The 144,179-nt window shown below is 42.1% G+C and overlaps 1 protein-coding gene across 2 annotated transcripts; it reads right to left on the minus strand.

Annotated features, from left to right (window-relative positions):
- Positions 1–33,792: 33,792 nt before the first annotated feature.
- Positions 33,793–113,398, minus strand: LOC137383850 (receptor-type tyrosine-protein phosphatase R-like). 2 transcript variants are annotated; one of them, XM_068057154.1, is made up of 11 exons: positions 113,218–113,398; positions 112,884–112,979; positions 106,209–106,457; positions 64,523–64,700; positions 61,164–61,248; positions 57,046–57,125; positions 53,372–53,509; positions 50,917–51,027; positions 45,173–45,330; positions 43,235–43,348; positions 33,793–37,234 (listed from the first exon to the last, which is right to left on the minus strand). In XM_068057154.1, the coding sequence occupies exons 3-11, from the start codon at positions 106,352–106,354 to the stop codon at positions 37,126–37,128; spliced, it is 1,119 nt and encodes a 372-aa protein (XP_067913255.1). In that variant the 5' UTR covers positions 106,355–106,457; positions 112,884–112,979; positions 113,218–113,398; the 3' UTR covers positions 33,793–37,125. The 2 variants fall into 2 exon arrangements, with proteins under 2 accessions (XP_067913255.1, XP_067913256.1); XM_068057155.1 differs by lacking the exon at positions 113,218–113,398 and adding an exon at positions 113,072–113,137.
- Positions 113,399–144,179: the final 30,781 nt, after the last annotated feature.

Here is a 144,179-nt window from a genome sequence, read left to right on the forward strand (position 1 = left end):
GAATTTTGTGGCATCTGTGGGGCTCCCGGCGCCAGGCTGAAAAGGTGGGGGGAATCCCACCTCGGCCATTCGGAACATCCCCCCACCCCACCCCGGCATGATTCTGTAGCATTAGGCCAATTAACAGCTCGGTGCTGGGATCTCTGTCCCTTTAAAGACAGGGATCGCCCTCCCAGAGCTGCCAGCTAATCAGAGGGTCAGCTGCTCAGTAGTATCGGGAATGCCAGCAGGAGGGGTGACCACTTCCAGTACTGCACCAGTCCTTGGACTTAGGCCCAGCACTGGAGCCCTGCATGTGAGGTAAATGAGGCAGGGTCACTTCGGCCAGTGCAGCAGACCCCAACGATGTGGGTGGAGGATAGGCATTCGGTAAGGGGGTGGGTCCAGGGAGGTGGGTTGTTTGCTGGTGGGGGCCCTCCATGGGCCATAGATTGCCCACAGAGGATGGTTCCCACCTCCCAGGCAGCAGGGAGGTCACCTCGTTTTAATGGGTGACCTCCCCGCATGGCAGAAGGCACCCCTGCCACTGGCTTAATGCCAGCAGCGGGCTGGGGGTGAAGAGGCCCATAAGTGACTGTTAATAGGCCTCTTAAGAGACACTATTGGCCACTGCGCAGGCAGGTCATCTTTGGCCTATCCCACCCCCGACGGGAAGGTAGATGGTGTTGAGCTTCTTGAGCGTTGTTGGAGCTGCACCCATCCAGGCAAGTGGAGAGTATTCTATTACACTCCTGAATTGTGCCTTGTAGATGGTGGAAAGAGTTTGGTTCAGGATGTGAGTTCCTCACTGCAGAATTCCCAGCCCCTGCCCTGCTCTTGTAACCACTGTATTTATATGGCTGGTCCAGTTAAGTCTATGGTTAATGGTGACCCCCAGGATGTTGATGGTGGGGGATTCAGCGATGGTAACGTCAAGGGGAGGACAACATTCAGGCTTGGGCTGATATGTGGCAAGTAACATATGTACTACACAAGTGCCAGACAATGACAATCTCCAACAAGAGAGAGTCTCACCATCTCCCCATTACAATGTGTGGTCTGACCAAAGCACTGTATAGTTTGAACATGACTTCCTCTGACTCAATTGTCACTGTTTTTGCTCAGTAGTTCAACTTTTTATTGGTTTTGTTTATTTTTATCTGCATTGATTTGATATGTTGAACAGTTCTGCTGAAAAGTCATTGAACTGAAATGTTAACTCTATTTCTCTCTCCATAGATGCTGCCTGGCCCGCTGAGTATTTCCAGCATTTTCTGTTTTTTGTTTTAAATTTACTAAGACTCCTCAGTCTCTTTCGCCTTCATTCCTAGCTGTATCAGCACCATTCATGAAGTAGATATTACAGCCTAATACTTTGCACTTGCCTGTGTTAAGTTTCATTTGCCATTGTTCTAACCACATCCTTAGTTTGCCCACTCAACCTCCAATTTCTGAGCTGTTTCTTTGATTCCACTGCTCCTAACAGAAGTTATAATTGGCAAATTTAATCATTTGCAGTGAGGTCAATGTACTCAAGAAGCCCTAATGTTCCCAACATGAGTCCTGTGACAACCCATTCAATACTTCTGCCTGCCCTGAAAAAGATCCTCTAATAGGTTCTCATTACTTTCTATCTTTCAGCCAGTTCTTTATCCATTCACATGTTTTGCTGTGAAACCCCATACTTCTAAGTTTTAATTTGTAGGGTTTTAGTTGGGTCTTTGTCAAATGCTTTTTGGAAGTCTCGGTACACTAAGGTTTTCCAGTCAACTAGTGAGGCTACTTCCTCAAAGAAATCAAGGAAGTTGATAAACAATGGAGACATGAACCCAACTTCAGACCCTAATCTCTGTTAGCAAAGAAAGAAAGATAGAATTAAAGAGCAGAAACAGACACTGGGATTGATTTTGATCTTGTGCAATAGTGTAAAATAGGTGATGGTGCATCCCATTTTACATCTCTTTTGATTTTTATTTCCAAGAGTGAAACCAAGAGAGGGACATCCCACAATAGAGGAGAGGTACTGGAAGGCGATGGAGTGATTGACTGTGTCAAACGGTACAGAGTCGGATGAGGAGGGTAGGATACCAAGGTCACAGTCACAGTGGATATCATTTATGACTTCATTTAGGGCCACTTCAGTGCTGTGGCCATAAACCTGAATGGAGAGGTTCAAACACAGAATTGTTGCAACGATGGGCACATTCAATGACAGCACAGTCATGGACCTTGGAAAGGAGATAGGACAAAAGCCACAGTCAAGTAGTTAGTTTTGGAGAAGTCCTTTAAAAGTGAGGAGAAAGGAAGTCAAGTGGAGAGGTTTAGGGGAGAGAGTTACAAAGAATAGAATCAAAACAGCTGTAAGCATTGTGATACATGGTAAAATTGAAGGAGGGAGAGGTGCGCAGAAAGCCAGAGATGGAATAAAGGACTTGAATGATGTATAAGGATGAGAGAGGTCATGGTATAGGGTGCCGTGAGGCCATGTGATAGATCTTTAAATCAAGATGAGAATTTTGAAATTAATGCTTTGGGGATGGAAAGCCAGCTGGTGAGCAATGGACAGCCAAAAGTTAGTGTAGAACAAAAGACATCTGGCAGACTCTTGGACAAGCTGGGTGGCGCAGTGGTGCAGTGGTTAGCACTGCAGCCTCACAACTCCAACAACCCAGGTTCAGATCTGGGTACTGCCTGTGCAGAGTTTGCAAGTTCTCCCTGTGACTGTGTGGGTTTCTGTCGGGTGCTCTGGTTTCCTCCCACAGCCAAAGACTTGCAGGTTGATAGGTAAATTGGCCATTGTAAATTGCCCCTAGTGTAGGTAGGTGGTAGGAGAATGGAGGGAATGTAGGATTAGCGATTGTAATGCCATTGAATATCAAGGGGAGATGGTTAGATTCTCTCTTGTTGGAGGGGGTCATTGCCTGGCTCTTGTGTGGTGCAAATGTTACTTGCCACTTATCAGCCCAAGCCTGGATATTGTCCAGGTATTGCTGCATCTCGACAAGGACTGCTTCAGTATCTGAGGAGTCGCGAATGGTGCTGAACATTATGTAATCATCAGCAAAGATTCCTACTTCTGACCTTATGATTGAAGGAAGGTCATTGATGAAGCAGCTGAAGATGGTTGGGCCAAGGACACTACCCTTGGTTCATTAGTCTCTGAAAAGTAGGATTTTCAGAAATAAAATTGGAACCTTGATCCAACTTAATTGCAATCGGTAATCCATAGCTAGTGAAGAACTGGATTAACTTCTCTACCAGTACCATAGCAGAAATTGTTCTCAAGGGAATGGCCTCTGGGAACCAAGTAGCCATATCCATGATAGCGAGTATATATCAGTGTCCTGCTTTTGTTTTTGGTTAAGGTCCTACACAATCTAACAAGACCCTACTAAATGGTTCCCCAAAAATTGTTTTGGGAATTACAGGTGTTGGTTTTCTGGCAGGTTGCGGTTTTTTCACACAATCTAGCATGTATGGCACATTTTACAAAACTGCACCATGTCCTTGGAAATACCTGGCCAGTAAAAATGTTGGCCTCTACGTGATTGGGTCTTCCGGATCCCCACATGTTCTGCTATAGGAATTTCATGGGTTATCCTTAATATTTGCCAACGATAGTTGTGCAGTACTGCTATCTGATGACCAACCGTCCATTCTTTGTCTGCAGGTCTGTGAGGAGGTCTCCACCTCCTCGTCAGAATCCCATTTTTCATATTGTAGCCTCCCGGAACTCCCTTTGCTTCAACTGCAGTTAGAGCCAATTGTGCCACTTTATTTAACTCTGGATTGGCTTGCTGAGCCTTACTCAGAGAAGACTTATTGAACATTTCCTTTGGATTATCCAAATCCCCAAAGAAAGTTTCAGCTATTTAGCTATTGGTCTGTGGTGCCAATTTTACCTCTGATAATGGAACTTGTTTTGCAATTTCTCGGGTCACTACACATGAAGAAAAAGTTCCTTGAACCTTTTCCTGCAACTGTTCTGTCTCTTTAACTTCATTTGATTTTTACCTGACCACTGGAGAAGCTACTACCATTGCTTTGGCCAAATCATTCCTCAGAAGTAGGTCAACTATGGACAACTCCTACAGTTACCATTCCAGACATTAGGTCACACTCTAGGTGCACCTGTTATGCCTGAGGTGGAAATAATGCACTGTTTATTTAGTCCCACTACTCCACAGGCCACAGCATATTAGTAAAGTTTCCCACTTACTGGAAAAATATCCAAATTAATCACTTTATTTATCCCCAGAATAAAACACGCCAAACCAGGTTTCTTTAAACAACAAAATTCACTATTTATTAATAAACCAAGTTTTAAATAATAGTGAGATGAATCTATGTGTAAGAAAAGATTTTATAACTCCTCAATCATCCTAACCCTCATGCACACGGATACATTCAATTACCAACAGTTAACTGGGGAAAAATGGTTATATTAAATTTACAGCAGTTTCTTAGGAATAAATAAATAACTGGGTTGTAACTTTTGGTAGGGTTTTCCTGGATTGCTGAGGTGTCCCAGAGTCAAATAATCAGATGCCACTGGATGTCTCTCCAGGTGAAATTAATGAACATGATGGGTAGGCATTCAAGGCAGCAGGCATCACACAGATCTTTCACCAACAGGTTGTAGCAACAGGTCTAGTTAAATTTTAAAGTAACAGTCTAACAGTAGAAACTTTCTTGAGAGCTCAGGAACTCTCAAAAACACAAAAGTCAACATGACTTACTCTCAGCAAAGGAGCCTTCTCCACACAGCACAGCAACTACAGAACTCACTCTTCAGACAGGAATTCTTAAATGGAGGCAAAAGCAACCTGCCCCATCCAAAACACATGCTTTCTTTCTCCAAAGCAGTGTTACTCCACAGAGTGTAGCAATTCCTCTTTTCTCTGGGTCTCTTCCTCTTTGATACAGGAATTATTTTTTCAAGAGCAAGAGTTTTCTGGGCTGTATTCCTAGCCAGTTTCCTGCAGTAACTATGTCAGCTGCTCACAGCCCCCTGGTTTCTTCTTTCACTGCCAGAATTGAAGTGCAGGTTTTTCTCAATAGAAGTCATATGACGATCATAAAAGCATCACGTTGCTTGGATACAAATTACCCTGCAGCCTGGACTCTTCAAACACTAAACTTCTGCAGTTATTGTCCACAGAGTTTTTTCTCAGTCTTATAGGCACACAGACTTCCTAGTTTTTCAACAAAAAAAATGCTCATGACACATCCGTTACAAAGGTATGGGTATATACTCCCCAATACCATTTACTAAAACCTTGGAATTCAATACGCTGTCTGGTGGAAAAATGTTTGGGTGGCTCCTGTATCCCTAAATATAACTATAGGTTTACCTGCCTCATGTGAAGAATAGGAGTTACTTTTTCTTTTGACAAGAATTCCCTATAACTCTCAGGTATCTTGTTCACGTCCCCCGCACTCACAGCCGTTTTTGTGATTGGCCTTACAGCTGCAGTCAGAGCTATAGCCTAATCTGTTGTACTCCCGGTCAGGGCCCCTTTCTCTGCATAGGCCTTGTTCACTCCAATAAGTCTCATGGGTTTACCCCACAACTTCCAGAAGTCTGCACGAAGGTATCTCACCTTGTGGCAATGGTAACACTTAGGCTTTCAGACCTCACGTTCACCCTCATTGCCTTCCTTTCTGGCCTGAAGAGGAGATCCTTGGGCTTTCCCAACTGTCCTTTCTTGTCCCCGGCTACTTGCCTTCCTTTCACTCTCCTACCTTCTATCCTTTTCGGGTTTGTGGGGGTGACAGACAAAGGGTTTGGGCTTAGAAACAAGCTTGTAATCATCAGTGATCTCAGATGCCTGTCTGGCTGTTTAAACCTTCTGGTTCTCGACATGGGTTCTTAGTAATGCAGGGAGTGCATTTTTAAATTCTTCCAGGAGAATTATTTCCATAAATTTCTCAGATGTGACCTCTACCTTTAGTGCCCACCTCCAGCAATCAAAATTAATTTGCTTTACCCTCTCAAATTCTATACAAGTCTGCACAGGCTGTCTCCGGAGGTTCCGCAATCTCTGCCTGTACGATTCAGGGACTAACTCTTAAGCAGCGAGAATAGCCTTTTTGCCATCTCATAATCATGAGAAGCCTCCTTAGAAAACATCGCATAAACCTCATGAGCTCTGCCCATCAACCTGCTTTGCATAAGTAGTGTCTAATTTTCTTTCAGCCACCTCATCTGCTTAGCTAACTTTTGAAAAGAAATGAAAAATGCCTCTATGTCCCTTTTCTGAAACTTTTGGAGGGCTTGCACAAATTTAAACAGCTCTCCACTGGGTCCTGGCCTAGAGTCAACTCTTTCCTCCTCAGAACTTTCACTGGAATTAAACCCAGCCTTTTGTTTTAGTTCCAGCTTTTTAAATTTGAATTCCCTTTCTTCTCTTTTTCTTTGAAATGCTCTCTCTTTTATCCTTTCATAGAAACATAGAAAATAGGAGCAGGAGTAGGCCATTCAGCCCTTCTAGCATGTTCCACATTTCGTTATGATCCTGGCTGATCATTCAACTCAGTAACCTGTTCCCGTTTTCTCCATACCCTTTGATCCCTTTAGACCCAAGAGCTATATCTAACTCCTTCTTGAAAACATACAATGTTTTGGCCTCAGCTGCTTTCTACGATAACGAATTTCACAGGCTCATGACTCGCTGGGTGAAGAAATTTCTCCTCATCTCAGTCCTGAAAGATTTACCCCGTATTCTTAGACTATGACCCCTGGTTCTGGACTCCCTCACCATCGGGAACATCCTTCCTGCATCTACCCTGTCAAGTCCTGTTAGAATTTTATAGGTTTCTATGAGATCCCTCCTCACTCTTCTGAACTCCAACGAATATAATCCTAACCGACTCGATCTCTCCTCTTACGTCAGTCTCGCCATCCCAGGAATCAGTCTGGTAAACCTTTACTGCACTCCCTCTCTAGCAAGAACATCCTTCCTCAGATAAGGAGACCAAAACTGCACACAATATTCCAGGTATGGCCTCATCAAGGCCCTGTATAATTGCAGCAAGACATCCCTGCTCCTGTACTCGAATCCTCTTGCTATGTAGGCCAACATACTATTTGCCTTTTTTACCGCCTGTTGCACCTGCATGCTTACCTTCAGAGACTGGTGTATGAGAACACCCAGGTCTGCTGCATATCCCCCTCTCTCAGTTTATAGCTGTTCAGATAATAATCAGCCTTCCTGTTTTTGCTACCAAAGTGGATAACCTCACATTTATCCGCATTATGCTGCATCTGCCATGCATTAGCCCACTCACTCAACTTTTCCAAATCACCCTGAAGCCTCTTTGCATCTTCCTCACAACTCACCCTCCCACCCAGTTTTGTGTCATCTGCAAATTTGGAGATATTACATTTAGTTCTCTCATCTAAATCATTAATATATATTGTGATTAGTTGGGGTCCTAGCACCGATCTCTGCAGTACCCCACTAGTCACTGCCTGCCATTCAGAAAAAGACCCATTTATCCCTACTCTCTGTTTCCTATCTGCCAACCAATTTTCTATCCATCGCAATACACTACCCCAATCCCATGCGCTTTAATTTTACATGCTAATCTCTTATGTGGGACTTTGTCGAAAGCCAAATAAAGCACATCCACTGGCTCCCCCTCATCCACTCTACATCCTCGAAGAATTCTAGTAGACTTGTCAAGCATGATTTCCCTTTTGTAAATCCATGCTGAATCTGCCCGATTCTACCACTGTTCTCTAAGTATTCTGCTATAAAATCTTTGATAATGGACTCTAGAATTTTCCCTACTACCGATGTCAGGCTGACTGGTCTCTAATTCCGTGCTTTCTCTCTACCTCCCTTTTTAAATAGAGGGGTTACATCAGCTACCCTTCAATCTGTAGAAACTGTTCCAGAGTCTATAGAATCTTGGAAGATGACCACCAATGCATCCATTATTTCTAGCACCACTTCCTTAAGTACTCTAGGATGCATACCACCAGGCCCTAGGGATTTATTGGCCTTCAATCCCATCAATTTTCCCAACATTATTTCTCTACTAATACTGATTTCCTTCAGTTCCTCTGTCTCACTCAGCCCTGTGTTCCCCAATATTTCTTTTATGGTATTTGTGTCCTCCTTTGTGAAGACAGAACCAAAGTATGCATTTAGTTGGTCAGCCATTTCTTTATTCCCCATAATAAATTCCCCTGTTTCAGATTGTAAGGGACCTACATTTGTCGTCACCAATCTTTTTCTCTTCACATTCCTCTCTGTCAAGTTCAAGTTTTTTCTTTGTCAATTCTCTTTCCTGTTCAAGCTTAGGTTTTTCCAATTGCAACCGGATCCTAGCTAATTCATCTGCACTACCCATCTGGTTTGCCTTTTTCTTCTTCCAGCTTCAAATGGTGTGCTATGACCTCTATTAAATCTGCCTTCTTAGCTCCTGGCTTTAACACGAACACCAACTTTTCTGCCAATTCCTTTAGCTTAACCTTGGTTAAGTTTCTCAAATCACTCAGGGATACATCCTCCTTCCCCAGAAAGGTTGTAACAACTGACAAAGACATTCTGGTAATGTACTTTACTCTAATGCACAGGAAAACTTTTTTTTTTTAATTTTTCATCTTTTCAATTAGTATTACCCCATTTACAACTTCTGATGAAAGGTCACTGACCTGAAACATTAACTCTGCTTCTCTCTCCTCAGATGCTGCCAGACCTGCTGAGTATTCCCAGCACTTTCTATTTAAATGTTTACTTGGTTACCAATACAGCCAATCATATACTCTTTTTTATTCCAGAATATAATACACCAACCAGGTTTCTTTAATAAACAAGAAAATTATCAGTTTATTATTAAACAAGACTTAACCTGTAATGAAGCAAAGCATTAACACACAGATTGAAATATGAAAGTTCCCTTTTTAAATTCCCCAATTACACACTCACACCCTGGAAAAAATATAGCAATGCCCTCTGCAGAGGTCTGTTACAAAAAAAAGATGAAAAAAGACAACTTTGTCCAAATACTTGCAAATTCTTGATGGCAAAAAAAAGAAGATATGGAAGGTAGTCAGTTTAGCCATTTTGGTCTGGCATCCAGCTACATGGAGATGGGTTACTGGGATCGTTTCAGAAGCAGTCCATTCTGGAGATGTCGAGAACTATCCTAGTAGGTTTTCTAGGAGAAATGTGGCATTAGGGTTTTCCATCAGCACACACTTGAATCGCAAGATATCTTTCAACTTCTCAGGAACTATGAAGCACCAGGGATTTTTGATCTGCCACACTGGGTCTTTGCAGGATTTGTTCAAAGAGGTAGAGAAGGAGTGAACTGGGTGGTCTCTTTTTTTTCCCTGGCAGAAGAACACCAACTGTCTTCAAGCAGTTCACACCCCAACTAAACTGAAAAAATTGTCCAAACCCCAAACAGAGAGTCGACCTGCTGACCTCCATAAATCTTGACACGTGGCTTCTCTATAACCATTTCCCCCCAGGTCACCAAAGGTTCTGTTGTTACTGAGCCCAAAGCCCATGACTTCCAGCACAAGCGCTTTTCACATCTCAAGTATCCTTTCGGTGAACCTGGTTAAAAAAAAAACACATCCATGGAATCTTTTCAGTTTTAACACAAGTCCTCAAAAGAATAAAATATTTTTTTAAATGGAAGCACTTTTGTAACCCATGTCACCATTAAATGCTTCATCAACTCAGCAACACAGGAATAGCATACTTGTACAGCCAGAAAGAATCTAGGAGGGCACTCTATCCTATCTGTATTGAGGATATGAACCATATCACAATGGCAATGGATCCTTCACGGATTTTTCCTTGCTGCTATTCTCTGTCAGTTGTTTCCTCCATCTCCCAGAGGTACTGACTCTTTGCTTGAATAGAGTTGACCTCTGGCACCATGCACAAATGACCATTATTCATGCATGAGTTTTAGCATTTAAGTGTCAGCAGACTGCTTGCAGACTGCTAGTAAACATCACAGCCAAATTTGAACTTGTCCTCATTCAACATCCACTCAGGTGGGCTTTCAGCTGTGGTTGATGGATAATGTGCAATACTTGCTGGTTTTTTTTTCCTCCCTTGCTGACGGGCAACAGACTAATTCAACATCATAAGAACATAAGAGTATAAGAACTAGGAGTAGGCAATTCAGCCCCTCGAGCCTGCTCCACCATTCAATACGATCATGGCTAATCTCATCCCAGCCTCAACTCCACTTTCCTGCTCATTCTCCATAACCCTTCAACCCATTACTAATTAAAAATCTATCTATCTCCTCCTTAAATTTACCCAATGTCCTGGCATCCACCACACTCTGGGGTAGTGAATTCCACAGACTCACGACTCTTTGAGAGAAGTAATTTCTCCTCATCTCTGTTTTAAATCTGCTATCCTTTATCCTAAAACTATGACCTCTTGTTCTAGATTGCCCCACCAGAGGAAACATCCTCTGTACGCCTACTACACTTCTTCACACCCTACCTCCTATAAGGACTCCATTCCATTCTCCCAGTTTCTCCGTCTCCGACGCATCTGCTCTGATGATGCTACCTTCCATGACGGTGCTTATGATATGACCTCCTTTTTCCTCAACCGAGGATTTCCCCCCACTGTGGTTGACAGGGCCCTCAACCGTGTCCGGCCCATTCCCCGCACCTCTACCCTCACCCCTTTCCCTCCCTCCCAGAACCGTGACAGGGTTCCTCTTGTCCTCACTTTTCACCCCATCAGCCTCCATATCCAAAGGATCATCCTCCGCCATTTCCGCCACCTCCAGCGTGATGCCACTACCAGTCGCATCTTCCCCTCCCTACCCCTGTCAGCATTCCGAAGGGATCGTTCCCTCCGCGACACCCTGGTCCACTCCTCCATTACCCCCACCACCTTGTCCCCGTCCCATGGCACCTTCCCCTGCAATCGCAGGAGGTGTAATACCTGCCCATTTACCTCCTCTCTCCTCACTATCCCAGGCCCCAAACACTCCTTTCAGGTGAAGCAGCGATTTACTTGTACTTCTTTCAATGTAGTATACTGTATTCGCTGCTCACAGTGTGGTCTCCTCTACATTGGGGAGACCAAGCGCAGACTGGGTGACCACTTTGCGGAACATCTCCGCTCAGTCCGCAAGCAGGACCCTGAGCTTCCGGTTGCTTGCCATTTCAACACTCCCCCCTGCTCTCATGCTCACATCTCTGTCCTTGGATTGCTGCAGTGTTCCAGTGAACATCAACGCAAGCTCGAGGAACAGCATCTCATCTACCGATTAGGCAAACTACAGCCTGCCGGACTGAACATTGAGTTCAATAATTTCAGAGCATGACAGCCCCCCATTTTACTTTCATTTTTAGTTATTTTTTCTTCCTTTTTTTTTACATTCTTTTTTACATTTTTTACAATTTTTTTTTTGCATTTATTTCATTTCATCTTAGTTTGTTCAGTTTGCTTACCCACTGTTTTTTTCAGGTTTGCACTTGCTGCTGTTCAATATTCAGTGTATTAACACCTAATCTGTACTAATGCTTTGTCTTTCAACACACCATTAACATATTGCTTGCCTTTGCTCCGTGACCTTTTGGTCAGCTATGTGGCCTGGTCCAATCTAGACCTCCTTTGTTATCTCTTGCCCCACCCCCATCTCACTTGCTTATAACCTGTGACTTTTCTAATATTTGTCAGTTCCGATGAAGGGTCACTGACCCGAAACGTTTACTCTGCTTCTCTTTTCACAGATGCTGCCAGACCTGCTGAGTGGTTCCAGCATTTCTTGTTTTTATTTCAGATTTCCAGCATCCGCAGTATTTTGCTTTTATTGTCAATCCCCTTAATCATCTTATATACCTCAATTAGATTTCTTCTCATTCTTCTAAACTTTAGAGAGTAAAGACCTGAACTGCTCAATCTCTCTTCATAAGACAAACCCCTCATCTCTGGAATCAATCTAGTGAACCTCCTCTGACCTGCCTCCAATGCAACTACATCCCTCCTCAAGTAAGTGGACCAAAACTGTATGCAATACTCCACGTGCGATCTCACTAATGCCTTGTACAGTTGCAGAAACACTTTCCTACTTTTATACATTATTCCTTTAGCAATAAATGCCAAAATTCCATTTGCCTTCCTTATTACCTGCTGCACCTATATACTAGTTTTCTGCGATTCATGCATGAGGACACCCAGATCTCTCTGCACCGAGGAACACTGAAGTTTCTCTCCACTTAGATAATAATTTGCCTTTCTATTCTTCCAACCAAAATGGATAACCTCACACTTATCCATGTTAAACTCCATCTGCCAAATTTTGGCCCATTCACCTAACCTATCCATATCCATTCTTAATTCTTTATTGCAACTTACTATCCCACCTATTTTAGTGTCATCTGCAAATTTGGATACATTAACTTCTATCCCTGCATCCAAGTCATTAAGATAGATTGTAAATAGTTGGGGCTTGAGGACAGAACCCTGTGGCACCCCACTAGTTACATCTTGCCAACCAGAAAAGGACCCATTTATCCCGACTCTGTTTTCTGTCGGTTCACCAATCCTCTATCCGAGCTAATAAATTGCGCCTAACCCCATGTGATCTTACCTTGTGTATTAACCTTTTGTGCGGCACCTTATCAAATGTCTTCTGGAAGTCCAGATATACTACATCTACAGGATCCCCATTATCCACTTTACTTGTTACATCTTCGAAGAACTCTAGCAAATTAGTCAAACACGATTTACCCTTCATAAAACCATGCTGACTCTGATGGTTTGTGTTTTGATTTTCTAAATGTCCTGTTATTACTTCCTTAATAATGGATTCTAACAATTTCCCAAAGACAGATGTTAAACTAACTGGTCTACATCATCCTGGCTAACGTGAGCTAGCTTACTACAAACTTAAATTAAATGTGGAAGCTTCCTGGTCTGTAGAGCTGTGCTGCTACTTGCAATATCTTGAATACTTCTATCAGAATTATACTGTTGCATTAGCAAAGTATCATCTACTTATGGTGATACTAAATCTATTCATTTTTGTATTAAATGATTGATAGGATTGGAGGAACGATGTGTCCAGAAACAGTTAAAATAGAGAACAATAGAGTTATTAAATGGCTCAAGAATGATACATCTAGTGATGGCAAGCTACTTTGAAATAATATATTTATCTTTAAGCTGAAATATTTTAATTTTTAAAACCAGAAAACGGACAGAAAGAGTTAAGTAAATCACTATTCTCAATCACAAAGACTTTCAGTGATCAGCTAAACGATTCAACATCCTTGTAATCTATTAGATACTGAACTGTACAACTCTCCATCTTGGAGTCATGAGTAAGTCAACTTTGGGCCTGATCTCATAGGTTCCTGTAGAATGATTTAGCTTCAAAGGGAAGCTCTGCTGTCAAAGAAAAAGAAATTAGTGTTTTCTTCCTTTCCTGTTGTGTAAACTATAAATATTTACCAAAGGTTTATCCATAATCATTATTTTATGAATATTGCAAAAGAGTGCACTTCAGTTTCACCCCTCTGATAAGCATACTTATAAAACTTTTAGAAAACTCATGCAAATTCTAATCTTTAAAGTAATATGTAATTTGATTCACTTTTCCCCCACCACGTGACTGCTTTTTGGTCTGCTAATGGATGCACTTTTTCCAGGTCATCTCATTTCAGTTATGCCTTCTCTCTCTGGTCTCCAATATTCCACTCTTGACAATTCATTTTTGACACATCTCCTTTGAGCTTTCCACAAAACCTTTAAATGCTCTCTTTTGTTTAGTTTCGTTTTCATCATTGTGGGTCAAATCCTATCTAAATAAAATGGAATTTCAGTGAATCCTCTCTCTGTTTTACTCAATGCTCGTTTGATTTCTCAAAGCAGAATTCATAGTTAATATAGTTTCATACAACTGCAGCTAAGCAATGACCAGAATTGCACAACAAATACTGTGCTGGTCTCTCTGTATGCTTGGTATTATTTTGATCAATAATTGAATCTTTTTAATTCACCAGATTCTATTTTGATCAATAATGTAATCTGTTTAATTCACCAGATTCTGGTTGCTATTATATATAGAAATCTTAACTTAAAGATCATGGAAGTTTATTGTTGATACGGCACTTGTGAATCTGTCATGTTTGTCAGTCTCCAAACCAAACACATAGTCATCCAAACCAGGAGTAGACTATTAGCACAAACAAAAATTCAGTCACTGAATACAAATTGCATCAAGCAAAATGGAGCTTTGTTATTTTAAATGAAATGAGATGTAATATGAAAACATCACAAATATCTGGCGCCAAACTTAAGACAGTAATTCAAACCTACCGTGAGATTCATATGTCAACCTTGCCCTTGCAGTTATGGCATAATTAGAAGCACTTCAATAATTTGCTGCCTTGTCACCCACCATCACTCAACTATGATCCGACATTTATAGCACTTAGCTTCTGGGAGATCAGAGGACAGGATCAGATTTGCGGGAGGAACACAGAGCGGGAAGCAGTTAAATAAAGCCTGAGGATCGCGGCCTACAGCACTTACGTTCTGGGAGAGCAGCGGACAGGAGTCAGGCGTGCCTGAGTTTGAAAAAAATGAACAGTGACATCACAGGAAAGCTGTAAGGTGATTGGTTGGTGAGTAACTACTGTTAGGTAGTATTTATAAATAGGTGGGTTAGTACACTACTGTTAGGGTTCGTGTGTAAATAGCTACAAATGAGAAAAAAACGTAAAATTAAAATTTATGTAACTACCTTATAATCAATTAATTGGGCGGCAGAGTGGCGCAGTGGTTAGCACCGCAGCCTCACAGCTCCAGCGACCTGGGTTCAATTCTGGGTACTGCCTGTGTGGAGTTTGCAAGTTCTCCCTGTGTCTGTGTGGGTTTTTGCCGGGTGCTCCGGTTTCCTCCCACCACCAAAGACTTGCAGTTGATAGGTAAATTGGCCATTATAAATTGCCCCTAGTAGAGGTAGGTGGTAGGGGAATATAGGGACAGGTGGGGATGTTGTAGGAATATGGGATTAGTGTAGGATTAGTATAAATGGGTGGTTGATGGTCGGCACAGACTCGGTGGGCTGGTGGACCGAAGGGCCTGTTTCAGTGCTGTATCTCTAAATAAAATTTAAAAAAATAAATAAGGCACACAAGCAGAAGGGAAAAGCTGATGAGTCTACTGTCCTGTTTTATTTTAAAGTAGTAAGGTTTATTACGAAGGTTATTACTACTATTGCTAATTAGTATTCGTAGGGTATATTAATAGCGGTATGGTAGATTAGTATGGGTAAGTGTGACATCACAGGGAAGCAGGTGGGTGATTGGCTGGGTGAGACATGGGAACTACAAATAGCATGGGAGGGGAGAGAGAGCGGTGAGGCACAGGGAGCTAGTCGGTGAATATCTGGTGGGTATTTTCTTACTTTATTTTCTTTTTTCCGCTGATTTTTATTTTTTCTCTAACACTTAAGTCTACCTACTGTTACGACCAGGTGAGAAAGGTGTCTAGGGGTCCTTCTCAGCCTTCACCTGGTCTTACCGTAACAGGGTTTAATTTTAAACACACCGTGTTTTTAGCTCCTCCTTGGTGAATCCTTGTTCACCATTTTCCAATTATAAGGCAAAGAAACCAGCACAAACAGGCTTTCTTAAAGAAGAAAAGTTGAAATTTATTAAACTTAAACTCTAATTCGGTTAATGCCTACAGATACACGACACACCCATGCTAGCATGCATACGCGATACACACATGCAAATAGAAACAGAAAAAAACAGAAGAAATAAAGTGGAAAAAGTTTGAGGCAATATCTGAAGAGTTTTTGTTACGGTTCACTGTCATTGTAGGTAGATCTTGCTTTTCGTTGAGGCCCAGTATTCTTATTAAACCTTGTTCGCGGTGGGGACTTTTCTCTCTTGGGGTTCATGTGTATTCAGAGGCTTGTATGAAAGAGATGGGAGCAGACAGGAGAGATCTTCTCAGTCCAGGAACAAACAGACACTCTTAGTTCAAACTGCTTGTACAATTTAGAAAACCCCAGGTTGCCAAGCAGGTTAATCATGTGACTAACTGGTCTGACCATGCCTTGGATTGTATCACCTTAGCAGCCTCTTGAATGCTGTTCTTACACACAATACCTGGTAATCAAGGTCCATTGTGGGTTGAATGTGTCAGGGAATGGTCCTTTGTCCTTCCAATCACCATCTGTTAATATGCTAATGTATTTTCCAGCCATGGCTGATCTGTTTAACAAGTCCTTTCTTCACTCCAGTAACAGTTTAAAAAATGTTCACAACAAAATTGATGTGTCTCATTCTTGGCAGTTGGGGGCGTAGCATGCCACATTCCCCTGTATTCCAAGGGTTTTTACTTTTCTGACCAGGATACCATGTAGGACCTTGTCAAATGCCTTACTAAAGTCCATGTAGACAATATCCACTGCACTACCCTCATCAATCCTCCTTATTACTTTCTCAAAAAATTCCATTGGGTTAGTAAGACACAACCTTCCCTTAACAAATCCATGCTGACTATCCCTGATTAATCTGAGCCATTCTAAGAAACAGTTTATCCTATCTGTCAGAATTGATTCTTATAGTTTGCCTACCACCGAGGTCAGGGGGCACAGATTTAAGGTAATTGATGGAAGGATTAGAGGGGATATGAGGAAAATTTTTCACCTAGAGGGTGGTGGGTGTCTGGAATTCACTACTCGGATCAGTGGTGGAGGCAGAAACCCTCAACTCATTTGAAAGGTACCTGGACCTGCACCCAAAGTGCTGTAACCTGCAAGGCTACAGACCAGGTGCTGGAAGGTGGGATTAGATTGGACGGCTAGGAGGGCCCCCGTAGCTCGCAAAGAGGTGGCCAGGTTTTACTGGGCGGCCTTCTGAGCTACTGAACCTTCTGCCTGCTGCTGGTAATATACCAGCAGTGGCGGGAGGAGGCCCTTAAGTGCAATTAATTGGTCTGGGGTGAGCCATTTGTCACCCCTACCATAGCTCGTAAAATTGCAGCGGGAAGGGGTCGGGAATGGCGCTCCCTTACCTCCCACTCAATTTTACGCCCCTCTTGCTTTCAGCCCCCTCCTGCAGGGGCATAAAATTCTGGCCAGGGGTGTTGGTTACAGCAGTAAAAATCAAATGTATAACTTGACAGCTCGGCAGTTGGTAAAGTCCTCAGACCACTGTTTGTCTGAACTTTGTACCCACCTCAATTGAATGATTGTGGCATTAGCTGGTGCACCTCCAGCACTGTTCTCTGCTCCATAATGCTGCTAGCAAGCTCTGCTCACAGCAGGAGGCCCCAGCTGCGTTGCTTGCTGATCATGATAGAGAAGACTAGGTTTGTTGCGAAATCTTGTACAACAGCTATTTTTAAATCCGTTGAAATGCTTCGAACAAATAAAAATAAGGGAAGAGGGTACATTTGTCTGTGTGTGTATATGTGATGATTTTTCGTGCATTCATATCACCATTCACTATCCGAGCTGCTCCCATTACTATTAGCACTTTCTATAAAATGTTATTTTCCACATCAGTCAACATGCTTGCACCTTCTGCTCTGATTTGGTTGATGAAATGTGTAAAGATGGATGACCGTCTACTTCAACATGTAAAGTAATTGAAGAATGTTACTGACATAAGGAGATTATGAGAATGCTGCTGATGGAAACAGCATATGCATTCATAATTGGTATCCTACCTATCAATCTGATACATGAGACCAACAGCAGCTGCCTGGATATTGGATAAACACTCATGGCCTGATCTGCACGCTGTCTGTGTTTTCCTTGATTGATACGTTGCCCCCTTCTGTCCCGCCATTTGCAGTATTTTAGGAGACGCAAACAAAGCAAAAGCGTAGGACATCTAAGTGTTCCAAAGCAGTTAATCAAGAGTTCATATAATCAAACAAAATACTCTGCTCATTTGTACCTCTATGGTTCCACTATCAGAAATACAATATTTAAAAAAAAAATTAACATTTAACATCACAGTCAATAATTTAATAAACATAATAATAAAAACAAAATACTGCAGATGTGTGAAATCTGAAATAAAAACAAGAAATGCTGGAAATGCTCAGCAGGTCTGGCAGCATCTGTGGAGAGAGAAGCAGAGTTAACGTTTCAGATCAGTGACCTTTCATCATGTTCTATTGAAGGGTCACTGACCTGAAACGTTAACTCTGCTTCTCTCTCCACAGATGCTGCCAGACCTGCTGAGTATTTCCAGCATTTCTTGTTTTTTAATTTAACATCATTTTGTGCCTTATTTTCTGTTTGTGTTGTGGAAAAGCAATTCTGTGCAGACTCCATTAGTGAACTCTCCACAGAAAGAGTTGAAATTGGATTGCTTGCTTTTGGTCCCTTATTATTGAGGAACCAAGGTGAAGGGCCCAGACACATAGCGTTGCACATCACTGAGGTCATAAAAGGTAACAGAAGAAAGAGGAAGTAGTGATTCAGTGATGCCACACTTGGGTTCTAAAAGCCTGATGTTGTAAGAGGTAGGAAAGGCTGCTAGAGTTAAGGTGTTGAACATTTTTGAGGTATTTGGAGAGACTGAATTAGAGACAGAGACAGTGGGGTAATTATTGTGTGCTCACCACCTGTTTTTTCAGGATGAATGGGAGGTAAAGAATTTAAAAAAAAATTCTGGTGTTCATTTGCTGCCCAAGACCTACCTGACTTGAGGTCAACACTGCCCAAAACAAATGGAAGTCTCAGTAAAATGTTTAAAATCAGGGTTCTGCCTCATATTTAGGACTCCAGTTCAATGATGGGCTGAAGTGAATATTGAGTGGCTGAACTTCAAAATCTTGCTTAAACATTTGTTGCCAATTATTTTTGTGAGATTGTGTTTTTGCCAACTGCTAATCCTTACATAGTATCCCAGGGATTTCACTCCACTCCTACTTTAAGGGCCCACTTCTAGCTTGGCTCTGTAGAAGAGCCGCTGGATTTCACACTCCCTCCAAAACAGCAAGCTGCTTCTCGTCATTCGTTCAGTGCTGGTGGCTCACAATATTAGTCTAATGAGATCTAACCACAAAAATGTTTCAGATGTCTGACCACCTTCATCAGGTGGGTGATGAGATTGCTCCACCTGCCTGATGATTGTCAAAAACAAAAAAAGGTTCCAGTGGTTGAGTCTTGATTTCAGTAACTTGCAGGTTTAGGGAAGAGGAATGGGTGTGAAGGGTATTATATCTGGAGTTTAGAAAGAAGAGAAGAAATTTCTGAGGAGCACTTTTGATCAGGTAACAGAGAGGGTGGATGAGGGAAATGCAGTTGATGTGTATATGGACTTTCAAAAGGCATTCAATATAATACCACATATTAGGCTTGTTAGGAAAATTGAAGCCCTTGAAATAACAGGGGCAGTTGCTGCATGGATAAAAATTGGCTGAGGGATAGAAACAGAATTGTGGTAACGGCTGTTTTTCAGACTGGTAGGAGGTATACATTGTTAATTGTATATTCATTGTGTTTAATTGTATGCAGGTGGTGGGCATCAACTGGGCATTCACTTGAGCCCCCTACAAATAGACACAGATGAAAACTGTGATTATTGGGTTAGGAGATGTCTGTAAAGTGTAACTCTGTAAATAACTATAAAGTGTATAAAGATTGGCTCCAGTTCTATCCTTCACCAACTGGCTTTCTGGAATAGAACATAGGGTGGTGTTCCCTGGGGTTTACGACTAGGACCACTGCTGTTTTTGATATACATTAATAACTTGGAATTGAGGGTTCTGAGCACAATTTTGAAATTTGCAGATAACACAAAACTTGGAACAGTAGTCCACAGTGAGTACGATGGTAATAATCTTCCAGAGGACATAGACAGGCTGGTGGAATTGGCAGACACGTTGCAGATGAAATTCAATGCAGGAAAGTATCAGGTGATACATTTTTGTAGGAAGAATGAGGAGAAACAATACAAGTTAAGGTTCAATTTTAAAGTGAATGCAAGTACAGAGACATCTGTGGGTGTTGTACACAAATTATTGAAGGGACAGAACAGGCTAAAAAAGCAGTTAATAAAGAATTTGGGATCCTGGGCTTTATATATACAGGCACAGAATGCAAATGCCAGGAAGTTATGCTAAACCTATATAAAATAGTAGTTCTGCACAAGCTGGAGTATTGTGTCCAATTCTGGGCATCCCATTTTAGGAAGGACATCTTTTCGGCAAAAGTACAGAAGAGATTTACTAGAATCTTTCAAGGGAGGGATTATAGCTACATGGATAGATTGAAGAAGCCAGGGTTGTTGTCCTTAGAGAAAAGGAGGCTAAGATGAGATTTAATAGAGGTGTTTAAAATCATGAAGGCTTTAGATAGAGTAAATAAAGTGAAATTGTTTCCAATGGCTGAAGGGTCAATAACTAGAGGCATTGATCAAAGGTGATTGGCAAAAGAACCAGAGGCATTATGCAGAAAATTATGGATACAACAAGTGGTTAAGATTCGGAATGCATTGCCTGATAGGGTGTTGCAATGCTGATTTGGCAACAGTGCTTCCATTTTGTAGTTAAACATTAGCTAAATCTATCTATCAAACACAAACAGCTGGACACAGGTTCAGTAGCTGGAAGGACCTCTGCACCAACAGAAGCATAATCAATTACTTTTTGGCAAGTTGCTGATTGATTTCTACTGGCTCTTTCTGTGAATGTAGTAGTATTTGATTCAAAGTTGCTAAGGCCTACAAGGAGTGCAGAATCCTTGAAGTCAGGTCAAAGCCCTGTGCTGAAAGACTTTGGCCTGACTTCAAGGATTCTGCACAAGCCACTTACTACCAGACTTGGGTGCAGTAATATGCACTCCTATTGGACTACAGCATGGCAGGAAGAATGAGCAGACGTGACATAGAGCAGGATAAGCTGCTGAAAGATGGAGGAGGAGGAGGGAGAGAAGGGCTCTCAGCAGGAGGCCATGTATGCCCAGAGTGTTCATGGAGCAAATCTCCTTCTTGAACCTCAGCGAGGAACAGAGTGTCAGACATCTGCACTTCAGTAAGGACATCCTCACTGAAATCTGCCACCTGCTGCAGTTACATCTGAAATCTCAAAGCATGGCAAGGACTTCATTGCCTGTGGCTGTGAAGGTGACTGCGGCCCTGAATGTTTACGCATCTGGCTCCTTCCAGGCTGGTGCAGGTGATATTTGCAACATCTCCCAGTTTTCCATCCACTAATGCCTAAGGGAGGTCATTGTGCTCTGTATTCCAAGAGATCTGAATGCATTTCATTTTCTCTTGCTAGAGAGAAGCAGGTGCATGTGGCTTTGCGAGGATTGCCAAATTTCTCTATAGTGCGGGGTGACAAAGACACATGCTGCTTTGCAGGTACTGGATTTTAACTCTGATATGTACCACAACCAAATGGAATTCCACTCCCACAACGTGCAGCTGGTTTGCAAACATACACAGTGTATTATGCAGGTTAATGCCTGGTATCCTGACAGCAGTCATGATGCCTTCATTCTGTGGCAGTCCATGGTGTCATCTGCATTTGAGCCACCACGACAAACCAGAGGATGGTGACTGGATGATGAAGTTATCCTTTGATGACATGGCTCATGCTTCCCATGCTCAAACCATGCACACGTTGGCAGCATACATACAACCAAAGCTGCACTGTCACACAAAATGTGATGGAGCTGAAACAATTGGTCCACTGCCTGTACTGCTCGGGAGGAGCCCTGCAGTTCTTGGGAGAGCACGTGTCAAGATTTGTGATGTTCTGCTACATGCTGCACAACCTTGCCATCATTAGGGCACAGCCCTTGCCACCAGCTATACAGCGACCAATTCAAGATGTCATGAAAGCATGCTATGTTGAATGATGATTTTTAATCCACCAGCTGGAATTCTGAATTAAATTTAAAAAAGGATAAGAGTTAAAAGGTAACTCTATACTAACAGTTAAAGATGGCCACTCTAATTTGCATCACTGTACTCCACATTCCAATGCATTGAGGTGAAGATGGACTGTCTGCACAGACCCATCAAGAACAATGACCTGCGGAATCAGAACTACCTATATATAAAAGCAAAATACTGCGGATGATGGAATTTTGAACTACCTATCTTTTTTCCTTAGCAAGGCATCAAGGCCATCACCTGAACATTAAACTGGTGGAGACAAACCACTCAAACCTAATCACTTGAACAATGGGACCCTGGTTGTGAGAAGGGAATTCTTAGACATGGACTGAGTAAGTTGCAAGAGGGAATACACACTGGTAACCACCATGCTTGAATCATTGGATGATGGTTGTGTGACAGGCCCACCATCTGTCTGCTTAAGATGGTGTTTTCTCTGCTGTAACCAGACAAGCAGCTAGACACTGAGAAGAGAAGACCCAAGTGGGTTCCCTCCTTCCTCTCTCTTTCCTCAATCCACTTTGCAAGCTTTGAATCCTGCCTGCTGACCATGACCACCAAAGCGTATCCCTGCTGTAGATAGTGACTCCTTAAAGGAAATCAGCCACATTGCTCTCTCCAGGAGAACCACTGAATCAGCTGTCCACATCTTCAAACAGGAAGCCTCAGGACTTCCAAAGAAAAGTCGCACAGCCACCGAATTCAGCCTGAAGCCAGCCAAGTCAGCAGCCTCTGCAGACTGTATACCCCTTTTATTTCTCTGGATTCTAATTCAACCAATCTATCCTTCCCCACTCTGTAACTTATTTGCCAGTGTGTGTGAACTTGTGTGTGTGAAAGTTGGAGCATATTTTGTTATTTTACTTAGATCAGTTTAAGTACAATAAAGCTGACCTCTTTCTTTGTTAAACTCAAGAAAATCTGTCCAATTGGTCCTTTTTATGATCACAGCACGTAAACAATTAAACACTCACTGAATGGCAAGTATATCCACTTCAAAAAGAAATAAAGGAGAGGGAAAAGAGGGGAGCCCTTTGACCCCTCCTCACCTAATTGTAGCAAAGAAGAGAAGGAAGAGGAGTTGGGTAGGTGAACAACGCAGCCCCTTTTTGTTTAGGCTGCCCATGATTGACTCATCAGACTGCAATACAAATAAACAGCAACTCCAATTCCCTATTCACCAACAATCCCACATCTTCCCTTTCCTCTGTCATTGACTATCACAGAATCTGCATGGGCACATTGCAAAAATGAAAACAACACAAAATAAACATTCCAAGCCAAATTTATTAACCAAACCATGCCACAGTGCATACAAATGCCAAGTAATCACCCTTGTGCATTCCCTTTATACTTGTCTTCTGGTGCTCCTACACAGTGCTACCCCAATGACTGAAGCTTGCCTGGTGGAAGGCTGCTGACATTCAGTGGGGGGAGACTGCAGATGACTGCAAGCATCTCTGGCCATAGACGGTCTGGCTGCGGACTGCACCATCTCAGCCTGGGCACCAGCAGTCTGGGCTGGCTGGCTGACAGGCAACAGCAAGGGCATTGGCAGACTACCTGTGGTAGGAGGATGAATGCTGTTACCCTGGGAGAGGGACAGCAGGTTTGTGCTCCATGGAGCTACTGCTACTCTCCAGGGGTAGTACTTCAGCAATCTGAGTAATCTTTTGACAGACACATTACTGGACTGCTTTGACACCCTACAAGCCCCTTTGAACACTGGTTTCCGCAATCATGAGGCCAGAAGCTGACCTTTCATCACAGAAGTCTGAGCTTCCAATGCAGCATGCAGATGTTGGGTGGCTTCTACTTGTGCTGCAATGGAAGCTGAGACATCGGCTATCAGACACTGCATCAAGGTTGGGTCCGCAAGTGTGCTAATGGAGTTGGCCACCATTTCCACATTGGAAAGGATAAGCTCTAAGCTCTGTGCAAAGCCTTGTGGCAAGTTGGTGCCAGACTCCTCCATGCTTCTTGGCATTGCACACAGTCTTTCTGGCATGCCTGCCAATGAACCAAGCATTTCATTGTGCATACCATCAGTCTTCTGTAGCCTGCCACATCAATGTGCTGATTTGAGTCCCCTGCAGCAGAACTCTTGTATGACCTTGCCCTCCAGCAAGCTGGCACCTGTGCTACTCTTGTCCCCTGGCCTGGCTGCAGGCCACTTGTACCCAGTGTCTCACCAAGTGCAGATCCTGCCTTGAAGCTATCCACTAAAATACACACAGCGTCAGTATCTGAGTTGGTGGCTGCAGTGTGTGGAGGTTGGTTACTCAGCTGGCGGCAGGCTGAATTCAGTGGCCATGTGACTTTCCTTTGGAGATCCTGAAGCTTCCAATTTGAAGATGTGGATGGCTGACTCAGTGGTTTGCCTGGGGACAGCAATGTGGCTGATTTCCTTCAAGGAGTCTCTGTCTGCAACAGGGATATTAGTTAAACAACAAGTGACAATGTTTCTTCTTCATCACTGTCTTCATGCTCTTCCAACATTGCCTGGCCAGGTTGCAGTTCTTGTGTATCTAAAAAGAGAAAGGCACAAGGCTAGGGTTGTGGTGAAGCGAGGGGGCAAAGCAAGAGGTGCATGTTTACACCATCTACGGCTTGTAATTCAGAACAGATTGTGGGATGAGGGAGAAGTGAGAAGGAGGATTAGGTATGATAACAGAGCCATCTTCAATGGTTTCAGTCAAACCACTAGCCACAATCTCAGCGATGATTACTCCAATGATTGCGACCACCGTCTCCTCCACTGGGACAAAGACATGCATCCGTGCCCTGTCCCCCACTTGTTAGTTCCTGCTGCCTCTGGTTATGTGCCAACTTGTCCCATGAGAGAGAGAGAGAGATGTTTGTCAGTGAATGTGGTGCAATGTGTTCGGGTAATGTGTATTGCATGGTTGAATAGCTGGCAGTGAGTGCCAGCTATGACATTGGATGTGAGGTTGGCAGCAGTACTAAGTGTGTGAGGGTGAGGTGAAGCAATGAATGTTACATGTGAATCATGATTGATAGAGATTGTTGATCGGTGAGTGAGGCAGGTGTGGTGCATTGAGCAGTGTATGAGGCTATTTGTGCAGTTGGTGGGATATGGCACTTTGAGGTACATTCCTTAACCACTCTTGAGATCATTGAACTTTTGGCAGCACTGCATCCAGCTAACTGATTACACTCCCTTTACAAAGTTTGTTTGGAAGGCCTCTTTCACATCTCTTCTCCTCTCCACCTCCTCCACCAAGGCATTCAGTGCAGTGTTAGAGAACCTTGGGGCTCTCTCTCTCCCCTGTGCATCTTCCCTTTAAGAGATGCAGACTGGTTTTAAGCAGTGCAGGCTAACTTTAAGTGGTTCTAGCCTCAGACAAACATGGGCCCCCTGCTGAGTCATGTCGTCTGCAATGGGCAGGGGTCAAACATGCATTGCAATTCCCATGCACATTTTGGGGGGGGTGGGGGGCTATTGAATTTATTCTCTCATAAATGGGCAGTGCAGTGGCTAGCACCGCAGCCTCACAGCTCCAGCAACCTCGGTTCGGTTCTGGGTACTGCCTGTGTGGAGTTTGCAAGTTCCCCTTGTGACCCCGTGGGTTTCCTCTGGGTGCTCCAGTTTCCTCCCACATGCCAAAGACTTGCAGGTTGATAGGTAAATTGGCCATTGTAAATAAATTGCCCCTAGTGTAGGTAGGTGGTAGAAGAATTGAGGGAAGGTGGGGATGTGAGAGGGGAAAAATGGGATTAATGTAGGATTAGTATAAATGGGTGGTTGATGGTTGGCGTGGGCCGAAGGGCCTGTTTCAGTGCTGTATCTCTCTATGACTCTATAAGTTTCTTTTGGCATTGTAGTAGAATAGCTGTTTCTGAGTTGAACTATAAGCAGCATATGCCAATTTCAGAATAGTGGAATCATTATCTTAGGTAGGTTCATCTGAGTATAACGTTCAGCATTACTTTATTGTTTGGAAGGACTCAACTTAACAAATCGTATAGGAATGTTCAGTTTCAATATTTACAATTTTTGCTTGGCCTTTTGCAGTTTTTATTTTAATAGGTAGTAATGAAGCACTTTGTCTTTCATTCTATAAATTGAATGGCATCCATATAGACATAACGAGGGTGTGTAATGATTTCTAGAGAAGAAATTTGGGTTGAATGTAAAATAGGTGGCCGATTTGCTATTGTCCATTTTGGATTATCACCCAGACCTATTACTTTCCTTTGACCAGGCAGCAGTTTAACTGCTGTATTGGAAAAGTTCAGTTTTCTTCAGCAGGGTGTTGGTTCCATCTCTGGTGAGTCTTATTTTAGCAAAACTTCCCCAAGCTTCCAGCTAAAACTGTGTGCTTTCACTTACATTGGTGTACTATAATTTTTTCTTACACTTTCTATATACTTTACTGTCAGGTTACACATTGGATAAATCTTGCAGGCTTCTGCTTATGAAAAGTTCTTTTAACTTAATCTGTAAGATTATTTTTTAATACATAAACCTGTAGATTTTTGTCAGTTAGCCTCTTGAAACTACTTCTCCAGACTTTTGTCAAAAGTTCAATTGGAAAGTACATAGTCTACTGTGAAACTGAGGTATACAGTCCTGGAGGGGCACTGGTTCAATTTATCCTCCTCGCTAAATTATTTGATTTCAACTTGTGGTAGTGAATGGAATACTACAATTAACCACAGTTTCCTTAGGTTGCAATGTGTGTGTACAGAAACAGAAAAAGCCAGCCAGATTTCCTGCTCCTGATTGCTAACATTGGCTTCTTCTGGAAAGTGCATGCGTCTCCATGTTAGGTTGGGTCTGGACTGGACTCAACTATGATGTCCCATCATAAATGATTGCCTTCCAACATGCTCAGGGAGAGAGCCAGAGGACAACCGGCAGTCACTGAATATCGATATGACTTAGTGGGGTATAAATTTGTATGAGCGGAAAAGAAAATTGGACAGAGCCAATTTGCTATCACCCATTTTACAAGCCACCCAAGGTGGATTTATACCCAAATGCCTGCAGAAGAGAAGAAAAATATTTTTTATGTACAAAATGTTCTGTAAAAGCTTATTGTGCTTGTTGTAAAACAAGTTTTAAATATTACATTTCCACCTCTAAATAGAAGCCAGTCATATAGTCAAACATGCATGCATCTATTTGTAGATCCAAGTAAGATTTTACATTTTATGAGAAAGATTATATATCACGGATTTATAGCAGTTCACAGATTTTCATCCAGGACAGACTGGCATGGTGTGTGCAACATCTGTTTATGTGATCAGCTGCTGTCATCTTTGGCCTTTGCAGTTCTGTTAATTTATAGCTGGTCACATACTCATCAGCTTACTTAAGGACATGCCATATTCTGGTGATGACTGTGCTTACTAATATTTTAATAAGGACATGTTGGAAGACCACCTCCAAATACTAAACCACTTTCAACTGCAAAGCAAAGAAAAAGTGGAATATTTGACGATGTCAAACTATTTTAGTATAATCAATCCATCAATTTTTTATTGTTCCTTTTTTATACAAATCATCATATGATTATAGGGATTATTTGAACATCAGCCCTCTCTGCAAATGCCTGTCTCCTGAGCAAAGAACTAAATCATTTCTATGCACATATCCTAAGAACTCTACTTAATATAATTGTTTTATTTATTGTGTTCAGGTAATTATTATTCTAATTATGTTATGAATAGTGTTATATTGTTCCTGTCTTGTATCGTAAGCTTCAGTTGTGCCCTTGCTTGTCCCTGCATCTTCACTGTATTAAGATCTATCACCAATTCTAACCTATTCTTTCCCACGACCTACTTACCTCCTGAGTACTTCACATTGCCGCCTTTTTCTTGAATTTTTCTTCCTTTCCCTCTTAGTTTTCAACTATAGTCCTGTGCTATGAACTCTGGAATTTCACTTCGGTTTCATAATAAAATCTTATTAAATTGTTTTTCAAAAAATATAAGTCTTGATTGTAGGTTGAAAGTTTCAACCTGGATCAAAAAAATTGAAGTTATTTCTTGTTCATTGTAAAGAAAAGTGTTGCTGTAATTTCTTTCAAACATTTCTGATCTCTTTAGCTTCTGAAAATAAATCATAGTGTGAAGAAGCCAGTCATAAAGTTTCATATTTGACACATTCCACATTAGATATTGGTCCAGATTTTGCAGTCAGTGATAAAGCAACAGTGTACGCCACTGACCTCAAAGAAAGCTGCCCACAAAGATCTAGCAGGCTCTGTGGTTTGGAGTTACCCTTTCGTAATGGCAGTTTAAATCTGCCACCAAGCCAAGGGATCTCCAGATGTCAGCAAGCAGAGTAAGTAGCCAATCACATTGAAGTATTCTCACAGAAGTTAAAAGCATTGAATTCCTTTGCTTTTAATTTAAAATCTCAGATAGCAAAATAAATGATTATGATTGGATTAAGATAGATGTTAAAATAAAGATTTTTTAAAACTTTAAAAAAATTATTGTTAAATATGTTTAGCGTTGTGATCCTACATGGATTGAATGTTTTCAGTCATGGTCTTGCAGCATCATCGGATTTGAGCTAAAAAATCTCTGAGGCTTTCAATGATGCTACTGACCCTAATGTGTCCATCCCAGAGGATTATCCATCAGGATCCAGGTGGTTTTTCAGTTCCAGGTTCTTCTAGTTACGTGAGCACAAAATGCCTATGGTAAAAGCAGAGGAAAATCCTTCAGTAGTGCACCTTAAAGGTTTCCTGTAGTAAGAGGTTCTATGTATTACAGGATAAACCCACCTCTTCGAACAACCTCTTTGAGAAGGAGGGTGAATTAGAGTGGGTGAAACCAATGTCAAATCAGGCACAGAAGAAGAAATACAGAGAGGTAAAGAAAAATTGGACTGAGAGGGAGAAAAAAAAGAGACAGAATGGGAAAGTAGATAATTTTAAGCATTTTTAAAAATTGACATTTTTAAAATTGACAATTCACTCGCTGAAGGAATGAGACTCCACACCTTTAAGTGGTTACTTTCTGGGCCAAAGAGAGTGATGCTAATTATTAATAATTGTCATAGCAATAAAAAAGTTTGTGGGCTATTAATTGCTAGACTTAACTTTCTGTGGCAAATAGGAGAAGTGCTCCCTGAAGATCCTTGGTGAGTAGCACCTTATGTGGAGAGCCCTTCTTCTTCTCTCTCTTATGCAAAGCTTCCCCTGTCTGCTGCCTGTGCTTCATCTCCCCAGGGGGAGAAAGCCACCTGCATTACTGTCTCCAAGAAAACCCTGAACCAGGTGGACCAGCTACCTGTTGCACTTCTACCAGCCATAGACTTCAGAAGCACAAATTCAGCTGCAAGACAACTGAATTACCAGACCCCACAGACTGTATATTATTTTTACTTGTTCTGGACTCTAATCCAACCCAAACTATTCTTCATCACTCTGTAACCTATGTGTGTGCAAATGATTCTTGTGTGCGTGTGTGAAAGTTGGAGCACAGTTTATTATTTTACTTAAATCGGGATTTGATTTTAAGTACAATAAACTAACCTCTTCCTTGTTTAAACTCAAGAAAACCTGTCTGATTATTTTATGATCATAGCACATAAAAGGTTAAACACTCACTGAATTGGTAGGTACATTCACTGTTTGAAAGGAATAAACCCTATTGCGGTCAAGCAAGGAGAGGGATTAGAGGGGAGCCTTTCGATCCCTCCTCACCTGATCGTAAGAGTTCTATTCATTGTAATGCATAGAGGCACTGTTTAAATCGACTCTGTTTCCTGTAAAATACACTCTGTTTGCTGGAAGTCCTACCAAAGGTCTTGCCCCACCTCTAACTCATTGACTTCCACAATGCAACTCATTTAGCTGACACTTTAGTGTCAATACTTGCTGTTCTTTTTTAATTATCTTAGGCAATATTTTTCACATTGAAAGTAATATTCCCTATAGTGTGTTCCTCTTCCATTTTCAAGCAATCTGCTTCCCCCCACTAATAAGTAGGGTGGTTTTACCTGAAGAAACAGCCGTAGCTTATCAGTGTTCTACGCAGATAAGTTACTTGGTTTTAGCCGCTTAAATTCTAGCAGTAAACATATGCTCAATTTTATGGTCCCTAAAGCTTGGGTGTTGCCTAGTTTTTTGAGCTCTGAGCTCTTTTGACTGCGAGAATTGGGGTGTGTCCATACAGGGACAAAGTGTGGGCTCTGTTATGTAGCAAACAGCAACTATATCTGTGAGAATTTATGAATAACTTTGTTTGATGACTTTTAAGCCATATGATGGGTTTCTGTGCATCTCAGATGCCCAGATGACCAAAAGAAAAATCATTACATTACTATGCTGTGCTATGCTATAACAGGATGGAAATTCATATAGAATAAACCTATGTGTGCATTATTTTTGTCAAAACGGTTATAAAGTGTCAAGAATTAAATCGACTGATATTGCTGCTACATCCACTCTACTTAAAGACAAGACAGAAATCTGGGTTACCAGGATAACAGAAAACACAGATCAAAGACTTTCTATGAAAAACAGAAATGGCAGGGATAGAGCTCTTGAAAAACAATGGGTTTCACCCTTCCAGACTTTTGGGTTGTAAACGAGGCGCTCGATTTGAAGGAGCCCTCGACTTCAGGATTTTTTGGTGGGGGGTCCTGAAGATGGCCCCAGATGAGGCTCGACACGGACTTCGACACCGGCAGGGACCAGCCCAATCCTCCCAGCGGCGGCAAGGCACCGTGGTGGTCTTCCCATTGGTGGGTGACAGGACCTGAATTAACATATGCAAATGAATAAAGGTAATAAAATAACATGCACTTACCTGGGATCTTACAGGCCCGCCGCGATCTTCACAGCGACGGCCGAAACTCCCGCACCTTCAGCTCCCCATTCGAGGAAATGAAGAGGTAATTTTATCAGTGCAGTGCGAGGGGTGGGGGATGGCATCAAATTAACGTCATGGGTGTAGGGGATGGTGGGAAGGGTTGTAGTTTAAACTTTGTAGTTTGTGGGGGTGGGGAGTGGGAGATCAGATGGTAAAGGTATTTTTTGGGGGAAGAAGGGTAAATAATTAATTTCTTATTGGGGGTGGGAGAGGGGGAAAATAAATGCATTCATTTAATTTTACGCCATGTATCTTTAAATTTTTTTTTAAAAAGCCAGCAGGGCTGACTGCCCTTTAAAAATAGCGTCAGCGCCTGCACACAGGCAGGTGATGCCATTGCCGGGGAGGAACAGCCTGCCCACTCCACATGAACGGAAGGGTGGCCTGCCCCGGCTATTTAAATGAGCCGCCTTGCTTGAGATTGTGGCAGCTCTTTGGCATGCGGCCCGTATGAGCAGAACGCCATTTTTGAAGCTCGCCGCCTGTCTCAGCAGCGAGCTTATAAAATCCAGCCCAAGGACTCAGTGATTCTGAGGATGCAAATTTTGTATGGCAGCAGCTAACACCTGGAAACAATGAGAAGCCCAGGTGACTCTGCTGAAGCCAGACTTGTGGACTTTGCATATTGGAAATGGACAAAGGGCTATTGACTTTTGATTCCAGATAAATTTAACAGATTTTCTTAAGGCAGACAGGCTGTAAGAAAGGAGACCAGCAGTTGCAGCCTCAGGCAGGCTGTAAAAAAGGACAACCAGTGGTGGCAGATTCAAGGAAGAGAGAACACCTGCTCTCAGGAATAAGTGAAAGGCTGCAAAGACTTGAACCAGTTTTGACATTTGAAGTTTGCAGGGAAGGAAAAGACCAACAGGATTCATAGGGATCACCTTACTCACGACGTCCAGGTCGAAAGTATTTGGAGAGTGAGCGAAGAGGACATTGATAGTGAGAAAGTTCTGGGAGAACCAACCCATTGGAACTGAGAGGTGTTGGAACTTCTAATTGCAAACATTTTGCCATCAAAGAGGACTGTATAATATACGAGTGTAGTCTTCAAAATTTGGGGTATCAGGTACTTACAAAGTACAATTTAGTTAATGGGGATTTCTTTTAGCTTAGTTGTTGTAACAAAGGTCTTAAAACATGAAATCTTGTTGCGTAATTCCTTAAATTGGTTTGGGGGTTTATATCTCATATGTTGACGTTAACTAAAGTCATAGCAGTGGGCTCGATGGTAATATTGTGTTCTGCACAGATGCAATCTTATCAGATTTTTCACTGAGATTACATAAACATGCTCTAACATCACCATTGTTTATGCTACATTGGGAGGAGGGGAGGAAATGTATAGTCTAGGGCATGGAAACTGAAATATATGGTGTTTTGGGACTTTTGGCCAAAAAGCACCAAAATAGCCCACTTCAACAAACTAGAGATATGAGCTTTGTTGAAAGTCTTGATTCTTATTGGATTAGATTGCATTTGAGGCACTTCTAAGTAAGGCTCTTTACCAAGAATGAGCTTTAATCCAGAGGTGTTAGGGAAAATTCAGATTAATTTCAGTATGTTTTCTCACCACAGACACATAACCACTATAAAAGCTAACCATTTCAATCACTTTAAAAATAATTTGCCTCATTGTGCTCACTTGCTTAGGGACTCCAAGTCATGTTATATTGATCCAGTATCAGGATTGAGAGCGCAACCATACTCTGCGGAGTAGTAGCACAATCAAACAAAATGACAATGGCAATGTTGCATAGAAGAGCTTTTTTATTTCATGTACTATAAATAATAATATATTTTGAAAATGACAGTTGAGAATTTGGTCCTTAAAAAGCATTTTTCACAATCTCAAAATACACTTCCTAACAAAGGCGAACAGTAGTTTTATTAAATGATAATAATGATCAGAGCATTTTACTCACCATTTGACTAGAAACTTAACATTCATTGATTTAAAGGACAACTGTACAGCCTGATTTGGACCTGCAGAATAATTAATATTGAAACTGAAGTGTTGGATTGTCAAAAATGTATTTGATGTCTTAGGTATATGAAAAGTACATTGACCATAGTTACAAAGTGCAACTAACATAGTCTTAAATTTTGCCCACTTGTCCCTCTCCTAGCCCAATAGCGCATGGGTCATGGAACTAGGTGGCCAGGCAATTGGACTGAAAGAATACAAGTGCATTCTATTTTTCAATTTTTCCCTTCTGGACAATTGCAAAGATAAAACCAGCATGAAAAAGACATTATAAAGTTCTTTGATTAGAAAACTTTTTTGATATATAAAGTTAAAAACATCTCTTTGCCTTATCTGGGCAAGAGACCAACAAAACTAAATTTTAAAAAATTCAGACTTTAGGATGGACTTTTATTCCCACCATAGTTGTTGATGCATGGTACATCACAAGATCTTGGGTACTATTTTACCTTCTTTTTGTGCATAAAGCTGTGCTTAATGCTTTCAAACAGGCACTAAACCGTCTGCTTGTATGGATTCCACTAACATGCCAAAATGCAGCAGGAAAGAACTAGCCATAAATTAACACAATTTTTGGGGGGATATTATTCATTCATGGGATGTGAGCATTGCTAGCAAGATCAGCATTTATTGCCCATTTCTAATTGCCCTCGAGAAGGTGGTGTTGAGCTCCCTTCTTGAACTGCTGCAGTCCATGTGGTGTAGGTACATGCACAGTGCTGTTAGGGAGGGAGTTCCAGGATTTTGACCCAGCGACTGTGAAGGACAAGTCAGGAAGATGTGTTTAAACTGATCAAATTATTTCCTTTTAGTGACAGAGGGCAAAAGGCAGATCCAGAGTGTCTCATTAATATCTTTTCCTGCATAGATATGCAGGGCAAGACCATCACAACAGGCACCCTACCTTAGAAAAAAAAATACTTGACCACCCTCTGTATGCCTCTTAGACATGGATTGTTCCTCTCCTTTTTGTGGCATGTAGCTGAGTAAACCTTCCATAGAAAGTGGGGAGCAGAATTAGTCTATAGACTTTTGCTATGTGCCTTGCACAAAATAGATTGCAAACTCATTTTACAAACCGAATATGTTACTCTTAAAGTGGTTATCAAAATTGTGCACTCGGGCTGTCTATTTATGTATGTGCAACTCCTGAAAGATAGGGGAATGGGATACAAATTCACAGCTTGGTTTGACTGAGTCCCAAGTTTTGACTGCATTCAGTAAAAGAAAAATAGATCCAAGTGCGAAGTGAGATTTTGCTTAAGAGTTTATAAGAAGGTTTGAAAGTTTGGCCTTAGGTATTTGGAGTGCCCAGTTATACCCTATAATCTCTCAGCAATCTGCTTTATTAATTTCTAAATGCCCAATTACTCAGACAGACTTGGGGCTAAAATACCAGCTTTCAATAATTTTGCAGAAAAGGTACGGGTGAGTACAAAATGGAAAATTGTTTTTCTAAAACGGTGGACAGAAGGAATTTCATCCCCTTGGTCTTTGCAGGGTATAAAATCATATTTGTCTATATACAATGTAGGTACCATTGTGGGCTTGATAAAAGAATCAGGCTGTGCAAATTTAAGTGTCTTATCAGTAAAATATTTTAGCAGCATACTCAAAGGAATAAGCCAAAATAAAAATTATAACTTAAACAGCACATTCTTCAACTTTATAAATTTTGAAATGTTAAATGGAAAAGCAGTAAATCTAGTGTGCAAAACAGATTTTTTAAAAATTTCGTTTTAGAAAAAGAATAAAGATCTAAACAAAATCTCGTCCTTAGAGTATCAAGCTTCATTAGGTAAAGTACTGAAATATTAAAAAAACAAATTTAATGTTTTTATTGAAAAGCTGTAAAAACATTCATATTTTAATTCACAATATGAAAAGTACATATAAAAATAAAGTGGTCTCTGTTCCACAATGCATCATTTACAATAACTTTCCATTTATCCTGACATTTATAAAAACATATAAAATGGTGAAATTAAGCTCTGTTATATTTTTACTTAAAAGGGATATGAACACACAACTAAGGGTAATGCAGTTACACTGAAGTAAACTTCAGCAATCTTTTCTACAACTGCTTACTGATAAACATGCTAAATGTACATAACTGTTAATAATAGTGGTAACTCCTGTTAGAGGTTGTACTAACTGCATTGATGCACCACCTAGCTATGCTACAGAATGGTAGGACAAGGATTTCAATCTGCAAATTTTCCCACACTCACCAAGTTCCCAGTCTCAGTCAGGTTATGAGGGAGAAGCTTTTCCACAGGGCTGACTGGGTTTAAGATCAGTAAATAATTGACCTTGAGATGGTCTATGTATCTTCCACCAAGTAGTTCCAGAACAATAGTGATAGAGACTTGGGAACTGATTGCTAACTCTTTTGGTAGGAGTTAGTGCAAAGTGAAGAGGGCTCTGAAAGAAATTATGAAAATGTAATGGAAAATAATTGCAGGGAGAACATATCTATCTTTTTAAATGTCAATTTCTCATTTTTAAAAATACAATCCAGGACAATCTACTCTTAATTCAAATTATCTATTACTAGTGGGAAAAATGCCTACTGTACTGCTTTAAAAGCCTTCATTCGAACTGCTGGATAATCCAGATCCTTTTCAGACAAATTTGGCGTTGAGTTAACAGGAATAGACTATAATAAATGGAGACAAAAATGACCATGTTGCTAAATAATTAAATGAAAAAAAACTGTGCCTGCACAACTCTAGCAGATTATGATGGCTTCTAAACCTTTAATATACTGAAAGTAATGATTGATATATTATATTACATGTATTTTAAAGCAACCCACTTGACTGGAAACCTGCTAAGTTAGTATTCAAGTTATCTGTTAGACAACCTGGTTATTGGCAGTTGGAAACCTCTGACCATTTAGATTAGGTTAAAATAATTGAAACCAAAATGGAAAAACACAAGTACTAATGAGGGAAGTATTGCTGAATAAATCAATTACTTAGCAAACACAGTAATTTGGTCAATACTTAGTGGTTTGTGAATACTCCCTCCCCCACCAATTGTATTCTCATCTTCCAACAAGCATTTGCACATGTGTCTTAGTGCAGGCGGTTCAGCCTGTGGGCATTTTCAGATTCCTTCAATGCTGCTTGTTGTTCAACCCATTAGGAAATGCATATGATTCATGTAATATGTGTGACAGAAGAAAGAATTCTACCACAACCAGTATTCCTTCCCTCACCCAAATGGTTGGCAAAGATTGGCACTTGGGCTCACTGGTGGAATAAAAATGGGAAAGATAGGTGAGGGTAGCATTACATCTTGGTCCTCCTGATTCATGTTTAATGGATGTTCCACGATACCTTTTAGAATTTGAAATCCTATTGAAAGGATAGAATGTATAAGATCCTCACTAGTCCTGAATTTCCCTAAATGTTCAGTCTTCAAACCATGTCCAAATTTATCCTTTATAGAGTCAAAACACACTATAAAAGACATTGGCATACATTTCTGGACACATTGACTTTTTTGGATGGGGAATCGTTTTAATAGTATTAGCATAAAGGTGACTATGCTGGGACCATGTGCAGGAATCATTGAAATATGCCTAAAATGTTGGGATGTCTTTTTGCTCCAGATCACAAAGTGCAAATGAATGGTGTTCAGGTAGTTTTATATACAGTAGTCTCTCTTCAATGTATAAAAAAACCCCACAATGTTTGACAATTGGTACCGTATTGGCAGTACTGTAAGGGATATTCTTTGAAACTGGGTTGAGGCACTTTATTATGGCACTTTAATGACTGCGGCACTTGCAGTGATGCGGCTTGTGCTAAGAAGACTTAATTTCTCTTGCTAAACTTACAAAAGGTAAATATTTTCCACCATCGCAATCTTCCCAGTTCAGTAAACTTTTTGCAATGTTAGTAAATCAAATAATTTAAAAATTTGATGGAGCCTTAATAAGCTTTACCTATTAGACTTTAAAAACATAATCCTGGATGAAATAAATCTCCATCCTTTTTATATTGCCATAGAGTTCTCTATGGTTTGTTAAATGGCCAATACAGTGTAAAACTGTGGTAAAGAAAAACTATAATCATATGAAAGGTAAGGAAAAGCCTATAATCTAGTGGTAACCTTTAGCAGGGACTTCGGGTCCAAAGATATTTGGAGAAATGGTCAGAAACTCCATCTAAAATGTTGCTGAATTTCCCACTGAGCCATCAGATGTGCACTGATGCCTGTATCCAAGATCCACAGTTAATGCCTTATTATAGATAAATGGAAATCTACTGTACCATAAACACTAGTAATGCAACTGCAAAGCATTTTTTCTGTTGTCTGATTTATGATATATTCTTTTGTTCCCTAGAGAAATTTTATTTGAAACATTCACCATTGCTTTATTAAACAAGTGAGGTGCACTTCACTTTGAAGTTGAAGATGAATCTGACATCTTGGAGTGATTACTTTGATAAAGACATAATGTTTGATGCAAGAATTGATATTGTTCACTTGTCTGGATCATTCCACCCCTAAAAGATAGAAGTCAGGTAAGCCATATAATATTTGTGAGAGACATTCATAATAACTTTACACAAGTAATGCATTTTCATATGATCAGAGGAATTGGAAGCGATTAACAAGTTAATTCAGCTACCAATTTCAGAAGGCAAGAAGTCAGCTACATCAGAGCACAGATTGTACAGACCAACTCTCTTCTGGTGTGCTGAGATCCATTTTAATGCAGTAGTGTAACCCAAAGTAACATTCGCTACAGGATATGCTGGCAATTAGAGGGACATAATGTACCTGATCTGAAATTCTAATGTTAAGGAACAGAAATCTGTAAAAAGAAATAAGTAAAGGATGTGGTATGAAATTTAAATATTTTGAGATATTTCGGTAAAGAGTAATGTAGAAGTAGTACATTTTGATACCAGCTACTTTTAGGGGAATTCAGAATTTTTACATTGTTTCCATTCAATGATTCAACTGGCTACTTTTAAGTATCATTTCTTTTTAGAAAGTTAATATTTTGGGAAAGCTGTTGAACTTGTCAAAATGATAGATGTAGCTCTGGGAAATGCAAAATTTTCTTCACTTTTATATCAGGTATAGTGCAGCTAAACAGAGAGTAAAGCTCCCTCCACTCTTCAATAAGAATGTGCTTTAATCCTAATCTCAGATCCCTGTTGCACCAGTATAGGATTTTTCATTTCCCATGCCAGCCATTCTTGTCTCCTGTCTGACAGTGATTGTGATTTCCATGCAAGACTCTTGCATCTAGTAGATAGAAAAGGCTCACATTTCAAACATCTGGGCCAGATTCTAATCCAGATCTCTTAAGAAAAATGATAATGTACTAAACCACTGCACCATTATCTTCCTCTTTAACTATACTCCCATTCAGAACAGTCACTGATTATAGTGCCAGCTGGTGACAGCTTCAAATGGACTGAAGTGTGGTCAATGTAACACTTTGTTCAAGAATGAAGGGGATAAACTGGATTAACTATAGACCAGTTAGTCTATGAGTTGTAGGCAATTACATAGAATCTATAATTCAAGGTAAAATCAGTGAGCATTTAAAAATGTGTGGATTCTGAGCATGGTTTGATTAGAGACAGTCAGCATGGCTTTGTGAGGGGCAGATCATGCCTCACAAGCCTTATTGAATTCTTTGAAGATGTGACAAAACACATTGATGAAGGAAGAGCAGTGGATGTGGTGTGTATGGATTTTAGCAAGGCGTTTGATAAGGTTCCCCATGGTAGGCTCATTCAGAAAGTAAGGAGGCATGGGATTCAGGGAAAGTTGGCTGTCTGGATACAAAATTGGCTGGCCCATAGAAGTCAGAGGGTGGTAGTAGAAGGAAAGTATTCAGCATGGAGCTCGGTGACCAGTGGTGTTCCACAAGGATCTGTTCTGGGACCTCTGCTCTTTGTGATTTTTATAAATGACTTGGATGAGGAAGTGGAAGGCTGGGTTAGCAAGTTTGCCGATGACACGAAGGTTGCTGGAGTTGTGGATAGTGTGGAAGGCTGTTGTAGGTTGCAACGGGACATTGACAGGATGCAGAGCTGGGCTGAGAAGTGGCAGATGGAGTTCAACCTGGAAAAGTGTGAAGTGATTCATTTTGGAAGGTCGAATTTGAATGCGGAATACAGGCTTAAAGACAGGATTCTTGGTAGTGTGGAGGAACAGAGGGATCTTGGGGTCCATGTCCATAGATCGCTCAAAGTTGCCACCCAAGTTGATAGGATTGTTAAGAAGGCATATGGTGTGTTGGCTTTCATTAACAGGGGGATTGAGTTTAAGAGCCACAAGGTTATGCTGCAGCTCTATAAGGCCCTGGTTCGACCACACTTGGAATATTGTGTTCAGTTCTGGTCGCCTCATTATAGGAAGGATGTGGAAGCTTTAGAGAGGGTGCAGAGGAGATTTACCAGGATGCTGCCTGGACTGGAGGGCATGTCCTACGAAGAAAGATTGAAGGAGCTAGGGCTTTTCTCATTGGAGCGAAGAAGGATGAGAGGTGACTTGATAGAGGGGTACAAGATGATGAGAGGCATAGATAAATTGGATAGTCAGAGACTTTTTCCCAGGGTGGAAAGGGCTATCACCAGGGGGCATAATTTTAAGGTGATTGGAGGAAGGTGTCGGGGAGATGTCAGAGGTAGGTTCTTTACACAGAGAGTGGTGGGTGCGTGGAATGCGCTGCCAGCGGTGGTAGTAGAAGCAGATACATCAGGGGCATTTAAGCGACTCTTGGATGATAGTAGAATGAAGGGTAGGTAGTTAGTTTGATCTTAGAGTAGGTTAAAGGTTCGGCACAACATGTTGGACCGAAGGGCCTGTACTGTGCTGTACTGTTCTATGTTCTATGTTCTAATCAAGAACAACCAGCACAGATTTGTTAAATACTAATTTGAGAGGTTTTTTTGAAGAAGTGACTGCTTTGCATATATTAAAGGATGGCATATGATTGTATTTTAAGAAAATATTGTTTCACAAGAAGCTTGTTAGAAAAAAAGTTCAAGAGTATTGTATAAGAAGAACTGTAGCACCATTGATAGAAAATTGGTTGATGAACAGGAAAAGAACAATTAGGTAAATGAGTGTTTCTCAAATTAGAGAAAGGTTGGAAGTGTGTATTCCAATGGTTAGTACCGGGACAACATTTGTTATTTAGTATATGTAACTAATGGAATGCCAAGGGATCAGTGCTGGGGCCGCAACTATTTCTGATCCATATTAATGGCTTGGATGAAGGGACCGAGTGTATTGCAGCCAAATTTGCTGATGATACAAAGATGGGTAGGAATGCAAGTTGTGAGGAGGACTCAAAGGCCAGAATTTTACACCCCCACCCCAACTCTGGGACGGGAATGTTACCATCGTCTGCCTGCCTCTGCTGCCATTTTACCAGTGGCCGGGGAGGTGAAAAATGGTCTGTCCATCTGAGGCCAATTGAGGTCCTTAAGCACCCAATTAATTGTCACTGGTATATTATCAGTGACAGCTGGGCATTTCACCAGCTGAGGAAGCCACCCAGTAATACCTGGCGGGCTCAGAGGGCCTCCCCAGCAACACAAGCCGTCCCTGCTGCAACACCTCCTACTGCCCTCGTGATCAATTTCCCCCCCCCTCACCGCACCGAGGGCCAAACCCCACTTACCTGTTCCGAAATGGCATCCATGATGTTGCTCTGAGCTGGGTGCAGCCCCAGCAGTGGCCACCACTCCCGATGGCGCTGCTGGGCTTGAAGAGCTGCTGGCCCACTGATTAGCTGGCAGCTTTTGGAGGCGGGACCTCCTGCCTCAGAGGGGCGCAAGTCCCGCCCAAGGCCAATTAAGGGCCTGGGCCATGTAAGAATCGCTGCATGACTTCCAGGCCCAGCGGAGGCGGCTCTCTCCTGACTTTTCAGCTGGTGGGTGGGACTTCTGCACAACATAAAATTCTGGCCAAAGAGTCTGCCATGGGATATAGATAGGTTAAGTGAGTGGATTTGGCAGTTGGAGTATAATGTGGGAAAATGTGAGGTTGTCCAGTTTAGTGGGAAGAATAGAAAAGCAGAATATTATTTAAATGGACAGAGATTGCAGAATGCTGTGGTGCAGAGAGATCTGGGTGTCTTTGTACATGAATCATAAAAAGTTAGCATGCAGGTACAGCAAGTAATTAGGGAGGCAAATGGAATGTTGGCCTTTATTGCAAGGGGGAGGGAGTATAAAAATAGGGAAGTCTTGCTACAACTGTACAGGTCATTGATGAGATGTGTGTACAGTTTTGGTCTCCTTACTTAAGAAGAGATATACTTGCATCGGAAACAGTTCAGAGAAAGTTCACTAGGCTTATTCCTAGGATGAAGGGGTTGTCTTATAAGTAAAAGGTTGAGCAGGTGGGGCCTATACTCCTTGGAGTTTAGAAGAAAGATAGGTGATCTTATTGAAACATACAAGTTTTTCAGGGGACTTGACAGGGTAAATGTTCAGAGGGGAAATAGAGAACAGGAAGCACAGTTTCAAAATAAGGGGTCTCCCATTTTAGACGGAGATGAGGAGGAATTTCTTCTCTCAGATGATCATTAATCTTTGAAATTTTCTTTCCCAGAGAGCAATGGAGGCTGGGTCATTGAATACATTTAAGGCTGAGTCAGACAGATTTTTGATCTACAAGGGAATCAAGGGTTATGGGGGAAGGCAGGCAGGAAAATGGAGTTAAGTTCACAATCAGATCAGCCCTGATCTTATTGAATGGCACAGCAGGCTTGAGGGGCCAAATGGCTTACGCCTGCTTCTATTTATTATGACCTTCAGATTTGGATTTAGACATAGGAGCACAAGGGTAGTGTTTCTGCTTTAGGTACAATCGGGAAGTTGCACCCAAAATGCACTCCAAATTGTACGGGTTAGATTACAGTTCAAGTTTCTAATAAAATTAATTTGCATAATCATGAACATAAAACTTTCTATGAATCAGCACAATCAGGCAGTGTAACAGAATGTAACTGTTTCCTATTTAAGAGTGGTAACCTGCTGCAATTTTATTAATACAGCTGAAAATGGATATATCCCAAAAATCATCATTTCTAATTTTAATGAGTGACCAGTCCTCCATCTGTGAGTAACTTGATTTAAAATCACTGAAAATGACATAAAAAACTATACTGAACCATTTAATATTTTAATTGGTGTACACCAGTCAGTTTATAGTAAATTAAATAATTTTTCATATAAAAAACTTTTAAAATGTGCCTACTATTGCCTGTGTGCCTAAGAAAATGAACATCATTTAGAGAATCTTCCTGAACCAGTGCAATTGGCAGAATCTTGCAATTTCAACATTCGGGTATGGGGAGTTTTGTGGGCAAGGCCTGATCCACGAATTGAATCTTAAACCAGCTTAAAAGATCATGGAAAATATATGAGTACAAGTGATTTTTGGCATAACAGTAAAATTTCCCTATTTCAATCAGGAATGGGGTCAAGGAAATAGGATATGGGTCTCATGGACAAGATTAGCTCAAAGAGGGCATGATGGAAGATAGAAGAGACGTTAGATAAAGACCCAGGTTCAGCGCTATGGTGGGGGAAGCCTTGGCATGATAAGCAATGGGGAGTAGAGGATGGTCTCAGGATTAGGGAAGAGGGGCTGGGAGAGGAGTTTAAGGAGATAGCTGATTGTGAGGAAAAGATCCTGGTGTGTTGAGTTGTTTTGAAAGAGGTCATTGAGGCCCGATTATGTTTGATGTGTCCAGTCAGATCTGGTGATGAATAGCTAATGAGTTGTGCGTCAAATACACTTAAGTCTGCATCCTTTGGACGTGAGGGAGTGAAGATGGAGACCGTACCATTGGGAATGAACAGTGTGGGAGAAAGTAATGGTCTTACTGGGGACAAGGGATACAAAAAGTAGAGAACAGAAAGTGGTTGAGCAGATCAACAACTGCGAAACTATTGTGTTGAATAATGGGCCAAAGGCCAGATAGTTGGGATCTTGAAAGTGTGTTTGTAGGTGATGTAGGGTAGAGTTTATTTGGGGTGGACACAGATGGAAGCTGGGTTGGAAGGGGGTAGGGGATATCAGTAGTGAGGTATACCAGAAAGTGGTCAGATATAGTGCCTTTTACATTCTCAGAATATCCAAAAGCATGTTACAGTCAGCAAATTTTGAAATGTATTTGTTTTGTAGGCAGATGCAGCAATGAGTTTGCACACAACAATTTGGCAGAAATTGCATTCAACTTGTTCAGGAAGAGTGTAAGGACTTTGTAAGGTTTAGATAAAATATTGGTAGATGTGACAATGTTTATCTGAGGTTGAAATTATGGCATCTTATTTGCATGTTTGCTGCCAGTAGCTAAATATGCTGCATCTTACTTAAGAGTACATGACATTGACACCGGATGTTACAAATGGAAATGCTGCAGTCTAAAATATTTCTATTCATCCGGTAAAGTACAAAAGCATCTGAACTATACATTCTATACATACTTGAAATATTATCAGCTTAGAAGCATCAACACTGACCTGTCTGTCCGCATCTGACATACAATTCCTAGAATGTCCACTTCGCTGGTCTCTTTTATCTGTTGGCACCCGATGCTTGTAGCAATGAAACAGCCTGTCCTCCCAATCCCTGCACTAAATGCAATGGTTATTTTCATTATTAAAGACTTCATGAGGTGGAAATTCGAGCTGAATTTTCATCCCAATACGGGGGCAAGAATGGAGAGGGACGGGCGCATAAATTCGCACTGCCTGTCGCTTTGCCAACACCATCCCGCCTAGAGCCATTTTCATGGAGGTGGGTAGCCAGTTAAGGTAAGATTAAGACCAGTTATCAGAGGTCAACTGAAATTTTCCAGTTGGCCTGTGTGCCTCCTGCAGCATCGAGAATAGGCCAGCTGCCTGGAGGCAGCCTCCTGGTGGTATACCGGGAGGCCGGTGCTTCAGACAGGTTTTGAGCCCTCCCCACATAAATGGCCACAAATGCAGCCATAGGCTGCCCTGTGGAGGGGTTCCCTTCCACAATGGTGGTTTGGCAGCTGAGGCCATTTTTTTCCAATTGTTTTAAAGTTGCTGAGAGCCGGCGCCCTCTCTGTCCCTTACCTGCAAAGGCAGGCTGCACCCCCTCCCATTGGCCCTCCAGCTTCAAGAGCCTGCCCACCATCCTTAATTGGACAGCGAATGCACCCTCTGGCCACTAATTGGCCAATTCAGGGAAAATCACTACCAGGTAACTGCTCCCGACAGAGTGGGGTGCCAGTACCCACATTTGACCCCAGTGTCGGGTCTTCATCCAAAATCCAGCCCTTAATTACAAATTATAACAGAACAATGAGTAAGTACAAACTAAATGCAGTGACTGCTGCCATTCTGAGGAGGGTGCAGTGGCTTTAGCAAAAAATGTTTGTCAAAGCAATTTACGTTGAAAGGTTATTGTTTTGGCTGTATGTTGACCTTGTGATAGCAAGCACATAGTGACTACTCAGCTATGTTCCTTTCCTGATAATATAGATCATGGCTGGAATTTTACATGGAGGTGGAGGCCCTTCCCACCGGCTTAAAAGTTGGGGGACAGCCTGCCTCCGCCAGGCCAGGAAGCCACGCAGCAATTTTGTGTCTCCCAGGCCCTTAACTGGCCTTAGGTGGGACATCCACCCCTCTGAGGCGGGAAGTTCCAACTGCAGGAGTTACTGGCCAATCAGTGAGCCGGCAGTTTTTCAGTCCCAGTAGCGTCACCGGAAGTAGTGGCCGCTATTGGGATTGCACCCAGCATGAGGAGCAGCATGAATGCCAGCCCAAAAAAGGGTAAGTGGGGTTTCAGGCCTTGCCAGGGTCAATTGGCTGGGCCCTGGCGAAGGGGTGAAGGTCAATCAGGAGGTCATGGGGGATGCTCTAGTGGGAGAGGCTTGTGTTGCTGGGGGGCCCTCTGTGGGGCACAGAACAGGGTGTCCGATCAAATGGGTCCCCCTCCCCCACCCTGGGCCCGCAAGGAGGCCGCTTGTTATTACTGGGTGGCCTCCTCAGTTGCCGAAGTGCCTGCCCGCTGCTGGTGAATTATCAGTGGTGGCGGGAGGAGGCCCTTAAATGGCAATTAATTGGCCACTTAAGGGCCTCAATTGACCTGGGACAGGTGGGTGGTTTGCCATATCCTACCCTGGGTAGGCGACAGGAACAGCATGCATCGCCTCCCACTCGATTTTACCCCCATCACCTCCAGCTCGCTCCCAAGAGGGGCATAAAATTCCAATGTCTCTAATGCTTCTGAACAATATTGCATTTCTAAAAAATGTATTAGTATTTCTGTAATAAAATGCAAGACTGGGCAAAGTAAAACAAAATAGTCAAATCCACATCTTCATCAATCACTATAGTGCTAGGAACAGTTTATTTTCATGCTTTTTCCCTGACATTTTGAATAGAATTACTACAATTGCGAGTTACTTAAAAATGGTTTCTCACCTGCAATGAACTACAATGGGTCCCCTGTTTCCTGCAGTCTGTCTGCTTCCTTCTACCTCATGTATGAGATCCAAGAGTGATTGTGCTGTATCTGGGGTCTTATGATCTGGCCAGGATGAGTACCAGTAGTGCTTTACACTTCGTGACTGCTTTGCATCCTATAAAGAAATAAGTCATTTTGCTTTTTGTCCTTATAGAGCATCCTTGCTGAAACCTATGGAGATAATTACTGACCCTAAACAAATGCCTTGCTCATTTGTTTTTCAAATATCTCTTCCTCCCACCAGTTTTACTTTTCTGCTGTATGCTGGTCCTCACACTCCTACTCTGAAATGTTAGCCAATGATTCTCCTGACCCTGTTACTACACGGTAGTTGGGAATTGCCTGGAAAACTGTGTCTCCATTTTATTTTTATTTATTTATATTTAGAGATACAGCACTGAAACAGGCCCTTTGGCCCACCACGTCTGTGCAGACCAACAACCACCCATTTATACTAATCCTACATTAACCCCATATTCCCTACCACATCCCCACCATTCTCCTACCACCTACCTACACTAGGGGCAATTTACAATGGCCAATTTACCTATCAACCTGCAAGTCTTTGGCTGTGGGAGGAAACCGGAGCACCCGGCGGAAACCCACGCGGTCACAGGGAGAACTTGCAAGCTCCGCACAGGCAGTACCCAGAACTGAACCCGGGTCACTGGAGCTGTGAGGCTGCGGTGCTAACCACTGCGCCACTGTGCCGCCCTTTTTCTTCTTCCTTATTTGAGGATAAGTGCCTGGCTTCTCCCATAACCTCAAAACAATACCCTCTCAATAAAGAAATGAACAAATTACATCCTACTTGACTGTGACAAAGGTAAATGATCCCTCCACATCCATGTGACCTGTCTGTAGCCTTTGACACAGTTGACCACAAAATTCTGCTCTGCCAACTCTCCACCGTTACACAGCTGGGTAACTTGGGGTCATTCAAAACTCTGGTGGCTGTGTCCTAACTCACACCAAGTTCCACTCACCCATCTCCCCTCTGCTCACTGACCTACATTGGCTCCCAGTTAAACAACACTTCAGTTTTAAAATTCTCATCCTTCTTTCAAATCCTCCATGGCCTGGTCTATCCCTGTCTCTGTAATCTCCTGTAGCCTCACAACCCTCTGAGATATCTGCGCTCCTCCAATCCTGCACTCTTGAGCATCCCCCATTTTAATTGTTCTACCACTGGCAGTCATGCCTTCAGCTGACAAAGCCCTACGCTCTGGAATTTCCTCCCTAAACCTCCCTGCTTCTCTACCTCATTTTCCTCCTTTAAGATGCTCCTTATAAAAACTACCGCTTTGACCATGCTTTTGCTCATCTGGACTAATATCTCCTTATGTGGCTTCATGTCATATTTTGTTTGATACCACTGACAAAGCACCTTGGGATGTTTTATTACATTAAAGATGCTATATAAATGCAAGTTGTTGTTGTTTCTTCTGTTTACAGCACTAGTTTTTTGTATTTACAGCTGGTTTTTGGCAACATTCAACAAAGAAATCTCATATTGCAGTTCTTTGGGTGAGACATTAAACAGAGGGCTGCTGGTTCAAGTGTATGTTAAAGACTCTATGGGATCATGGGACACTCGTGCCATCTAAAACTCCCGTGCCTGTGTCCCAACTCACCCCAAGTCTCAATCATTCATCTCCCCTGTGTTCACTGACCTACATTGGCTCCTGCTTAAGCAACACCTTAATTTTAAAATTCTCGTCCTTGTTTTCAAATCCCAGCACGGCGTCACCCCTCCCTATCCCTGCAATCTCTCAAGCTACACAACCCTCTGACATATCTGTGCTCCTCGAATTCTGGCCTCTTGAGCATCTCTAAATTTAATTGCTCTACCAGTGGCGGCTGTGCTTTAGCTGCTGAGGCTCTAAGCTCTGGAATTCCAACCCCAACCTCTTCACCTCTCTTTTCACCTTTAAAATGCGCCTTTAAACCTACCTCTTTGACCCAACGTTTGGTCATCAGGCCTAATAATTCCTTATGTGGCTCAATGTCATATTTTGTTTTATAATAGCCCTATGAAGCAGCTTGAGATGCTCTGCCACTTTAAAGGCATTCACAGACATCCAAACTGTTGTATTCAAAGAAGAGCAAATTGTTCTCGAGTTGCCCACTCAACATTCCTTCCTGAAATGACGCCACCAAAAAAAACAGGATAATTGCTCATTCATCTCGTGTCTGTGGAACATTTCTAGTAATGGAATGGCTGTCACATTTGTCAATGAAACAACAGTCACAGTATTTCAAAAAGAATTTGTTGTATGAAGTGATGAAATATTTCAACAAGGGAAGGATTACATAAATGCAACTGCTTTTATAAAAATATATATTTACCCCCTTATGAATGGAACTACTGTACCTTCAGTCATTTTAATCACAGAATTATGACAGTGCAGAAGGAAGCCATTTGGTCCATTGTGTCTGCACTGGCTCTCCGAAAGAGCAATTCAGTTCCATTCCCCGCCTTCTCCCCATAACTCTGCACATTCTTCCTTTTCATATAGTTGTCTAATTCCCTTTTGAATGCTTCAATTGAACCTGCCTCCATCACATTCTCAGGCAGCGCATTCCAGACCTTAACCACTCATTGCTTGAAAAGGTTTTTCCTCATGTCACATTTGCCTCACTTACCAAATACTTTAAATCTGTGCCCTCTCATTCTCAATCCTTTCACGAGTGGGAACAGTTTCTCTCTATCTACTCTGTTCAGACACCTCATGAATTTGAATACCTCTATCAAATCACCGCTCAGATTTCTCTTCAAGGAAAACAGTCCTAACTTCTCTAATCTATCTTCAAAACACATTTGTCAATGAAACAACAGTCACAGTATTTCAAAAAGAATTTCTTGTTTGAAGTGATTGAAATATTTCAACATGGAAAAGATTACATAAATGCAACTGATTTTATAAAAACATATTTACTCACTTATGAATGGCACTACTGTACCTTCAGTCCTTTTAAACACAGAATCATAGAAATGTTACAGTGGAACCATTCTCGTGAATCTTTTCTGTACTCTCTCCAATGCCCTCACGTCTTTCCTAAAGTGCGGCGCCCAGAATTGGGCGCAATACTCCAGTTGAAGCCGAGCTAGTGTCTTATACAAGGTCAAAATAATTTCCTTGCTCTTGTACTCTATGCCCCTATTAATAAAGCCCAGGATACTGTATGCTTTATTAACTGCTCTCTCAACCTGTCCTGCCACCTTCAATGACTTATGTACATATGCACCCAGGTCTCTCTGCTCCTGCACTCCTTTTAGACTTGTACCCTTTATTTTATATTGTCTATCCATGTTCTACCTTCCAAAATGAATCACTTCACATTTCTCTGCATTCAACTTCATCTGCCACCTGTCTGCCCATTCCACCAACTTGTCTATGTTCTTTTGGAGTTCTACACTATCCTCCTCATAGTTCACAATGCTTCCAAGTTTCATAGCACCCACAAACTTTGAAATTGTGCCCTGTACACCAAAGTCTAGATCATTAATATAGATCAGGAAAAGCAAGGGTCCCAACACTGACCCCTGGGGAACGCCACTACATTTCCCTTCAGTCAGTTACTTGCTTTTTACATGGAAATTACAACATGGATTAAGCATTTAGCCTGACCAGTCTATGTTGTTTATCTTCATCTGCATCAGTAGTCCTAATCCCATATGCCCATTCTAATCTCTTTCTTGAAACACCGATCGAACCGATTCTTAAATATTGACATAGAGTAAAGGCCTGCTCAGGTTGGGAAAAAGAACCCGACCGATCCTTTATCATGCAAGGGCAAGGTTAACTAATGACAGATGCTACAGCAAGTTATGACCCACTGATTATATCTTGAATGGCAGACTGGATGATGGGGAAGAGCAGAGCACCTTGGGATTCCAGCTCACCAAACAAGAAAAGCAGAATCATTTTATGGAGGACCTGAGCCCAACCCGGCCCGAGTCCTTCCAATTTCGCCTCGAGCCCGACCCCGACTCAACTCGACCCGACCCGACCACCGCTTTACTTACCTTCTGACTGGGAAGCTCCAGCGCATGCGTGATGACATCATAGTGACATCACTTGCTCACTGCGCAGACTCAGTTTTGTCCCGGACACCCAGCTCAGGTAAGTTTTTTAATTTTAATATTTACCAGCAGAGCACTTACCGTGTGTGTCCAGCCCGACCCGACCCGACCCGAGCGCTAGACCCGGAAGAGCGGCCCGGCCCAACCCGACCCGGACTCAACACATCGTCGGGTCCCATCGGGTTCGGGTCAGGTAGCAGGTCTTGAGTCTCTTTCAATCATTAACTCCAGTAGCACATTAAACAATACTTAGCCGTCTGTGTAAAAAAAAAAGCTTCCTCTCTGCTTTCTCTGCTAAGTTTCTTAGATTTAATGTTATATTTATCTCCTTTTGTGTTAAACCCCTCAATTATTGGAAACTGTTTCTATCTGCCCTGTTCTATCATTTCATGATTCACGCTGTAATCACTTTCTAATTAATACAGCCCCAGTTTCTCCCACTTTTCTTCATATCTGCATTTCCTCATACCAGGCAGTGACCTAGTGAATCTGCATTGCATTCTCCCTATTGCCTCAACATCCTTCCTATCGTATGGTGCCCAAAACTGCACATAAACTTCTAACAATGGGTCTGACTAAGGTTTTATTCAGAATCACCATTATACCTCGACTTTTATATGGTGTACCTCTTGCCATAAAACCCAATACTCCAATACCTCAAATGAATAAGGCCATAAAATGATTCTGCTTTTCATGTTTTGTGAGCTGTAATCCCAAGGTGCTCTGCTCTTCCCCATCATCCAGTCTGCCATTCAAGATATAATCAGTGGGCCATAACTTGCTGTTGCATCTGTCATTAGTTAAACCTGCCCTTGCATGATCAAGGTTTTTACAATTTTTTGCAGCAAGTTTCCTAAATTGAGAGCTGATGAATTTGCAATGATGGAAACTGGGCTTTTGGGACTTAGTGAACAGGGAAAGCAACTGTATATTTCCTTAACCAATCAGATTGAATGATTTGAAATTAACGCACAAGAATGGAGAAGGAAGCATAAATTGGAGTGAGTGAATTTAATGTCAAATAAGGTACAGAAAGACAAATAAAGTGAGGGAAAGGAAGATTAGATTAAGAGAGTGAGAAAAAAAGACAGAAGGGAAAAGTAAAATAAAAGTAAAATCTTACACTTTTAAAATCTCCAACAACAATTAACACCTGAAGGAATGAGACTCTACACTTGTAATAGCTAACTTTCAGTGTCAGAGAGGTTGATTGGCAGTAACTAATATTTATCACATCATTAGAAGGGTATTTAAAGTTGAGGTGACAAGACTTAACTTTCAGTGGCAAGTTTAGTTTGTATTTACTGCGCAAGTACAGCAACTTCATGCCATTTTATGCATTTCAAATGGTGAGACAGGCAGAGAGATGTTGCTTTGCAACACTACCAGTGGAGCAACATAATGTGTACAGGAACTTTTGGAATCCATATTTAACCGTGCATCTGCCCCCTGTCTGAAGTTGCTGTATCATTTGTGCATAAATACCAGAGCCTCACTGTTATTTTGACAGCAAATTCTCCTTTTTTTAACCAAAATGTACCAGCTCCTAATTAACTGACATTGGATTTCAACTGCTATACTTTGCTTGTGCAAATTGTACTAATTGTTCAGTACCTTAATGCTTAGATCCAGAATAGTGTATCCATCACATTCCTTTAGATCATTCACAACAATTTCAAACCTGCCAAAGAAGTCTCGTTTTTCTGGCCAGTATACAACACATTTCTGAAAATACAAGAAACCTAGTGTAAGAAGGAAGGAAAGAACTTGCATTTTGATAATATTAAGAGCACTGATTAAACTTTCTCAGCAGTTTCAGTTATAAGATTTTTAAAATTATAATAGTGCACATAAAGTAAGTAAAAAGACACTTCAAAATCACATCAGTGCTTTAGTTAATATCTTATTACAGCTATCTACTATGACCTTATTTATTAAGGTCATTTGTTTAATTAACATCTTTTGTACAATAAGAGGGGGATTATCATTTTCAAGGCTGGACCTGACCATCTGTCTCCACTCCAGTGGAGCCATTTTCCTGTATGCACAATGGGATTCCTGCCCTCAAGTGGTAGCCTACCAGTGCATAGGAGGAAATTCAAGCAGTATTGAAGGGAGTTTCAGCTGCAACGGTACAAGATCCAGGAGAAAAGAGCCTCAAAGCGGTTGAAACCTCCCAAAAGTTCCAAACCAAGACTCACTAAATCCTCAACAGAGACCAAGGACAGAATGTAGGAAGGAAGAGGCGTCTGAAAGAACCCTTCCCTTCATAGAGGCATTGTACAGTCTTTGCCACTGCTGCCCATGATATCTCCCAGAAAGTGGTGGCAACAAATACACTTGAAATCTACCAGGACCAGGATCTCATCCCACCCTCATCATTATTTGAAGGTGGTGGTCTGGGTGAGAGAAAGCCTAAATAGGGATGGTAAGCAGGTGGTAGACCTCACCACCCCATTTTCCCACTATTTCTACCACAATCCCACGTAATTTGAGTTTGATTGTGGAAGGAAAATTCTCCATCACTCAACTTGGTTGGTGTCGTAACTAGCACAAAGGAAGATGGGTATGGTTGTTGGATGCCAATCATTTCGGCTCCAGGACATTGCTGCAAGATTTCTCAGGGTAGTGTCCTAGGCCCATCCATATTCAACTGCTTCATCAATGACCTTCCCTCCATCATAAGGTCAAAAGTGGGGATATTCGCTGATGATTGTAGAGTGTTCAGTAGCATTCTTTAGTCCTCAGATACTGAAGCAGTCTGTGTCTGCATACAGCAAGACCTGGACAACACTCAGGCTTGGGCTGACAAGTGTCAATTCACATTTGTGTCACACAAGTGACAGGCAATGACAATCTCCAACAAGAGAGAATCTAACCATCTCCCCTTGACATTCAACAGAATCACCATCGCTGAATCCCTCACCCTTCACATCCTGGAAGTTACCATTGACCAGAAACTAATGGCGGCACAGTGGTTAGCACCGCAGCCTCACAGCTCCAGCGACCCGGGTTCAATTCTGGGTACTGCCTGTGTGGAGTTTGCAAGTTCTTCCTGTGTCTGCGTGGGTTTCCTCCGGGTGCTCCGGTTTCCTCCCACATGCCAAAGACTTGCAGGTTGATAGGTAAATTGGCCATTATAAATTGCCCCTAGTATAGGTAGGTGGTAGGGAAATATAGGGACAGGTGGGGATGTGGTAGGAATATGGAATTAGTGTAGGATTAGTATAAATGGGTGGTTGATGGTCGGCACAGACTCGGTGGGCCGAAGGGCCTGTTTCAGTGCTGTATCTCTAAATAAAAAAATAAGTTAAAAAAAATAAAATAATCTGGACCAGCCACATAAATAGTGTGACTACAAAAGCAGGTCTGTGGTGAGTAACTCACCTTCTGATGTCCCAAAGCCTGTCCACCATCTACAAGGCACAAGTCAGGAGTGTGATGGAATACTCTCCATTTGCCTGGATGAGTGCAGCTCCAACAGCACTCAAGAAGCTCGACACCATCCAAGACAAAGCAGCCCGCTCGATTGGCATCCCATCCACCACCTTAAACATTCACTCCCTCCACCACTGATGCACAGAGGCAGCAGTGTGTACAAGATGCACTGCAGCAACTCACCAAGGCTCTTTCGACAGCTCCTTCCAAACCTGCGACCTCTACCACCTATAAGGATAAGCGCAGCAGATGCCTGAGAACACCACCACCTGCAACTTCCCCTCCAAGACACACCATCCTGACTTGGAACTATATCATCGTTCCTTCACTGTTGCTGGGTCAAAATCCTGGAACTCCCTCCTTAACATCACTATGGGCATACCAACAGCACATGGACTGCAGCAGTTCAAGAAGGTGGTTCACCTCCACCTTCACAAGGGCAGTTAGGGATGGGTAACAAATGTTGGCCTTGCCAGCGATGCTCACATCCCATGAACGAATAAAAAAATCTTTTCCAAAATATTAAAACCAGTGTTCCACATGAAAATCATCTCACTACTGACATAAATCTCATAATTCGATTATTGCTTTAAATGTGGAATGGAGTAAAGGAGCTGTCATATTAATATACCTCATTCTTCTCTTTTAGCTTTGTAATCATTACAATTATTGGACAATCCTCTTGCCAAACCATCTCCCAGAAGTCATTTACTGTATTTATCATGGGGCCCTGGGTAGCAATGTATGCTTTCTCCTTTCCTTCATATCCCTGTGTGAAAGAAATAAACAAAGATGATCATACCCAGATACCATATAATAATAGGTTCACGTGCATGAAACTCTATCCAGTTTGCTCAAGAGGTTGAAAGCCTATTGGGAAAGACAGAAGGTCAAAGCTCACAATAACACAATAATCCAGTAAAACAAGTAGGAATGTACTGGAGTGAATTGAAATGCAAGTACAAATCATCATGCATAAAATGAATTCCTTATATATCTAGTTTAGAAAACAAATCTATAGGAAGAAGCAATTAAAAAAAAATGGATGTTTGCCTTTAAATTAGGGATGGTATCCTGGGACATTGGAAATGGGAAGAGTAAGTTGCAGCCTTAGAAGGGTCACAGACAGATCATAGAACAAACAGGATGCATGATCAAGGCAGTGTCTAAATGGTAACATTAAATTAGCTGAGCAAGTTAAAAATAGGTAACAATACCTACTTATTACTGATTTGAAAAAGATGGCTAACAATTCAGAACTTGTTCAGTGCTTGTCCAAAGGACAGATCATTGGCTGAATTTTTTCAGCAAATCCCGATGCCCTATCACCAGGATCAGAAATGGGAGCCACTGCCAATGGTCGAAGGGCGGGCTGGGAACTGGTATTCGGTGCAGGACAGTCAATTAACTGCAGGCCAGTGGAGGAAGTGTCCAGTAAGGCATCGGTGACGTTATGAGGTCATGTCACTGGAAGTGCTAGTGCCATATTTAAAGGGCCGACAGCAATCTTAAATTGATCCAGCCATAAAGAAGCCTGAGAGGAAGACCAGTGGAACAAGCAAGATCCCAGGAGGCCTCACAGTTTAACGATGCCTCTCTGTAGGTTCTCTTCCAGGATGCTCAAGCAAGGCGGGAAATCCTCTTCCCACATGACAGGAGGAGGAGGAGACCTGCCCGCCAGACCAAGCAAGCCTGGACGGAGATCGCAGAGAGGTCAGCAGCCATGGGGGTCATCCCTAGAAACTGGCTGCAGTGCTGCAAGCAGTTGAATGACCTCATGCTATCTGCCAAGGTGAGTGCACCACACATTGCAGCTGTGGCGTTCCGTTCCTTGCAATCATGGAACAGGAGGCACTAGAATTTAGAGGACAGCATAGGGGCTGTTCCATTGCTGATGGCAAGACAGGAGGAGTGGAGACATGATAGAGTGAGTGGCTGTGTGGATGGGCACAAGAGAACCTCTGGCGAACACAAGGCGTATTGCAATGTGTCCACCACAGGTCACATGGAGCTCCACACTAGGAACAATCTGAAGGGAGTGATGGAATACGCATCACCCTCTAATTAATCTCCTCTCCCACATAGGTCATAGGCAAGAGCAGACAGCTCCTGGGACTGGCGGGGGACAGTGTCCTCCTCCTTTGAGGAGGGAGCCTCAGAGGACACAAGGTCACATCATTCCCTTGCACCCTCCACCAGTGCAGATACTCTCACATCAGTGGATATCTGCTCGTGAGTAGATCGGGGATCACAATTAAATAATGAATATCTAGAATTGAAAGTTCATCTCAGTAATGGTGCTATGAAACTATCATTAATCGTCATAAAAACCCATCTGGTTCACTAATGTCCTTTAGGGAAGGAAATCTGCTGTCCTGACCTGGTCTCGCCTACCTGTGACTCCAGACCCACAGCAACGTGGTTGACTCATAACTACCCTCTGAAATGGCCTAACAAGCCATGGACAATCAGGGATGGGATACAATTGCTGGCCTTGCCAGTGATGCCTACATCCCATGAAAGAATAAAAATAAACTTGGTGTCTGCACTGGATTCCTAGTTGGATGAAGTTACTGTGTAGCATTGTAATTGCAGATGTGCAGAGCAAATATGGTCAGTAGCAAATAAAATCACGTATTGGGGAAGTAGTTAACAATCTGGTGAGGGGTTCCTCAGGTGTCAGTAGCCATGTCTTCAATGGGTAGTCCTTGTCACCCAGTATCCATCCTTGAAGGTGCATGGGGGACCAGAAAAGGTCTAGAACCTGGGACTGCCTTAGTATGTAGGTGTCATGGCTGCTTCCCTGGACCTGTGCGCACACCTGCAAGAAAGCGTGTGGTGGTCATAGAACAGTTGCAGATTGAGAGAGTGGAAGCTCCTCCTGTTAATGAAGGCTGTTGTCTGATCTGTGGTAGCCCTGATGGCAACATGCATGCAGTCGAAGACACCCTGTACCTGGTAGAATCCAGCGATGGCCCCGAATCCTACAGCCCTCTCACCCTGGCTGTCCGCATCAGTATGAAAGCGTACATTGGCTGGCCTTCTTGAAAATGGCATTGGTAACCATCTTGACGTAGCGATAAACCGCAGGCTGCGAGATCCCACGCATATCTCCAGTGGATCGCTGGAATGATCCTGAGATGTAGAAATTCAGCGGCACTGGCATATGGTTGCCATCATTTCCCAATGGCTCAGCTTATCCTCCATTACGGAACATACCTGTGTGATGGTCTCCCTGGAGAGGCAGAGACTTAGGCGGCACTGCTGCTCTGATATTTGAAGATATCTGAGCCTTGGATGGTAGACCCTCTGTGGCGGTGAGCTCTTCTTTACACAGGAGGCTGGGTGCATGCCCCTCTGCATCCTTCTCCTCTGGTCACCCCGCCGCGACCCCACACCGAGGCTGGTGCTCCTGCTGTCTCCCTGGTTGTTGCTGCCCTGTTGCTGATGGCTGCAGCTCTCTCTGTTATGTTTATGCCGGTTTGCTGGATTTATTCATATATTTGATTTATCTCAGAGCAATGCAGATATCACACTTGTACTAAATCACCAACTGGTTTATTTACAGTACTTCAAAACATCTTAGCATTTGCAAGATCTCATTACAATGCCTTCTCAGAACAGTCACTGTTTTGCCGAACATTCTAACCCTGTCTTTTAGTTTCAGTTGCAACTAGGCTTAAACAATCAAACACAATGAACACTGATCAATGGACAGAATAATACAATCAAACCCACATCAATCAAAATACATACTCAGTCTCAGATGCTCCTCCTCACTGGAGGAACCAGAATCTGAGTGAATGAGGCCCATGGCATGTAGATTCGCGCAGTCTGCAGGGCCTCTTACAATGCCTGCTTTATGCACACAAGTGCCAGTTCCAAAATGGCACTCTAGTGGTATGACCCTGTAATTCTGGCAACTTTCCCCTTCTCCCGAATGACAGTGCCAACGCCTGTACTGTTCCCTGAAAAGTCACGCTAGCTGTCGAATGCAGCCAGAACTGACCTCCCGCTAGCTCACTGCCTCCTTATACCCGGTGAGGCTCAGAAGCCCATGGTTCCCGTGCACTTCTGGAAAAATCAGTAAATCCTGGTAAAATTGAAGTTAATTTGCCTATTCAACAGGCTGCCCTTCAAAATATCTCATTGTCCAGCCCACCCAGCTTCCAGCCCAACCCTAATGGGCCAGAAAAATTCAGCCCCATGTGCAAAATTAATGTTGAGCTCAGTAAAACGGAGCCAAAATCACGGACGGAAGCAATTTTCTATTTTGCTAGTACCATGAAAAGAAAGGCATCTTACCCTAATGTAGTTAGCATTAATATAGGAGCTCAGGTGATTAGCATGATTCCCCGATGTGAGGCAGACTCGGGTCTGTGGGTCTAAAAAGGGGTAAAACAATTTTAATAAGCATCCTCAAGACACCTAACATTGCAATAACTGCTGAGCCAAAATCTAAAAAATCATCCAATGTGAAGCCTTTCAGAAATCTGACTGGATGCAGTGGAGAGGAATACCTATTACCTCTGGGAGTAGAGCTGTCACTTAGGGGAGACGATGGCGTAGTGGTAATGTCACTGAACTAGTCATCCAGAGGCCTAGAGTAATGCCTCAGGGTCACAGGTTCAAATCCCACCATGGCAGCTGGTGGAATTTAAGTACAATTAAATAATGAATATCTAGAATTGAAAGTTCATCTCAGTAATGGTGCTATGAAACTATCATCAATCGTCATAAAAACCCATCTGGTTCACTAATGTCCTTTAGGGAAGGAAATCTGCTGTCCTGACCTGGTCTGGCCTACCTGTGACTCGAGACCCACAGCAACGTGGTTGACTCATAACTACCCTCTGAAATGGCCTAACAAGCCATGGACAATTAGGGATGGGATACAATTGCTGGCCTTGCCAGTGATGCCTACATCCCATGAAAGAATAAAAATAAACTTGCTGTCTGCACTGGATTCCTAGTTGGATGAAGTTACTGTGTAGCATTGTAATTGCAGATGTGCAGAGCAAATATGGTCAGTAGCAAATAAAATCACGTATTGGGGATGTAGTTAACAAAGTGGCCTAAGTGAAATCAGAATCAGCCTGGAATGTCTTTGGCCAGTGCTAAGCAGACAGAAATTTCCCCCCATTAAAATAATCTAATTTGGCTGCTATTGGATGACCTGGCAAGGATTTTTAACTTTTTCATCCCCAAGGAGTGGGGGTGGAGGGGGGAGTGGAGAGGCACCTAGTAGCATGGAGGAAACCTGGAAGTCAGGGTTTTCCCGCATGCTATGGAGCTTAAATTCTACAGCTTATGTATGGGCCTTCCTGGCTCTTCCCAGGCATCTTCTGTGCGTGCTGGGCTGCAGTCCCAGCAGTGGCCACCGCTCCCGATGACGCTCCTGGGACTAAGAACTGCCGGCCCGCTGATTGGCCGGCAGCTCAATGAGGCAGGACTTCCTTCCTCAAGTGGGTGGAAGTCCTGCCTCGGAACAATTAAAGCCTGGGGACCCGTAAAATACGGAACGGATCCCAGGCGAGATGGAAGCGGGTTCGCCACCGACTTTTACGTTGGAGGCCGGCTCCCGTCCACCCACCATAACATCCAGCCCCATGGTATTAGACATTGAATTGTGCTGTTCTCCAGGTAGAATTTGGCCTCAGATCGATGACTTTTCACTGAGCATTTAAAAGCAAAGGTAACCGGGACTATGTTGTGCTTAAATAAAAATGTTATTTGAGTGCCATTTGGAGAAATAACTGTGTGATTACATGATTTGTTACATATTAGACTTCTTCCCAGTTGATGCATCCTCATCTGAAGTTTATTATTTTTTCAAAATTCTGAAACATTTTAACAAGCTGTATATAGTTTTTTATATATATTGCTGGATCCGCTGTATTTAGTCAATTTGATTTGATACGCATGGCCAGGATTGATTTATTTTTCCTTCACGTGTGCTCTGGTCTGATATTTAGTTAATTTGATTTGTAGGAACAGCTTTGATTTTTTGTGTGTGCTTGTGATCAACTTTGATGTATTTAATGTGATTACTGTACCCAGTAATTTTATTTGTGTGTGTTCATGCCTAAGTTTGATAGATGTATTAATTTGGCTCACAGTTCCCCGTATGTCATTTTACCTATGTGCTCATTGACCCAGATCTAGTTTTTTTGTTCATTTGCTTAGCATGATTACTTCTTTGCATGGCCAGTATTGGGGAAGAAAAGGAACACAAGTTGAAATGAAAGCAGTGACTGTTCAGGCTGAAAATTTAAGTAATGAGAAGTAAAAACGAGAGAAAGATTAATACAAAAACAAATAATAAATGTTATATACAGAGCAAAATGAATACCAAAATGTGGAAGACATTTGGGGCTGGATTTTATACAGGAGGCGGGGCTCCCGGCACCAGACCAAAAAGTCAAGGGAAATCCCACCTCTTCATTTTTTCTGGCCCCCGGGGCGATCCTCCGGTCTTTTGGGGTCAAAGTTTAAGATAATGGGATCCCCATCCTTTTAAACACTTAATAGGGACGGAGAACCCGCCCCCAAGAGCTGCGGCCCAGTCAGAGGACCGGCAGCTCAGCAGTATTGGCAGCGTCACCGGGAGCAAAGGTTGCTGCTGGTAATGCAGAGGACTCAGATCCGGTCCCAGTGCTGGAACCTTGGACCTCAGATAAGTGAGGCAGGGTCGCCGGGGCCAGTCCAGAAGGCCCTGGGGGGTGTACAGTTGGTCTGGGGGAGGCAGTTCCTGGGGGCTGCATTTGTTCCTGGTGGGGGTCCTCCGTGGGCCACAAAGGAGGGACATCCCCCAGGCCCACAGGGAGGGTGCCTCGTTTTCCAAGGTGTCATCTCCATATGGCAGAGGCCCCAGCCCTTCACCCCCGCCGCTGGTAAGATCCCAGCGGCGGCGGTAAGAGGTCCTTATTTGGCCTCTGGGCGGGAAGGCGATCGTTGGCTTATCCCGCTCCCGGGAGAATCGGAACCGGGATCCCTGGCATTGGGTTCCGTGGCAGGCGATTCTTCCCCAATTCTCTGGTTCCCCCCCTTCCTCCCACCCCTCGCCACGAAACCTGCCGTCGGGATGCGCACAAAATTCAGCTCTAGATGTGTGACTTTAAATATGACAAAGCAACAACTATTCAATTCTCTGCATCCGTAAGCAACAGTGCCCCACCTAAGGCCTATGTGTACAGGTGACCTCAATTTTACTTCAATTATATAGTGAGTTTTTTAATTGAGTGTTCCATAACCTTTTAGCGCTTTTATTTCAAATTTAATGCAAATGTATATTATCCTGGATAAGATGCCTTGAGTTATGGTATAATTTTAACAGTGAGCAATTGTCAACTTTTTTTTTTTTAAGTTCATTCATGTGACATGAACGAAGATGGCAAGACCAGCATTTACTGCTCATCCCTAGTTAACCATGAGAAGGTGATTGTGGGCCACCTGCTTGAACTGCTGCAGTTCAAGTGGTGAAAGTACTCCCACAATGCTGTTAGGGAAGGAGTTCTATGCACCTGCTGCCTCCTAGGTGGTGCAAGTCCAGGGTTTTGGGAGGTGCTGCCATTGACGCTTTGCATCCTGTAAACAGTGGACACTGTAGCCACGGTATGCCAGTGGTGAGGGAGTGGATGTATACTACAAGTACTGTAGTTAAGTGAATAAAATTCATCACACTGCTTTGCCTCTGTAATCTTAACTGCGTAAAACATGAAATGTGTATGAGACATTTGAATGTAATATTCTGACCAGTGATGGTGGATACTGAAATCAAGGATGTTGAACATCATGTTTACTTCATGAGCGAACGAGGTGGCATAACCAATGAATCTGCTTATTTCCTACATTGCTGCAGTGACTACATTTTGAAAGTTACATTCTGCCTGTGAAGTACTTTGGAATACCCTGAGGTCCATAAAAATATAAATTCTTTCTTCCTTTCTGTTTCTCCCTCCCTCTTTCTCTCCTTTCTCTCTTCCTCTTTTCTCTGCCTCTTTCTTATTTGATAAAATTATTAAATACAACTTATTAGTTTTTAATAAAGAAGAAATCTTTGAATTGTTTTCATCAGTCAATATGCTATTTTCAATTTTAATTACTCCGTTCAATAAACAGAAAAGAAATCCATTTGTTTAGTTTTTGTAAATTTATTGTCCAATAGACATACTTCTAAATTCTGACTATCTGGGTTTGCTATAAACACAGCACATTCAAAGAACAAAACGTGCACACACTTTATCTTCCTAACAGTGTTAATACTAAAATGAAGTTGTAATAAATGCCCTTCACAATCAGTCAATTAAATTTTTCACTCAAATTCACATCTCCACAAGTTTGCAGAAAGGAAGCGTTCATAAACTGCACCAATTTCCCATTAAGATTGTTGATGTTACATAGTATTCAGACATCAGACTTACTTGGTAAAATAGTTTTATATCTGTTTTTAGAAGCATGGCCTGGAATATTCAATTCATCAGGTTCAATAAAATTGGGTGGAATTTTCTAAAGAAGAAGACAAAGGACACGTCAGAATGAGGTCAGAATTAATGTAGAGTTTAGAGGCCAAGTGAAATGTAAACATTCAAATACAATACATAGCTCCTAAAAATGCTATTGTTAAAATTGTGCTGGGTTAAATGACTAAAAAAATTAAGTATAGTAAATTTATAAGTGTCCAAATCAAACAGTGTTCTCTGATGTAATTGGAGGATTGGGAGTTCTGTTCTCCAGGCCCCCAGCAATCTCAGTACACTACTTGGAACTTAATTCTCAAAATATACAATCATTAAGAGGTAAGAAAAGCACTGTGTGATCTGGTGCAGTGCTGCACATGTCAGGCAAGTCTGAGGTTAGATCTCTGGCTCAGCAAGACCAGCAATAGGTAGGTCACACCTGACACCAACCCCAACAGGATTTAGCATCTTTACCAGAAGTGGCTGGAGGGAGAAGAACAAAATCTTTCTGAGGAGACCATATAATTTCACAATACATTTACCAGCATCGAGGTAGGCAATTAATACTTTAACATCAGTTGTGATGTGTACTTTACACAATATTGAACTGAGAGTTGTATTTGGTAATGAGCAATCCAGAGTGTCCATTCAGTGATACTATTTCCCCTCAGATGATGATGATATAAATAAGTAGGGTCACTAAGATCATTTTTAATGCTCCATTTATTTGCGTGTGACTCTGAAACCCATTCATCTCTACTGAAAAGTATTTTTTCTTTAATGTTGAAATCGCATAACATTTTTAACTTTCTGTGTGCATATTGTCTATCATTCCATTTTATTTCCAGATAATATAACCGGTGATTCTTCAAGATACCAGTCAAGAGCAAAAGAGCAAGTGGCCACATTGAGCACTAAATTCACTATTTAATTTAATTTCTCCACTTTCCCACTCTCGGTTTCCATTTAATTAATTAATTCCATAATCTTTACCATTCATTCCTTATGTTATGCAGTACAGCTGCTTCCACCACCGTGACCTGACACTATCACACAATACCGCATGTATGCATCCTGGCAAACCTCAGTGTTCTTCGATTTCTTTTATGAAATGGTGACCAAGACTAAAGGGAAGTAATAGAATAACCAAGTATGGCCAATAGGTGGAGCCAATGTCTGGCCAAGCAATTGTTCAGTACTCCAGACAAAGAGACATGTGCAACTGTGCTAAAAACAGGGACATGTAGGCCTGTCAAGCTGTGCTTATTTTTAATGAGGCTCTTTCCTATTGGTTGGGATATTTAACATATTTTGTTCTACTTGACTACTAAAAATAAACATAGCTCCATCTGTTTAAATGGGTTGCAATTTGTCATTTTCCTTTCGATCATTAATCTTGTTCCTGGTGCTGACAGCTCTGATCATATCTGTCAAATAAAAACTACTTCTTAAATGTTAGACTTGAATTCATCATGTCCTGATACTCAAATGTTTCTGCGTTTTTGTTCAAATTCTCCACCTCATGAGTATCTCTACACTGATAAGATTCTGTTGCTATGTTGCTGAGAATAGAGAAAGATTTACAGTATACTGGCCTGATGTTCCCTGTATACATTTACTTAGGGCACTGACCTAAATTAACTTCTATAAAATAGTTGCTGCAATTTTGTTTCTTGAATTCAATAATTTTAAGCACATTTATTTTGGTGATATTTTTGTACTCAACAAGATGGGAGGTGATAGCTTTCAGGAATGGAACCATTTCTTCCCCATGTTTTCACCATCATGAGGAACCATATATATCATTCTGTGACCACAGTAGTAGGATACAGGTCTCTGCTAATAATTTTACTGCATTGGTTTAGGTTTAGGTTTACGAAATGGAGCACAGGAAGAAATCAAAATGAGGAGAGATAATCACAGCAATGAGAACATGACCACCATATAATCAGAACACACAGCAGGATCTCTTTGAACAATATAATTAGACCAGTTAATGACTGATGTTCGAATACATCCATGACATTGCTCATTTCTTTGGTCAAGCCCATTTGTGTTTTGAAGGGCCCCAATGTGTGTGTTTTTAATTATGCCCATGTGGCTAAAAGAAAAGAAAAAATAGGAAATGGCATTGGAACAGGATTGTATATATATGGTTTAACTTCTGTGGGGAAGCTTGTTTGCAAATCTTAGAAGGGTAGGGACATATATGGTTAGATACTCCAACTGTTTTATACTTGCTTTATATTTATGGTTTAGTTTTAAAGAGTTCATGTGATGGATATCCTAATTAACAAGTTTCAGCCATGAACCACTGTAATTATCCATTTTGTGAGAATGATGCATTTGGATAATGTGGGATAAGAAGCATGTTAACTTGGAAACATTAGAATCTGTGCCAGTGCTGTGTTTATGGGCTAATTACAGACTGATTGTCAGTGATTCTGTTTTGCTTTAATCTCTGCTGGATATGTTAGCCCTTTGCTCAGGTTCAAGTCTCCACTGAGAGACTAAACTGAGATCACGCTATAGCTAACTGATATGTCACAAAACTCGGATACAGCGAGGGTTAAAAGGCTCATCTAAGCATGACAGCTCAATATGAGGGTGGGTTTGTGCAGCCCTGAAAATTTGGGCCTTGTTCTGCAGGTTTGCAAAAAGAAATGCACAATTATTTCCCTATTCCTAATTCCCAAAATAGCAATGTTTTTACTCTAGAAAAGTAATCCGCTATGAATTATGTATAGAATTTCTGCAGGGATTAATTCATGTCATTTCACTAAGATTTTCACCGATCTTCCAAAGTTTGAAAACGTCCTGAGGTCATGAAAAGTGCAATATAAATACAAGTCTTTCTTTACGTGAGACAATTTCAGCTAGCTGTGTTTATAAAGGTATAGAAGATGGTCACAGCTTTAAAAATTGTCAAAGCCAGCGATCAGGCCAAACAAACTCAGTAATGAAGTTAAGTGTTATCAATTTGGGCCTTGGCGATGAAAAGTCAGGTGTTGAACTCTCATTCACTATAAACTCATTCATGAAGGTTACATTCAAAAATATAATTCCTTTTGTTGGCTTGAATTATTTCTTGGCATTTCTGTGTGCCAGTTGTTCATGTTTTCATTTCCATGGAAACAAAATGATGCTCTATACAATCAGCAATGAGAACCAATGGGTGTTATTGCTAGGGTATATTGTTGAACTCTTAAGATTCCTTGTACGGTAACCATCAGGTAAGTGGTACTACACCAATCATTGCATTAAAAATTGAAATGCTGTTAGATGCAATCTGCTTTTCAACTAATAACTTGAAAATACGTTACCGAAAATTCAGCTTCCAATGCTTGTATATTATTTGTGGCTTCCTTTAGTTGCTCCTTGTTCAGCACACAACTGGTGGTTTTGAGGTACAGTAGAGTTATTTCTCGAGGGGTAGATTTGAAGGGTTCTATATTTCCCAAAGCACTCACATCCAATGTAAGGGATACATTCGAGCCTCTCCTAAATATTATGAAACACAAGAGAAAAGCATTAAGTTTTCTTGAAGAGTCATGCTTGGAATTTGCTTGGGGCTTCTCCTGGTCCACTGGCATAACTTTGACAGATTCACTACTTATGTGCATAAAAAGGATTTCTGCTGGATTTTTGCTGTAGTTAAGTTGGTGGAGCAGGAAAAATCCCAGAGAAATTCTGCTTTGTCATGTAGACTGTCTATCTTTCGGACTACATCATATATTTGAAATAAAAACAGAAAAATTTAGAAATACACAGCAGGCCAGGCAGCAGCTGTGGAGATAGGAAAAGAATTAAGGTCTCAAAAGGAGGTGGCAATAGACGGTCTTAGTGATGGTGTGAATGTATGGTTAGAGGCTCATCTCGGGGTCAAATAGCTTGTGAACATTTTGGTTCAGCCTCAGACAGCTGTCAGGGAGAGGGATGGAGTAGGTGGCTAGGGACTGGAATTAGTAGTGTGAACCAAAGACAAGGGCTACGGTCTTACCAATATCTGGTTTATTCCTTTTGTATTGCACACATCCAAATGAAGGGTATAATTCTTCTTTCCATTTGGTCACACCTTGGTCAGTTTATTAGATGAAGTACAGCTCTGCCTTTCAGTTCTAAAGAATGGTCCCTATTTAAATCACATACTTGTCTGTTCCTTCCACAAGTAGTGACTTACCAACTGGGGTTCCAGTGCTTTGTTTCTTTTTCTGATTTCCACATCTGCAGTATTTTGCTTTTTACTCTATCTTTTATTATTTAACCAAGGCACTTGAACTCCCAACTCGCAATTACCTCTGCACTATGCCAGTAATACTTTTAAGTTTTCAATAAATTAATTCTCCCTACTTTGTTTTAGGTTTACTCTGTCACTGGGGGTCGTGAAGATCCTTAGAACTTGTTCGCTAACAAAATGACATAACATATGCGTCTCATTGTATCTGGTAGGTCAACAACTGTAACAGAAGTAATGTGGCATTTTAAAAGTGATACAAGTGACACAAAGGAACAGCCTACTGCAAAAAAAAGCAAGTGGCAGATTGTGTAACACATGAATCCAATCACACCTTCTCTGCAGTTGTCATTTTTCTCATTGTCCTCTTTATCGTCCATTGGTTTAGACTTGAATGTTCATTATAATTGGATGGGCTCAGAGATCATGCAGTAGAATTTCAGTTCCTCTTTCAGATGGAAGTAGGTGTGCTGGAAATGGAGGTTCTGGGAGTTGGGGCAGAATGAATCTCTGCCAGTCTTCTACCCCTCAATTGCTGCCATGTTAAATTTCACAGGAAGAGCATGGACACTTCTTCCACCTACCATCCCAATTCCACCTTAGGTAAATCGCTCCCATGTGGGAATGGGAGTGGAGGGAATGGTGGGTTAGTTTGCCAAGATTGACCCACATTCCTTGCAACCAGCATTACCTACACCTACCAAAACCACGTGCACATGCCTTACTGGACCACATACAGAAAAGAAATTGCATGGCAACAGAAGTGTAAGAGAGATTGACCACCATTACAGTATGTGTGCTGTTCCACGATTCTGTCAATCCTACTGAATAGGCTCCCCTGCAGCACTGCAGAGAACTTAAATTTTGCCTTATTTGGGATGGGGTCATGGCAAGAGGAAAGCAGCAAGCAGAATTTTTACCCGGTCACAATAGCACTATAAGAAGCTTTGCCCTTGAATTAAGTCTTTGAATTAGATGGTATTTTCCATAAGAAGGCCAAGTCTCTTATAAACTGAAATCTGTGTCTGTATTGTCATGAAGACCCCCAACCTGTCAAGAATGAGGCATATTAATTTGGTCACATGAACATTAATTTTAAACTGTTGCTGGAGTGAAGAGATGACTTGTTTAAAGAGATCAGCACTGGCTGGAAAAACATTTGCATACTAAGAGACAGTGCTTGGATAGACAAAAGAATTGCTTCCTAATCCAAATAACCCGAACGGATTTTGATCACCTGACATTAAATGTGTAAGAGAGCCAGCATTCCAGGATGTTTGCCAAGGTGGAGAATCCACAAATGCAGGAGTTTGTTTAAACGGCGAGTTACATGACTAACCTGCTGGCCCAGGTCTGGTTTTGAACTGCTCACAGGACAGCTTGGGTCAGACTGTAGATTGCAACTGAATTTGGAAGAAGAGAGTCGCTCTCTCACTAATCGCTGGATCCATTGAAGTCACTTAAACCTCAAGAGAGAAAAGACTTCTACATTGAAACAAGTTCTAAAGCTTGCACTGGGCCCCAACAAAATGGCAAGACTCATCAGCAACTAAAGACTCTACATTGAACTCAAAAGACCGTAACTAGAAACCCAGCTATTGCCTCAAACTTTTCCCTTTTATTCTTTCGACTTTTTCTGTTTCTATCTGCGTGTCTGTTTATCGCGTATGCATGCTAGCGTGGTCACGTCGGGTATTCGTAGTCGTTAACCGAATTAGAGTTTAAGATGAATAAACTTTCACTTTCTCATTTAAAGCTAAGAAAACCTGTCTGATTGATTTCCTTGCCTCACAATTGGAGCAGTGAACAAGGATTCACTGAGGGGGAGATAAAAACACGGTGTTTTTAAAAATTAAACCTTGTTACGGCTAAACCAGGCAAAGGCTGAGAGGGAACTCTTAAACCTCTTTTTCATCTGGTTGTAACAGTATTTACCATTGTATAGGAGTTAGTGCAGTGGTTCTCAAACCACTAAATTATAATACGATACAATACGAAAGCACTGCATAATAAAGCCTTTTAAGAAAACAGGTAATTACTGAGAGTAGCAATTTGAGGACTGTTTCACTGATGTAGGCTTGGATGAGACAGACCAGACAAAACAGAGATAAAGGATAATTGTGACTCCACTAACATTCTAGTGGATGCTAATGGAACTGCTTTTAATGTGGTAACGATTGGGTCCGTATACCTTTAACAGGCAATCAGTTCAAGATCACATCAATATAAATAGCTATTGGCCATATCAGTATTAATGGCAGTTTTACCACATTGATAAGTTGAACAGGCTCAAAGGGGGTTTTATTTTAGGTTTTAAAAAATAACTTCCCATAAACATATGAATTTCCTTTCCTCCAATTCTATTAGAGTATCCACTTAAAAGAGGCATTTTCAGGAGTATTTTACAGGCCTATGCAAACCCAGCCCCCTTTTTCAATTTCATTTAATCCTGCAAGGAATTTAAATTATTGTAATATGGTGGAAAAGTCAAACTGACAGCTTTTCCATAATTGCAAGAATAACTCCAACAAAAAATATTTATAAACAGCAAATGCTGGAAACACTCAGCGGGCCAGGCAGTATTATAATGGCACATGCTCAGTGCATGATTTCAAATTGAATACGCCTTAGCATCACAGCAGCAACTGGCCTCCCATTTCCCCTCCCCTCCTGCTGGAAGCAAATATGAGACTCACCACTGAAAACCACGGCAGCCGAGGCATCCATCACCGCAAAGAAGGGCCAGTATTCGGGAGCTCTAAGGGTGAACTTATGCGGGACCAACACTAAGTACTGTTAATTTATACAAAGCAGGCGGATTGCCTTTGTTCTTCTTCCTTCTCTCTTTTCCCATTTGTGTTTTTCTCCCTCTCTTGCCCACTAGAGAGATTATTTCGCAGACCCCCTAGCAAGTTTCTACTGACTACCCCTAATTGTGAAAAAACACTTACCACAGAATAAGTGGGATACCCACCATAAACCACCGTAATTTTTGAAAGTAGAAAATAACACATCACCTGATCATTGTATTCAAGCTAAATTTATTTGGTCAATTTTATTTACAAGTGAAACAAAATACTAAAGCGAAAAGACACAGCAAAATATTAAAACAGTGCAGTAGTTAAAAAAAGGCCTAAGAAATCTGTGGGTTGATGTCCCTCAGTATAAGTGCCAAGATATGCCCAACACAGGGCCTCTGTTGCTGACCTTGTCAAAGTTCACAGGGTTAGAAGGAGGCATGCCTTCAGTGGGATAAGGGTGCATCTGAGGTGACCTACAACTTCCTTGCCAAAGAAGCTGGAAAGTTGGATTGAGTCGAGGGCCATATTGAGATGCCAGATGCCTGCCTAAAGAAACATTTAAGTGCTCCTGTACAGAGGGAGGTGCTTTCAAACTTAGAGGCTCTCCAAGTCTTTGGGATGCTGGGTCAATATCCCAGGCTGCTCCCCCAGGTGGGCCTCACATTGACTTCTTGGTTACCAAGTACACCTGACTGTACATGAGGACTAAGTGGTTGTCCAGAGCATGGACACTGCAGCATTTGGACTCTCTAGCCAGCCTTCCATCAATAGTCTTGAAAGACACAGGCTGAGTCTCCTCCTTCACAAGTTCATCCCAGAAACTTCAGTACTTGGCTGTGACCTGGAATAACCAAGTCCTACATTACTATCCAGCCATTCTGGCCACAATTTATGATGGGAATCAACTAGAACAGCTACAAATTTTCAATCTGTTCAAAAGGATTTAATTTACTGTTCTCTGTAAACCTCTTGCTACAAGTTGTTGACAGCCAACAAGTCCCTTTGGATGGAAGACTTTTTTTTGTATCCATGCATTTCAAGATGAGATGTTGCACATTGGTGATGCAAGTACGAGTTTGCGATGGAATCCATTGCTCTTACACTGGAACTCATGCAGCAGTTAAAGCTGAAGTTTTGTGCTTCTTTCATGTTAGAATTATTACATTTCAAAGTAAACGTATATCTGTTTGTTTTATGTCTTTACAGCTTGGGAGGTGTGGTGTTAGCTGGAAATTGCAGCTTCCTTTATGTATCCCCTCCCAACACACAAGGTCTGAGTTTACTCTTCCGAACAGTTTTGCCCAAGAGCTCAGTAACCAGTGAGAAAAGGATTGTACATCTATATCTGTCAAACTGTATATATTAAGAGCTGCCGACCTGTTCCCCTGCCATCATGTTTTCCTGAAGACTGAACGTCTGCTGATAATCTTGTAACAACTTCAATTATAGAAGATGTTTATTTGACAATGTATTTCCCATTTTCAGAACACAAAGGCAGGGGATCCATCACAATGGAAATTCGCCTCCTTTACTGAAGTACAGTAAAGCAGACTGTTAAAATGTCTCCATCACAACCACTGTGAGGGGATGTGGTCAGCACAATGTTTGCCTTCCTGTAAGCTGTGGGTGGTTAATTTATAGAAGCATTACTTTGGATGTTTATTGGAGGGGTTGTAGGTTATAACAGTCTGGCATGGTCTAATTTTTTTGTGTGTTTATATTCAACAAGGCTTGGTCTATAGTACCTTCATTTTACATTTTATATGCTTCACATCATTGGAGTGCTGAAGGTAATTGTGTTTTTGAAAAAAATATTCTAAAAAGAATGCAAAAACTTCAAAGCTTTAGCTGGGACTGTGTGAAGTCTCTGTTATTCTCCATTTGAGACGGTCTGCAGCATAAGAAAAAAAATACTACATTTGATCGATTTGACATGAAAGGCTTGAGAAATAAGTAAATGCGTGGGCTATCTTCAGATTTCAAAATTTTAAAAAACACACTAAAGTGTTACTTGATATCATTCTCACTGCAGCCTCGAGGCTTGATTATGGAGAAATGTCATACATACAGGTCGGCGCAACATCGAGAGCCGAAGGGCCTGTACTGCGCTGTAATGTTCTAATTCTAAAGATTGACTTAGCAGCCTAGACGTTTGCTTGCATCCTCTCCCAGATCAGACAAGATAGTGGTGGAAGTGATGGCAAAAGGTGTAGTGAGGCCTACCATTGTTTCCTGCGATTTTCTTCCCCGCTGTGGGATGACTGCCTCTTTCCTGCTCACCACATGGTGGTGGGGAGGTAGGGCTTGGCAAACCAGCCTATTTCCTGCCTTCCACCACTGATTCTGCTGCCCCATTTTCCTCAGGGGTTGTGACAGGCTTTCACTTGTTGGCGGGGATTTCAGCAACTGATTGTCCTGCCTGACTTCTTTCCCTGGAAACTGGTCTTGAATCAAGGCAGATGCTGACCTGATCCTCTTGGGAAAGGAAAATCTAGAACTTCTTTTCTGCAAGTATAGTGAACTATAAATGAAGTAGGGTAATTGTTGTGGATCTGCCATCTGCTTGAAGAGAGTTAGAATCTCCTGGGAGGATGAAAAGAACTAAACAGACAAGTTTCTTACTTTTCGTTGTGGGATGAGGAGAAGCAGAGATATTCTTCTAGGCCCCACAAGAAAGGTCACAGGCTTCCTTTCCCTAGCATTCCTCTACCCTCACCCACTCTGTCTATCAAAATTCTCCCGGAACCACCTTCTCATATCCACCTATACAGAAGGATGGCCAAGGGCTGCCTGATTTTCTGTAGACCAGCAGCAACAGACGTGAAGTGGATCAAAGCATTTTAATGAGGCCTAGAAGATAAAATTGCCTGTGTCTTAAATGTTCCCTAATGACTGGGTTTTGCATGTTTCGTCAGTCCCCATCCCCTAACTGCCACCTGAAACCCACCCAAATTTAAAATTGATTCCACAGTTGTTTTAACAAAGTCAGTTGGTTTAGAATATTATTTTCTGCAACTATTTCATTTCTTTCAGATATATTAAAGAGACAGTAAATTGTGCAGATGGGAGAAGGAAGTTACAAAGGGAAATAGAGGGCTAGAGAGGGCTGGGAGCTGGTGGCTTGGAGGGGGTGGGTCCAGTAACGCACAGGAAACCCAGAATGAAGTCTGTCAAAGACTTTTTAACCCAGCCATTACAGTACCATATCATTTCTAGGTTTCTCGACCAACTAGCATGAGCAGGAGTGCGGATGACCCAAATGAAGCAATTTCAACTCCAGCATTTAAAGGGATACTGTAGATAACAGCAGGAATTGGCAGAATGCATTCCAGATGCTCAAAGGCTGCACCTCGGATTAGTGACCCTTTCTTGGCTGTAAGGGTCTGCAGGGAGATATCCTTCCCTGCTTTCAGGAGGAAGAAGCTTAAAGGGGAAACTGGAGGGTGCCCATGCAGTCAACTGCAGGACTGTGGTGCTACACTCATGGATTCAATGTCGAAAGCAGTTTAATGATCTAAGCAGGGTAGGAAAGGCGAGTACAGCAGCACATTCACCTACATCCTGTTATGTCATCCCAACCCCCTCACTCTGCCTTCTCAAGCTTAGTCCAGTATATCGCGCCTCACACTAACTTACCTCGTAGGTCCACCCATATCTCTCTGTTTGTGCATTTCCTCACATGCCGATCTGTCCATCCACCATTGACGCTCACACTCAAAAAATGTTCTCCATCCATCCATTCAATACATGCCGTTATTCTCAGTCATTGATCTCTTCTTTGGTCTTGTGTAAGGAGGGACTGATCATGAAAGACAGGCAAAGAACTGGAGGTGGTCCTCCAGCCATTTTGCAACTGTCAGCTGCAGAGAAGGAGCCGCTGGGCGTCAGTGGAGACTCGCCAAGCTCATTGGAGATGGGGCATTGTGGGGCTCCCAACTACTTGGTAACAGAATTAAACAGAAGAACATTCACACATGTTGACTTGATGTCAGCAACAAGTGAAATCTGATCATGTGAATAACATTCTTACCTTTACAGTTCTAATTTCTGCCTTTAATCTCTCACAGGGGCTTCAAGCATCTCGCAGAAGGTGGTTCAGTAGGCTGGCTGCACTTAAAGTTGATAAGTCACCAGGACCGGATGAGATGGATCCAAGGATATCGAGAGAAGGCAAGGGTGGAAATTACAGAGGCACTGGCCATAATCTTCCAATCCTCCTTAGATTGGATGAGTGGTGTCAGTGAACTTCAGAATTGCAAATATTTATACCCATGTTCAAAACAAAGTGCAAGGACAAGCCCAGTAACTACAGGCAAGTTAGTTTAACCTCAGTGATGTGAAATTTTTTCTTTACTCTTTCATGGGATGTGGGTGGCGCTGGCTCGGCCAGCATTTATTGCCCATTCCTAATTGCCCTTGAAAAGGTGGTGGTGAGCCACCTTCTTGAATCACTGCAGTCTATGTTGTGTAGGCTAAAGCCTGGCTACCCGACCGGAACCCGACTAGACCCAACGACATGTGTCGGGTTCGGGTCGAGTCGGGTCTATATTCCGAGTCCAGCATTCGAGCTCAGGTTGGGTCAGGCTAGAGAGTGCTGCCTCCAGGAACTCACGAAATCAGGCTCACCCATGATTCCCCACAACTCCATCTGCAGGAATAGCCTGCTGCCGGAACAGATGAACAGATGACAAGTATTACCATTTGGACAAGGTAAAGCACAATAACATGCTTGATATCATTAAATTTTCTGCGATATTCGGGTCAGGTCGGGTCGGGCCCCCGTCGGGTTTCAATTTTAAACCCAAGCTGGTCTTTAGTGTAGGTACACCCACAGTTAGCAAGGGAGTTCCGGGATTTTGACCCAGTGACAGTGAAGGAATAGCGATATCAGACAAACACTGTGAAATGTTACCCATGTAAGTGATAATGCTACTAATTAATCTCTTGTAATATATACATCCGTCAGGTAAAATGCTGGGCATAGACAGTTTAGAAGTGAATCATCCCAGGTATGGTCAATCACCAACCCCCCTCCCAGCACTCATTATATACTTAATTACTCTTTCTTTTTGTTCTCTCTTCCCCCCTCACTGTCGATTCAGCAGAGACATGCTTTTAAGAATCGAGTCATTTGGGCGGATGTTTGTCTTAACCATCTGTGAGGAATCACTCCAATAACAAAGCCTGCCCAATTCTTTATTCCATTTAGCTTAATGGAATACAATTGGGCAAGTTCCATTCTGGGTATGTGTTCAATCTCCTCCACTTGATTTACCTAATGCCTAGGTAGTAGGAATCTACCTGGTTCCCTGCGGAATAACTTTTGAAGTAAAGTTCTGATAAGGGCAAAAGGTTAATAAGAGCCTAAAGTCTATGCGGCCTATATCTATATTCGGTCTTTTCTTAGCCTATTATTTGTAAAGTTTTGCTGAATGTTAATTGCATTTCATTGGCTGGTTGCCATTCTAATGATGGACGCCTGAATACAGTTCATCCTGTGTGAAGTCGACTGTATAGATTTTCTAATCTTAATCAAAGCATTCTGCTTTGGTGCATTAGATCTTGAAATTCCATTGTTTAATTACAATGTTCCAAAGAATGAATAACCTTTTTTTTTGATGGGTTTCTTTTTTTAAGGCTTGATGTTCTTGACATCTCAATAGAAAGTACATTTTTTAACTTTACAAAATGGATAACAAACAAATTGGGCAAGAATGGGCAGTTACTTTTTGCTGCGGAGCTGAAGCTGTGGAAAACTGAAGCTTGTGCCTGATAGTGCAAGCTGTCAACCAGAAGCCTCACGACTTCCACAAAACACTGAAGCAGCAGTCTTCTCTCGAAAACTGCCAGGCATTGAACATGCATCTACGTGGCACTCATACTCCCTGAATTATTAAAGAACACATGGTAGGAAATGTCAGTTTACGTGAAGTTGGGCTGCTGCCAACTTATTGATGGAGAGTTTGCCATTAATGCAATTGCGAGGTTATTGTTAGCGATGGAATAAAAATAAGCCCAATGGTACGTATGCTCAACACAACCCATTAATCTTTCCTGAGGAGTGAGCAGAAGCAAGTATTTACAAAAACACTTCCTCACCAGCTTTTCATTTTGTAAACAATTGCTGCTCCTCTTATTTCACTAATCATTAGTGGATGGTCCTTCAATGGATTTATTTAACTTTCGACAGCTGGAATTGTGCAGACAATAGAATCTGCTATACAGCTTCTATCACTAAGCTGGCAGCAGCTCCGCTTCAGATATGCTAATATTTCTTACCACACGCGTCCTCCATTCTTTCATAGCTGCACGAGGCTCTTTGGTAAGATCAGTTTGGCATTACAACAGAGACACATAGGTGGTATTTCGTTTTTTTAGACTGATACATCTGTATTTTTATTCAAAACTGCTGTGACATAAACAGAGAAATTATGTGATTCTTAAATTTGTCACATCTGCCGCTAAATATTGTTTTGCTTAAGTGTCTTTTTTTCTTTAATTATTTAAGACACAGATTTTATTTTTCTTCCTGCTCTCTTTTTCCTCATATGAGTTCCCCACAACACAACTCCTATTTATACAGCAGCTAGGTAGTTGAGTGATGGTTTCTGCTGACACTGCTCCTCTGTCGCATTGGCATTGCTCAGCATTTCAAAGCCAGCTCAGGTCTTTAAATAATATGAGTAAACTAAATTTTGAAGGAACTGGTTATTCTCACTGGTCCAATAAGTAGTCTACAATGGAATGGTTCAATGGCAAAGCATAGGAATTTTGCATGACAGATCTTGAACTCGTTATTTTTGGGACTCACCAGTGGAACCAAGGTACTTGTCTACAGAAAAAAAATGCACAGTCAGCAGCCCAGACAACCAGGACCATTCATGTGCATTTCCAAACAAGTGGTTGCTAAACAATACTGGCAGAGCCCTATCAAATGGGAAATGATGCATGGCACAGCACTAAAGTAGAAAGAACAATATATGAAATGTGGTACAAAACTTTTCTTTATTAATTTAAATTCTAAAAAAACACAATGTATTACACATTCATCTGTGTGGTGAGATGACAGTAACTGCCCTTGACATCAAGGCAGCATTTGAACAAGTATGGCATCAAGGAGCCCTAGCAAAATTGAAGTCATTGGGAATGCAAGTTGTTGTTGTCCCTGTGTGTCTCTCCCTTCTTATGTCCACATCCCTCTTTTTTCTTTGTGTGTTTGTCATTTTGTGTTTCTGTCTATCTAACTGTCTCTCTTCTACTTGTCTGTGTATCTTCTTTCTTTCTTCTCTTTCTCTCTCTCTCCCTTTGTTTAGTAATTTGAAACTGCATTGCTTGCGGACTCAGTTCCTTATATTTGCAAACTCAGTTATCTGCCTTTGCCTTCATGGTACTGAGAAAAAAAAAATTCCTCTATCTTGCACTTAACTATATGACATGCAGATGAATGTGCACTAATTTAATTGGTTCCATCGTTTTAATATATAAACAGCAGCTGCTGATCCCATCTCTGATCTAGTACTATTTTAGGCAAAACAGAATTAAAGATCAGGTATAATGTCTAACAAGGCAGCCATATCAAGTCTTGCAGAATTTTTAAAACTTCTGGGTAAACATTTAGCCTATTTTCATGTCTCACGCCATAAATCGACTTTAGCTTTGATTCTTGCCAAAAAGAAATTTATTAAACTTCTTTTCACTTGAAAATCTGTCACCAGTATATTCAATGGAATAAATTGTGTTTAGCTATGTAATGTAATAAATATTACCCTTTCTGATGTGACCACAAATCTCTCATGACTTGGTTGCTGAAGAATTATGTGGTGAGCCTCAACTGTGGAGGTATTGATTCAACCATGTGCAATAAGTACATACAGACAGCCACATGAGCGCATTAAGGTGCCACCTACATATTTCTCCCTTCTGTCCCCCCCCAAAACCCCCACAATACGTACAACTCCAATTTTGTGAACATTCACCAATGAATGTTCCAGTCTTCCAATTTTGGTAAAGAAATATTAACAAAAATGTATGTATTTACATAACACTGCATCACATCTTCAAAGTGCTTGACACAATGGGCTGAATTTTACTAGCCCTCTGGCATTGGGATCGTGGCGGGGGGGCCCGGAAAGTGCTTCCGGGAGAGGCCCGCCAGGACCCCCAGTGCCGAGAAGGCCCAGTCACATTTTATTGCCAGCAGCGAGGTGGAGCGGGATAAACACTTTGTATTGGCTGTGGGATGGGCTTGAAGGGTAAATATGACAAGGTTGGGAGGGAAAGTTCGAGTTGGGAATAAAGTTAATTTTTGTGATATAGGCCAAAAAAGAAACATTGTGGGGGGATGGGGGGCATTTGGGAAAGGGCCTCCAGTTTTTAATTTTTTTTTAAGAAAATGCACAATAGTATAACTGTAAAAATCCAATTTTTTAGTAAGGGCTTAAAGCCCTTTAAAAATTGCACCGGCACCTGCGTGGTGGTGCCAGATGCCGTTGCCCGGGACAGAGCAGCCGCCCCCTCTACATCATAGAGGGCAGCCGTTCCACCGCCTCCATTTAAATGAGCCGCTGCGCGAAATATCGCAAGGGCTCTGAGACGCGCAAGTTGCCCGTGAGCTGCATCTTCTTTTAAGCTCACTGCCGAAAACAGCGGTGAGCTTATAAAATTCAGCCCAATGAGTTACTTCTTGAAGTGCAGTTACTGTTATGTTGGCAAATACCACAATGTTTCTGCATCAACAAGGTCTCACAAATTGATATGTATGACCAGTTAATCTTATTTTTGATGTATTGTTTGAACCAGGACATCAGCAGAACTGTCTGTTTTTTTAAATAATGCTCTGGAACTTTTTAGATCATTTTGATGGTGCTATGCTGCCAATGGCACAAATCAGCACATCATGGGCAGCACAGTCCCAAACTGCCAATAGACAATGCCCATGGCTCAGCTTCCCACTGGCAGAATAAGTCCATTAAATTACCCTTTCAAAGACCATCTAAATAGGCAGAGGGATGGTACTCCATTTCAGGTCCCATCCAGAAAATGGAATCTTTGGCAATGCAGCTGTACTGCATGGGTGTGTCAGCTTAGACTATGAACCAATTTGTCATGTTGTTCTCTGAGGCTGGGTCAGAGGATCCGTGCTGCCAATTGAGTCAAGGTGACACACTTTATGCTTCTGCCAACAGACTTTGGATTTGTGTAATAACAGTACCAAATCATCCTCTGGGTATGGATTGTATATTTTAATTGACATCTGAAGTCCATCTTTACTCAGACTGAAACAACTGAGTCACTTCTTAGCTAAATCAATTAGCATTGTGCACAAGAGCATGTTGTTATGAGGACTTAGCATCAGGAAATGCAAGGTCTGTTTTATAGCATTTGAACTTTATTCTGTTACAATTACACATCTTAGTGCATTTGTTGACAAATACCGAATTTTTTCGGAACCAGTTAGCCTTCTCCTATACCAAATCATTAGCATCTATTACTATTGTGTGTGTCTTACTGTGACCATCACCAATGTACAAAACTTAAGACAAGTAATCAATTAAATTACATTTAAAAACAAAATTCATATTTTTCCCTGCCATATCATTGCTAGGATAGCACATCCGATTGCATCTCTGCATATCCCACCAGTCCTCCTGAATGGAAGCACAATTGAGAGGCACAAAAAAAAGTGACCTCAACTGCCTCCCCCCCTGCCACCACCCCACTCACCCTAGGTCTCACACATGATTTTCTCGGCCTGCTTCACTGAAAGGATTGGCCCAAGATTGTCAACACTCTCCTGAATGGCAATATAAACAATAGAGGGCCCTTAAACTACATGCTCTAATTATTTCAGTATATTGCCTAATAATTCAATCAAGAAAGCAACTGACCAAATAACTAATTATGTGGACATTTATGACATTGTCAAGCAGCGACAAAAAAATTCCAACTCCCATCATTTGTGAATACCTTCTACAGCTAAAGTAAATCCTTTCTGTGCTTATTTTCATCAACTCCAATTACTGTAGGGCCACCCTGTTTGAGTAGTATCTCACTGAAAACGTGCATGAGGATTTTCTTGGTGCCTGCAAAATGAACATTTTGTAATATGATCGGGAAATTTTGCCATAAAATTTTGTGCAATAACAAGATTATCCCGGATGTGTTGAGTCATGTGCTCATTAACCACATACCAAAGCTAACTTTGTAATGATTATGTTTGTGCCATGTCCTGACATGTGTGTGTGGCCGACTGATGTCTGCTGTTCGCTCTTGAAGTTGTGGTGGTTGGAGTTGAGGTGTTTGAATATAAAAGCTGTTTTGAATGATACTTTATGTCTTAAAACATAAAGTACAGTATTTTTAGCATGATGATTAAAATGAGTAAAAAATTCTCAACACTAAATTTGGGTCTGTTAAAATCCACAAATTAATTTCATGCCTTAAAGGTCAAATATTAAAAGACTTTCACTTCTAATTTCAAATTAGTTTCTTTTGACTATGGAACATTACCACATACATAATTGAAACTTTTTAAAATTTTCATTACCAAATGCATTTTGGCGAATTTTCTTTCAATGCTCTCTGAGAAGATGTGATAAAGTAGCATTACATATTAATTAGTAGGCTGAATAATAAAATAACTATTTTTGTTTGTCATGCTAGGCCCCCATTTGCCAAGGATAAGGTACATTGATTTTGGACTGTTACTGGAGTGAAGAAAGGACTTGTTAAACAGATCAGCCGTGGCTGGAAACGACATTTGCATATTAACAGACGGTGCTTGGAAGGACAAAGGACCATTCCCTGACACATTGAACCCACAATGGATCTTGATCACCAGGTATTGTGTATAAGAAGAGCATTTCAGAGACTGCTAAGGTGATACAATCCAAGTTGTGGTCAGAACAGTTAGTCACATGACTAACCTACTTGGCAACCTGGGTTTTTCAGAACAAAGTGATTCCTGACAATGCAGCGGCCCGCTGACATCATCAGAGTGCGCTAAGCTGCGCCCATGCGCAGCTACATCTTGCCAGGACTAAGTGGCACATGCGCAGGATGACGTTATCACACAGTGCCAACGTTATCGCGTATCCGCGCCTGGTTTACCGTCGCGCATGCACGATAAAGCATCATCGGTATCCAGCCCCCCACTCAGCTGGAGGAAGCAGCTGAATGGGAATCTTGGAGGCTGGAGCTCTCCCCCCTCGGCAACTCACTCCAGGCCTCGACGCTTCCTCCCCTCAGCTGCTCGCACCAGTTCCTCTGGCCGATTGTTTCTCGCTTCACGCCACCCCGTTGTCCGGCCACTCACTTCCCTTCTCAGCCACTCACTCCTATGTAGCCCCGTCACCCCTTGCGGCCCGCCTTGCTTCTTCGGGAGGCGCGTGGAGACTGATCAAACGTGGGAGTGAGTGGCCGAGAGGAGGGAAGAGGTGCAGCCTCGAGCTAGTGGCTGGAGAGGGGTGGGGGTGGTGTGGGGTGGGAGGGGGAAGCGAGCAGCCAGAGAGCAGGGTGGCGCGAGCGGGAAGCGATTGGGGAGGGGAGTGGGGGGGGGGAGCAGTGAGGACTGCAGCGAGCAGCGGGGGGTGGGGGTGGGGGGGGGGGAGGTGGAAGCGGCTGGTGGGGTAGGAGCCAGTAGTTGCGTTTGAGTGAAATCAGTCCTGCCCAGTTATATAAATGAATCACAATAACAAATCGGCAGCACATTTTATACTCTGCCCAATTTTCGTTTCCATCGATCGGGATGCCAATTCACTATCTTCCAATGGAAATTCAATCATAAAATTCCTTTTGTATTTAATAGAAATACTGGAATATTAAATGGATCTGACGATTACAATTAGTATCCAATAAATACATAGCATATTACTGGGCTTCCATACAACTTAATCTAAGGTTAGTTTGCTGGAATGATGTAGCCATAAGCATTTCCTGTGATAAACTGAGCAGCACCATCTTTAATCCTGGCAGCTGCCTGAACGTCGCAGACACTGACATTCCAGTTGAAGACCCTGCATTTGCGCATGTGCAAGTACTGCACCACCTAGTGGTTGCGTTGTCAACAAATGCAGCCTTTTCTGAATTGTACAAAAAGTTTGAATAGAGTCTCTGCTCCTGGACTGAGAAGATCTCTCCTGTCTGCTCCCATCCCTTTCTCAAGCCTCTGAATCCACTGAAGACACAAGAATCCCAAGAGAGAAAAGTCTCCGACAGCAAACAAGGTTTAAGAAGAATACTTGGCCCCAACGAAAAGAAAGATCTCCCTACAATCAAGGACTGTACAGTGAGCTCGAAGAACGGTAACAAAACTCTTCAGACATTGCCTCAAACTTTTCCACTTTATTTTTCTTCTGCTCTTTCTGTCTCTATTTACATGTGTGTATTGCGTATGCATGCTAGTGTAGCTGCATCGTTAACCAAATTCGAGTTCAAGTTTAAGCTTAATAAATTTCAACTTTTCTTCTTTAAACCTAAGAAAACCTGTTTGTGCTGAAATAAAAACAAGAAATGCTGGAACCACTGAGCAGGTCTGGCAGCATCTTCGGAAGAAGGGTCACTGACCCAAAACATTAACTCTGCTTCTCTTTCCACTCATGATTCCTTGTCATCCGAACCCAGATACCATGTATCTCTCTATGACTCTATGACTACACATGAAGCAGTGATCCTTACAATGACTCACAGCTGTTTTACTTAATATGGAAATCAACTGAAGCAGTTAGATTATGAAATTGGTCATGAACATGTGCTGTGTTGAATGATGATTTATTTTTAATCCATCAGTTGGAGACCTGAATTCAACTTTTAAAAGAAAGCAGGAGACAAAAAACTGAGAAAAGGATCACTGCTAGCAGCTAAAATGGCCAACGCAATTTGCATCTAACTACCTTACATACCAATGTATTGAGGTGGAAATGTAGGTCTGGAAAAATCTCCGACCAGAACAATGGCTTGAGCAGTTTGAATGAGCTATCTGCCCTGCTTTCATTAACAAGATATTGAAAGCCATCTTGAAACGTTAATACTGGTGGAGGCGAACCCTCAAAGGGTAAACACTGAAACAATGGGATCAGAGAGAGATTGAATTCTTATATAAAAGCAAAATACCGCAGATGCTGGAAATCTGAAATAAAAATAAGAAATGCTGGAAATACTCAGCAGGTCTGGCAGCATCTGTGGACAGAGAAGCAGAGTTAATGTTTCAGGTCAGTAACCCTTCTTCTGAATTTGACCAGTGCGGGACCCAAGTGGGATCTCTCTCTCTCCAGGCCACCCTCTAACTTCGAACGCTGTCTGCTGGCTGCAAAACATCCAAGTTTATCATTGCTGCAGACAGAAACCACAGGAAGAAAGCCATCTGCATCACTGTCTCCAAGAAAACCCTGAACTAGTTGGCCAGCTCTACCAGCCAGAAACTTCAGGACCCATGAGTTCAGCCGGAAGACAACTGAATTACCAGACCCCACAGACTGTATTTTCTTTTTTATTGTTTCAGACTCTAATCCAATTGATATATTCTTCTTCACTCCTGTGTGTGTGTGTTTGTGTTTGTGTTTGTGTGTGTGTGTGTGTGTGTGTGTGTGTGTGTGTGTGTGTGAGATTCTAATGTGTGCGCGCTCATGAAAGTTGGAGCATAGTTTATTATTTTGCTTAACGTTTTGGTTTTAAATACAATAAACTAACCTCTTTCTTGTTTAAACTCAAGAAAACCTGTCCGATTGGTTCTTTTATTATCATAAAACATAAAAAGGGTTAAACACTCACCGAATTGGTAAGCATATCCACTGTTTAAAAGAAATAAACTCTGTTGCAGTCAAGCAAGGAGAGAGACAAGAGGGGAGCCTTTCGACCCCTCCTCACCTGATCGCAACTCTTTGCTGGTATAACAATTAAAACAGGTAATTTAAAACAAAGCAGCTTTTGGGTAACTATTCTTTGGAGGAATGAGTGTATCATATATGCTGCAGTATATATTCTTCATAGTCTAAAATGAGTGAATTTGGATAACTGAAAATACAATGGAATGATAAAGGACCCATATATATCTCTAGCCTATGCTCATGTTCTAGGGCTGGATTTTACCAGCCCCTCCACACCGTTGGTTGTGGCAGGGAGGGCCGTAAAATGCTAGAGGGAGCGGCCCGCCACGACCCATGATGCCAAGAAGGCCCCGCCAGATAGTAGTGGCGGCGGCAAGGCTTCGGAGTGGGCCCCCACTGTTTGACCTTCATTAAAATATTCAAATGAGGGTAATAAGCATGCAAATGAACTTACCTGCTGTTGCCGGCAGTCCCACGCCGATTTTCCGTCCACCAGCCGCAACTTACGCACCTTTGGACTCCATACGGAGTTCCAAGGTGAGACACTCAAGACGAGGGAGGAGTCAAATTATCAGGTTGGGGGGGGGGGATGCAGGAAAAAAAGCTTTTTCATTGGGTGTGGGGATGGTGGGAAGGGTCAAAGGGAATAAAGTTTGGGAGGGAAAGGTCGTTACTGATAACTAATTTCTTGGGGGGGGGAAAGACCAATAAAGTAACTATTTATGCACTAGCGGGATGGGAGAGGGGATTGTAGGTGTGGACAAATCTTTATTTAAATTTTCACAGAACCGGCACCTTTAAAAATTTAAATTTCTCCCGAAGGGCTGGAAGTACTTAAAAAATGGCGCCAGCGCCTGTGCAATGGCATCGGACACTGTTGCCGGGGACACAGCGACCGTCCCCTCTATGTCATTGGGGACAACCGCTCCGCCCCCTCCATTTAAATGAGCCCCTGCGCATAATACCATGAGGGGTCTGCGGCGGCACTTCCGTGTCGGAAGGCCGCCAACTTCACAGCGCACCGCCACAGAGCGCGGCCCGTTGATAAAATTCAGTCCCTAATCTTGCTCTTGTATTACTATTTCTCTTTTTCATGCTGCCATTTCATCCCCTGCAGCCAGTAGCACTTCCCCAAAATGCTGAAGTCACTTTTCTCATCAAAACTCTTCTCAAACCACTTCCTCATGTCAATGATGACTACAAATCATGCCATTAATCTCACGCAGCACTGTTAATCACTGAGTTGGCAATGACTTTTTAAAGAGTATTACGTATTAAGGTGTCAGCCTTGGCTCAGCCTCACGTCGGAGTCAGAAAATTGTGGGCTTAAGGCCTACTTCAGGGACTTGAGCAAGTAATCCAAACTGACACTCCAGTACAGTACTGAGGGAATGTTGCACTGTTGATGGTGCCATCTTTCAAATGACCCATTAACCTGAAGCTTCGCCTGCCCTTTCAGGCATAAAAGATCCCACGGCACTATTTTGAAGAAGAGCAGGGGAGTTCTTCCTTAACCAATATTTATCCCTCAACCAACATCACTGAAGTAAATAATCTGGTCATTATCTGATTGCTGTTTGTGGAACCTTGCAATGTGCAAATTGGCTGCTGTATTTCCTACATTACAACAGTGACTAAACTTCAAAAGTACTTCACTGACTGTAAATTGCTTTGAGACATCTTGATGTCATGAAAGGTGCTATGAAAATGCAAGTTCTTTTTGTATTATTGTGATACATGATAATTTTGTGAAAGGCTTTGAATTTGACCACTCCTTGTTAAAAAATTCCTCTCTTGTTGAAGCATTCATCTTTCTTGTGCACATGCTGGATAGTCTTTTGTTGTGCAGTGGAAATTCTGTGTTTCCACCCTGGCAATATTTGAAGAGGAATTAAACCCATGTCTCAGCGATAGAGTGATGCCTTTTATTCACCAGGAGGTTTGTGCACTTAAGGTTTAATATCTGAAGTGATATTAATTTTGAATCAGATAAGGGACAAAGATTAAAAAGCATCAACTGTGTAGATCGAATGAAGATAATAATGATTGGGTCACAGAAGAAAGTTCAGTACATAAGCCAGTACATCTTCAGAAGAGTGGGGTTGTCTGGTAGCTCCAACGCTACAGTAAAAACAATATTCTGGAAACGGATAGCTCGGGTCAGCATTGGAACAAAAAAAGCAAATTAAAGTTTCAGATATATTTGCAGTATTTTCTATTTAAATTCAGATTTCAAATAGTTTCATTTTTATCTCTGATACAACTAGAAAGTCAAACTGCTGATTTTGAAATTGAAATTAAACATTGCGATTTGAATTCCAATTACAATCTTTTTCCTGCCACCTAATGGTTTCTCGCCTCTGGATTGTGTCATCTAGGCAACCGAGTAAAAAACAGATTGTTTGTTTGTCCCTTCCTAGTCAGCAATTTCTTTTGCCAAGTGGATCAAGAAGTGACTTTGGCCATGTCCACAGCGATGTTCTCAGAGCTCAGGAGGTTAACCTCAGGAATGAGGGATAAAAGGGGGAAAAAAATTGCATTGAAATCCATCATGAAATTTTCTCAAATACAGTAAAAACATTACCAGGGTTACATCAAACCACTAAAATACATCAAATGATTATATTTATATAATATATGCTATTAAGCTTGATATTTTTGGAATTAAAAAGTGGTGCCCTGTTAATTGGATGCCCCATATACAAATAATAGATTTATGTGAGCAGTAATCGAATCATGCTCTACATTATTAGTAACAAATGTGTCGTACCTTCTCTGATATTTTAACAAAAGAGTGAACCCATTCACTTTAATAAGCTAATCATTTGCAACTAAATATGGCACAGCACAACTTAAACCCACTGAGTGGGCTGGATTTTGTGCTGGGAGTGGGGCTCCAGGCTGAAAAGGCAAGGGGAACCCTGCCTCTGCCTTTTTGTGCCCCCTCCCCCTCCCCCCCCCCCAAACTGGAAAGATTCTCCAGTCTTTTTGAATCAAAGTTTCAGGAGGCAGGATCCCCTTCCTATAATGTCTTTAAAGGGTCGGGGATCCCGCCTCCAAGAGCTGCCGGCCAATCAGAGGGCCAGCAGCTCAGCAGTAGCTGGAGCGCCACCAGGAGTGGTGGCCACTGCCGTTACTGCAGATGCCTCAGACCCAGGCCCAGTAGTGGAACCCCAGAACAGAGGTAGGTGAGGCAGGGTCGTTAGGGCCAGTCCAGAAGTTCCCGGGGCGGGGGTGTTTGTTGGGAATGGGTTTGGGCAGTCAAGGGAGATGGTGGTCCCAGGGGGTAAAGTTGTTCCCGGTGTGGGCCCTTCTTGGGTCACAAATTACATATGAACATATGATTTAGGAGCAGGAGTAGGCCATTTGTCCCCTTGAGCCTGCTTCGCCATTCAAAAAGATCACAGCTGATCTGATTGTACCCTCAATGCCACATTCCTGCCTACCCCCGATAACCTTTCACCCCCTTGCTTATCAAGAATCTAACTACCTCTGCCTTAAAAATATTCAAAGACTCTGCTTCCACTGCCTTTTGAGGAAGAGAATTCCAAAGACTCACGACCCTCAGAGAAAAAATTTCTCCTCACCTGTCTTAAATGGGCAACTCCTTATTTTTAAACAGTGACCCCTAGTTCCAGATTCTCCCACAAGAGGAAACATCCTTTCCACATCCACCCTGTCAAGACCCCTCAGGATCTTATATGTTTCAATCAAGTTGCCTCTTACTCTTCTAAACTCAAGCAGATACAAGTCTAGCCTGTCCATCCTTTCCTCACAAGGCAACCTGCCCATTCCAGGTATTAGTCTAATAAACCTTCTCTGAACTGCTTCCAACACATTTACACCCTTTCTTAAATAAGGAGACCAATACTATACACAGTACTCCAGATGTGGTCTCACCAATGCCTTGTATAACTTTAGCATTACTTTTGTATTCAATTCCCCTCGCAATAAACAATAACATTCTATTAGCTTTCCTAATTACTTGCTGTACCTGCATACTAACATTTTGTGATTCATGCACTAGGACACCCAGATCCTTCAACATCTCAGAGCTCTGCAATCTCTCACCATCTAGATAATATGCTTCTTTATTATTCTACCTGCCAAAACAGACAATTTCACATTTTCCCACAAATTGCCCACAAAGGAGAGACCTGCCGCCAAGCCCACAGGGAGGCTGCCTCGTTTTAAAAGGCATCCTCCCAGCGTGACGGAGGCCCCCCTCACCGCTGGTAAGATGCCAGTGGTGGCGGGAAGAGGCCCTTAATTGGCTCTTAATAGGCCACTTAAGGACCTCAATTGGCCTCTGAGCAGGAAGCTTGTTATCGGCTTATCCCGCCCCTGGGAAGATCGCTGGGTGACAGGGAGGTGATGGGTTCTCCTCCCTGCCGCCACCCATCGCGATACTGCATGCCCCACCCCCCACCTCCAGCCCCGCCTCAGGGGGCCTCACAAAATCCAGGCCAGTGATTCTGGACGTTTCAAGATCTGTGCAGTTTGTCAGCTCCAGTTTCTAACACACATATGCCTTCCAGAAATGTAGTGATTTATAATCATTGGTCCCAACTGATCTCCAGCCCCCATAGAAGCAAAGCAAAATATAAAATAACCAGTCTTCATCTTTTGTGTTCTCATGTTCTTTCAGAGCTACATGGGACCAGAACCAATTTTAAAAAAATCTTTGTCCCTTATATGATTCAATATTATTGTCACTGCAGATATTAAACCTTAAATGTGCAAGCCTCCTGTTGAATGAAAGGCAACATGGTGTCTCCAAGAAGTGGGTTTGATTCCAGTAAAGGATAAAAAAACCCTTTCACTCTCTTCTCTGTGAAAGAATTCTGTACCATTTGCCACTATGAAGGCCAAATAAAAGAACACCAATAAATATCAACTTTAAAAGAGCTACTGCAAAGGGTGATTCACTGCACACTGTGGCTCTGTTTTATACAGACCAGGAAAGGCTTAGGTTTGATTCCCAGTCTGTGCTGATTTGGCTGACGTTCATTGGTTAAACTTGTTAAATCATCAGAAGCATTGTATCTTTATATTTAAACGTTTTTATAATAATCAATAGTAACCTGAATGTAAGTTTTTTGGATGTTTTATGTTGCCTTTATTTGTCTAAGTATGCCATATCTACATGATTCTAATGGGGAAGAAAATGGTAATTACCTGAGCTGTTTAAGATACACTTTCTGATCTATTACTATTATATTCCTATATTACAACAGTGTCCCTCAAGGGCCACCTCAGAAGGGAGTAGGAGCAGATGCCCAGGGACGTTAACTCCTGGAGTCTGGACCCGAGGACCTGCCAGCAGTGTCATAAGAAGTCTAATGATCTTACATGGGTAATCAAGGTGAGTGAATAAATCTTCACATGATCTCTCCTACCTACCACAACACCAGCCTCTCATCCTGCTCAATGCACCACACCACCATCACTCACCCAGCAGCACTCCCTGGCACACGGGACTCATGCCGAGCAGCCAATTAATGGCCAGAGGGGCACCCCCCAGGCAGTTAAACTGGCTCCTTTTGCCTGCAGGAACTTGGAGCCTGAATGAAAAATCCCAGTTGGCCTCCATTAACAGGCCTTAATAGACCATTAATCACTTAATTGGCTACTAGCCACATGCGGGTGTGTAGCCCTGCCATACCTCCTCCCCCCACTCAACCCCGCCATCCCGCCTGCAGGAAAATGGTCTGGGATGTAGCCTGGGAACTGGCACGCAGGCTGGCAGTGGTATTTTTGGTGCCCATCCACCTCCATTCCTGGCCCCAATGGGGCCTAAAAATCGGGCTCAAGGAGTCAGCTTTGGCTAAGTGGTAGCAGTTAGAAGGGCTGAGTTAGAAGCTTACAGGTTCAAATACCACTTCAGGGACTTGAACACAGGATTTCGTCTGACACTCCAGTGCAGTTACGTCGCAGTACTGAGGGTCTGCTGCACTGTTAGAGGTGCCATTTTTCAGATGAAATGTTAAAGCAAGGCCCTATCTGCCCTTTCAGGTAATCATAAAAGATCCCATGGCACTGTTGAAAGAGGAGCAAGGGAGTTCTTCCAGGTATAGTAGCCAATATTTATCCCTCAACCAACATCACTAAAATAGATTATCCGGTTATCACATTGCTGTTCGTGAGAATTTGCTGTGTGGAAATTGGCTGCCAAGTTTCATCTATTATAACAGTACTGACACTTCCAAAGTACTTCATGAAATGCTTTGGGACAGCCTGAGTTTGTGAATGGCGCTATATAAATGCAAGTCTTTCTTTCCAAATCTGCTTTTATCATCGAATCATAGAAATTTCAGCTCACAAGGAGGCCACATAGTTCAACGTGCTGTGTCAGTGCATGCTCCACGTCACAACTATCTATCTTTCTTTCTTTTGGGCCTCCTTATCTCGAGAGACAATGGATACGCGCCTGGAGGTGGTCAGTGGAGTGACCTCTCCATGGCGCATGCCTGGGCAAATTTATGGAGGTTGAGAGTTGCCCAGTCGTCAAAACCCCCCTCTTGGCCTTTCTGGTGGGGTCCAAAGGAGTGCAGGACACGACGTTTGGCACCAGTATGGCTGCAGGAACTGCCGGAAACATGCCAAAGGTGACACATGACCGCCTACGGGGTTCCGCTCCGGATTTTCTGTTAGGGTTTACTCCCTTAGCCTTGGTCTCTCCCGAGACGCCCACAAGGCAGTGGGGTTGTTGGGGCCCCTACACTATCTATCTGCTCTAATCATATTTCCATGTTCTTTCTTCATTTCGTTTTATATATTTCCTTAGGCCTTCACTTATTTCTCTCATGAATGACCTGGCTTCAATAGATACTTGTGGTAATGGAATCCTTATTCTAACACTCTTGTGCAAAAATAATTCTTCTAACATGCCCCTTTATGTTTCTTGATACTTGCACTGCAGTGCATTTTATATTCATTTTCCTAGTCTTTGTTACCTCTAGATTTGACTATTCCAATGCTCTTCTGGCCAACTTACCACATTCACCCTCCATAAACTTGAGCTCATGCCAAATGCTGCTCCCCCATATTGTAATTTATACCAAGTCCCATTAACCCATCACCACTGTGCTCACTGATGTACATTGTCTCCTGATCAGACAATGCCTCTGTTTAAAAATTCTCATCCACGACCTTGCCCTTCCCTATCACTGTAACCTCCTTCAATCCTACAACCCTTCGAGATCTCCCTGCTCCTCCAATTCTGGCCTCCTGCGCATCCCTGAATTTAATCGCTCCACCACTGGTGGTCGTGGCTTCAGCTGTCTAAACCCTAAGCTCTCAAAATCCCTTCCTAAACCTCTCTGTCTCTCTACCACTCGCTATTCCTTTAAGACACCCCTTAAAACCTACCTCACTATAACATCTCCTTACATGGCTCGATGCCAAATTTTGTTTGATGACATACCTGTGAAGTGCTTTGGTTTTGGGATAGTTTACTACAATAAAGGCAATATATAATTGCAAGTTGTTGTTGTCATCAGATAAGAATGTACAGAGCTTATGAAAAAGCTCATTGTAGTTGACTATAAAGTATACTTAGAATTGGATATGGATTTTCTGATGGAAATGAGATAAATACTAAGAAGGCAAAACAACAGAACTATTCCATAGCTTATGTATAGAAGTCAAAGATCACAGCACATCTGGAGCAGTGTTTGCCTGTTTGCTGCACAAGCCAGAGGCCCAATGTGCACAGCACCAGCAAGTAAATGACTTTTTCTTTTGAGAAACTGCACCGCCCACGCTTGGAAATGGTCAGATCTGGGCAGCAGCGCACAGTGGAGATGTAACTGTTACAGGAACTAGAAAAATAAATATATCACATGTTTATCAGGAATGACACTAAACAAAACTGGAGTCTGATGACTGACTTCTGGATTGATTAAAGAGGTGAGTAAAATACTTTTGTGGGGGTTGAGGGAGGAGATAAATGAGTGATTTTAAATTGAGTGTGAGTGCTTAGATAAAAAAGGTCTGATTAGTCAAACAGGTCAATATGAAGGAAGTGTTAACCACATTGATTCTAAGTGCCTAGATTAATTCATTTTTCTATATACGATTATTAAAAATAACTATTTATGCATTCCTACAAGGAGTTTTGCTTATATCGTATTAATGTATGCCTTAAGCGTATGAATATTAGCAGAAAAGTACGAAATCAAGTAAAAGAAAGAAGTTGTAAAGAACAAATAACATTTCAAGATACAGAAAAAATGTCATTTGTCACAAACCAAAATACTCAAGCCTGTTTTTGTGGAAACTCAGCCAATGGATGATGGAAAAATAAATTGGAAACATGCTGACATTCCTCGGAGACCCAGGGTTGGATGATTTGGTTAAGTACAATGGTATTTAACACAATCAGAACTAAATTCTTCAGTTGCATTGCAAAATATAAACCTATTCTTCTTTCAGATGATAAGAATAATCAATTAAATGTTAGCTCTGAGCATTACAAGCAGAAAAAAGAAAACAAAATGTTTCTTGTTGAATATGATCCTTGATTAAACAAATAAGTCTGAAGTATGTCAAATTATTGAATATGAATGCAAAATATACATTGACAATTAAAATACTGTCAGTTCCAATTATACACTTATTTACATTTGGCTGCCATTGTAGTTGTATTTGACTGTTATTATACTACAGCTTCTGCTCTTGCAATGTAAAGCACAGTTGTCATACCTGAATTATATTGCCTGCTCACCTCACTGTGCTCATCAACAAAAGGGCACATGGTTAGGCACATGCACAGAGCTTTGCTCCTCAAGTGACTAACTTTAACTGTTATGAAAAAGTGGAAAGCAGAATTGTTTCTCTCCTAATATTATAAATACTAATACTAAAAATGGTCAAGTTCCCAGGACATGCAATGAACACTTGGACACTTTTAAAATTTGGTTTCTCACTGGGATAGGCTTCTTTTAGCCAAATGCAAAGCTCAAGTAATGACAACAATTCCAAGGGGATTCACAGAGCTGAAAGGAAACATTAGACACTGAGCCAAAAAGAATAGTAGGAGGAATGGCCAAAAGCTTGGTCAGTTTTGCATTGGAGGGACTTAGGGATGAATTTGACAATGTGGGGTCTTGGTGGCTAAAGATATAGTGCCGGTTAGTAGGCTGAAGGGAGGAGGGTGATGCACAAGAAGTTGCAGTCAGAGGTGTATGGAGAGCTTAGTGAGGAGGTATAGTAATGCAGGAGGCAGTTACAAATGTTGGGAGTGCTGAGGCCATAGAAGGATTTAAACATGAAGATGGAAGCTTTGGAAAACTGAGAACCAATTTAAGTGAGTGAGAATAGGGGTGATAGAAGTTTCTGCAAAATAGCTTACAGGCAGTAGAGTTTTGGATGAACTGAAGTTTACACAGAATTATTAAAGACTGACTAACAAAGCATTGGAAGAATTGAGTCTGGAGGTAACTCAAACCGTAATAAGGGTTTCAGTGGCAAAGGAATTGAAGTGAGCTTGGAGGACAGAGATGCTACAAAGGTGGAAATAGTCTGTGATGTATATGCGTTTGCGAGCTCAGCTCAGGGTTGAATTGGATATCTAGATGATGAGCGGTCTGGTTTAGCCTGAACTGATGCCCAGGGAGGAAAATTGAATCAGTATCAAGGTAATAGAGTTGGTAATGGGATCCAAGACAATGATTGTAGTCTGCCTGAGATATAGCTAGAGGAAACTGTGGCTCTTCCAAGACTGGATGTCGGGCAAACAATCTGATGGCCCAGAGAGTTTGTGAAGACAAGATGGATGTTATTAGTGTGCATGTGGAAGCTGATCCTATGGGTTGGATTTTGTTCTCCCCCAGATTAGGTTCCATGGTGGGGTGGGCAGGGGGCCTGAAGATGCCTCCAGCAGACGGCCACCATGCACCCCAACGCCGGGAGGGCCTGGCCCGATATTACCAGTGGCAGAGAAGCCTCATGGCAGCCCCCTGCCACTTGGTGACAGGTCCCCCATTTGAATATTTAAATAAATTAAAATTAATTAATTAACGACACACATCATTGCCTGATGTTCTGCTGTGATCTTCGGCCTGGTGGCTGACACTCCTGCACCTTCAGATCCCCGTCCAGGGAAATGAAGAGCCACACTGGTGGGAAAGTGGTGGCGAGGGGGGAGGAGGTGGTGGAATGGTGTCAAAGTAATGTCATGGGTGTAGGGGATGATGGGAAGGGTTGGAATTTAAAGTTTGTGCTGTTTTTGGCGGGGGGGGGGGGGGGGGTGGTGGGGGAAGGTCAGATGGACAAGGTAAGTGATTTTAGGGGGAAAGGGCAAATAATTAATTTTAATCTTATGGGGGGGGGGTGGGTTTGGGCGAGGGGCAGAAGAAATTTCTGTACTTCTTTTTATTTACTTTACCTTTAAATATTTAACTTTCCTGGTAAGGCTGAAAGCCCTTTAAAAATGGCATCAGCCCCTGCACACAGGCAGTGACGTCATTGCCTGGGACAGACATCCAACCCTCTCCATGTGATCGGAGGGGAGTGGGGGTGGGGGGGGGGGGCGCGACCCACCCCGGCTATTTAAATTAGACACCGCATGGACGATTGCAGAAGCTCCATGACATGCAGCCCACACAGGTGGGCGGCCATTTATTTCACCCACTGCCGACATCGGCGGCGAGCACAGAAGATTCAGCCCCATATCTGCAATTGTATCACCAGGGGATAGCATATAGATGAGGAGAGGGGCCAGGATAGGGGATTCTGTGCAGGTGGGAGGAAAAGCCATTGCTTGAGATGCTGTGATAATGACCCAAGAGGTAAAAGTGGAATCAACCAAGGATAGGACTCCCACTGAGTTTAAAAATGCAGATGGTGTTGGCGAAGGATGATATAGTTGAATATGTCAAAGGCCACAGAGAGGTTCAAGAGATGAGGAATAACGCACCTCATTCAAACACACAGGGAAAGTCATTCATAACTTTGGTCATGGCTGTTTTGGTTCTTTGGGAGTTGCAGAAACCTGATTGAAGAGATTCAATAATTTATCGGGAACAGTCAAGAAAGCAGAAGGTGAGTCGATATGAGCTCAAACATTTTATTTTATTCTTTCAGGGGATGTGGACATCGCTGGTTAGGCCAGCATTTGTTTCCCATCCCTAATTGCCCTTGAGTAGGTGGTGGTGAGATGCCTTCTTGAATCGCTGCAGTCCATGTGGTGTAGGTACACCCACAGTGTTGTTCCAAGTCAGGATGGTGTGCGGCTTGGAGGGGAACCTGCAGGTACTGATGTTCCCATGCATCTGCTGCCCTTGTCCTTCTAGGTGGTGGAGGTCATGGGTTTGGAAGTAGCAACTGAAGGAGCCTTGCTGAGTTGATGAGCATGTGGGGGGAGTAAGAAAAACTAGAGGACAATTGTTCAAGTCCAGAGAATGAAGTATGGGAAGATTTGGCTTGATGGAAAAAGGGAGGTGGGGAAACAGAAAAACGCAGCTGAATGATCTCTGTCTTGATGAAGAAATTCATAATCTAATTAACTGTTAAATGTGATGGTGGAGGGGAAAGAGGTTCAAGGAGACCATTAGTATTGGAGAAAAGAAGAAAGGGTTACCATTGGTCTCCAGGATGATCCTAGAGAAAACAAGCCCATTCAGATAAAAAGCATACATGTCTTTGCAAAGGGCAAGCAACACCCAATCTCATTCTGGATTGACAGCAGAATGGGCTTGGTACACCTTGCTGTGCAAGTCAACATCCTCAGCAATCACTCTGATGAAATCAAAATATTACTCATAACTGCTGGACAAACATGTGTTATGACTGATGAATTCATGCCAGAATTACAAACTTTGTGAAAGTTTCACACTGAGTGGTGGTATATGTTTGTTAAGTAAATATACATGTGGAGTACATTTACCTGTATTGTGTGTGAGTTGTTTTCTACTGAAATTAGAGCATGTGGTTAAAGCAGTGTTGCTGTAGCCACACCTGTGGCTAGTCAGCAATTTCTATTGGATAATATTGCCTTACTTCACAGTCAAGTGGTTGGATGGGAAATAGAGATGGGGATGTGGACTGATGTAGAACCTTCTCACTTAATACTGAGAAGTGTAGAGAAACAGAGGCAACGTGAAGTGCATGTCCACAGATCACTGAACATGGCTGGATAGGTAGATAAGGTGGTCAAGAAGTGATACAGGCCATTTGCCTTTATTAGCTAAGGCATAGAATATAAGAGCTAAGGGTTATGCTGGAACAGGATAAAACACTGGTTAGGCCACAGCTGAAGTACTTGGCTGGATTTAATGGAGCTGGTAGGGCATCCAGTGCTAGGCCGAAAAGACGGTGGGAAATCTGCCTCGGCCATTCGAACCCCTCCACACCACCACCCCTGCCCCAAACCCCCAGGACTATTCAACAGCACGCAGACAGTTACTTGACCGGCGCTGGAATCCCTGTCCCTTTAAAGACGGGAATCGCACCTCCAAGATCGAAGAACTGCCGGCCAATCAAAGGGCCTGTAGTTCAGTAGTATTGGCAGCACCACTGGGAGCAGTGGCCACTACTGGTACTGCAGGAGGTCTTGGAATCAGGTCCAGCACTGGAGACCCAGACGCAAGGTAAGTGAGACGGGGACAGAGGAGCCAATCCCACAGGCCTCTGTAATGAGGAGTGGGAGGGTGGGTGTTGAATGCAAGGGGCGCGGGCTTCAGGAAGGTACGTTGTGTTCAGCCTGGGCCCTCTGGGAAACAGATTGCCCAAGGGAGAATCGGGCGCCCACACCAACCCCCAAGGAGGCCGTCTCGTTTAACTGGGTGACCTCCCCCCACTGCCCCTCCCCACCGCCAAACGCTAGCTTAATTCCAGCAATGGTGTGAAGAGGCCCTCAAGAGGCTGATAATTGGCTTCTGGATTTAATTGTGGTGTGACGGGAAGGCGACAGGCCCTCCTCCCCACCCCCCGCCTCCCATCACAATTCTATGGCCCCACCCGTCTCCAAGCCCACTTCCAGGGGGCTCATTAAATCGAGGCCACTATGTGCAATTCTGGTTACCGCACTGAAGGCAAGATGTGACTGCACTCGAGAGGGTACAGAGGAGATTTACGAGAATGTTGCATGGACTGGAGAATGTTAGTTATGAGGAAAGATTGGATAGGCTGGGGTTGTTTTCTTTGGAACCAAGGAGGCTGAAGGGAGACTTAATTGAAGTGTACAAAATTATAAGTGATTATAGATAGAATGGATAGGATACCCATTTCCCTTGGTTCAGGGGTCCATAACCAGGGGGCATAGATTTAGGGCAACAGGTAGGAGGTTTAATGGGAAATTGAGGGGAAATTTTTTCACACAGAGGGTAGTGGTAATCTGAAACTCACGGCCTGACAGGGTGGCAGAGGCAGAAACAGTCATAACATTTAAAAAGTGCTGTAACCTACAAGGCTACAGACCAAGAGCTGGAAAGTAGGATTAGGCTCAATGACCTCCTTCTGTGCTTTAAATATCCATGATTCTAAACTTGCACTTCATGATGCCCAATCATGTGTGGCATTGCCGAAAAGACCTGTGTTCATACTGGAGGAGAACACTTGAAGGTAAATTTTACAAATCTGCACACTTGGCATAAAGCTTTGTCCATAATTTTAATGAGCGAGGGTGCGATAAGCCCACTGACCTCTGCACGCGCATTTGTTTTTTATTCATTCAGGGATGTTGGCGTCACTGGCTAGGCCAGCAGTTATTGCCCATTCCTAATTGCCCTTGAGAAGGTGATGATGAGCTGCCTTCTTGAACCGCTGCAGTCCATTTGGGGTAGGTACACCCACAGTGCTGTTAGGAAGGGAGTTCCAGGATTTTGACCCAGCTACAGTGAAGGAACGGCGATATAGTTCCGAGTCAGGATGGTGAGTGACTTGGAGGGGAACTTGCAGGTAGTGGTGTTCCCATGCATTTGCTACCCTTGTCCTTGTAGTTGGGAGAGGTCGCGGGTTTGGAAGGTGCTGTCTAAGGAGCCTTGTTGCATTGCTGCTGTGCATCTTGTAGATGGTACACACTACTGCCACTGTGCGTCGGTGGTGGAGGGAGTGAATGTTTGTGGATGGGGTGCCAATCAAGTGGGCTGCTTTGTCCTGGATGGTGTCGAGCTTCTTGAGTGCTGTTGGAGCTGCACCATTCCAGACAAATGGAGAGTATTCCATCACACTCCTGACTTGTGCCTTGTAGATGGTGGACAGGCTTTGGGGAGTCAGGAGGTGAGTTACTCGCCTCAGGATTCCTAGCCTCTGACCTGCTCTTGTAGCCACGGTATTTATACGGCTACTCCAGTTCAGTTTCTGGTCAATGGTAGCCCCTAAGATGTTGATAGTGGGGGATTCAGCAATGGTAATGCCGTTGAATGTTAAGGGGAGATGGCCATTGCCTGGCACTTGTGTGGCACGAATGTTACTTGCCACTTATCAGCCCAAGCCTGGATATTGTCCAGGTCTTGCTGCATTTCTACACGGACTGCTTCAGTATCTGAGGAGTCAAGAATGGTGCTGAACAATGTGCAATCTTCAGCGAACATCCCCACTTCTGACCTTATGATTGAAGGAAGGTCATTGATGAAGCAGCTGAAGATGGTTGGGCCTAGGACACTACCCTGAGGAACACCTGCAGTGATGTCCTGGAGCTCAGATGATTGACCTCCAACAACCACAACCATCTTCCTTTGCGCTAGGTATGACTCCAGCCAGCGGAGGGTTTTCCCCCTGATTCCCATTGACCTCAGTTTTGCTAGGGCTCCTTGATGCCATACTCGGTCAAATGCTGCCTTGATGTCAAGGGCAGTCACTCTCACCTCACCTTTGAAGTTCAGCTCTTTTGTCCATGTTTGAACCAAGGCTATAATGAGGTCAGGAGCGGAGTGGCCCTGGCGGAACCCAAATGGAGCATCACGAAGCAGGTTATTGCTAAGCAAGTGCCGCTTGATGGCACTGTTGATGACACCTTCCATCACTTTACTGATGATTGAGAGCAGGCTGATGGGGCGGTAATTGGCCGGGTTGGACTTGTCCTGCTTTTAGTGTACAGGACATACCTGGGCAATTTTCCACATTGCAAGGCAGATGCCATTGTTGTAGCTGTACTGGAACAGCTTGGCTAGGGGCATGGCAAGTTCTGGCGCACAGGTCTTCAGTACTATTGCTGGAATATTGTCAGGGCTCATAGCTTTTGCAGTATCCAGTGCCTTCAGTTGTTTGTTGATATCACTTGGAGTGAATCGAATTGGCTGAAGTCTGGCATCTGTGATGCTGGGGACTTCAGGAGGAGGCCGAGATGGATCATCAACTCGGCACTTCTGGCTGAAGATTGTTGCAAATGCTTCAGCCTTATCTTTCGCACTGATGTGCTGGGCTCCCCCATCATCGAGGATGGGGATATTTGTGGAGCCACCTCCTCCAATTAGTTGTTTAATTGTCCACCACCATTCATGGCTGGATGTGGCAGGACTGCAGAACTTAGATCTGATCCGTTGGTTATGGGATCGCTTGGCTCTGTCTATCGCATGCTGCTTACGCAGTTTGGCACGCAGATCTTCCTGTGTTGTAGCTTCACCAGGTTGACACCTCATTTTGAGGTATGCCTGGTGCTGCTCCTGGCATGCCCTCCTGCACAGGTTAGTCTCCTGGCTTGATGGTAATGGTAGAATGGGGGATATGCCAGACCATGAGGTTACAGATTGTGGTTGAGTACAATTCTGCTGCTGCTGATGGCCCACAGCGCCTCATGGATGCCTAGTTTTGCATTGCTAGATCTGTTCGAAATCTATCCCATTTAGCACGGTGGTAGTGCCAAACAACACGATGGACGGTATCCTCAATGTGAAGGCGGGACTTTGTCTCCACAAGGACTGTGCGGTGGTCACTCTTACCAATACAGTCATGGACAGAAGCATCTGCGGCAGGCAGATTGGTGAGGACGAGGTCAAGTATGTTTTTCCCTCGTGTTGGTTCCCCCACCACCTGCCGCAGACCCAGTCTAGCAGCTATGTCCTTTAGGACTCGGCCAGCTCGGTCAGTAGTGGTGCTACCGAGCCACTGTTGGTGATGAAAATTGAAGTCCCCCACCCAGAGTACATTTTCTGCCCTTGCCACCCTCAGTGCTTCCTCCAAGTGGTGTTCAACTCAGGAGTACTGAGTCATCAGCTGAGGGAGGGGGGTAGGTGGTAATCAGTAGGAGGTTACCTTGCCCATGTTTGACCTGATGCCATGAGACTTCATGGGGTCCGGAGTCGATGTTGAGGACTCCCAGGGCAACTCCCTCCCTACTGTATACCACTGTGCCACCACCTCTGGTGGGTCTGGCCTGCCGGTGGGACAGGACATACTCGGGGATGGTGATGGCAGTGTCTGGGACATTGTTTGTAAGGTATGATTCCGTGAGTATGACTATGTCAGGCTGTTGCTTTACTCGTCTGTGGGACAGCTCTCTCAACTTTGGCACAAGCCCCCAGATGTTAGTAAGGAGGTCTTTGCAAGGCCGACAGGGCTGGGTTTGCCATTGTCATTTCCGGTGCCTAGGTCGATGCTGGGTGGTCCGTCCGGTTTCATTCCTTTTTATTGACTTCATAGCGGTTAGATACAACTGAGTGGCTTGCTAGGCCATTTCAAAGGGCATGTAAGAGTTCACTACATTGCTGTGGGTCTGGAGTCACATGTAGGCCAGACGAGGGAAGGACAGCAGATTTACTTCCCTAAAGGACATTAGTGAAGCAGAAGTGTTTTTACAACATTCGACAATGGTTTCATGGCCATCATTAGACTAGCTTTTAATTCCAGATTTATTAATTAAATTCAAATTCCACCTTCTGCTGTGGTGGGATTCAAACCCATGTCCCCTGAGAAATACCCTGGGTCTCTGGGTTACTGGTCCAGTGATAATACCACTACGCCACTGCCTACCCTGATACATGTTCCTAATGAGTAAAGCTCTATACCAGGAGACTACATTTTTTAAACCGTATCCTTTTGTATCAAAAGGCACCACTGAGAAGAACAAAATGGGACAGGAACGGGATAGCCGATAAACTTTTCCTTAAAGAAAAGTTCCCAGAGTCAAATGATCGTTATTTTGAGGTATTCCTTGTCTGGTTCCAATTTCATGCCTTCAATATTTGATGTCAATGATGCCTACTCTGAGGTAATGTCACTCTCAACCTCAAGGCAGTCTTTGTCTACAGATTCCACTGTCCTCTGGTACATACAACTGGTGTCAAAATTGACTCTTAAATTGCAAATGATTTTAGAATTATGATTTAGAGTATCTCTCTGTTGTATTCCAAGTATTTTTAGCATTGTTACCTCTTTCAGGTAAATTAGTCCATCGCTTAACTCTATTCCTCTTGTAAAGTTATCTGATGGCACTGTGATAAGTGTTGGAAACTAACAAACAATCACAGGCTTTGTCATCTGAACATGATTTGAAGTTAGATTAAGCCATTGCTGGGATGGTCGAACTAGCACTGACACCTATCCATGACATACACAGCTTCATAACACCCGTCACTGAAAAAGAAACCACTTCAATCTGCAGAATGATCATTAATAGCAGCAAAAATGAAAGTCAAATACATTCTTGTGGATTTGTTCCAGAGATCTCAGACATTTTCAGCTTTAGGATGACAATTCTGTTATATCAAAATCATATTACTTTTTCTTTCACTATATCTGATTATTTATCAATTTAAATCTGTGGTTTGTTCACAAAATATGTAAGTAAAGAATGGGAAGTGGTCTCTGGCATATGCAGCCGGCTCCTTCCAGTGGCCTATGTGCCATTTGAACTACCATCATTTTTCACTCATTCTCTGGAGATGATTTTTCACTGCTAACACCTCTGAAAGGCTTTTCATTAATTTCAATGACAAACTAAGCTCTCAGAATATCACCCAGCATTCAGCCCTGGTCAGTTCCATTCTGCTGGTGACCTTTCAATAGTCCTAATAGGACTAGAGTCTCAGGGTGTTACTACTGATCAGTGCTTACAGTAAAATGCATCAACCAAATGTTGCATCCACCAAATAATGGCACTCAAAGTATGCATTTCAAAAGACTATTTTATGCTAGAAAATCTAGCCATCCTTTTTGAAGTACACATCATGGTAATTTCCCTTAAGTGGTGATCTGACATCCTTTGCTGTTTGACTGGTTAATAATTCTGTTTGATTAACTGCTGTATTGTTATTTTATAGCTTTTGAAAACCAATAATTTAAAAATGAATATATCCTATTTTAAGTGCCTGTTATATTATTTAGTAAGGGTTTACCCAAAGGAGGCAGAGATAATCTCAGTTACTAAGTATTGGAACCTACAGTCGAACTCAAACTCAGATTGAAAAGAAAGAGTAACAATGGTAAATATCACATCCAGTCAGATGTTAGACTTTTTTCCAGCACATCTCAAGATGCCCTTGTAATTGAAGCAATCTTGCTTCATTTAAGTCTGTGATATATCCTTTACTGTTCATATATGTTTTGAGCACCCAGATTCAACGTGAAATAAAATAATAGTTCAGAAATGAGGAAGTCTCTTTTCGTACTTAGTGCTATCCTTGACCATTCACCAAGGTTTCTCATTGAGAAAAATAAGACAAAAATCTCAGATAATTCAGGTAATGAACAGCTGAGCCAAATGGCTGAATGTTAGGCCCCCCAAAGAGCGGGATGGTGGTGGTGGTGGTGGTGGTGGTGGGGGGGAGGGGTTTGGTGGGTGGCGGGGAAAGGAGTAAAATGGAGCGGGAGGCTCCGGGAATCCATTCTGACCCACTCCCACCTCTGCCGCCACTTTACGCAAGGCGACGGCAGTGGACGACTGCCTGCCCACTCCAGGCCAATCAAGGCCCTTAAGTGGCCACTTAACGGCCATTTAAGGGCCTTTGCCAGCCTCCGCAGGAATTTTCCCTGTGACTGGTCGGTGGCCCAGGCCCGAGAGAAGCCACCTGACCAAAGCAGGCGGCTCTCTGATGGACCGGTTTTGGTGGGGGAGGTGGGGGGCGGGGGAGGTCCCTCATGATAGGGCACCCTGTACCCAATGGAGGACTGTTCCTGCTACCCCAACTACCCCCAACAGCCAACATGCCTCCCGTCCCCCTAATCAACCACCCTTGCCTCGCCAGAGCCCGCCTGATCACCCGCGGTGAGGCAACCAAAATTTACCTTTGTTCCGGGCTCCCCGACATCATCTTCTTCAAGCTGGGCTGTAGTCCCAGCAGTGGCCACCGTTCCCAGTGGTGCTGCTGGGACTGTTAGCTGCCAGCCCTTTGATTGGCTGGCAGTTCTGCTAGGCGGGACTTCCTACCTCAAGCAGATGGAGGTCCCGCCTCACACCAATGAAAGACCGGCGACCCGCAAAATATGGATTGGATCCCCAGGTGAGGCAGAAGCGGGTTCACCACCGACTTTTCAGTCGGTGGCCGGCTCCCATCTGCCCAGGGTTGAATTCTGGCCAAACAGACAAAAAGGCTCCAGATTTGATCTGTATTGACCTCGTTGATCTTAACTGGAGTAGCAGTTGGGCAATTCAATTAGTCTCAGGACCTCAGATTCAGGAGGGAGTAATGAAATAGGGTTCCCATGCTAATATCCTACTGGACGCAAGTGCATGTGGATGGAATCAGACTCGGCTGTGATATTCTACCTTACTAAGTCATCTATTCAGACAGGGATAAGTTACGTAGTGACAGTGGAGAAGTGGGGATTGTTTTTCTTACAGTGGAGAAAGTTAAGGAGAGATTTATTAGAAATATTCAAAACTAAAAGGGTTTTAATAGAGTAAAAAAGGAGAAACTTTCAACAGGCAGAAAGTTGGTAACCAGAGGACACAGGTTTTAGGATTGGGAAAACAACCAGAGGGAACACAATGAGTTGTTATGGTCTGGAATGCACTGCCTGAAAGGCTGGTGGAAACAAATTGAATAGTAACTTTCCAAAGGGAATTCAAAATATTCTTGAATATGAAAAATTTACAATGTTATGGGGAACTAATTGGATAGTTCTTCCAATGAGCCAGCAGAGCATGATGGGCTGAATGGCCTCCTTCGGCGCTATACGATTCTTTGCTTCTATACTTGGTGATGCAGGTAGTTGGTAGATGTGTAACCCTATCAGAGCAAGAAGTTAATACTTTCATGGGGGAGTGCGAGGCACATAGCCTTCTTAAAAGATTTCAATGACTGACCTGCCTCCTGAAAGTGGATCAATCGCCCGCCCTCCCAATTCCCCTCTTTTAAAATCAGAAGTGAGCAAGTTGAGGGCGGGTATGAATTTTAATCATTTTCACACCCCACCTGCCCCAATTTGACCAGTTTTGGGGGTTGCAATGACCCCAAAGTATTTGTTTAGAGAGAAATGAGCTACTGTTGCATAAGAACAAACCACTGGAAAATCCCTGTGCAGGTAATAATATTACGACATCTTATATATCTATAGTGCTTCTCATGTAGAGAAAGAAGGCTCGAAGTGCTTTACAGAGCAATGGAAAAGAATGGATATTGTACAAAAAGGAAAAGTGAAAAATAGGAAATTATTGATCCATAAACATGGTCAAAAAGGAATGATTTTAGCAGACTCGAAAGCAGAGATGGAGGTGGTAAGGGTTTGGAAATAGCACTGTAGAGCTCAGAGTCTTAATGGTTGCTCCTGTTGGTGATGATAAATATTAGCTGTAGGCCATAGTTGTAGTAGTACAGAGCATAGAGAGAAGCTGGGGTAAGGTAGAATGAAGATTTGAGGGATTTGAAAATTATGTTAAGGTTCTTACAGTCAACTTATTACAGAGTGTGGAGATGAAGGAGCCTAGCAAGGACAAAGGTGATTAAACCATAGGGTTTTTGGGTGGAATAGAACAGGGGCTGCAGCATTCTGAATGAGGATGGAGTGTTCTGCAGCATTCCGAATGAAGGTGGAGACTGGCTAGTAGACTATTTGAGGACAAAAGCAAAATACTACATATGCTGGAAATCTGAAATCAAAACAGAAAATGCTGGAAATACTCAGCAAATCTGGCAGCATGTGTGCTGAAAGAAAAAAAAGAGTTAACGTTTCAGGTCGATGGCCTATCGTCAGAACTAGCCAGAATATTTATGACTATTTGAGGAACTTAACTTCTGGGTCATAAATCTGTGAATTAGATTCTGGTCTGGGGAGAGAGATGTGGAGGTGGAGGCAGTTGCTATTGGGAATGTGGTAAACAGCAGTCTTAGTAATGTGGGGGAAAGGAACTCTGCAGATGATAGAGCATTACGTCAAAGTTCCACACCTCCATAGTTAGCCTGAGGCGGTGGTAACAAAGGAGAGTGATGAAGTTGAGACCAAAGGATTGTAAGTGTCAATGATGTCAAAGAAAAGGTTTTGGTTTTGCTGACTTTAAGCTGTAGGAAAGTTTGACTCACTCACACCTTAATTTCAATAAGGAAATTGTAGAGTGTAGAAACAGCCTTGGGATCAATGTAGGAGGCTGACAGATAAAGCTGTGCATCATCAGCTTACGTGCAGAAGCTGACATCATACTTCTGGATCATATTGCTGAGCAGCAGTATAGAATGATGAAGAGGAAAGGGCCAGAGATTCAGGTAAAATCCCTTTATCACTGCTTTAAACTACTGTGAAAGTAATGCCTTTGACCAAATTTATCAAATATAACATTCAATGATGCTGCCCCATAATATTATTAATTTTCTAAGACATAATGAGATAAAAAGAAGCACTGAAGATATTATGACTATGGCCACTTCATGGAATGTGCACAAAAAAGGGATACATTTAAAGCCATTAATGAAGTATTTGAAGGTTAATTTTAACCTTTGGGCGGCACAGCGGCGCAGTGGTTAGCATCACAGCTCCAGCGACCCGGGTTCAGTTCTGGGTACTGCTGTGCGGAGTTTGCAAGTTCTCCCTGTGACCCCGTGGGTTTCCGCCAGGTGCTCTGGTTTCCTCCCACAGCCAAAGACTTGCAGGTTGTTAGGTAACTTTCCCCTAGTGCAGGTAGGTAGTAGGAGAATGGTGGGGATGTGGTAGGGAATCTGGGATTAATGTAGGATTAGTATAAATGGGTGGTTGTTGGTCAGCACAGACTTGGTGGGCCGAAGGGCCTGTTTCAGTGCTGTATCTCTAAATAAATAAAACCTAACTTGCCTGGCAGGAAACAGACAAGACCAGTTTCACATCCCATCTGATTTTACGAAGGGATAAAATCATGATCCCATCAGTTTCATGGCAGGTGGGTTAAATAAAATATGCCACCTTCTTGTGAGCACTATAAGCAAGCAAAAGTTTGTGCCAAACAAAAAGGAAGTTTCAAGATTAATGAGTACTGGCAGTTGAAATTCTCTTAACTTATGAAATAACTGTACAGACTTCATGGCCTGGATTTCGTTTTATTGTCACGTTTCTGCTGTAAGTGCAAGGTGCAGGAATTTTTGGCCACTGGTAATCCCAGGCCTACATGTTCTCTGTGACCCCAATCCTTTTTTTTCCCCCTGTGGTGGGTTAATTATATATTTAGGAAGGGGTCTCAGTGTAAATAGTGCTCCTCTGTGGAAACCAGCATCAGAGACCAAGACAAATTGAGTGCTACTGCACCATTTTAAAGGGACAGTTCAAAAACTGGGAATAATTAAGTGCATTCTCTAATGCTAAAAATTTGGGAAGTCAGGGGTCAGAAGAAGTGCATCTGCACCCACATACAGGTGCAAATGGGCATAAAGCAAATACTTGGCATACAAAATCAAGGAAACTCGGGCGCAAGTGTGTTACACACAATTTCCCTTCTCTTTAATGCCCACCGATCAATCCCTGCTTTTGAATGCATCTCAGCTCATTATAACGGCTCCCCACTCTCCTGAGGGGAGGCTCAGCTCACAGGTTTCACTGATGCTATACCGAGCTGACCACTAAAAGGGATATTGTGGTGGCCATCATTTTTTTCCGTGCATGCGATCCGCTGCAAATAATGACACACTCCCGTGTATTCCTGTCCTACTCTTTGGCCTCCTTATCTCGAGAGACAATGGATAAGCGCCTGGAGGTGGTCAGTGGTTTGTGAAGCAGCGCCTAGAGTGGCTATAAAGGCCAATTCTAGAGTGACAGGCTCTTCCACAGGTGCTGCAGAGAAATTTGTTTATCGGGGCTGTTACACAGTTGGCTCTCCCCTTGTGCCTCTGTCTTTTTTCCTGCCAACTACTAAGTCTCTTCGACTCGCCTACAGTTGGAAAGAAAGTGATAACCACTGACAGGAAAGCTTTGTTGTCATTGCAGCAAACAAATTTACTAATCTGCAATAGGAGTAACTTGCTAGTAAGTCAACAAACGAAGAGGCCTGATGGACCTCCTGGGGACTTCCAGGGTCTGGGGACAACCTGACATATTTTGTTTTGTTTACCCCAAAATTCCTCATTACTGAGGGATGCGGATGATATCAACTGAGCTGCAGAGCAGAGGGGAAGGAGTCAACAGTGAGAGAATCAGCAGGCTATGTTGCCATGGAGGGAATCACAGACAAGCCGGATCCTATCCTAGTTTGATATCCACACATGCCTGCTTCCAACTGCAATCAGCAGCAGGAACCTGGCTAATCTTTCTCCTCTGCGATACAGACGCCAATTTGTAGGGGAAGGAATTCATTTGAAGCAAGACTACACAGACTTGCCTCAATTCCCTGGGGGCAGGCAGCACCGTGGGCCATTATCTGTGTGGGCCACGCGGCATTCTTTAATGATATCTAGAAGTGGTGCTATGCAAACAAAATTTCTCCCCAATAGAATCTCTACTTTTGCTTTGAAAGACATTATCCAACTGAGGTCAAAGTAGTGATCTAACCTAGTGATCTTTGCCTATTCACAGGGCAAATTCATCGCACAGAGGAGCAAAAGGTTTGATACTGGACTGATGATTTGAATGTCTATTTTTTTCTGGAGCTTCAGCTGATAGCAGGAGTTACTAACAAGAAATTATTACCACAGAGTCTATTATAAGAAGATGATGGTCACTAGTTTTTTGTTATACAAAGGTTCTGCTGTATCATTTTCCAGAGATATTCTCATATTCTTTAATTTTCAAAAAATTGTGCTGCACATCTATTATATTACTAAAATTGTTCTCTACCAAAGTGATTCTTTCGGCTGCTGAGTTATTCCATTCTTACCTTTCCTGAAGGCGACTTTGTTTCATTGATTTGAATGATGTGGAGAAAGTTGACGAGGGGTCCATGTTCTCCTTTGCAGGTTGGCCTTGACAGCTCACAGTATGTACTGGAATGGAAGCTAGCCCAGACTGTACCATGCTGTGCATTGAATGTACCTCAGAACAAGGCAAGCCTGGGTTGAAACTACCTGCCGGCTCCACGATGTTCTGTCTGGTTTGGATGCAAAGGCACCCTTAAATGGCAATTTATCTGTTAGTGATCAGAAAAGAGAAATCGGTTGTGGTGAAAAGTGTTGTATGTCCCTCATTAAATTAAGTCAGTTTACTATTTAGTCTGTAGAATATTGAATTTTATTTATAACTTTAAAGATATCTATATATGTGCAATTATATATATTTTGAAAATATAGCATTTATAATGAGTATTATAAATTTTGATCTGAGAATTGCCAGAAGCAACAAAAATTCTTCTTGCATGCTAATCAATAAATATAGATATTGAATCAAACATCGATCATAATCCTTCGATCTGACATGTTTCCTATCACTTATTGACCAGGCTGATACCTGAAATTTTTACTTGCCAAAAAATAAGTTTGTAAGCAATGAGTTTGCATATATTACTACTGTTTGCTGCAAATCCTTTAGCAAAAGCCCAGGGGGAATCTTCTGGGCTACTCAGGATTTCAGCATTTTATTGAGGCAGATCCAATACACATTGGTTATATAATAAGTTACTGATGTTATTTGTTAAGCTACTAAAGTTAACCGAGCTTTTCATACAGCTTTTCACCACTCCGTGGTTAGACTTATAGTGCCTTAGTTTTGTAAAGCATTGTTTTGATCTTCATAATCATTTCACATTGGATTTGATCAGTAATTGTATTAGACAAGGTAATTAATAATTGATGACTATTCATTGTCATAATAGATCTCACTGTAGCTTGTTCTATGTTGATCCAAGAGTCAGCACAGCTGGACTGTCTAAAAAGAATTGAGCGCATTGAAGATATTTATTCATTTTATAGTGAGGTAGGCAGAGATGGAGAACACAGCTACTGCTTATTTAGCTGAAAGCAGTGCAATTTGCGTATCCTTTCGATATCCTGGTTGCAAATGACTTTGTAGTGCATTATTATAGTTTGTGTTTGATTCATGCTGAATGAAGATTGCATTAAAATAAGAACAAAACCTTTCATTTCTACAGTTGCACCTTTATCTTTTTATCTGCAAATAAATTATTTTTTCAAGATCAAAAATGTCAGTAGTCAAGATGGTTAAGCGTGTGTTTCTGAAATTTACAGGATGAAAATAAGTGATGATGTAACGAACAGATACTTTTCCTTAAAGTTGAGGAATTTGTTATTCACCTTCACTGAGTTTTCTCCTCCTGCCTTATCTTCTCCTAAATGCGCAATGCTCCTTGTTACAGTACAATCAGTTATTACTTGGTGCTTCATCCAAGTGTCTGACTTTCATAGTGAATATTGGCAGGCATCTTCTAAGTCAGGAGAGGGTAGGGAATCACAATCCCTGAACACACATACCCAAATTCCTGTAGGGGTTTCTGTAGAAATCAGGAGCCCTGGTAAGTTTTTCTATGTACATTGTAGTATGACATGCATGTTAGTGTATGGGTAAGAGACTTTTCTACATTGTCGTATGATGCACAGATTAGTGTGCAAGTAATAGGCTTTTCTAAATTGTAATATGATGCAAATATTAGTTTGTGGGTAATGGGTGTTTCTTCATATATTGTAGCATGATACATGGATTGGAGTGTGAGTAATGGATCTTTCTGTGTATTTTATAGTATGATGCACAGATTAGTGTGTGGATAACGGGCCTTTCTGCATATGTTTAGTATGATGACAGACTCTTGTGGAGGTAATGGGCCTTTCCAAGTAAACTGTAGTATGATGTACAGATTAGTGTTTCATTAATGTGGGCATGCATGAGATGCTAACTACTTTGCACTCGTCTTCACTAGAGAAGTAGTACAGCAGTAATGGAGGAGATAGTAGCAATATTGGATAACTTTAAAAATAGATAAAGAGGAGGTACTTAAAAGGTTGGCAATACTCAAAGTAGAAAAGTCACTCAGTCCGGCTGAGTTGCATCCTAGGTTTCTGGGGGAAGCAAAGGTGGAAATTGTGGAATCTCTGGTCACAATCTTCCAGTCCTCCTTAGACGTGGGGTGGTGGCAGAGGATTGGATAATTACAAATGTTATACTCCTGTTCAGAAAAGGAGAGAGGGATAAACCGAGCATTTACAGGCCAGTTAGACTAATGTGGGGAAACTTTTACAGACAACAATCCAGGACAGAATTGATGAGCACATGGAAAAGTATGGCCTAATAAATGAGAGTCAGCATGGATTTGTTAAAGGCAAATCATGTTTATCTTACTTCATTAAATTCTTTGGTGAAGTAATGGTCAGGGTTAATGAGGGTAGTGTGATTGATGTGTATGGACTTTCAAAAGACATTTGATAAAGTACTACATAATAGACTTATTATCAAAATGAAAGCCCACAGAATTAAAGGGACAGAAAGCAGAGAGTAGTAGTGAGCAGTTGTTTTTCAGACCACAGGGAGGTGTACAGTAGTGTTCCCCAGGGGTCAGTATTAAGGATCATTGCTCCTTTTGATATTTATCAATGACCCAGACTTGGGTATATAGGACATAACGAGGAGGAAAGAACAGACTTCAGGAGGACATAGGCTGACTTATGAAGTGGACAAATATATGGTAGATGAAATTTTTTGCAGAGAAGTGTGAAGTAATTTATTTTTGATAGGAAGAATGAGGAGACACAATATAAATGAAATGTTACAATTTTAAAGGGAGTGCAGGAACAGAGAAACCTGCGGGGGCATGTACACAAATCTTTGAAGATGGCAGGGCAAGTTGAGAAGACTATTAAAAAAGCATAGGTGGTCCATGAATGTATTAATAGGGGCATAGAGTACAAAAGCAAGGATGTTTTTCTAAACCTTTCTAAAACACTGGTTAGGTTCACCTGGAGTATTGTGGTTACTTCTGGGCACTACACTTTAGGAAGGATGTCAAGGCCTTAGAGATGGTGCAGAGGGGATCTAGTGGAATGGTATCTGGGATCAGGGATTTCAGTTATGTGGAAAAACTGGGATGGGGTTGGGGAGGGGTGTTCTTTTTAGAGCAGAGAGATTAAGAAAAGATTTGCTAGAGGTGTTCAAAATCATTAACAGGAGAAACTGCGGCAGAAGGGTTGGTAACCAGAGAACATAGATTTAAGGTAATCATCAAAAGAACCAGAGGAAATATTCTTCACGCAGTGAATTGATGTGATCTGGAAAACACGGTCCAAGGTGGGGGGTGGAAGAAGATTGAGTAGTGGCTTTCAGAGGGGAATTGGATAAATACTTGAAAGAAAAAAAAACTGCAGGACTATAGCAAAAGAGCAGGGGAGCGGGACTAATTGGTTAGCTCTACCAATGAGCTGCCACAGGCATGGTGGGCAGAATGGCCTACTTCTGTGCAGTATCATTGTATGAAACTATGGCAACACTTTCTATCTATTTTGTCATAAGATGCACAAATCAATATCTAAGATTAACTTGTACCTATAGCCATTAGGTTGGTTTAATGAAAAAGGCTACAACATCACTTTATTACTGAATAATATACAGGATTTGAATTTTAAAAGGTATCTTGCAGGTAAATGTTATGAGATTGCATTGCAGTTTAGGAACTCTGATGTGAGTGAAAAAAATGTATTATGTATAAAACTGTTTATGTGGTTTGTATATCTGTATATATAAATGTCACCATGCAATAGGGATTCCAGTTGAACTGTATATTTTTGAAGTTGGATAGCACCTTTTTTGTAAAGAAAACGTATGTAGTGCAAAAAGAGAACTGGAATAACATTTCATTAAGGTATTTGGCCTAAAGGAATATACCAACGTAACAGTTACAGTAGTGCAGGTGATAGGACTATTCCTGCAAATTGCAGGATTTTAAACCACATTCAGTTTCTGGTATTTTTATGTAAACTAAACACATTGTAAATAAGAATGGATGTAACAGGTTTCCTCATCTAATAGAGATAGCAAAACATCGCACAGAATTTTCAACTTCAGCAGGATGTGAAACAGGCAACAGAGGGTCTGGCTGGGTGTATAATGGGTGGTGGATCCACTACTGCCTATTTTACAGTCCCGCCAAAGTTGAATATTCTACCCAATACCTATTTAAAAGCTGGCACTGCTGTGCACATCACATGTATGATACAAGTTATATACTGTGGATCACTTTAACAAAAGGCACATGACTGCTGAATCTCAAACAAATAGACTCCAATTCCTCCATTCCTAACATCCCTTTGCACTGTCATAGAGTCATAGTCATAGATAAGAACATAATAACCTAATAAAAGTCAAGGACATGAAAGCGTCATCACAATTAATCTTTCCACAACTCCAACTTTCCGGTTATTGCATTCAATTACATCTTGACCCTCTCTTAATATGTTTGGGTTAATTAGCATGGCAGATTATTCTAAACCCTTATCACACTTCTTTTTACCTTTATTTTGAAGTTGCATTTTATTGAATTGATGCACACTGCTTCCACCTTCCTAGCCTAATTTGATGCAACTGTGAGTAACATCTATGCCATTTAATATTTTATATTTATCAGTGATGTTCCCCACTGTACTGCACAGCTTCTCAAATATTTGCTATCCCCTTTACATTTGGGATTGGTTTTATTGCTGTTTCCTGAGCATGAAACATAGAGTATAGTAATTTATAGCTGATGTTTATAGAAGAAGAAGAAGCGAGTAGAAGTTATTCTGTTAACAGGAACGTACAACTGAAATAATTTAATCTCAAAGGGAAAACACAATGAAAGTAAAAAGATTTTGGATTTAATATACCTGTTTTCCCAACAGAATATTCCACACTTGCTTAAAAAGGAGTTGACTGTACTAGAAATAAAAGTATGATTGCAAGACTATGATTCATCAAGGTAATTGGAAAAGATGATTGGAAGCCTATCTGAGCTTGACATTGTCCCAAGGGATGTTACTGTACACATTGACTATCAATGGCAAATCTTAATTCTCCTGTGCTTATGGCAATTTTTGTAAATGCATGCTGGTGTTATGCGTAAGCAAGAAGCTACAACAGCACAAAGTATACACTGACATTCAAGAGCATTGAACAGGCAGTTCATTCGAATTTCAGTTTATTAGTGGATAATCCCCAGGTTTGCAGCCTTGTAAAGTGGGATCTAACTCATTGTGAGAGTCAGAGTGTCCTGGAGTCATTTATGATATAGAAGGAGGCCATTTGGCCCATCGAGTCCATGCCAACTCTCTGTAGAGCAAACCAGTCAGTCCCAGTCCCCCATTCTATCTCTGTAGCCCTGCAAGTTTACTGCCTTCGTGTGCCCATCAAATTTCCTTTTGAAATCACTGACTGTCTCCGCTTCCACCACCCACGTAGGTAGTGAATTTCAGATCATTGCCACTGGCTATGTAAAAAAGTTTTTCCTCACATCCCCCATCTCTCGCCTAAAATCTTAAATTTATGTTCCCTAATCCTTCTACCATCAGCTATTGGGAACAGCTTTTCTTTACCTTATTTAAGCCTGTCATAAACTTGTACATCTCTATCAAATCTCTCCTCAATCTCCTTTGACCCAAGCAGAACAATCCAGCTTCTCCAACTTAACCTTGTAGCTAAAATCCCTCATCCCTGAAACCATTCTGGTAAATGTCCTCTGCACCTTCTCAAGCACCCATACATCCTTCCTAAAATGTGGTGACTAGAACTGGATGCAATACTGGTCATCACACTTTAGGAAGGATGTGAGGGTCCTTGGGAGGGTGCAGAGGAGATCATTGATCATGTTGTAGAAAATCACATTTTAATAACATAATAGTCCATAATAATCACATTTAATAGAAGTTACTTATACTTAAGCTTTCTGTTTCTTTATAATAATATTCAACGTAACTTTTAATTAATATAATTTTAAATGCAACTTTTTAAGTTCCAATCTACCATGGGCCCTAAGCATTAGATATGAATGCAACCATGACTGAAAACTTTATTGCATATACTATCTTCTAGAGGTAGTCTTCTGTTAACTTGCACCCAAAGTGAAAACGGAAACAACAACCCAAAAATGATCCATGTGGCATTCCTTCACTGGTCTGTGTTTGGTATAAAAGCCACAGATATGCTTATTTTCAGAACAAACTAGTTCTATCAGTCAGCTAAAGAATTTAATGACAACACAGTAGATCTACTTTACTCATTAGGTACATAGTTTAAAAGAGCTGTACTATTAAACTCATTCTTAAATTCTGGTTCATTCATTTTTTATCTTCACTATTTATGAATCTGAGAACTACTATGCTTCGTTTAAATGATATCAGTTTGAACATTTGAATAAACATTTTTTCATGACTCTACAAATGACAATGCAATATTATATTTGTGTCTGTTTTTCAATTTATGTGGGATTAATCTTAGTTTATCTTGTTAATATATTTACGTAATGCATTTAACCATTTTCCTGCCACTGGTACAAAGTACAGTGCAGAAGCTGGTATAAAACTATTATTTATGCTACGTCATCTTAATCAAACAGCAACAGAAAATATCTCAAAAAGTTACTTACCAACAGCAGAAATACATTTAAAATGTATGTAGGGCAATGTTACACCACCATGGCAGAAGCTGACTGTTTCTCAGACTGCGTCCATGAAGTTTGTTTCTAAAAGTGCAGAGAGCATATAGTAGAATGAGGTAGAAAAAGGGCAGGAACAGGCATGTATTTTAAACAGTTTCACAATTCCGTCGACATACTTCACACTGCAATGCTGACAGGAGCAGCCAAATTGGACTTTGAGAACCAGTTCAACTGCACGAGTTCTCAAGTTTAAATCCATTCAAGGCAAAGCCAACTTTTGGCCCCCTTGTGTTTTAGTTTGCTTTTCCACTTTTTTACTCACCTAAAGTAAAAGCTAAAATATTCAGCAGAAGCTTGGTGTTTATTTCCCCTTTTATCGCTCTCTTGCTCTCTCTCTCTCTCTCTATGTGGTAATCCCTGTCTATAATGTACACTGCTGCATTTTCCTGAATGCTCAGGAAGCTGCTTATCAGCAGAGAGGTTCTTCTCGCTGTTCACTGCTGCTTCCTCCCACACCACCTACACACGGGCCTACGCACTTTCATCATCCTACTTCACTTGCAAGCTGAAAAGGTGAAACAAAAGGTCGCATTAAATGTACATGACAAAAAAATGGAAAATGGGTGATATAGCCTAATAAGTTTATTTTAGGACTTTAGAGCATTTTGAATGCTTGTGTGAACCAGTTGCCAAATGTATTAGCTTTACAGATTTATTAGTGTAGTTAAAAAAACACATGCACACCAAAGATACATATTACCTGATTCAGAAACATTTAATTTAAATGTAAGTCTCCCCTTTTAATTTTATAACTATATGTGGCCTATTTATAGCAATGTTGCACTTAATTGCAATGCTCAAGAATATTTCTGGTACTTGTGACATGTCTTTGTACCATATAACCAGAATGCAGCATATAGTTAAAGAAGGATGATTAACTGTTTAACTCAGAATTCTTCTTGTTTTTGAGGGAAAATGTATGAACCCTGGAATTGAAGTCTGCATCACAGTAGAAATATTTACATTGCAAATCTTCCTTAATATTTCACTTATTCTGTTAAATCAATACGTGCTTCATGTGACCTGGGCATGAGGAAGTAAGTTTTATGCTTTATGGAAGAAAAAATTCAGGTGATTTTTTTAAACCAAAGTGACCTAAATCACTTTTGTAGTTTTCCTATCAGCCTTTATTCAGAGTGTGTGACTTTTTTTCTTCCATTTCATTAATAGAATGAAAGCACATTATTACTGTCTGAATCAGCATAAATCTTACTAAGTTTTGTTGTTGCTACTCAGTAAACATGTTTGATCTCAACTGGAACAAAGGTCTGGGGGTTCTGAGACTTCAAAGCACATCAGGATGTAATTGCTAGCACTTAACCTGATATGTTCATGACTGCAATATGTTTTATTGGTTTGGAATGTGTGACAGGTAAGTAAGTATAGTAAATCCTGCTTTACTGATGAACTGGTTCAATTGGCTATCTGCCAATAAAGGACACATTTTGCTTTTTCACTTTTTAATTGCTGCCTGAGATGATTAACTGCTTCCAATTGTGTTGACATTGCTGCCTGGTACCTCTGATTCACCTGTTAGGATTGGAATGAGCTTTATCAGTCTTTAGCTGGGCCCCTAGGTGCAGCTTCTTGTGAAAGTGAAAAAAATTCTCCTGAGGGCAAGGGAGAAGAGAGGTGGGAAGGAAAGGGAATAAGGACATGAATCAATATGTCTTACTTCAACCTCACGTTCTGTTGGTCAATCATAGAATGATTAACAATTGAGTCATGAAAATGTTTGCGTTCCAGACCAATCTTTCAGAGGAGGAAATGAGCATGGCACTCATTTAATTAAATTGACCATAAATCAATTCAGTGCATACTAATATTATCCTGGGGTCATCACATCGCATTGAAATTGTCCAGCAGATACAAATATCTTCCTGCAGTGTCCAGTAACACTAAAAATGTGATGTTAGTTACTTAGCACTGAGCATTTGCACCAAACGCTTGATTTTATTTTGATGCTGAATATTCTTAGTTTTTTTCAAAGAAACCATTTTAACAACCCAATCCACTGCCTTTAGAAGCTAAGATGTGCTTCTTGTGTGTTTCTTGCTGCTTCTTAGTTGACAGCTAAGCCAAATAAACCATTTCAGTAATGGGTCATGGAGGTGTGGGGGATTTTCTTTTACTGAAGCAGAAAAATACAATCAATATGGATGTGCTTTATATTTAGTGTTTTTATTTTTTAAATATTTCAATCTCATACTTGATTTTAATTATGGAGTTAAGATTAGCTTAATCTTGATTATAGAATCTTATAAGCTTATAAAATTATGAACAGTTAGTGGCTCTCCTGTGTACTTGCTCACAGAGAGTCAGGATATGGTGGAAGTTTGTGAGAGATGTGGTGAGTGAAGCAAGTAAATTGAGGTAAAGTATTACACGACTGGCTGAAATATCTGAGGAAACAATCTTTGTGCTGTAGATACATTTAAAGTGTGCTGCATGCTATAAGAAAGACTTAATATATTATATAAAATTTAGAGCTAATGTTTAAAACCAAATCCAATTTGATGTGATATGTAGAAATATACTGATATTGAATCAAATGTTAAAATGCTGCATCATTCTACAATGCATAAGGCAACATATGATAAGCACTCCATACTTCAGGAAGGCACTGGTGCTTCAGTACATTATGCCACACTGGTGGGACATGGGGTCTTAGTCATGCATATTCTCCAAGATACTTGCTTGAGCTATGCTAGAGGTGGGGAGGTATTGATGCTAGATAGTTCCCCACATGGAGAAAGGACAAATCAGGTAGGAGGGGTTCGGGTTGGTTGGTGATGGCGGTGAATCATTCAACAGATTCCCATGACCTTGTTGGTTTTATCAGTAAAATGTGGTGTGGGTGACAATTCATCAACATTCCAGTCTCTAACAGAATGAGCAGGGCTGGAATTTATGATAGTTCGTCTGTGTTATGTCACTGTGAGGGCTAAAACACTCTTTCAAAGACTTGTGGTGACATTAAAGATCTGTTCTCATCCTTATTTTGCCAACGACACTGGGAAAGATTCCTTAAGTTTATGTAATATAATCTGTCAGAATTTCCACAATATACACTTAAACTGAAGTGATTTTGGTCAGCATTGTGTGGACTATTTGACTGTGTAAATTATTTATTAACAAATAATATAATCATCTTAAAATTCATATTTTTAATACAATAGCTTACAATCTTGGCTTCATTTCAAAGAAATAAAAAAAGGAACATAATCTCACGCTGTCTGCCAGATTGCATTAATCCCAAGCCTGTCTAATGTCGAGGCAACCACTGTTACAGAGAACACTTTAGGAGGAGAAATAAATTCAAAAGGTCATGGTGAGATGCTGAAATTGATCCAAATAATTGCAGACAAACCTGTAGTGAAGTGGTGAGAAAGTCAGCCATGATTGCTTATTTTGGATAAAAAATTGAACCCCTGCTGCATTGGGACATTTTTATCATGTTTTATTTAAATAGCTCTTTTTCTTAAAGATAGCTAACACTTGAAATGACATTTCCTATCAATGACAAGTGACTCAGATACTAAACTTGGGTATGAAAGCTGTGACAGTGACCATAAAATAGCATGACTTGGGAAAACCAGTATCAGCTATGCAAATTTAAAAGGGTCAAAGTTAAGGAAACAAAGAAAGAGTTAAACAAATTGACTGGAGCATATTATCTAAGAAAAACTGTAGTTGAGGCCAACCAGAATTCCTTTAAGGACACATCACTAAATATACTGTATAAGTATATGCCAATGACAAGTAAACACAAATTAAATAGATATCATCCTGATTGATTAATAAGACAATATAGAAAGAAATAAGCAAGAAAAACAAATGCTACAAAGCTGATTTGGGGGGAGTCGGGGCGGGGGAGGTGCAGGGGATAATGTGAGAGAAGAAAATAGGACAATTGAAAAAAAGTGAAAAACACTTTTGCAGAATATCATGACTGAAGTAAGAAGAAAAGCAGACAAATTAGTGGCCATAATATCCTTACTGTTACATTAACAGCAAATTTTGGGCCATTATATATGTATATATTCAATTCTAGATAGGCTTGTACCTTGTGAATATAAAATGAAACTGTTCAGTTTTTGAAGGGAAATATTCTATGTGTTTTGTGGACATGGTGAATGAGAGATGCCCTTGAATATTTTGGGGGAAACAGTCAGCTGGTCTCCCAAAGGGAGGTTATCCCATATTTATTGCATCTGAAATTCCTGCCTGTCTGAAACATGCATGCAACACTTTTCCATGCATACTTGTGGTTCTCAAGAAACAGCTATTTGATATGCAAGTCAGCTGCCAGAAGATAGCAAAAAAAATCTTCCGAATACCAGAAGTCAGCAATTCACACTCTCTCCATGGAAGTTAAAGTTGATTAAAAACACATTTACATGCCTGGTGTGAAAAGATTGCCTTGACCTGAGGTGGCAAAAGTCTTCATGGAGAAGTAGAAATGATGCCATAATTTTACAATTGTGCAGTTCCCTAGCTTCAATTCATCGTGATAGTGTGCCAAGGCTCCATGGGTGGAAGCACATCCATGTTATCAGCTTCAAAGTCTCAGTAATAAGATTCTGAAAAGGAATTTAAGATCTTGAACACTATTATTTTGATCTGAAAATTGTTTAAATTAGTATGCAAGCCAACCAATGAGAAAAGAATTTTAGCAAAGTACTGATGAGGGAGGCCATGAAGTCCATCTAATTCATCCTTCCATAGAAACCTACAACTGTCCCATTACAGTATCTAACTGCCTCTTAAATGATTCCAATGCTATCCTACACTATCCTACTTGAAACATCATTCCAAATGTTAATCAATCTAGGAAACAAAACTTTCCTTGTTCACTTATTTTCTGCTATAATGCATTATACCTTTTGTGGAGAGGTAGGAATGCTTCTATCAGTGCTAAAGATATATTATTGTCTTCTATTCGCAATACACTACATTTTATTCACATCTATTTTTTCACTATAGCTACTGAAGATAGAAATTTCGGACCCTTAATGCTGGATTCATCTTTTTGACCGGCTGGCAACAGGGGAGCCGTCAGCAGCTGGGGATCCCGAAAGTTTCAGAAGCACACGTTAATGGCTTTTTAGTACAGCCGCTACATTTGCATCCGATTTCCAGGTTTCCCAACCAATTAGAGTAAGCGGGCATAATGACAACCCACATCAAACTGTTTTAGTTTAACTATAAAAAGAGACCCTGCTAAGATAAAATGTGAAGCATTGTACAGGTGTTTAAACAGAGCAAGAACCTGCAGCAATAGACTTGCAATGTTGTGAGATAGAAACACAGTTCACCAGTGCCTCCCTAGAGATGCAGGCTATAAGGGCCCAAAGGGTGATAGTGTTCTTTCGTGATGGGAGGAAGATGATTGCCACAGAGAACAAGATGGCACGGTTGGAAGTCACTGAGGAGGTGAACAGCATGAGTGTGGTGCCACACTCCTGGATACAGTACCCAAAGAGGTTTGACTACCTAATCAGATCAGGAAAGGTGAGTGGAATGGTACATTCCAATACATCCTGAAGTGCATCTAACCCAATCCCCCTTACTCTGCCTTCCCAAGTCTACCCCTACACATCACTCCTCATACCAACTTACCTTGCAGGTACACCCATCCCTCCTGTCTAGGCACGTCCTCTCATCCCCATCTGACCATCCACCACTGACACCCTCATCTAAATGCAATGTCAAATCTATCCCTCACAGTGACCCTCCAGAAATGTTGTCCATCCATCCACTCAACCCAATCCATTACTCTCATTCATAGGTTAGCACAGAACACCAGGGAGAGGCAAAGAACCAGAGGTGGCCCTGTAGCCATCGCCATACTGACAGCAGTAGAGGAGGAGGAGCTGGAGATAAGTGAGTCTTGGCATGCCTGCCCATCGGCGATCAGGAGTTGTGAGGGGGGTTCTCCCAGCTACCTGGCGATGAAATTAAATATCATACACAAGGTGTAAAACACTCACTCGTGTTGATTTAATGTCAGCAGCAAGTGAAATATGATCGTGTGCATAATGATGACTTAACACCTTCCTATCTTGACAATTCTAAATCATGTCTTGCATTTTCTACAGGCCAATCAGTAGTCTTGCAGGATGTGTTGCAAGAGGAGGATGAAGAGTACTCAGAGGAGGTCACTCACTCTGAGGATGCACTGTCACAAGGACTCATGCAGACCATGCACCAGCTCAGATACACACGTCAGTGGGACCAGCAACACAGCCAGCTGCATTCTCACATGATGCCCCAGACATCACAAATGAGCCGGAACAGATGAGGGAGACAGCAACAGCAGTGGACACTCCTCATCTGAGGGCGCAGGACGCTTCAAGCTCTGCTCAACTAGATGCTGTGCTGAGCTTCAGGGACCATCGATGAAGAAGATAATTCTGCAGCAACAGCAGCAGAAAATTTTTCAGGTACGGTCAGCCTTTCCAGCAGAATGCACATATCGGAGAGAGGTTGGAGGAGTCCTTCTAACATGAGTGACATGATGTTGTGGGCCTTCACCATGATGTCTGAATCCATAGAAAGAGTGGCCACCTACAAGAACCATCAGACACAACCAGCAGCCAAGTGTCTGCTGTCCCTCAGCAATGGTCTGCATGCTTAGAATGCCACCTTGAACAGGATTGATGAAAACCTCGCCTTGGCCTTTCAGTGCCTCACTGAAGTGCAGCGATGTGCTCTCCAGCTCTCAGCTAGCAGGAAAGTACAGATAGGCCATGAGAGGGAAGATGAAGAAAGGGGAGATGGAAGTGGGGATTCTGCTCAAAGGCCTCCCACTTCTCGCCCAGTGCTCCACACCGTTCCTTTCTGTTGATGAAGACGCCAGGTTGATCTGGAGCTGCCTTGATTTCCACATGTGTGCAGTCAATGACTGCCTAAACCTGTGGGAAGCTAGCCAGTACGGCAAAGCCGAACACCCGCTCATTCTGACTGGCCGTATTGGTTGAAAAGTCCACATAAGTCCTGACCCTGGCTTCCATGATATCAGTCACCTGTGAGATGCATTTGCAGGCAGCAGATTGCGAGATTCTGCAAATATATCCTGCAGATCCCTGGAAGGAGCCAGAGGTGAAGAAAGAAAGTACTGTGGTGACTTTGACAGCAACTGGCCATGCCTGCCTACTTGGTTCACTTGGCAGGAAGTCTTGTTCTAGGAGGTTGCAAATGTCAGCGGCCACCTAACAGTACCCTGCACCTCCTGAGCCATTGGTGCTTGGACACTAGGAAGCTGATCCTCTGCATATAAATCCTGTATTGGGGTTATCACCTCCTGCAAGCTGCACCTCTGTGCTCAACCCCTTTCTCTTGTAGAACAGTAGATGGTTGAGGAACTGCTGCTGCTAATGATGTTACCCCTCATCTTGTTCCTCATCTGAGATCCAAGGTAAAGCTGCATAAGTGGCTGCCATGCTGAACTGAAGGTTGACATCTGGGAAGCATAGAGCAAATGTATAAGCTCCAATGTAATAGAAATAACCTCAAAAGTATTGGAAATAACCTCCAAAGCAGTGAAAGCAAACTCTGAAAACAAGTCCTGTGAGCAAAATGCTTTCACTTAGACTAGGAGGCAGGTGTGGGGTCTCAATATTCAAAGGATTTCTTGCCGTTCACTTGTTCATCCCCCTCAAACACAGAGTTAAATCCCAAAATCCCAATTAAAACAACTGATAATGAGCTCTTTGCATATTATAGTTGCCAACTTGCCTCTCCCACGCGTGTTTCCTGCACGCAGCCTATGGCACTGATGTTGAAGCTGGAAATCGGCAGATTGCTGCCAGCTTCTCAATGCACCATCAATTTCAGCCTTTTTAACTAGCTGTCTTACAGATGCACTCACATTTTCAGGTTAAAAGTTTCCCCTTAGTGTCAATTCAGATGAAACTGATCAGAGAACCTATTGGACAATGCAATATATACAAATGCCCATGTGTAATCGCACAGAGTTGTACACTACAAGTATCACAATCTTATTTGGGTGAGATTCACTTTATTTACTCTATTTACAATGAAACATAATTTGCAGTCTGTACGGTACAAAAGGCTGCGTCATATATAGTGTACCAAAGACATGTGATGTTTATACAGCTGCTTTTCTGATTGCTGGAAAAATGAATAACTCCTATCACTTACACAGCTTGCCTTGCTCTCAAATATCAGCTCCTCTGCTATGTTGGGCCAACTATTTATGCAGATGATGAGACTGAGGCATAGCCTCCCAATACAGCACTAGATACTGGTGAAATTTCTTTTCTATGCATGCTGCTTTAAGCTGCCTTTTTGCACTGAAGCAATGCATACCTGAAATAATACAGGATAACAAGTTGATAGCGGGAGACACACCCAGACAATGGATCCAGGCCTGTGGAGTAGGTTTAGCTTTGCACTGATGCTAAACTTGTGGCACGGAAGTCAGCGTGAAGGCTTGAACTGACTCCAAAGTGAAGCCAACTAAGACTCCTTTATTGTGCTGTCAATCTCCTGATCCAGGCTTAATTTGTACTATAACTGCGGCTTTGCAGTGTGAATGCATTCCTGAAATTCATATATTTCTAATTAAAATACTGTCACCCTGTTGATTGGGAAATCTCGGTGTACAAAAATAAACACGAGATGAGGAATGAAGTACTTCAGTGTGTTTGCAGTCTCTCACTGTTTTGTGCACTAAGAACCTCGACCCCGAAAATGCATTGAGTTGTATTGTAATTAGGAGATGAGTGAAAATTAATTTACATTCAGAACACACAAATATAATCAAGAACTGTTTTTTATGTTGTGTATTTTTCTAATTTTGTTACATTTCAGTCTACTGGCTTCTGCCATGAGGAGCTCACACCAGCATATGATTAAACTTTGCCTCTGAGTTTCAGTTGAGATCCAGAACATGCCTACGCAGAGTACACAGAATGGCATTGTGAGACAAAGTAAGGACACTGTTGTGTAGTAGGACGTTTTCTTGGAGACTGGTTACACAATTCAAAATGGGGTGAAAAGTCAGATTTTCTTACATGTATCTGACTTGGCTTATTCAGATTCACTGAAATTTTGCAATGTTTGGGATGTGCTCAAGTTAGGGCCCACTCAAGCCTAGAATGCGTGTTATAAGACTTTGAATTGGTTTCAGCAAAGGTTTTATTTTCGCCATGTCTCTCTTTGTAAGCTGCTTGGCATCATACATCCTGTTCCAGTTAAAGGGACAGGTTAACTGAAACTGTAGAGTTGTTTGTGCTCACTATTGGTGCTACTGTGTTAGCAATCAGTAGGGTCCAATGTTCAGTAGAGCAAGCTGGATGATGTATGTCGAAACAAGCATGTGCTCAATGACCATTCTGAGTCTGAATTCATTCTTTCCTTACATCTCAGTGAAGGCACTGTGTGAATGTAGGTGATGGTGGCAGGGTGGTATAATTCAGATGTCTTCAGATTTTAATGCATTTGTCCAGTTCAAATCATTCAGCAAATGGGAAGCAGAGTCTAGTCCCTGCAGGTCGAGTCCACTGATACAAATAGCTTGAAAGTTGGATGACTATTTAGCTTTCTCCATCATTGCAGCATTTGTACATATTAGCATGAATAGCTAACTTCTGAGTGGGAAACTACAGCAATAAATCTTTTGAATATAATACCAAGTTTTTGTTTTAGTGCAGCACATAAAAAGAAATAGTAATTTTACACATGAATATAAGTTAGACTGTATTATAGCCAATATAAAACCACTTAATGTATTTGCACCAACGGCAGAGAGGCTCCTAACTGGAGTCCTTGAGTTCTTGTGGTGCTCAGTATTGCACTTTAAGAACTGTGATGTTCCCTTAGTCAATGTGGATTGCCTGCTGAGCCATAGGAGGCCATTTGATCTGGCCAGACTGGAATCTGGAACACATTATTTGCTTTATGCGATCAAACGTCAAAGAAATACATTACATTTTTGCATGTTAATATTGTGGACTGTAATTTCTAGGTTTATTCATTTTCATCACAGTCCCTTTTGATCCCGTTCGTGTAAACATTCACGAACCAATGTGAGGTGAATAACAAAGATACCTTTAAAATGAAGATAGATAAACACAGAGTAAGAAATAGATGGATAGGTCGAACGTTTTAGATGAAGTTGGATGGCAGGAGGTTCACGTGGAGTATAAATACCAGCAGAGATCATTTGGGCTGAATGGCCTCTTATTGTGCTGAACAATCTATTTAGTAGCTAACAGGTTGAAGCTGTGTGTTTTTTAATAAACAGATTGGATTTATGCAAAACAGCTTCTCATTTCTCCCTGGGATAGCACTTGCAGTGAAAAAGGACACTAAGGCCCTTATTTTCACACTCTCCAGTAGTGAATGAAGCCTGAAAATCGTAGCAATATACTTGCTGCACCATTCTCACCTGCCGCCACTTTGGTTGGGGCCTCCGCATCAGCAGCCTAGGCACCTGCCTATTACAGGAGGGAGCCTATTACTAATATGCTATTCAGGGTTCTATGATACACAAAGGACCTAATAATAATTTGAGGTAGCAAAGGGTAGAGTGTGTCAACTGGTAATGGACATTGAGTGACCCAATCAATGGTCCTTAAAGGGCCCACTGCAGCTGCTTAGGAAAAGATTTTTAAAAAGATTTTCATGGGGCTATGAAAAGTATGAATGCTACTCCTGGCCCAATGTGCAAGTCCTCTGCACATCTGCCAGCCCCCTATGACCCCTCCCAAAGACAATATTTCCAGCTCAGCTTAGTATTCAAGCCACCCAAACCATTCTTACAGCTCTCTAGCAATATTGAACTGAGGTCCAGCCCTTAAAATGGCTTGGGCATCTTAGCAAAGAATTTAAAGACAGGAGGATTCCTTCTGCCACTCTTTGGAAGTCCAACCAAATGTAAAATCAACTCCTATCAGTCAAGGTCGCTTGCTATTTGCTGTCAATGTCCAAATGCCCCTTTCTCTTTCAATAAAGCCAACTACAGCAGACACTGACAAATTATTTTCTAGAAACTGAAAAGATGCATTTTCATATTTGGAAATGAACAGAAATAGCATAACTCCTTTAATCTTAAATGTGTGCAAATAATAGATTTTTATTAATCTCTCATGTTAAGCGTTTTCCTGTTAATTTATCTAAGAAGAGCAGATTGTTCCTCAGAGAGTGAGTTACTTCTTCTAAAGTAAAATAGAGCTGCACCAGTACTGGATAGATCAAAAAGCATGCAGTGCCCTCTACAGATTTGTGGTTCACTCTACTTCAATGCATTGAGTACTATAACAGTATTACAGTACATTGCACACTGAATTTGCAAAACACAGGATAGTTTATTGTGACAGTCACTGGCCCAGAAATTCCATGGTGTTGTGCCCTTTTTCTCAGGAGCAAAATTGGTGCCTAAACATCCAAATGTCAGACAGGGCATGCTTACTCGGTATGTGCCAGCAAGTGTACCACCCGCCATACTGGTGAAGGAGGAAAAAGTGGTGTCCAAGGCCTGCACCTGAAACAGACATTAGGCCCTTTTGCATATGCAAATAGGAAGCCCATTGCCTGTTTGACGCCTCCTTCGTAAAATTGAGTCATCCTCAGCACAGCCAACATCGGCCAAGCTGTGTTCAGGAAAAGTAGGTCCATGTGCAGCCTACCACTGATGTTTAAAGGGACCATCAAATATAGGCCTATCCTTGACCCTAGCTGATTTGCTGGAGTCATAGTTATTTAGATGCTGTTGATGGGCTCCTGCCAAAGGAAACTTGATTTTCGAAATATTTCTCTGCTATCTTTCCTATTTGTAGCCCTGGAAGAGGATTTGGTAACTTTCAAAATTCAACTTTAAAAAATTAGAACAAAGAAAATAATTGGCTGTCTTTTTGTATTTTTTTCCACCTCTGTCTGACAGGTCTAAGCGATTATTACTGCCCATTCTAACTTCTGGTTATGAACAAGCAAGATGAATATTGGTTTCACATTCAACTGGTGTTTTTTGAAAAGTGCAGTAACGCCTTATGCTCTGCAGCCACTTCTTTGATCAGGAGTCTTCCCCCTGCTCAACAGACCCTTTTGCCTCCACTTGGACCCTTCCCTTTGGCATCTTACTGCCTCTAGATCTAATTGAGAATTATCAGTGTGATATCGCCCTCTCAACATCTCTGCTCCCCACACTTACTCTAACCTGTCTCCCTCTGAATTTGCAGCACTCCGTTCTCTCAGGTCCAACCCTAACATTATCATCAAAGCTGCTGACAAGTTGGTGACGTTGTTATCTGGCGTACCAACCTCTACCTAGCAGAGGCTGAACGCCAACTCTCTGACACTTCCTCCTACCTCCTCCTGGAACATGACCCCACCATCAATCATAAAGCCATTGTTTCTAGGACTGTCACTGACCTCATCTCCTATGGAGATCTTTCCTATATGGCCTCCAACATCATAGACCTCCTGAACAGCCCGCATCTACCTCCTTCCCAAAATCCACAAACTTCTCTGTTAGACCTATCATTTCAGCCTGTTTCTGCCCCACTGAACTGATTTCTTCCTGTCTTGAATCTATTTTTTCTCCCCTTGTCCAGTTTCTTCCCACCTACATCTGTACCTCTTCCAATGCCCTCTGTCACATTAACAGTTCCAGTTTCCTGGCCTTAACCATCTCCTTTTCATCATGGACAACCAATCTCGCTACAACTCCATCCTCACCAGGACGGTCTGAGGGGTCTCCCCTTCTTCCTTGAACGGAGGCTCAACCAGTCCCCATCCACCAACATTCTCCCCTGCCTTCCTGAATACATTCTCACATTGAACAACCTCTCCTTCAACTCCACTCACTTCCTCCAAATAAAAGGTGTTGCTATTGATCCACATGAGTCCTAGCTATGCCTGCCTTTTTGTTGGATATTTGGAACATTCTTTGCTCTAGTCCTACTCAGGCCCCCTCCCTCACCTCTTTTTCCATTACATTGATGACGGTTTTGATGCCATTTCTTGCTCTCACCCTGAACTGGAAGATTTCATCGACTTTGCTTACAATTTCCACCCTTGTCTCGCCTTCACAAGGTCTATCCCCGACTCTTCCCTTCCCCTCCTTGACTTCTCTGTCTTCATTGCTGGGAATTGGCGATCAACCAAAACTTACTATCAGCCCACTGACTGCACTTCCTCACACCTCACTTTCTGTAAGGACTTTATTCCATTCTCCCAGTTTCTCCATTTCCGTCACATCTATTCTTCCATACTCGTGCTTCTGATATGCCTTCCTTTATCCCCAATAGAGGATCCCCTCCACCGTGGTTGACAGGACCTTCGACCAAGTCCATTCTATTTCATGCACTTCTACTCTCACCTCTACTCTCACCTCTTCCAGTCCCTCCCAGAACCACAATAGGGTTCCCCTTGACCTCACCTTCCACCCCTCCAGTCTTCGTATTCAATGGATCATCCTCTGCCAATTTCGCCACCTCCAGCATGATGCCACTATCAAACACATCTTCCCCTCCCCTTCAGCACTCTGAAGGGATTGTTCCCTCCGTGACACCCTGGTCCAATCCTCCGTCCCCCCCAACACCCACTCCCTTTCCTATGGCACATATAAAAACTCTCTTCTCACCTTCCAAGGCCCCAAACACTCCTTCCAGGTAAAACAGCGATTTACTAGTACTTCTTTCAATTTAATATACTGTATTTTCTACTCATGATGTGGTCTTCTCTAAATTGGACTTTGCCTTTCCAGTTGCTTATCATTTTAATTGTCTACCTTGCTCCCACTCTGACTGTTCTGTCCTTGGCCTGCTATAGTGTTCCAATGAAGCTCAACACAAGCATTTCATCTTTTGACTGGGCACTTTACGGCCTCCTGGACTCAACATTGAGTTCAACAATTTTAGATCATAACTTCTGCCCCCATTTTGTTTTGTGTTTCTTTGCTGGTTCTCTTCTTTCTTTCTCGTTTCTTTTTTATTTCCTTTACTTTGCATTTGGATAGCAGCTATCCTGCCATTTACACCTCCTCTAGACAGATCTTTTGTTTCTTTACTTGTCCCATTATCACTCCCTTTGGTTTTGCACTGCAGAAACTTTTGTCATTTAATCTCTCCTGCCCTCCACAGACTTTCCCTTTTGTCCTTCTCCTCTCCCTGCCCCTCCACACACACCCTTTCACTTGCTCAAAGCCTATTACATTTCTAACTTTTCCCAGTTCAGATGAAAGGTCACATTTAACTCTGTTTCTATCTTGACTGATGCTGCCAGACCTACTGAGTATTTCCAGCATTTTCTGTTATTATGAAGAAAAACTCTGCCTGGATCTGCTCTCTCTTCTCACTTAACTACAGTTTTTTTGTCATTCTCTGTATCTATATCTGTATCTATCTCACTGTGTCCAATCTTAGTCACACTCTCTCTCTCCTTCAGCATGATATACTTGCTAGCATTTCTAGAAAGCCATGTTAAACTTGGATAGAATTTTGATTACACCACACTTGGAGTAATGTGCACAGTTCTGGTCTCAATATTATAAAAAGGATATTGAGGCATTGCTGAAAGTGCAAAAAAGGATTCTCAAGGATGATAACAGAGCTAAGATGTTATACATATCAGGAAAGATTGAACAGGTTGGGTTTTTTTTTTCTATAGAAAGAAAAATGCTGAGGGGTGACCTGTTGGGTGTCTAAGTTAATGAAAGGGTTTGATAGGGCAGACATGGAGAAAAATGTTTTGACTTGTACAGGTGACTAAAACTAGAGGCCATAAATATAAAATAGTCACTAATAAATCTAATAGGGAATTCATGAGAAACTTCTTTATCCAGCGAGTGATCAGAAGGTGGAATATGCTATCACAAGGAATAGTTGAGGCAATTGGCATAGATACATTTAAGGGGAAGTTAGATGAGTACTTGAGGTGGAAAGGTTAAGAAGGGTGTACTGATAGGGTTAGATGAAGGGGGGTGGGAGGAGGCTCATGTGGAGCATAAACCTGGCATAGACCAGTTAGGCTGAATGGCCTGTTGCTATGTTGTAGACTTGACATAACTGAAAATCTGTCCATTAATCTCACCGCTTTTCGTCGGACCTGGTTTTACACATATTGGCCACAGCATTTGCCCATAAAACAACAATGGCTACACTTCAAAAGTAATCAATTGTCTGAGAACCACCTTGAGACATCCTGAGGACATGAAAGGTACGATATAAATGCAAGTTCTTTCTTTCTACTGATTGAATTCTGTGGAGGTATACTGATTTGAGCATGCAGTCATCTAGTTCCATGCCCAGGAATTATCAACTCGGTAAAGTAAATCAAACTGGATTTCTGCTGCTGTTGTCTTATTTTAGGAATTCTGATCTACTGATTTGCAACTTAAGCCAAACAGCTGTCATCTGGCTAATAAAATTTGATATGGCAGACTAACTGTGGTCCACAGGGATCTGAATATGCTCAATACATAGAAAATGAGAACATCTAACACATTGACCTTCACTGTAATCAGTTGCCAATGCATTACTTGTTTTATCATGTTAAGGAAAAACTTAGTACAAACATATTTTCCTAGTAGTCCAGTGCTGAAGCTGACTTGTTTCTAATTTTACAAATACCTAATGACTGGTTCAGAAAGGTTATGCCAATGAAAGTGTCAAATTAGCATGCGGTAAGGAGAGCATTCATTTAATTAATGAATGGCAAAAATAGACATGCAGAGATTCCATGTGTCAGCAGACAGGATCAGGCACAATTGGGATGGTCTCATTGTCAAATAGGCTATAACTATTGGTTATCCTGCCTTGCACATCAAGAAAGACCATCTTGGAAGATGTCAGAGGATGACTGGCACCCATGGAGCCATACACTAGCGAGGAGCCTTTGCCTTCAGGAAAAAAGGGGAGGCAATTGGAAAAGATTCCTAGCATTGGTCCTCGTGTCAGCTGTATAGATAAAATCAGCTTTGGTAAATTAGTGCATGTTTGAGGTATTAATCATAGGCCTCATTATAGTACCCTTGTATTCAAGCTTATAGATTTGGCTTTGGAATCATAAACCAAGGATTCAGGCCATAATTTCTGTTGACTGTTGAAAATAAAATGTCATTGAGATCCCACTTCAGAGAACGTACAGTTCCATCAGGATTTATATCTACCAAACAGCCAGTCAGTCAGATAATTTTTCCTTCTCTAACTTCATGTCTGGGCCTGACTGTCAAAATATTGTGGCTTGAGTTAGAGAAGCTGTCAATGATGATAATCTGCACACCCACTAAGTGGGAACCCTTCCTGAAAATGTACTCATTCAATGCAGATGCTTAGAAGGTCTTGTTAATAATAGCAGGGATACTGAGGAAATGCATGTGTGTGGGAATAGCTATGAATGAGAGAAACACCATACTAACGAAAGTTTACATGCAATAAATAAATGATTCATACAATGCAGCAAGGAAAATCTTGCAACTCAATTTTGTTAAAGTATCAAACAGACTGTTGCAATTTATCCTTTTCTCATTGCAGGAGAAAACATTAAGAGGAACATGCTGAAAGGTAAAAACAATGAGGGTGTGAGGAGGATATCTAGTTTAAACTTTAATCACAGAACTAGTTAACATGATAGGCAAGAATTAATCTGGGCCTATATCTGGGGATTGACATTGCCATTGCCTATGTTGCCTCTACAGGCAGCTCATCCATATTTGGGCCATTTTCATTTTGGCGCTCTAGTAAGTGCAGTGGGAGGGTGGTGGGTGGAGAAGGCAACAGGGAGGGCTGATCATAACCTGCAGTAGCCATCAGGAGTATTGTAGAGATATAAGGAGCACTCCTGCTGATGCTGCTGCACTCAGGGTAGCCCAATTTCTGAGGGGATTTAAAATAAGCGTTAGGCTCCCATCAGTATATACAAGGGGCCCCATGCCTATTTTAGGAGGCTGTCTTTGATGTCTGAAAAATAGTCCAATTCTTTATTACTGACCTGCAATGGCTCTTGGTATGGCAACATCTTGATTTTAAAATACTCATCCCTTTGTTCAAATCACTTAATGGGTCTCGCCCTTCCCTATCTCTGTAACTTCCTCCAGTCCCACTGCTCTCCAAGATTTCTGCATTCCTCTAATTTTTTCCCCTTGTTCATAACTTTACTCCACCATTTGTGGCTGTGCTTTCAGCTGCTTAGAACCTAAGCTTTGGAATTCCCCCTCTAAACTGCTCTACATCTCTACCTCACTCTTCATTAAGTTGCTTCTTAAAACCTACCTCTTTGGCCAAGCTTTTAGTCATCTCTCCTAATATCTATTTATAGGTGTCAAAATTTAGCTGTCGTCTTCTTCAGTCTCCTCCCTAATTTTAGCACCATTCCTTGAAAACAGGATGCCCTACAGACTTACTGTAAGGGCAACTGACAATTATGTTCTATAGTTTTCTGCATGGAGGTGCCTGTGATACAGCTCATTGGAGCATCAATACACTGGAGCATCTTATCATCTGGTAACTTTTTTATTGGTAATAAAGCTTCAACTCAATATTTTTAAATTGTTTAACTTTAAATGTTAATGGCGTTTTTAGTATTTTGTGAACCAGCTGTCATAAGTCGGGAAGATTTCGGACTGATATTTTTTTCATTTCCGCATTCTTTGAAAAGCCGTTAATCTTGACCCAATTCTGCAGAAAGAACAGTGTCAGTGATTGGTTCCAGCATTGCTATCTGATAGGGTCTATTGAAGGAGCTCTCACAATGAGAATATGCCTGAAATTTATGTTTAAAGAAATTTATCAGTCTTCATCTATAAAAATATGCCGATTTTAATTCTTAAAAACCTTGATTGTACAATAATATGTATATTGAAGTTGTTGCTTTAATGGAATATGATTTTCACAACACAAAATTCTGGAAGAACTCAGGAGTGAAATTGCTGAACTGTCAGCTCATTGAATTTTGGGAGCTGGTGTGAGTCCACCTTAAGGAACTATTCTTACACCACCCCAACTTCACACCAGCCACTATGTTGTTTGCCTGGCCAGAAAGATTGGTGGAGCTGGCACTGCAAGTTAAATCTGCCAGCTCACGTTAATTTAATCAAGAATCTATAAAACTTGAGTACGTCATCAAAAATGCAAACTTTAACAGTAGGTTCAATGGAATGTACCATTTTAGGTTGGTCTCAGCTTGTGATACTGAAAGATATGAGTGATAGAAAGTGGATTTTAACTTTTAGCATACCAGTTAGTGAATTACTTAAACTCGCCATGGAGGGAATGTCTTCTATTTGTGGCAAAATCATGTGTGGTTTTGAACTGGTTTATGATTTTTACATGCAGGATTAACTGAGAAAATCTTCAATGCCATGTCAAATTTCTTTTTATTTGCTAAGTAAGGAAACATAGAACCTCGAGCACCAACATGAATTCTTTCTTCACTTCCTACATAATGTATCACCTCAACTGAGTTCACTACAGCTCTCGTTCTACTGCGGCACTTGATTTTTTACTTATCTGAACAAGCAGCTGAGCCTGACCCACATGAGTGTGCAAACAAGATTCTCATTAAAGTAAAGTTTAGATACAGCTCATGTGAAAACAGGAAATCGCAGTGAAAAGAATCTATACCTCTCAGGGCATATTGAGTCATGTTCTATGAAATGTAGGCTTACAAGCACACATGCTCATTGGGCAAGGGTCAGCAAATCAGCTCTCCGTATACAGCCTGCCACCTTTGATGTTTGTCTCATGCAAATACCAGCTGGCTAATGGTGACCCATTGTTGGTCTGATTTTTACATTGCCTCTTCCAATACATAATACAAAATAAATCATACCTACCACTGGGTCACCACCAATCAACTGACAAAAGCAATAATACCAACATGTAAGTCAGAGCTCAACATTTTCAAGTCATAATATATTGCAAAACAATGCCAATTATGCAGCAGTTTCTTTTATGTTGAGTGGCATATGTTTTGTTTAATTTCCGCTGCTTCCTTCTCCGGGTTCACAGACCATCCCATATTATTTCTCAGTGCAGTTTATTGACTGACATACTTGGTAGAGTTGATCACAGCAATAAACCCATCACTGCAAGGCAAAACTTGACTATTGCTCTAGCCAATCACCTGGGATAGAACTGTTGAATCTATCCCAACACAGGGGAGTTTGAACTGCTGTTGCAGTTGAAAGTCTAACTTTTGATCCTCTGAGCTCAAGTCTCAACTCCTAAAAGATACAGTTATTGAGTTTGTCCTCAAAATCAGCAAATGTAAATTGAAATGTAATTTATAGAGTACATAGAGTTCTATAATGAAGAAAATACAGATTTTTATTCATTAAGCATTCATGAATGATATTGTCATGATAAAAAAGGTGGCTCTTTCTTAGAAAAAGGCAGGTCAGAGGAGGTTCACTAGATTGATTCTAGAGATGAGGGGTTCGTCTAATGAAGAGAGATTGAGCAGTTTAGGCCTTTACTCTCTAGAGTTTAGAAGAATGAGAGGAGATCTAATTGAGGTATATAAGATGATTAAGGGGATTGACAAAGTAGATGTAGAGAGAATGTTTCCTCTGGTGGGGCAATCTAGAACAAGAGGTCATAGTTTTAGGATAAGGGGTAGCAGATTTAAAACAGAGATGAGGAGAAATTACTTCTCTCAAAGGGTCGTGAGTCTGTGGAATTCACTACCCCAGAGTGCGGTGGATGCCAGGACATTGAGTAAATTTAAGGAGGAGATAGACAGATCTTTAATTAGTAAAGGGTTGAAGGGTTATGGAGAACGGGCAGGAAAGTGGAGTTGAGGCCAAGAGGAGATCGGCCATGGTCGTATTGAATGGCAGAGCAGGCTCGAGGGGCTGAATTGCCTACTCCTGCTCCTAGTTCTTATGTTCTTGTATAGTAAATATGTTGACAGATACATGTCTCTGGAATTTTGATGAGACCAGAGTAACGGCACTGTGAGATTGTGCTTCCTGTTTAACCCAGTGGAAACTAGGCTAGTTTCAAAAGGGTCCTTCACATTAATGACCTAGTTCAATGATGTGTATACACATGAAACTCACCAGTTCTACTTTCAAAATAAGATTGAATGGGAATGAGAATGAGCCTGGTATATAACTTTGATCTTCTTTGGTGTTCCTCATATGGACATTATATCTTAAATAAAATGCATCCTAAATATATATATATTTGTATATATCAATCACAAAAATCGTCCATTGGTTGCTTCTGAGAAAAATAGCTGAGATGTAGTGAGTATTATGATTGATTAGAGACTGAGGCATTCTCCTTCTCTGAGAGTTCAAATGACTTATTATGACTACCATGGTGTGCTTTATAATTCCCTGCCTTCCCCACCCCACCAATGGAGAATACTCTTTCACATCAAGGCCCAGACTAGAAGGACAAGCAGGACCAAGGGCCTCAGTTCTGCAAATAATACAGATAGAACCACAGAAAAATTACAGCACAGAAAGAGGCCATTCAGGCCATTGTGCCTGCACCAGCTGAAAAAAATTAGCTGCCCAATCTAATCCCACCTTCCAGCACCTGGTCCGTAGCCTTGCAGGTTACAGCACTTCAGGTGCATGTCCAGGTACCTTTTAAATAAAAGCAAAATACTGCGGATGCTGGAAATCTGAAATAAAAACAAGAAATGCTGGAAATACTCAGCAGGTCTGGCAGCATCTGTGGAGAGAGAAGCAGAGTTAATGTTTCAGGTCAGTGACCCTTCATCAGAAGAAGGGTCACTGACCTGAAACGTTAACTCTGCTTCTCTCTCCACAGATGCTGCCAGACCTGCTGAGTATTTCCAGCATTTCTTGTTTTTATACCTTTGAAATAAGTTGAGGGTTTCTGCCTCCACCACCAATCCAGGCAGTGAATTCCAGACAACCACTGTTTTTTAGAATTAGAATTAGAATATTACAGCGCAGTACAGGCCCTTCGGCCCTCGATGTTGCGCCGATCATCTGACCTACACTATTCCATTTACATCCATATGTCTATCCAATGACCACTTAAATGCCCTTAAAGTTGGCGAGTCTACTACTGTTGCAGGCAGGGCGTTCCACGCCCCTACTACTCTCTGCATAAAGAAACTACCTCTGACATCTGTCCTATATCTTTCACCCCTCAACTTAAAGCTATGTCCCCTCGTGTTTGCCATCCTCATCCGAGGAAAAAGACTCTCACTATCCACCCTATCTAACCCTCTGATTATCTTGTATGTCTCTATTAAGTCACCTCTCCTCCTCCTTCTCTCTAACGAAAACAACCCCAAGTCCCTCAGCCTTTCCTCGTAAGACCTTCCTTCCATACCAGGCAACATCCTAGTAAATCTCCTCTGCACCCTTTCCAAAGCTTCCACATCCTTCCTATAATGCGGTGACCAGAACTGCACGCAATACTCCAGGTGCGGCCTCACCAGAGTTTTGTACAGCTGCATCATGACCCCGTGGCTCTGAAACTCGATCCCCCTACTAATAAAGACTAACACACCATATGCCTTCTTAACAGCCCTATTAACCTGGGTAGCAACTTTCAGGGATTTATGTACCTGGATACCAAGATCTCTCTGCTCATCTACACTACCAAGAATCTTCCCATTAGCCCAGTACTCTGCATTGCTGTTACTCCTTCCAAAGTGAATCACCTCACACTTCTCCGCATTAAACTCCATTTGCCATCTCTCAGCCCAGCTCTGCAGCCTATCTATGTCCCTCTGTACCCTACAACACCCTTCGACACTATCCACAACTCCACCGACCTTCGTGTCATCCGCAAATTTACTAACCCACCCTTCTACACCCTCATCCAGGTCGTTTATAAAAATGACAAACAGCAGTGGCCCCAAAACAGAACCTTGCGGTACACCACTAGTAACTAAACTCCAGGATGAACATTTGCCATCAACCACCACCCTCTGTCTTCTTTCAGCTAGCCAATTTCTGATCCAAAGCTCTAAATCACCTTCAACCCCATACTTCCGTATTTTCTGCAATAGCCTACCGTGGGGAACCTTATCAAACGCCTTACTGAAATCCATATACACCACATCCACGGCTTTACCCTCATCCACCTGTTTGGTCACCTTCTCGAAAAACTCAATAAGGTTTGTGAGGCACGACCTACCTTTCACAAAACCGTGCTGACTATCGCAAATGAACTTATTCTTTTCAAGATGATTATAAATCCTGTCTCTTATAACCTTTTCCAACATTTTACCCACAACCGAAGTAAGGCTCACAGGTCTATAATTACCAGGGCTGTCTCTACTCCCCTTCTTGAACAAGGGGACAACATTTGCTATTCTCCAGTCCTCCGGCACTACTCCTGTCGACAATGACGACTTAAAGATCAACAACAACGGCTCTGCAATCTCCTCCCTGGCTTCCCAGAGAATCCTAGGATAAATCCCATCTGGCCCAGGGGACTTATCTATTTTCACTCTTTCCAAAATTGCTAACACCTCCTCCTTGTGAATCTCAATCCCATCTAGCCTAGTAGGCTGTATCTCAGTAATCTCCTCGGCAACATTTTCTTTCTCTACTGTAAATACTGACGAAAAATATTCATTTAACGCTTCCCCTATCTCCTCTGATTCCGCACACAACTTCCCTCTACTATCCTTGATTGGCCCTGTTCTAACTCTTATCATTCGTTTATTCCTGATATACCTATAGAAAGCCTTAGGGTTTTCTTTGATCCTATCCGCCAATGACTTCTCGTGTCCTCTCCTTGCTCTTCTTAGCCCTCCCTTTAGATCCTTCCTGGCTAGCTTGTAACTCTCAAGCGCCCTAACTGAGCCTTCACGTCTCATCCTAACATAAGCCGCCCTCTTCCTCTTGACAAGCGCTTCAACTTCTTGAGTAAACCACGGCTCCCTTGCTCGACAACTTCCTCCCTGCCTGACAGGTACATACTTATCAAGGACACGCATTAGCTGCTCCTTGAATAAGCTCCACATTTCGTTTGTGCCCATCCCCTGCAGTTTCCTTCCCCATCCTACACATCCTAAATCTTGCCTAATCGCGTCATAATTTCCTTTCCCCCAGCTATAATTCTTGCCCTGCGGTATATACCTGTCCCTGCCCATCGCTAAGGTAAACCTAACCGAATTGTGATCACTATCGCCAAAGTGCTCACCTACATCTAAATCAAACACCTGGCCGGGTTCATTACCCAGTACCAAATCCAATGTGGCATCGCCCCTGGTTGGCCTGTCCACATACTGTGTCAGAAAACCCTCCTGCACACACTGGACAAAAACAGACCCATCTAAAGTACTCGAACTATAGTATTTCCAGTCAATATTTGGAAAGTTAAAGTCCCCCATAACCACTACCCTGTTACTCTCGCTCCTGTCGAGAATCATCTTCGCTATCCTTTCCTCTACATCTCTGGAACTATTCGGAGGTCTATAGAAAACTCCCAACAGGGTGACCTCTCCTCTCCTGTTTCTAACCTCGGCCCAGACTACCTCAGTAGACGAGTCCTCAAACGTCCTTTCTGCCGCTGTAATACTTTCCTTGATTAACAATGCCACACCCCCCCCTCTTTTACCCTCTTCTCTGTTCTTTCTGAAACATCTAAATCCCGGAACCTGCAACATCCATTCCTGCCCCTGCTCTACCCATGTCTCCGAAATGGCCACAACATCAGGATCCCAGGTACCAACCCATGCTGCAAGCTCACCCACCTTATTCCGGATGCTCCTGGCGTTGAAGTAGACACACTTTAAACCAAGTTCTTGCTTGCCAGTGCCCTCTTGCGTCCCTGTAACCTTATCCCCTACCTCACTACTCTCAACAGCCTGTACACTGGCACTGCAATTTAGGTTCCCATTCCCCTGCTGATTTAGTTTAAACCCCCCCGAAGAGCACTAACAAATCTCCCCCCCAGGATATTGGTATTCTGTTAATGAATGATAAATACTTGGTAGTTCAAGATAATAGGGTGATCAGGTGTGGCTGTTAATTAGTTAATTGTATTCAAATATATATATATTTTTTTTAATGAAGAGCCAGGCAGCATTGGCTGTGGGTTGTTAGGAGTGCAGAAGTAAGTTCTGTGGTAAGCAATAAACAGTCTCTACCCAACCTTCCTGGTCTCAGTGCCTTCACAATTGGGCTTGGAAGTTCTATAACCACCCACTGGGTGAAAAAATCTTTCCTCATGTCCCCTCTAATCCTTCTACCAATCACCTTAAATCTGTGCCACCTAGGAATTGACCTCTCCACTAGGGGAAACAGGTCCTCCCTGTCTACTCTATCTAGGCCCCTCATAATTTTATACACCTCAATGAAGTCAACCCTCAGCCTCCTCTGTTCTAAGGAAAACAACCCTAGTCTATCCAATCTTTCCTCATAGCTGCAACTTTCATGCCCTGGCAACATTCTTGTAAATCTCCTCTGCACTCTCTCCAGAGCAATTATATCCTTCCTGTAATGTGGTGACCAGAATTGAACTCAGTATTCCTGCTGTGGCATAAGCAGCATTTTATACAGTTCCAGCATTACATCCCTGCTTTTGTATTCTATACCTCAGTCAATAAAGGAAAGCATTCCATATGCCTTCTTCACCACTCTATCTACCTGTCTTGCCACCTTCAGGTTCCTGTGGACATGCACTCCAAGGTCTCTCACTTCTTCTACCCTTCTCAAAATCCCACAGAACCATATAGAACTATAGATACATTGTGACCCGTACCACTGATAGCACCACAATTTGATTCATGGCTGTAGAAGACACAAACTAACTCGCTTGCAATAAATGGCGGAGCATGTATTTGGATTTTCAGGCATCCCACTCACTGAAGCCAAAGAAATGGCCAACAGTATCCCCACTGTATTGGAGGTCAGAATAAAGATGAGGGGTCACCAACTGCGAAATAGTGGCTACAACTAAAGAGTACATTTGTGAAAAGAAAAATCAGTCTTAATTAACAGTATTAACTGGAATACTTTGGAGGAATTCACAGTGTAAGGGTTAACATTTGCAGTATGTGAGCATGTTTTTGAGAAATTTATGAAAGCAGATTTAATTCTGATATTTTGGAAAATTGGTTAATTATCTAACTCATACAGACAATGTTTAATTTCTGTTACTAACATTAAGGGTTGAATTTTACCTGAATCAAGGAAGTCCAGCTGCCAGGACCAAAAGCAGGTCCAAGTCCATGCGAGTGGATGGCAGGACTGCAGGGCAATTTTACTGGCAGCAGCCAATTAAGAGGCAGCCACTGGGACACTGTCCAATTAAAGATGGCAGCCTGCCCCTTAGAGGTGGCTGTTGATGTGGCTGCAAGTGAAAAGAGAGAACATCTCCATACTGAGACGCCCTCAAAGAGCAGTTAAGCAATTTCTTTTAAACAGCTGGGGCCAGGAGGTCAGACAGGCCCCAGCACGCCTGGCCCAAGCGATCAGAGGGGTGAACCCTCTAGCGGTGACATAGGAGCCGCGGGGGCAGCCATTGTCACTGGGGGTGGGGGTGGGTACCCCTGTGGGCCATGGAGCAGCCAGAAATGAAGGCAATCTACAGGAAGCTGCTGGGAGGCCACCTCAATGTGCTTGGTGGTCTCCCTGTGCAGCAGGGCCCATTCGAAAACTGATGAAATGATGGCGAGGACATAAAGTTGCCATTAATTGGCCATTTAATTGAATTAATTGACTCCTCCGGTCAATGGGTGGCTAATTTGCAGCTGTTCCCATGCTGGGAATATCCTGTGATGGCGGGAAGCCATGGGGCTTCCTTCCCGACATCTTCCGCCACCATTTTACGAGCCCTCTTGCCTCCCTCCCCATCTCCAGAGGGCCAGTAAAATTCTGGGATAAAAGTCTCGATCTTTCTATACTCTACTCTATCATTTCTCTGTCTCTATTGCTGAATGACCACTTTCATATTCATCAATAAGCCTTATACTAAATCCAATAGATCTCTCATATTCTGTCCGCAGCCTCAACTGAAAACATAAACATTTCAAGCTATTGTTAACAATGTTTTTAATCTCATGTTTTCTGAAAGTTCTATCAGCTGAATGTTTTTGATTAGCAGGAACAGTTTCTGATCTCTAAGAGATTATCTGCAAAAATCGCCCAACCACTTTATACAATTTATGCGTGGGTGATCAGACTCCTTGTCAATCTTGTGTAACTGGAAGTACGGGTTGTGACCACAAAGGCAACTTCCTTATATTCCACTTAACTTGCTGAAACCAAAATCAACCTTAGAGTATTTGTCTCTTTCTAAAAGCTTACATAAACTGTAAACCAATAATGTTGTACTTAAGGGGAAATATAACAGAGATAATAGTGTGTTCAATGTAATTTTGGAAAGAAACTAACAATTTATTATATTCCAGCATTCAACATATTTATATCCAAATATCTGAGCAATTGGTAGAATAAACAAAACATTAATGTTGCACAAAACCTTGTGGGGTAAAAAAAAAACTGAATTGAAGCCCTTGAAAATTACTGACAACCAGCACCTTGTTAGGAAACTCCACATTCACAAAGATTTTAAATAAAAGATGGCCTTTTTAGCAGTAATATTCAGACTTTGCACTGCTGGTGAGGAACCTCACTCCCAGCAATGCATTTTAAGAATTAATTTTCAGTACATTCTCTTAGAGGGTCCCCATCAAAAGTGTATTATATGTGATTTGAGTGTGCTTGATGCAAATTGTTTTATTTCCTACTCCCAAAATGTCTCATCTTAATGAGCACAAAATTCATATTCATAATTTGAAAAGATAGGCTTTTGTATATTACTTCCATTAAGAAAGAGTTCAGAATCCAAAACTCAACACAAATGATATTTCAGGTTGCAAAGATTTACACACCAACTTAAACATAAACTGGCACATTGTGGCTGCACTGTATACTATCGTAATGATACACTGCAGCAACTTGCCAAGGCTTCTTTGACAGCACCTCCCAAACCTGCAACCTCTACCATCTAGAAGGACGAGAGCAGCAGGTGCAAGAGAATCCTACCACCTCCAAGTTCCCCTCCAACTCACACACCATTCTGACTTATATCGCCGTTCCTTTATCATCATTGGATCAAAATCCTGGAACTCCTTATCAAACAAACTGTGGGAGTTCCTTCACCACAGGACTGCAGTTATTCAAGAGGGCAAATCACCACCACCTTCTCAAGGGTAACTAGGGATAGGCAATAAACACTGGCCTTCTCAGCAATGCCCACACCACAAGAATGAATTTTTAAAAATAAATTCCACAGTCTATTAGCAACAATGGGTTTTGAGTTGAAACCAGTGGAAATAAAGACGAGAAGAGATGTAAAACAGGCGCTGATTGGCTATCACCCGTTTTACACTATCGCTGAAAGTCAAGATCTATCCCTAGTCTTTAACATTGGGTTGGAGTAAAGAGTTTTCCAAGCTAATCAAATAGACAAAAAAACTTGTAAAATATTATTTCTAATCAAAGCCTGGTACTTATTCATTTGAGTATTAAAGGAGATTTCCTGTTTATTCCAGGATGTCTGCAGGTCAGTAGAAATACTGAGATAACAAAAAGTTGATTGTGTACTAGATTGTGGGTCGGATTATGTTATCCCGCTGCTGGGAGCGGCAGTGGGTGCACAAAATGGCAGCCGCCCCGCACGGGACCCATGCCGCTGCACCTCCATGATTCTGCAGCAGATGGCCACTTAACACACTGACACCCCAATCACGTGGCAGGGTGGTATTGGCAACGCCATGAATGGCATCACCTGATGCAGAAGAAGGTGCTGGCGCCATTTTTAAAAGACTGCCAGCCCTGCAAACAAAATGCCATGATGCCCACAACCCCCCCATCTGTACACAACATGCAGAGTTGACCCCTCCTTCTCCTTGGTGGCGCCAGCTTCTTGTGGACAGGAAAGTGTCGTCACATGAATGCCGCACATTGAGCTCAAGATCAGGAATGGATGGGAAGAGCACAGCGGATGGCACTGAAATGTATGCAGAGAGGTATTTTAAATATTTAAACTTAGGGTCCTGTTGCAGAGTGGCGGAGGTGCCACCATGGAGCTTCCCTGCCCCAGGGAAAATTGGGCCTGGCAAATGCTGGTGTTGGGTTCCTTGGCGACCCCCCACCACAGAACCTGACGTTGGGCTGAGTACAACGGCCCTGTGTGTGTGTGTGTTTGTGTTTGAGCTGGCAGTACAGGAAGGGGTATGGGTGGGGAGGGAGGTTGTTGTGCACTGGAAAAGTAGCAGCACTATTCTGTAACTACTGCTGTTTAGCTTAGTGTACACAAGTGACCTTTCCTGTGGAAAGGTGACACCCAGTCACTTCTGTAAATATTTCACCACGTGCTCACCTCATCGCAACAGCTCCACTCATTCACGTCATGCAAAATCCTAATCAAAGTTTACTCCTGATCTGAGGATAACATTTCAAAAAGCAATTTTAGAACTGCCATTAGTGGCACTCATTATATTGGTTAATTCAATATCTGTTTACCATATTATTTATCAAAGCTTGCCAGATTTATTAAGCTAATTATTAATTCAGGTTTACAACTTCAAAGAGAGTTTAAGATCATTTCCTTTGCATGAGAAAATTATTCCTGTGCAGATGCACTGTATCCTAGTTAGAGATTAAAGGCTATAGTATTTGGCCAAAAACAAAAATTCATGTGTGCATGGAAATAAACTCAGGGTTCTAAACAGGTGCAATTTAAACAGTATTGAAATCAATAGGATGCAAGTCACTCACTAAAGGATCCACAGATCACAATCAGGAAGCCACTCCTATTGTGCCATATTTTCCCTGTATTTTCTTCTAAATCCTTGATCATTTTTCTCTCTATACAGGAAGAGGTGAAATACTCCTTGAAATATAAGATGCTGTGGTATTTTACAAAATATCAAACAATTATTTTTTTATTCATTCACAGGATGTGAACATCGCTGGTAACGCCAGCATTTATAGCCCATCCCTAATTGCCATTGAGATGGTGGTGGTGAGCCCCCTTCTTGAACCGCTGCAGTCCGCCTGGTGAAGGTACTCTCACAGTCCTATTAGGTAGCGAGATCCAGGACTTTGACCCAGCAACAATGAACGAATAGCGACATATTTCCAAGTCAATTTAGTATGGGACTTGGAGGGGTACTTGCATGTAGCAGTGATTCCATGCACCTGCTGCCCTGTCCTCCTAGGTGAGAAAGGTCAGTGGTTTAGGAGCTGCTGTTGAAGAAGCCTTAGTGAGTTGCTACAGTGCATCTTGTAGATGGTACAGTCTGCAGCTGTGGTGTGCCGGTGGTGAAGGCAGTGAATATCTAAGGTGGTGATGGGGTGCCAATAATGCAAAATGCTTTGTCCTGGATGGTATTGAACTTCTTGAGTGTTGTTGGAGCTACACTCATCGAGGCAAGTAGAGAATTGTGCCTTGTAGATGGTAAAAAGGCTTTGGGGAGTTAGGAGGTGAGTCACTCATCGCACCATTTCCAGCCTCTGGCCTGTTCTTGTAGCGACAGTATTTATGTAGCTGGTCCAGTTAAATTGTTGGTTACTGGTGAACCACAGGATGTTGATGGTGTGGGTTTCAGCAATGGTAATGCCAATGAATATCATGGGAAAGTGGTTAAACTTGTTGGAGATAGTCATTGCCTGACACTTGCGTGGCGCAAGTGTTACTTGCCACTTATCCACCCGTCTAAATTTTGTCCAGGTCTTGCTCTATGCAGACACGGACTGCGTCATTATCTGGGGAGTTATGAATGGAACTGATCACTGTGCAATCATCAGTGAACATCTCACTTCTGACCTTATGGTGGAGGAAAGGTCATTGATGAAACAGTTGAAGATAGTTGGGCCGAGGACACTGCCCTGAGGAGCTTCTGCAGTGAAGTCCTGGGGCTGATATGATTGATATCCAACAACCACAACCATTTTCCTTCATGCTAGGTATGACTCTAACCAGTGGAGACTATACCCCCTGATTCCCATTGTCTTCAATTTTACTAAGGCTTCTTCACGCCATACTCGGTCAAATGCTGCCTTGATATCAAGGGCAGTCAGCCTCACCTCACCTCTTGAATTTAGCTCTCTTGTCCATGTTTGGACCAATGCTGTAATGAGAGTTCTGGAGTCGATTGCTCCTGGCAGAACCCAAACTGAGCATCGGTGAGCAAATTATTGCTGAGTAAGTGCTGCTTCATAGCATGGTCCATGACACCTGCCATCACTTTGCAGGTGATTGTAGACCAATGGAGCAGTAATTGGCCAGATTGGAATTGTCCCGTGTTTTGTGAACAGAACATACCTGGGCAATTTTCCACTTTGACGGGTAGATGCCAGTGTTGTAGCTGTACTGGAATAGCTTGGCTAGAAGCACAACTATTTCTGGAGTACGAGTCTTCAGTACAACAGCCAGGATGTACTTGGGCTCACAGCCATTTCTTGATATCATGTGAAGTAACTAGAATTGGCTGAAGTCTGGCTTCCGTGATGTCCGTGACAAAGAACAAAGAACAGTACAGCACAGGAACAGGCCATTTGGCCCTCCAAGCCTGTACCGATCATGATGCCTGTCTAAACTAAAACCTTCTGCTCTTCTGGGGTCCATATCCCTCCATTCCCATCCTATTCATGTATTTGTCAAGATGCCTCTTAAACAACGCTATCGTACCTGCTTCCACCACCTCCCCCGGCAGCAAGTTCCAGGCAATCACCACCCTCTGTGTAAAAAAACTTGCCTCTCACATCCCCTCTAAATGTTGCCCCTCGTACCTTAAACCTATGCCCCCTAGTAACTGACTCTTCCACCCTGGGAAAAAGCTTATGACTATCCACTCTGTCCATGCCACTCATAACTTTGTAAACCTCTATCAGGTTGCCCTTACACCTCCCTCGTTCCAGTGAAAACAATCCGAGTTTATCCAACCTCTCCTCATAGCTAATATCCTCCAGACCAGGCAACATCCTGGTAAACCTCATCTGTACCCTTTCCAAAGCCTCCACATCCTTCTGGTAGTGTGGCGACCAGAATTGTATGCAATATTCCAAGTGTGGCCTAACTAAGGTTCTGTCCAGCTGCAGCATGTCTTGCCAATTTTTATACTCTATGCCCTGACTGATGAAGGCAAGCATTCCGTATGCCTTCTTGACTACCTTATCCACCTCAGAAGGAAGCCAGGATAGATCATTGTTACAGACAGGTGAGAAATGATAGGGATGGTTCCCCCTTTTTCACCTCTCGACTGACCGAAGACAGTGTTTTTTTTTAATAGCTATTT

This window comes from Heterodontus francisci, chromosome 25 (genome assembly GCF_036365525.1).
Source record: "Heterodontus francisci isolate sHetFra1 chromosome 25, sHetFra1.hap1, whole genome shotgun sequence".
Lineage (NCBI taxonomy): Eukaryota > Metazoa > Chordata > Chondrichthyes > Heterodontiformes > Heterodontidae > Heterodontus > Heterodontus francisci.

Bases quoted from the DNA above. Each gene is read 5' to 3' on its own strand.
- LOC137383850 (XM_068057154.1), bottom strand. From the start codon at position 106,354: ATGCACAGCATGGTACAGTCTGGGCTAGCTTCCATTCCAGTACATACT. The intron at 57,126-61,163 runs GTAAGTCTGATG...ACCCCTTTTTAG, and splicing joins ATATAAAACTATTTTACCAA to ACCCACAGACCCGAGTCTGC. The intron at 53,510-57,045 runs GTAAGATGCCTT...TCTTTCACACAG, and splicing joins TTAATGCTAACTACATTAGG to GGATATGAAGGAAAGGAGAA.